Raw genomic sequence first — 121,896 nt, 5'->3', positions numbered from 1 at the left:
GACCTAAACAAACATACTGCACCTGAGAAAACCTCCTGTCTGCCTCTTGTCCTCGTAGGTGTGTGTTTCCACATTTCAATAACAAGCTACTTGTGCTCAAAAAAACACATTTCATAAAAATCTTCAGTTACTGAAAACCATATATGGAATGCCTTAATGTCTAGTCTTTTCAAAACTAGCATGGGAACAGCACAAATACTGAAGCACGTAAAAACTAGTCATCTAAAAAATCAAAAGGCACCTAAAATTTACTCTGTTAGTGATGTTTTCTTCTGAAATAGGAAGTATCGCGATTCCTTAAGATATTCCCTAAAAGCTGTCAACATCCCACAAATTAATGTGAAAACTTCGTGACATTCAGTTACAAGCTCAATTTCATATCAGTCTACCATAACATTAAATTCACAAAATATAATTAGGGCTTACTACTGCTGACCAGAGTCTCTGATTTTACAGAAACATTCTGAATATAAATCCTGACACTGAAGTCCTGCAGAGACAATCCAAGTACTAGTAAAAACACCACTTGGACGGTGGTGTCATTCTTACCAGCTCAATGCAAATACAAATCCAAGGAAAGCTTTATCCACTTCAGGCATGCCTTTGAAGCACTTCCCTCTACCTACTGCAACCTACGCACTCAGATGACCAAAAAAAAAAGTAAACTAGTTTGCCTTGATTGGACGCAAGATAAGAGACTGTTAAAAGCATTGCAAGGTACAAATCAAAAAGAAACCCAAACATACCTAAAACTTGAGCAATTAATTCATTTTAAAGCTAAAAGAATGAAGCAAATCTTAAGAATTAATTTAAAAATACTCATTGGCATTTTCGGTAATCGCCAGAATCCACCTTAGAAAAAAGTATAAAGGCCATCCCATGTACACAACCCCTACGAAATGTTTATTGATAGGTCTGAGAAAGGGAAGCTTCTAAGCTCTTTCTGGTTTGGTCATGAATACAGGGAGCACAATACGGTGGGAATTTACTACTCCATTAAGACAGCTTACCTTTAGAGACTCCAGATTTCACTTTATACCATTTATAGTATTATAGAGTCTGGACCACGAAAGTTTGTACAGGCAGAGTCAAGTCTACCACAAAGACTCTACTACAAGCTTTACAAACAAACTAGTAAAATAATTTTTCCATTTGTCTTAATCGTACATGGCTCCTTCCTGGAAAACCTTTTATTTGTTAAGCTCAAATGTGACCAGTTAGGAGGTAAAAATACAACAAAACAAGAAACCAAAAAAACCTCCAAACCCCAAAACAATTAAACAGAAAACCCCACGAATTTTCCCCTAAACAACCAATATGAGGGTTATGCAATTGTCAACACTTAAGGAAAACCCCACATCTTTAACAAAACCTCACAAATAAAAACATTTCCCAAAACTCTGTTTCCAAGGAGAGATCTTCTTCAACGTCCACGTCATCACTCACCGAAAAAAATTTTATAGAAAATTTTATTCAACATACAACATTTTCCAGCAAAAAAAAGGCAATATACAGGAAGAGTTGTTGTACACTGCGGCTACAGAAACAAAATAAAATACTGGAAAAGAATGTAAAATTATGTGTGAATTGCTGATTCTATCTTTACTGCACTCAAAACTAGACACGCGGCTGGCATTAGCTCCAAAATAAAAGGAAGCGGTCCGGGGACTGAAATAAAACTACACACAATGAATATCAACATCAGTGAAATTCACTTGCAGACTCACCCAACAAAATTAACCTCCAAGTGTTAAATTGTACATGTTCATTCATTAAATATACAATTTCATTTTTTCTTTTTTCTTTTTTTCCTCTTTTTTTATACAAAGTCAACAGCTTACTAAACACTAGTGAGCATGCCCTCTGTGCTAAAAGGCTATTTCTTGTGTTTTCCCCATCTCTTCCCACGTTAACTAAACCAATGGCATTTATAATCTTTTCAGTTGCTTTTGCCAACTTTCGAGTGTCATTCTATTTGCCAGAAGATGGCACAGTAAATCACAACATTATTTATCAATGGTTGACAATTTAATAAAAAGACCCCAATCTCTCTTTTTCAGGACTCAGGGCATCCACTCGGCAAAACGGGATGCAAAGTAGTGACTAAATCAAACGAAAACTAGTTTATTAAAAAAGATTCTATGCAGCTGGAGGAGACAAAAATCCCGAATAAGTGCCAACAATGTACACAATGAAGTAGAGATTGCTATTTATTGATGATGTGAGTTTTTTGCATTTACAAATGCACAAAAATGTCATTTAAAGTATAACTGAAGGAAATAAATCTGACGTGAGTCTAAACATAAGACTTACTAGCTGCAGTGATGGTGAACACCACACCGGGGAGGGCAGCCAGCCAGCTTATGCCATCTAGAAACGTACTACAGACAAATATTTTGCCAATGTCAACTGTTCTACTAAACTCTTCCCTCATTATGCTGACAATTGCCTTGCATTACGTTTACCATAAAATAACTCTCATTGGCATCCAAGCTTTATAAAAACACCTTCATTTTGCTCAAAAAGGGCAGTCAATAGATACAGAGAAGCCAAACTGAACAGCCTCAACAAAATAAAATTAACATCAGCAGCAAATCCTCTTGCTGGAGACTTCAGATATAGTGCACGTGTACCAAAGTTCTACAGTTGTTAAAAAGGTGCACACACACACTTATTTTTGTCCCTTGCTTTGACAATCTGGTTAAGTAAGTCAGTTATGGATTTTAATAGCTTTTTCAAGGTAAGTGTAGCGACTTCTCTTTGGGGCTTTATTGAAATGGTCAAGCCCTAGCCATGGCCTTGGATGAGACATGTTGCCTAGAAAAGGAAAGAGAAAAAAAAAAAAATGAAGTTTGAAGACAAAATTGGAAAGTTTCCTTTACACAAACTACTCCTGCGTGCCCCTGTTCACAGTTTGCGAGGAGTCACAGGGTATGGACGAGGACTGCAGAACAGTCCTGCAGTCTGCAGCCAATGGGGCGGCTTTCCTGACTGCTGCTTTCCTTCCAGCAACACATTTTACAGCTCCTTCTGCATCAGGTAGCTGGTTTTTCTCCTCTTCAGTCCCTTATGGGAGTTTACAGCAGAGAAGCATGTGCTAAAGCAAGAAAAGTATGGCCACAGGCACATCAAAGTACCAGTACCAGCCCTCACCAAAGCACTGAGCCTGTTTGAGATGGGAAGGCATCCACCATCTAAATATGGCAACCTACAGTATTTGCCCTACTGTAAGTTCTCTCTGCTGTATTAAGTTACTCTTCTCACATCGTTTAAGTGGGATTTTTTTTATATTTCTGTAAAATCATGAAAGTTATACTGTATAATCAGTTAATAAAGAAATCATGTAACTGACCTCCTCTTTATTTTGAGAAAAAAAATTTACTCATATTTAGATTGTAAAAAAACCAGAGATTTTTTCACTTGTTCAACCCAATATGATTTTATCTACCACTAGTTTTCATGAAAAACCACAGTCCACATACTTCTTGCAAACAGGAGAAATTCTCTTTCAAGATGTCCTCAACGCAATGCATCAAATGTTTTTTGAAGTGAAACGACAGAGGCAGAAACTAAATATCCCCCCAGCAAGAAAAGCACGCTCCTACATTCAAAGCCATCAACTGCAATCACTAAAGCATAAAACACTTGACCTTTCTGGTTGCCTGCATCTGCGTTTTTTGATGTATTTTCTTCAATCAACATTATTTGTCTTTTTGTTTGACATAGTGGTCAATATCAAATGTAAAAGAGAACTGCCAATCTTGCTGAGATCACGTCAATGTCTTCTGAAGGAAGAAATGAATTCCTACGCTGTTAGCGCCAGCAGAACCGCCGCACCTTTCTAAAAGCAGAGGGGCACTATGGACATGAGCTACATCAGTCAGACGAGGGAATGCCACAGCGCTGGTTCCATCAGTCCAGCACGTGTTAAATCTGCTCTTTGTAGAAACACGCAGGCCCCACCCCTTGAAACACCATCTCGATGAGCAGGCATTAGACCATCCTATTAGCACCCCACAGGAGGACGTCAGGGGGGTTATGGATTCTATCGAAGTGTATTATCTCAAAAGGGCAACTTCCCATGAATTCTCAGATGAAACCCCTTTAATCTCACATTCCTTACAACTCCTACAAACAGTTCAAGTTCCCCCCTCTCCAATCTCTGCCACTTTCTACACTTCTGACCTAGTTACCTGGTTAGTCTTTCATGTAAACTGGCTCAACACCGGCTCTGCCTTGCTCAGAAAGCCCGACAGCTCATGTCAGACTATTGCCTTCCCCCTCCCGCCCCCAGAAAGATGACTCGCACAATAAAATCAGGACCCTGCCTGCTCTGAGCACACAAAAAAGCGCTTATCTGTCCATGGGGAAATGTCCACCCCCTAGTTCATCACCCAGAATGCCCTTGCAGCTAGGGCGGAAGAAAAAGAGATCCCTCCAGCCACGCTCTGCTCTGCTTGCGGGCGACTTGTGCAAACGCGGGCATTCCAAGTTTCGGCAAGTCCCCTCATTCACATCCATGAGCCGCAAAGCTGGCTGTGTAACGTACCACAATGAGAGGTTCCTGCAAAGTGCTCAGTAATACTATAGGTCTAACTCTCTGTGGGTTTTAAAGTAAGTGGGCAGTTACAGGATTTCTTTACAACTGTTACATAAATCTTTGATTTTTTTCAAGATGTGTTTTGGAAAGTCTGGCCCTAGCTCAACCTGCCAACGAAAACCAGAGCTCGTAATTGTCAGAAAAGCAGAACTGCAGAGAGCGAGTTGTCCTCAATCTTGTTTCTACCAGAGCAGCTCACAAAAAGGAACACTGTGCTAAGCTAGGGGAAAGAAAACCCTGCTGAATTCAAGGCTTTCTACAGAGCCCCGACTGCAGATTCAAAGGTGCCATTCCCAGCTGAAACTCTCCAAAGGTAACTGTGGTGGAACTCCTGATGGATTAACCTGGTTTCTCCTACATGTAAATCCCTCAGAGAACAGAGCTTTAAATATCAGCCAAGTAAACAAGATGGCAGACCATCCACAGACAAATTCAGAACAGCGCTGCATTTGTTGCTTGGTGAATCATCTCTTAGGAAAAGAAAATCTGAACAGCATCCTATTCATACATATAATATTCTTGTCTGATTTTTCAGGTTCATTGAAGATACCAAGAACAAACAAGAAGTATCTTCAATGAATATGAGAATTCAAATACCTCTTTGCAGCACACCTTATGAGAATGCACCTTAATATTTTTTAGGAACAACATGAACACATACTCCAGGAACAATGTGAGAATCCAACGCACACGGGAGCAGACGGACAACACAGGTAAGGTGTGCTGGCTGTTGTAACTCTCCTCTGCGAGGTATGTTATACTGATGGTTGACCCATTTGGTCACTCAAATACAAACTTTTCACTCACAAGGAAACACATTATTTAGTTATTTGTATGCCTATAAAATACATACTCTCAGACGAACAAATATACTTACTGTTAAGTGTGCACACAAGTGTATATAAATACTTGCTTATTTACTACACAGAATGTATTTCACGTACAAAGAACGAACTTTCTGCATCCTGTGTTAAGGACAATCACATTATAACAACTGGCAGAGCAACTTCAGCAGGTCAAAAGAACAGTCAAGTTGTCTAACAACTCACCAGGTTGGGGCTCAAAATCTTTCAAGTTCACTTCATACTCATCTTCATTGAGATATTGGTGTCGTCCCATCATTACAATTGCAAATTTAAACTATGAAAAGGAAAAAAACACAAACTGGTGAGATACTGCATTAAAATAAAGCCTTCAAGTCTTAATTTCATAGTCTAACTCGCAGCTCGCTATCAGTAGTATTCTTCACGGACTGACAAAGGCCAACCCTGTTTAAAATCTTCCACCAGCAACCTGGATAATGGGATAATATGAATGCTCCGGAATCATGAACCTGCGCCTGGAGTACCGCGGCCAGGCTCAGGACCTCCAGGGAAAGAGGGATGGCAACAAACTGCAGCAAGTCCAGCAACGGTCCAGTAGAACAGTTAGGGGCTGGAGCCCACAGCATGCAAGAAGCTAAGGGAAGTGGGTTTGTTTAGCCCGGAGAAGAAAAGGCTAATGGGGCACCTAGTCTTCCACTGACTGAAGGGTGCTACACAGAAGCAGACTCTTCTCAAAGGGCTGCAAAGCAGAAGGACAGGAGGCAGCCACCACAAGTCGCAAAACAAAAAATTCTGATTACATGTAAGGAGGGGGGAAAAAAAAAAAAAAAAAAAAGAAAAAAGAGCCTTCACAATAAGAGTGGTAATGCTCTAACATACAGTGTCCAGAACGCGGCAGAACTCCCATCCTTGGGAGTTCTCACATTGCAACGAGGTAAAAGTCTGAGCAACCCAGTTTAACTTTAAGCTAGTTCTGCTCCGAGCAGGAGCTTGAAGCGGGTGGCCTCTAGAGGTCCTGCACCATCCACACTTTACCAGGTTACTTCAACGGTTTGCCAAGTATCTCTTTTGATGCAGGACAGAAATACTGCTCCTATACATCCTACCTAATTATTGTCAGAATACTTCAGTCAAGCAGCTGTTCTATTGATCAAATCTACACTTCTCCCAAATCTGTGGTGCTCCAATTTCTTAAAATAAATTCATTTAAAGTCTACAATCAGCAATAAAAACTCTCCCAACTCACCATTACCTTTTCAAATTCTTTTTCTTGTATGTCCAGCATTGTCTGAATCCGCTTCATAACCTCTCTGAAGTGTTCACCCTAATAATTACAATCAGATTTTTAATGTCAAAAGAATCTAGGAAAAAAAGGGATGCCATTATTATTTCCTGCTTCAAGCTTCATTGAAATACATTGCCTTAATCTCTCAGTTAGTTACAAAATTACACCAGTGTCACCATCACCCACTACAGTATGGAATAATTATGTGAACTGTCCCACAAATCGACCAAGCACTGCTAGTGGTAACTGCAAGTCAGATTAAACTTAAGAAACAAAGTTAGAAAAGTAGCAGCAAAATAGGAATTTGGAAGAAGAATTTTACATATCCTTTCTAAGCATCTTACTTTTTAAAACCTCTACACCTGTGATGCACCCCCCCCCCCTCAATTAGTAACTTCTGGTATGTTTCTGCATGCTGTGTGTGTAAACTGCCCAAAAAAGCCATGGATACCATCAACTTAAAGATCAGTTATTTATATATATATCAGCTGTCATAGACATGGAAATGCAGTGCAAATGGTTTCCACCAGAAATTAATGCACAGGTTTTACCCTACATTGATAAAAAAATACAGGAATACAGTGAAGTTCTATAGGATGCAGAGATGCGGACATACTTCTCGTTCCAAAACTCTTTGAAAAGGAAGTAATGTTCATACAAACTAACACCAGTGAAACAGAAGTAGTTTAGTAGCAAACTGCTAACTGCCCTCAGAAACATACTTTGATATTAAAATATTCAGCATGACATTCAGCTGGAGCAGCAGAACCACATAAAAACATCAGAATTTAAATTAAGCTTTCAGAATTAGCTTCCACTCTTGTATTAACTTCCAGCACATCAAACTATAGAAGTTATGAAATGCAAACTCATCTTAGAAAATGTTGCAGGAAGCAAACTCCTTTTTCATAATCACGTCTCAGAAAGAAGCCAAGCAACCATGGCCTAGCCACTGTTGCCAGTAAGTTTGCATCGCAATTATGGAATTGGTATTAGAAATAGGACTCTAGGTTTGTTGGGAGGGGTTCTGGGGGGGGCTAGGCGAGGGGGCAGTTTTGCTTTGATAGCTTTTCAAGGCCTTGGCTGATGCCGAACACCTACTTTCCTGATATTGCACAGGCTCACAGAAACACGAAACAATCTTTGTGTGCAAAAGAGAACGGAGGTGGTAAATGATTTAACCGTAGAAAGGCATATATGGGGCAGAACCTTTTACACAGAAGCAGTATTCTCCTAGACACTTTTTATATTAATCAATCTCTTTGACAGCACTTTAGGAAAACATCACCGATACAATCCCATGGGGATAAAGCGAGGCGTACTGTACCTGGTGTATCCTCAGCAAGAACGGAATTCCAAATGTCCCAAAAACCTCTTTGTGGAAATGTGCCACTGTGATTAGCATCTCATTTTCTTTATCTATATCTACCTGGTCCAGAGGAATTTCCTAGATCCAGACATAAAATGATGACTGCAATCAGCTAAAACTTCCCCAAGAAGTAACTTACTCAGTAACTAACAGCATAACGGATGTACTGTAGCTGATGTGAAAGCAAGGTGATTTAAAAACAATTAGGAGAACCATGCTGTTCAACAGTCTTTTTACAAGAGTTTTTTATCCCTGGCACGACAGCATTTCAGCTTCCCCTGCTCTGTAAATGCTCTCCTGGCTTCCCCAGACGGCGTTTTGGACATTAAATCTTCTACCAGCTGTAGTCAAAGCTGACAGCAATATCACAGACCTCTTGTTGTCTCCTCATCACAGTTTACATTGGAAACTTCTTTTTCAGACTTCTAATCTTTGAGGCAAGTGAACAGATTTGCACGATGAAATGTTCAGAAAAATCGCATGATAAGTACCAACATTCGGCTCGACAAGCTCAAACTTCGCAGAAAAGGAAGCAAAGTCTTCTAGAATACTGGAGTATGAAAGCAGGTTTCCAAGCATAACCATTCATATCATGAGCCCTCAAACAAACCTTGGAATTATTAATAAAACATTAAGAATTAAAAATTAAAGATTAAGAATAAAAAATTAAAGAATGAAAGCTTTCTAGGGAAGCAGATGGGACAAAGGAAAAATTTTAGAAATATTACCGTTAAAAATACATATATATTATCACACAATCTAGCTTGCTGCAAGTATCCAGTATTCGAAAATCAGAATCCACAAAAAGAGAACTACCACTTCAGAGAGTTTCTGCTCCCAAAGCCAAGTTTTAAAGTTTCTTTAAGAAAGTAATATTTACCTCTATTCGAAACGTTCGACTTGTTGCAGGTGACAAACACTCTAACAGCTCATCTTCCTGATGGACACCGATTATTTTGTAACTTACAATTTCTAGCAGCCTTAAAAGTAAACAAACAGAAAAAGCATTTTAAAAAATTAATTAACAATAATAATAATAACAACAATAAAAACCAATGCAACATTTCCTTCTCAAACCTTGAGAAGGATTAGTGTAGTCACGACATAAACTGATGCTACTACTGTATTTGTAAAACTTTAAATTCAGTGTCAGTAGAAATTAAGCTGTAAAGTTGTAAGAGGTTAAATGACCTCACTACTAACTCCAGAGCAGCGAACAGCGTGAAATGCTTGAACTGGAAACAATTACTAAATTGTCAGTTAACAAATGCAATTGATGAAACTTCTGTATCTCAAGGATGTAACTTTATGAAATACAAACTAAACAACTGCATAACATTTATATTCATAGTTAGCAAGAACTCTCTTCACATCGTCAATCTGGTTGCTTTTTATTTTTAACGTAGTATCAGACTTCATTTGATAATAATGGTTTCCACAGAATTTGAAAATCTAGGGATACTTTTCTGCCTAGAGTCCACATGATCACATAAAAGAAATCAAAATATTCCAGCTTTACCTTAATTTCCCTGAACCTTTTTCAGAGAGTTCTACAACTTTTTTACATTCTTCTAGCAGGTCCCGCACACACCCATGCTTATCTGGATATACTGTTATTTCCTGCAGAATGTGAAACAGAAAAGTTGTTAGAAAATCTGAAGACGTAAACAGCCACAGTAAAGCACAGAATACACTGGATTCTTCTCTTCATCAAAAATTAATCTTCAAAAGGTCACAATTATCAAAGTGAACATCTATGTTATCTTCAAACTTTTTGTTAAGAACTGACACTTTTTTAAAATCTATTTTTTAGGGGTTTTTTTGGTGTTTTTGGTTTTGTTTTGGTTTGGTTTTTTTTTTACATAAGGGACAACTTTGCTCTACTTTTGTGTTATTCAGGGCCAACAGAGCGTGTGAACCATAATCACAGCCATACCAGCTTTGACGCAGAAATGACAGCAAGTGCGTAACAGCCAGCCTCACTCACCTCTTCCCTAAACTGGCTATTTAGCCATATGCATTTAAAACTTCTTCTGTTTTCAAAATCCGTTATTTTCATTTTGAGCTTAAAGAAGAAAAGAAAAACACTTTAGGCATACTTCGTATAGGGCAAAATTACGTTTTTTTTAATTTGCACCAATAAAACCAACAGACTCTTACCTGTTGATAGTAAAGTTTTTTAGGTTGCCTAGGCTTGAAGAACTGCAGAAGATCTCTTAAAGTACCTTCATAATTATGTCTAAGAGGATTACCAGGGCCATCCCTATAACTACAGAAGGAAAAAGAAAACTGTAAATATCTCTTTACAGTCCATCACCGCTCAGTAAATCGAAGCGCCAAGCACATTTTTGCCCCTGGCTGCCAGTTTCACACAATCGCCAGCACAGCCCAAGCAGCCTTGTACTCAGTGCTGTAAGGATTTTTAAAAACAGGTGGGCGTGTGGGAACAGGAATAGCATTCACTGGGAGCGTTCACTCTCCTGGATGCCTACCAGCTCACCTTTAACGCTGCGGGGTGACAGACCTACACTCCTCTGAGCAGCACATGCTTTGGACTGTGCAAGGTTAATTTGTGGAACCGTGTGACACAGTACATTTCAGAGCGACCACAGCACTGTCAACTATAAAGAGCTACTCGAATCACAGCAGCCTCATCGGTGATGAAGGGGGATACCTACAGGTTACTACAGAGCAACCTACACTTATGTGAATACAGAAAGGCGATGTAACTTTGTGTGTGCACTTATTCCTACATGACTACCAATATGCTGTTTTCTGCCACAGTTTTATACAGCTTCCAATCCAGTTCTACACAACTGTGCTTGAGAACACTGCTTTAACCAGAAATGTCCCTTTTAGCAGCTGTGAACTTGTTAGATCACCATCATCCTCACAAAACCTCATTTGCAGACTTTGGGGACGAGGGGGGAAATCAGTGAAGTAAATCCTGCATTAAACCTGTAAAATCAGCAAACCCCCTGCTTTCATGTGCACTTGTTTCTGCTCTCCTCCGTTCTAGAAATCTGCATTCACTGAAACAGCACTTGCATTAGCTTAATATTTTGTCCCATACAGGAAGGCTTTGAAGTCATTAATGACTTCAGAAAATTAAACAATGATCCTTTAAAATGCATCTTTCATCAGTGACACTTACTAGAACTCTTCTAAAACGTGCAGCTCTGAGTCTCTAGAGCCAGCCCTTGCAATACTTAAAACTCTGGATGCAACTTGCGGTGCATGCCAGAGCGCTAACATTTCACTGGTAAAGGAGGAGTTAACAACCTGGGAGAAGCCACAAAGTAACCGCTACCTAGCTATATTTGGGCAAAGCATTTTAAAGAATAGTTTTGACACAGAAAACTATGGAAATTCATCTTACCCTTGGGACTTGAAAAACTGTAATAGCATTGGATCCGTATTGAGTCTTTGCGCAACTGTCTTTGCAACCTGCAAATAAATTTTTTTGTAAGTTCTGAATTATTTCAGAGAGTCACGACATCGCTTCACAATCATACAGTCATTCCTTACACGTCAAGAACATTATGCTACTGAAGTTCTGAGAGACACCCACTACGTCTACCTCCCCAAGGCAAACTAAACCAGTCTCTTTCGCATCTGAGCTGTTGACACAGAATAAGACATACTACAAAAAAAAAAAAAAGAAACTGTCTGTTCTATTACAATAAATCACTATCAGCAACAGGCCACAAAATCCGCAACAATAGCTCTACTCCTCTTTTGATTTTTTGTTATTTTTTTTCTTGGTTGTTATTTTTTAAACTATAGTATTACTGGGGAACTAACTAAGACTTGCTCTTTGAAAATTCCCACTGTTCTTTAATTCACTCCAAGGAAGCTAGCTTGCTGGGTAGTATCACATCATTCCCATCAGTATATTTCATGTCACTGTCTCACAAAAAGCATGGGGATTCTCTGTCTATTTTTCCCTTACCAAAAAAAAAAACCCCTATAAATAACTTACACTTCAAGTAAAAATGAAATAAGAGAAAGCAAGTTGCTGAAAAGCAGATGCTGAGAACAGGACAGCAAAAGTCATCCCTGACTTCCCCTGCATACGCAGGTGCTCAGAGTTCATAGAATCACAGAATGGTCAGGGTTGGAAGGGACCTCTGTAGGTCACCCAGTCCAACCCCCTGCCGAAGCAGGGTCACCCAGAGCAGGCTGCACAGGACCGCGTCTAGGCGGGCCTTTGGTGACAGAAAATAAACTCTCTGGTTTTAAGGAATCTCCTCAACCCTGAGAAAAGCAACTGCATGAGAACTGTAGGGAGCCAAATCTACCCAGGCTCTTTAAAGTTCTTTTTGAAATTTCATTGTTGAGATTTTCTCTTCTGAACACACCCAGTCACCCTTTAGGAACACAACAGGTTTCATCTGTCAGTGCCACTGAGCATTAAACAGCCCTGTGTGACGAAAGTAATACAGTTTGCTCTACAAAATTAATATTGTTGGTCACGTTACAAGAGAGAAAATAGGTTATCACTAGATTCCCAAGGCACTTTCCTTTCAACAGCTAAATAAGTTGGGCAAGTTTTACATATCACTTACAAAGCAAACGCATAATTTCATCAGAATATCATTTCCCTGACAGAGCAGCATGGCACACCAAGAAAGAATTCTGTTGACTAGTAACTCATTATTAATAAAACTGGGGAGTTTTAGAGTATTTCCTTCTCACTAGCATTAGCGGCTTCCTTGAATTTCTCATTACCACAATGCAAAAAGTGTGCAAGAACAGATGTACTCTTTTCTAGAAGTATGTCTAACACACTTGTGAACTAGTGCAAAAGTAACTTGTAGAACAAGGAAACAAAAGCAGATAAAGAGACAGGACACATGCCTGAAAGTAATTCATCCTATTGGATAAAGTAACAACAAAGCCTGGGTCATTGGGGATGGTTTTATCGCAGAAAATGACATCCACACGATGATAGAGGTCTCGGAAGTATTCTTTAGCTGTTGGCAGCTCACTGTTATCGTTTTCTGAGTCATCCCTACGAGAGTAAATAAATCATAATACCATTACATATCACACTGTTACACTTACAAGCAGTTACGGTTTTTAAAAACATGTTCTACAGTAAGTCAGCAACAGTTGAGATACAGAGAAATAAAGTTTAGAAACCTTTTTAAAGAGCCACCACTCGTGCACAGTAGAAATCGCACAGCCAGCAGCGACCCAGACACCCGAGTATCTCTGTGTGGTGCAAGGGCAAACACTGGGCTCGCTCCCCCAGCAATCTGGCAGTACTCCGAATCCAGGCGTTTGGCAGTGGCGTTCTAGCAGCCGTCGTCCCTTCCTCCCTCCCACCCCGGCACATTACTGCGTGTCTGGATTAACGCTGCCGCAGCTCTCCATACACACCTGCATCAACTCCTTTGCACAGAGGCCAGGGGCACACCAGCACTCCCGGAACCACAGAAGCCAAACAGTCGGCACAGACGTGGGTTTGGAGCCCTGCTGACTGGTACCCCTATCTTCTTAGCGGAGAAACAGCACCAGGGTACAAGCTGTGCACTTACCCAGGAGCCAGCCGCCAGCCAGAGGCGCATAACACCAACTGGGTCAACAGGGAATGCGAGTTCCCAGGCATGACATGAGAAATACATTCATCTCACATAATCTGGGTAAGAGTGCTGAAGATAGACTAGCTGGCTTCCACCCGCTGTCCGCCCAGGGAGAGAAACACAGCAACACAGTTGGGTGTGACCATCAGGAGCGAGAGCATAGAAATGCTGATTTCTAGCCCTGACAAGTTTATGAGAGATTCCTGTAACGGACACAAGATGCAGGAGTTCTCCTTTTGCCTTGGAGAAAACTCCAGCTGAAGCACCAGTACACCTACGAGTCGCATATGCTCAGGCAAACTGGGAGCATCTCATAAGCTGCAGAACTCAGATGCACTGCTGAACCACTCTCTTCAGTAATATTAAGACCTATTTTAGGTTATTAGTTTTCTAAACTAGGATGAAACCTTCTTTTCCTTAAATAATGTGGCATGTGATAATTAAAATACCACCAATAATTCTTCTTTTCCCCTTTGAGTAAACAAACGAGAACTGCTGAGACTATGTCCGCTGTTGAAAAATTCTACTCTGCTCTTGTTAAAAACGCTAAGGGGAGTTCTGCTTTCAAGTGAACCAGGTGATGTAATGGCAATGATAAGCTGGCCCCACAAAATACATACTTCTGAAACACTATGATGTCGCCATCCATGAGTTCATCAAGAGCTTTATCAAGAGATACATCATAGTCTTGAATCCTTTCTGTTAAATTGGGTTTAACTTCCTGCAATACAGAACAGGAATTGTTGATCACAGAAGAAACAAAAGACAAAAATAAAGATCACAATATTGAAGAAATAATCAGATATGGTAACTTATATCTTCTTTCAGCTGAGATAGATAAGTATATGCATAAATTAAATATAATCTTAGCTAAGGTCCAGATACATCTAATTGCTATTGATAAGCTGGCTGCTCATTTTTACCTTTGGAGTCTCACTCAAGTTATCTTAATATTCAACAGTATTTTACCATTCAGCATTATCTTGTTAGTGCTTAAAATTTTCCAAAATTCAGAGATTAATTTTTTCACTGATATAGGTTCCAGGAAGCTTGGAGAACACTGATTATGCTCACTTGTTTTTATTTTAACAGTGCAGAACTTTTGTACTGCAATTCATTCACTTGTGGGTTTTTTTTAACTATAACAAAGCCATATTAAAAATGTGTATATTATAAAATATCTGTATGCATATTATGTATTTACACTTGTAGGTTGACCTCTTGGGATAAAAGCATCTGTCTAAACAAGCCGGAATCAAACTGCGACCCTGAGCTGCGCAGCGTGGGAACACTGGAGAGTTCTGCTTTTTAGGATGGCAGTGTGCGTGCTCCGCTGGAAGCTCCAGAGAGAGCAGCACCACTGCGAACAAAAACGGCAGTAAAAAAACAACTCCTTGTTCTCCTTGTTCTTCCTATAGCAAGGACTTTGCCTTGGCAAGACCTGCATCCTCAACACTCAATAAATACATCAGTTATGAAGATTTACTATCTCTGTATTTGGGCTGAAACATGTTAGCAGACCAAGTATTTTGTTTGCTGACCTCTAACTCAGGGAAGGAAGGAGAAGATGCAACATTTTTTCAACTCTGCTGTCTAAGGGGGGCACCGAAAGTCCAATGGCCAGTAACGTTAGCAGCATAGCTCCTCTAGCACTGCGACACAGAGGACACGAACAGACTCAGCACAGCAAAGCTGCTCACGCAGGTCTTCATGTTGAGATTTTTTTGTTTTTAAAGCCACACGCTTCTAGCTGTTTAATTTTAAACCTGTTTTAACTATCTGCCGATACTCTCTTGCAGCACTGTAGACTTCAAAGCTACAGGTTACAGAGTGCTCATGATGTACAAATTATCATTGTTAGGAGCAACCTTCTTTTAACCAATAAACCTTCCTTTTCTCTAGTTATAGCATGTAAAGGACAAAAATGTTACAAAAAGTCCATTAATCCAAACCTCATAGAGGATAAGGTTAGTTTCTTGTGGAAATCCTGCTCTCTCACACATAACTGGAAGCAAGTCACCTATTGGAAAAGAAAAGGAGTGTGAAACGCATTGCACTTTAACTGCTAGTGAGACCTCCTGCAAAAAGAAGAGAAACTGTTTTTCTACCCTGAGTAAACAGCTGTAAAATGCCTAAGAAAGGGAGCCTTCCAGGTTAAGGCTTCCCTTGTAGACATTCAACCCAGAGACAGACTTTAAGGCTTCCTTCCACTTCATCTGAACAACAACTAAAAATACGTGTAAGGCCCTCCAAGATCAAAGAGATTAAATATCACTGTTAAATTTTAGTATCTTTAGAAAAAAGAAATTAAGACAGCTAAACTACAAAATTAGAAAGCATGTACCAGTCAACAAAATGAGACATTCAAAATGACCAATCAAAGGATTTTTACTCAGTGGACATTTGCTGAATTCTTTCAATGGACCCGTATCAAAACCAAGGCTCACGCCTGATTCCGTCTGAGCAGCTGCTCTTGGGCTACCATAGTGAAAACTTGTAGAAAATTATTTTAGAAGCTATTGCAAAAGTACCTTCCAAAAAAACAAACAACACACCCCTTGAAATAGCAGGAAAGAACCAAAGTGGAGAGCAATACCAAGTCAGAAAGCTGTACAGCAAGTCTGAAAGGGCTGCTTGTGTTCAGCAGCACCTTGTGAACCCAGCAAACCTGTAACAGGAATTTAACTGGCAGGCAGCGGTGTGTCAAGGCAATGCTCTCAGCCGTGCAGAAAGTTTAACTGACACAATGCGTGGAAGAAAACTATCAGGTGTTGGGACAAATCACAGTTTCTTTCTGTGGCCTACCTTTGATTTCAGTGACAAAATTACTCTTAAAAAAAGATACACAATCTACTGTCTTTAAAAAAATTTCAATTGTAACAATGAAACTGAATTTTAGAACTCACGTATTTTACAGGATATAGGTGTGTAGATATGTCCACAATAATTCAAACTCCGAGTCTTCGGATCATACATCTTTAGAAACAACATTACATCATCTACAAATTAAGAAACAGTATTTAATTTTAAGTAAGGTAAATTTGGGGGGGTGGGGGGATGTGCAACTGACATTTTTCTTTAAACAGTAACACAGATGTGTCTCATTCATTAATTTGATTAATGCCCTTAAACTATTTTTAAATGCTGAATTTTTATTAATCATCTTTTTATATATATAAAAAATTACTTAGTGATTCTAAAAACATGTGAAGCATCATACACTTGAAGAGAAATGAGGGGAAAACTGTATGAGAAAAACTAATTTCAGTACTCTGCTCTGATGGGTACACCAATGCCATCCTTGAAAAAAGGAGCAGGTAACATTTTTTGAGATACGCTCAAAATAGCAGTATTTTGTATTTACTTAAGTTTTAGAATTTATACTTACGATCTTTATCAAACTTGGGTAATGTTGCTCCAGTAGCAGCCATCTCTGGATCTACTGTTTCCAAAAATATTGTCCACGGGTTTTCATTGTCACTGAGCTCAATCATCTATGTAGAAAGACGTGGAAGAAGAGAAAAAGTCTCTGGAGAATATAATATAACTGATATCTGAATTTTCATCAGATACAAGAACTCCATGACATTTTATGAGCGAGAGAATTATTTTATTTTAGTTGCGTTAGTCACCGGAACTTTATGAATACTAAGAGAAACAATGACAGATATAGAAACACCAAAAAAAGTTTCAATGAAGCACAAACGATAGGTTTTATCTAAAATGGACCAATTTCTTTTTCATTTAAAAATCCCTACAGCTACCTTTATTATGGTAAGAAAATTACTTCACTTCAGAAGTAACAGGACTGTGGAACCAGTCACTGTTTTCTGTGGTATGTAGACACCATGTTTTACATTTTAAGCAACGCACTTCATTAAATCCAGAGCTTCTGCCCAAACAATGGAGAACCCCAAAACACATTTCTGCTTCAAATCTAACATAAAAATCATGGCTATGCTTTTTTTCATGGTAGAAAAATCATGCACTGCACTTCTCCCTCCTATCCAAATCGATCCACTAAATCTCAAGTCTTCTCAAGTTTCAAACTTTGTACCAGATACAGGTTAAACTAAAACCCTGAAAAAAACTGATTTCCCAAACTTACAGATTGTTAAAGAGAACTAAATACCATGGGTGATGTACAGAAATAACGTCCTCTGTCAAGAAATATTTACCGTTTTATTGCCATCTGCTTCATTATCTAACATTGCAGGTCTTTTTGTTCCATTACTTCTAGCTTGCATTGGCCATAATCTGATTTGATCCTGGGGAAATCCCTAAAATAAATAAAAACTGTGACAGGAAATAAACAAACACAAAGGCCAAGGTACTTTTCTTAAATCCAAACAGATCCAAACAGATCTTCTGTTTTAAAAGGTCTAAATTACGACTGCTGTCAATACCTGGAGAAGATAAAGACTATGAAGCAACCAGAAAGTAACAAAATAAATACATACAGCAATTCAGCTACAGAAAACTTACCATCGTTTGGGAGAGATTTTGAACAAATTCTGTAAGCGTGGAGTTTTTTAATACTTTGAAAACAGTGTATTTCACTTTTTCTTCGTCATACATGTCATTGCCTTGGTGACCACAGAACTGATCCTCTGCCACTATCTGAAAAATCACACGCACAGGTTACCATCCATCTGAACGCAGCTGCACAACGTAGTGCCTTCTCACGATGCTTTACTGGGCAGCGTCACCGGCTCTCTGGACAGCGGCACACTGCTAGCAGTACTCACATTCTCATGGAGAAAATTTGCAAGTACACAGATTATAATGGAATTTAAAAATTGTGATTGATCGTCAAATCGGTGTAAGTCATTAGAATACATCAATTCTTACAAATCTCGAACAATTAAACACCAGTTGCGCTTAGATCTCAATCTTGGAAACATGTACTCTAGCAGTCTTGGCACTTAGAAAAAGGCTACATAATTATTTTACTGATGTAACGCAAGGAGGCTGGCCTAAAATGTTTCCTGTACCTCCCACAGCTCCCCTGCATTCTTTCTGTTAACAGAAAGGCAGACGGCGCAGCTCTGCCAGTCCCTCCACTGAAACCAGCTCCAGTGCAAACGCCGCGTAGAACAAGCGAAACTTCACCGGCATCTCTACTTACGAACACCAGAAACAAGCTGCAAGCAAACATGGAGGCCAATGAAAAATGGGTTCTGTTTTCCTCTGCCAGATGGGCTCTGGAAAGGGCCATAAAAAGGGTTCCTTAAGGCAATTCCTAACAATCTAGTCCATCTGGCTTTTCCAAAAAGATAATTGCAAATATAAGCACTCTCTCCTCCTGCTTCTACGTGATGAGTTCAGTTTGGCAGCAGTCCACGCTTGCAGCCTATGGCTAGATACATTCTTATTTTAGAAAATAATTCCTGAAGGAGATAAAAGTGCAGTGGCAGGGCCGACATTTAAAATAACCTGGTCCTTTTCCTTTCACCTGAACTCACTATTTTCCCTTGCAAGCACATCACTTCTAGAGAAAACAGAAATGCCTATAAAACACAGCACCGTCTGTTTCATCAGGATGTGCTGCATATGCAAATACACTTGTAAGCACTAGAATCTTAATTTCACTTCAAACACTACTTTCAAACACCAATTAAAAAAAACCCACAGAATTCACGGTTTGTCTTGGGCGGCTCAACATTCTGAATTTTAATGGTAAGGTAGTTGCAACTTGACCTGTTTCAAAAGCTGACCTGCACTTGCATATAGAGGTGAGCTTCCTGCCTCTCCTTCCTCTTCTGAGCTTCTATCCTCTTCTCTTCTTGTAGCCTTTCTACAAGTTGCTGAGGAATATCATGGTCTGTGACAGGCTGCAAAACTTCACCTACAAAGTAGATTTTGTGATTTCATTTCAAGGTTTACATCGAACAGGGTTTTCTTCACACACCCTTGACCCTCCTCTGATAGCAAGTCAAAATTGGCTTTTTTAGTATTTTAATGAAAAACATGGTTTGATATCTCCGTGTTTTGACAAAAGCAGCATTTTCTCTCCCAAGCCAAAACGTACTACTTCCACAAAATACCTATCACAGACTTCTGAAGTAAATATACATTTCAGAATTAAAAGAATATTTACCACCCACCATTTTTTTAAATATATATCTCTCTCTCTACATATTTATAATCAGTCGGATTTAGTTTCCATCACGGAAGTTAGTTCACTAGTTTTTCCACCTATGAAACAACCCAGGCCGAAGCACTCTGCAGATACACAGCTCTGCCTTACTGTGCTAAGGTAAGACGACACTAGATTAGCAGGCGCTTGTCAAAAGCGAAAGGAAAGGTGGTTGATCCCACAGAATCCATAAATTCCAACTATAACTAGCTAAGTCCCTTTTGTATAGGAAGGCTGTCTGCAATTCAGTAGTAAAATATAGCCCTAAACCCCCGTATGTAAGTCTAACTTGGAAGACAGGCAGAGCCATTCATACTTAGTTTTGATTCCCTGATGTAAACCAGCATGTACGCATTCGTGCAGTGCCGTACAGACAAGTCATCGTCATGACCACCGTAGTTGTGTTCAATCGCTTCTTCCTTTGTACATCTTGATACAACATCGTCGTCAAATTTACACCACTAGAGAGAAAATTTTAATATAAATATAATTTTACACACAAAAACATGCTCTTGAATGCTAAATTAATCCTCTTTCCGGCATGTCTTTCAGCTCTTTGAAGTAACTAAAATTGCTCTTCAAGCAGCATGAGTTTAAAAAAAAAAATCTCGTTCACTATAATTTATGCTACCTGTTACTTGTGCTCAGCATAAGGCAGGCCATAAATACCAAACCTTTAGTGAAATATTTGAATATTTTACACTGAATATCAAAAGCCCAATAATTATTCAAAGAGCTTTTTCTTAAGACTGTTACTCAAATATCTAACACTTCTATGCAAATCAGAAAAATTATTTGTTGTAAAATAAAACAAAAAGCAGCGATGCACAATATAGCTACTAATTATCTGTACATTTAAAGTAATTTACAGCAAATTTTAAATTAAAACCATGAAGCCAATTAAGAATGAAAGACAAATAGCAACAAATTCACAGCAAAACCTGACTTCTGCCTTCACTGTGAACAGTCATGTACACAGAAAAGCAGTCAACTCAAGGGAGGAGGCACCTGACCTATAAACATCTGCTCCAGTTAAGTCACCTGAACTTTTAACAGTGGCATATGCAAAGATACCTAACTTCTGAGTCACAGAACCATTCGAAACGTTCGTATTTGCTTCAGTATAAAGCCAGCCCAAAAAACATGCTGGATAAAATCTGACTGCAGTAGAACCTATGCATACACACACACACAGCTGAAGGGATTCCCCAAGTTAGGCTTTTGGAGAAAGACTTGTATCGCAAAGACGAAGCCGCCCCTCTTAACAAGCCAAGAGATTCTTACAGCTCCTCCCCGAAGAGCAAAAACTAGACATGAGGGCTGCTGGTTTTTCTTTTCATAAATACAAGGTACACTTCCCAAATACGTTAGAATAGGCACCAAATGAAAGAGCATCAAGCCAAGAACTACGCAAAGTCAAATCCCTGTGCAGTGAAGTGAGTGTGCCAGCACACACTTCTGTTAGGGAATAAAAATTCCAAAGATTTGCCCATTATGAAAAGTACAAACCACAAACGTATTTAGGTGCTTTTCAGTACTCACTTTGCCATCCCCCTTGGGATTCAAGTAAACAACATAATGTCCACCATGGTTATCTCCACTGTGTACTAGAACTGCATGAAGAATGTAATTCGCGGGATCTTTCGGATCTGTTTTTTGCAAAAACTCATCTAGTGGCAACTGTTCAGGAAACTCAAACCTGGTTTTGAAAAGAATTAAGACAGTTGTATTTGCAGTTAAGACAGACACACACTATTATGCAGGACATCAGCATTTACTCCTAACGCGAGTTACAAAAACTGAACAAGTTACTGTCACAATGCCATTTCTACCCAGTGGCAGATTTTACACTGTTATAATATGGAATAAAAACAATCATCATAGGCACCTCTGAAAAAGCATGCCCTCAGTAACAAGGGTAAGAACAATTTCACTGGAACAGCGCTGCTTTGGATTCACCGTGTCAAGGGAAAAGCTCAAAACCTGTTCTATTCCAGTACACAAATGCAGCTTTTCTAGCACAGCTACCACTGGACTGGAACATTATTTTGAAATGCCTTTCAGCTGCTGCAGTCTCACCTTCTTGGTGAGACTGAAATCGCTGCAATACAGACTTAGTTGACAACCAACAACGCATCTCCTTGAGAAATTATTGGCCTCTACTTACAGTGAGTAGGCATGGAAATAGATGGAGGGAAAGCAGAGGACTAAATTCATCCTACTTACTCTTGTGGCAGCCTATGGGAATGTTCCAGCTTTACACACACGGCACAAAGAACGTTCCAGAAAGCATTAAAAGATGCATGCACTTGTTTCATATTCAAAACAACAGCTACAAATGACTATTTAAGGATTCAATCTGTCATCCAGAGCCTTAACATTGAATCAGTGCAGCTTTCGGGGACCTCCAACACGTGCGACTGCGCAAACCTTCCTCTCAAAGTTGAATCAAAAAGAGGATTTTGGCAAATTATTTTTGAACCTATTCATAGGTCCAAATTCTACAATGAAAAAAAGCATCCAGAACACTTACCTATCATTTATCTTGATGTTTTGGTCAGTCTGAGGATCATACATGAATCTCATGAGCTGTAGGTGTAATACTGGTGGCAATGTTAGGAACTTCACACCTTTCTCTGCCTCCTAGACGTTTTAAAGGAAAGAGGGGGTTGAAATAGCAGGACTTTTAGCCACTCAAAATACTTGTTTGCTGCAGACAGTCTTCCTATGGACTTTTATTTTATAGGCTTGACAACACAACGTGCACCAAAGAACAGACCAAAACTTGGGTGGAAGTTAACTATCTTCACGCTGCACCGACTGGCCCATGAGCTACTCCAGGAACACTCACAGCATTTCAGTTCATTTAAACTTAGGCCATTCATACCAGCACGTGGGAGCACCTCACTGCATTACCAGCAGTGTAAGTTACCTATATACATAGAATTAGAAGACAATACAGACGCAAAACCTCATCTTTGATCAATTAAGAACTTCATGTTCACTGTATCCTGCCAACAAGTATTTGGCTACCATGCTGTCCCCTGCTAAGAACAGCTAAAGAATATACAGAACACACTGACAAAACCTGGTATATGGAAGCTGCAGAAGCTTCAATAAAACAACATTCTTTATAAAAGATTTCAGCTTCCTTCAGTGGGTGCAAAGTGCAGCTGAAATATGTGCAGACACGTACATGTTTAAAATGCCACAGGTTCATTGATGTTCTCGATGATACAAAAAAGACTTCTCAAGTTATTTTTAGAGCTATGTTGCTCTGTTACAAGACACACAGAAGAACAGGCTGCTCTTAGAGGAAGAACAACTTAGTCTTGAGATCAGTAGAGAAGTTAACCACTCTGGTCACCAAAACACTTATACGTATAAAACTCACTGCTAACTAGATTGTTTTAAAATTCAAACTCCATTTTAAGAAGCCTAACAGCAACTAAGAGGAGCTACATAAATGCTTGTTTAAGGAGAAAAAAATCACCAAAATCAGTTGATACAACCTAGAAGGGGTTTTGCAACCTTTTTTTGGCTACCATAGCTTTGTTAAGTTACTTTATCAAGGACAGAGAAATAAAATTTAACACCAAAATAAAAAAAGAAGAGTACCTGCAAGCCATGTTCTCCTGCATCGTACTTGTTATCACCATCCAACTGTTCCACTGCAACGTAGTCAATGAAGGACTCAAAAACTAAACGAAAAAAGATAGGGGAATTGTAGGGAAGGAGGACAAAAAAAAATGTAAGTTTACGGTAGCCTGAGGGCTTAAAAATGTATTAATCAAATAACATACTAAGACATGAAGGTTCGTTTTTAAATAAAGACAGAAATATTCAAACAAACAAAAAGTTTTGTATTGCTTAAGAATGTCAAGAAATGCACCAAATTGTAGGGGCACACGTAAGAATATCAAAGAGATTTTAAAATCACACAGTTACAGCTGTCTGCCAAATCGCCTGTTCTCCCTTCGCAACTGCTACGTCTCAGGCTAGATGGTTCTGTTTGCTGGATGCTTCTGCCCTTTTTCACGTCTTGCACACCAAGTATCGGGGAAAGCGACGTTAAGGGACCACTGCTGTGCTGCTCCGAGTAGTTAGTTCTTTTTATTTGCTTATCACTATGGTCAGGTCTGAATAAGAATCCATTTCCTCCAAGTTCATCTCCATATATAAATTATAACCCACTGTGACAACACTACCGTTCTCACCATGACACAGTACGCACTTCTATGACACCAGGAAAACTCCTAAAATTCATACTTTTATGAAAAGATACCAGTGAGAGAATTAGGGAGGAAGAAGCAGGGAAGGGAAATGGGGGAGGGGAAAAAAGCTAACGCAAGCAAGAACATTTTCTGCAGAAAATATTTTCAATGAGGTGTCAAAGACTCCTTCCTCTGAAATTAAGGCGTGTACATTCCAAAGCGCTGAGCCCCAACAAACCCATCGGAAATCAACAGGCCCTGAAGATCTCCAACACGCTGCAGTACTGGATTGGTGCACAACACAGAGCATCACTTACTATTTTTCTTTCCCTTTATACTTAGCTGGATGTCATAATAATCTTCTATTCGTTCAGATCGATAGTCTACGTGTTTGCACTGGATATAAGACTGCAAACAAAAAACAAAACCCACAGAATTTCAATGTATATAAGTAACATAGTTAATTTAAATTTTGGGGGGGGGGTGGGGGGGGGGTGGGGGGAAGAGATTCAATACATACCACCATCTTCCCTCTGAATAATTTAGGAATAGTGCCTTCTACACACGTGCCTTTCATCTTATTTTCCACGTTATCAAGCAGCTGAAAGAAAGAATAGTTTTTACATAGGATAAACTTGCAGTTTTTAATTTATTCATCACACACAGATGACTACTTCACTGATTAAACTCTAAGTCACTTGCATAAAAATGAAACGTTACTCTATTCGTACTGGTGTCTCCTTTCTAGTCCTTTAAATCCTCCTCTTCCCCCTAAACACTGCACTGAGGACTACTCCAGCTACTTCCCTCTGAGTCTGGAAAACCTCACAAACGTAACAATGCATTTGCGTCTTCAAAACTGCATTTCCCTCCCTGGTGACACACGGACCACTAGCATACATTCCACATGTTTTCAACCTTCCCTATCCCTTACAAATCCTTCACCCGCAAAAGGCCACAATCAGTCCCATTCTTAAAAACGAGAAATCAACCAAGGCAAACACTCTTAGAGACCTAATTTAAATTAATCAGTGACAGTATTACTAGGTTTGTTACTAAATTATATTATATATACACACAATATCAACAGACAACATTATGCATCACAAATCTGTAAGAAATAGTAAAAACATACCACTCGACATAACTCCTGGACATCATGTTGCATGAAGCTGTCTAAAGTTTCCCACCTTTGTAAGGTAAATGAATACAAAATTAATATATTATGAAGAAAATTTCCAGGTCAAAAGACATTTTTGTGATTCCTTTGCAGAGCAAGAATTTAATACACAGCAAGCTGTAACAACTCCGAGCTTTCGCACTGGCTGACGCACAGGTTTTGTAGTTCTATAGCATTTACTTGCCGGAAGAAGGGGCGGCAGCAGCTCTGTGCCCCGCCGCCATCTCCCTCCCTGGATCTGGGGACGAGGAGCGGGAAGGCAGCCGGAGCCAGTCGGAGAGGCCAGGGCCTGGCTGTCGCTAGGAGAAGAGTTCTCCCAGTCCACAACCCAGTCTCAGTTCACATCAAAAAACACTCTTCAGAACAGGCCTGGGAGCAATTCGACCTGCTGGATGGTTAGGAACAGAAGATAACCTCCAGGCTCCCTCCCTAGGCTTTAAACACTGGTCAGCTTAAAGGACAAAACCCAGCAGCAAGGTTACACACTAACATTAGGATAAAAAAAGGCTCCTTCAGACAACGGCGTCGCTTGCTACTGAAAGAAGCCAAACTTCGTTAGGAACTCACACCACCTAGTACGAAGTTACACTCCACACAGCATACAGGTAGGTCTCACCAAGTCAGAAACCCTTCTCTGATTTAACAGGGGGGAGAGACCAAATCTTCAAACGTATTCAAAAATTCCTTCCCGAGAACGAAGGCAGGTATGAGCACGTTTTTCAAACCTCGCTCTCGGATACGAACTCAAGCATCTGCAACACCCTCGGGAGACAGCTCTTCATGCTACTAAAGATGACGCAGTTGGGATCTTAAGATGAAATATTTATAGTATCAGCAAGTCTTTCTAGTATAACAGGGCAGCAGGAGCACTGATAAACTCCATATACAGTGCGCTAGTGGGAAGTGGGCATGACCAGATAAACACACAACACTGAGGTTACCGATTTCATTTTAAAACTACCCCTAAAGGTGCAAAGGAAAGGTTACTAAGAGTCTTATCAAGACAGAGCACTACTACTGCCTTTAACAGAAGATGCAGGGCAGACACCGAGACAACTATGTGAAAAGGATGACACAAACTTCCCAACCTGTTTTTAAATACAAAATTGTTTGTCAATATTACTAAAGACCGGTCTACAAACACAGTGCGACAAAGTAATGTGAAGTACAATCTTTTACAACGTTTTTTGATAAAATCCTACTCCACGCTCACATGACACGCAAAGACAAGGCTTGTAAAGGTTATGCTAATCTTAATCTCTGTCCTGACTTGTGCTCAACTGAAACATCAAGCTAATATATACTTAAAAAAACAAAACAAACCACAAAAAAAATAACAAAACAAAAACACACCACCAACAACATGGCTATATTGTATAATTCTATGTCTAGATACTCCAGGATTTAAAATTACACCCTGTAGCATGATCTCACAAGAAGTACCACCCGACTGGAAAAAACACCAGGCAGTGAACTAGACACTTGGCAAAAATGAAAATAGAAAGCAAGCCTTTTTGTAGACGTTTTATGGAGGAAAAAGGGGTGCTAAAATGACAAAAATGCAAAGGATAACTTTGTGTGCATGCCCCAACACCTTTACTTCATGCAACAGACACTCCTCTTCAGCTTTAAACCACGAAACAGAACACACCACTAAATGCTTCCAAACTGTACATAGGCAAAAATACACGCATCTTCGATACGTTGTAAGAAAGTGTTACAGCAGTCATCAATGCAGAGCTAACAATACGGAAATGTAAATCACTGCTACTTCTCTAAGTTTAAAACAGACTCCGATTTTTAAAAAGACATCAACAATACATGAAATGCAATGTTTCAACAACATATTTTGTCCTGAATTTTACTTAAGTCAAGTGCAGCACACAATTTCCAAGCAAGAGGTAAATTCTAACCCTGACAGTAACAGCCGTGTTTGACTGCGTACCGCTCCCCTCCCCAAAATATCTGACTTTCGGATCAGCTGTCTTGAGCACTGACTATAAACATAAACTTACCTAAGTAAACTAAGAGAAGTTCCCAATTAACATAATGCTATATTAAGACCTCTCTGCACCCCTCTAAAAATAGCCTGATATAAATAAAAGAAAAGCTTTATGAAGCCTGTAACAGCCCAATAAATAGTCCAAATTTCTGAAACTTACCCAAAAGATTTTGTTAACTTTTTAGTTCCGACTGGTTTGTCACTATGTTGCAGCTCATAAAACACTCTTTGCAATGCTAAAGGAACACTTTTGGATGAGTCGTCTCCTTCTGTGGGCATCATATACACAGCCTGAAAAGAGTATGTAGTTCAATTAGTATCTAATGAAAAGTTTATTGCTCATAGTTTAATGCATTCTTTCCTCTTCAGTGACTTCCTTCACATAACTGTTTCATTGTCACTCCAAAAGAGTTCAAAAAAATCTCGTACTGTAGTGTAAAAACAGGAATTGTCTAGAATGACTCTTCTTTGAGCACAGTGGTTAGAGAGACGCAAACAACAGATTCCATTCACGGTTATTTTACCTACATAGTTCCCTTCTTCCACCCCAGGAGCGTCAATGCACTGAAGCGTACACCACCTTCCAACAACTTCTCACGCCTGTTGTGCCTGCGCAATCATCCCAGCAGGACCAGGTACTCTGATCAATACTATCGGCTTCTGAAAATAACTTCAGTCTTGTGCCCTAGCTTGGCTGTCTATGAATGCTGTCACCTACGGGGGGGGTGGGGGGGAAACCCCATAAAACCCCCAAAAAAACACAACCACGTGAAACCATGAAGGGCAACAAGTGAAGGAAACCAGAAATGGTCCATGTGGAGGAGAGGATGTCAGAGGAAGCGCTGAGATTCCCGGACACTTTCTTTCCTACTTATCATTGTTGTCCAGCAAACAAACAGCTTCACAATTCAATTCCCCAACTGTGCTGGTCGAGGAAGGACTGAGAACAAAGAAATTACACAAATAGACCAAACAGGGATAAGGAGAGTTCAACAGGCACCGAAATGAGATCTCCTTTTTAAAAAGCGTACACCGATATAACCAGGGAGAAGTAACAGCAAAGAGGAGCTATCTACAGGGAGATGCTCCTTTAGAAAGCACGAACGTAGAAAGAAAACAGACGACTCTGGAAGGAGATTAGGTAACAACACGTTGGAAAAGTAAAGACTCAATATTAAGTAGCTTATGAGAAAATCACCGGTTAAGAAACAGAAAAATTGCCACCTGGATTTTTGCCTGTGAAACAACAGGGAACGGCACATTACTGCAAGAGAAGCTCTCCTGGGGTGTCTGCAACAGCTGGGATTTCAGCGGCGTCCAGCCCTCTAACCCATCCTGCCCCTCCGTCCCCTGTTCCCTGAGCCAGGACAGTACTTCCAGTACGGAGCCGAATGGCTGGGGAGGCACATTCACCGTTATGGGAAGGCTCAGTACAGAGGAGACAGGAACAGAGGAGACAGACATGAGACGAAGACACAGCTCATGCAAAAAGAACCCAAGGGAACGACAAAAAAGAAAGGAAGGAAGAAAAAAAGCAGAAAACGGTTGTGAAGAAGTCGGCAGGCCAGTTTCCTATTCCAATTTTGAATATCCACAAAATTTTTCAAAAGTACAGCAACATAAATACTTCATAGAACATTACAATACGGAGCTATCAGCAGAATAGCTACAGTAATAAGATGAAATAAAAGGAACTATTTTACTGAAGTACCAGTTTCATAAAGAAAGCAAATGCCTTCTATTCACAGAAAAACAGATTAATTCTGCAACTGTAAAACAATATGAGAGTTCACATGACTTTGTCTTTTAAATTTTAAAATTCATTTCCAAAATCTACCAGTAAGCAGAGATGATCTAAAGCAGAATCATGACTGAACACCAGCAACTTCCAAATTTTATGTTTCTACTTGGCTGCGAGCTACATCATTAATAGTAGTACTTATGCATATAAAAGGGAAAATAGGAATAGAATTAGCTGGAATTTATCACCAACGTTTTGTGGAAGGACAGCCAGCAGAACTCTTCCTTTGTTAGGGTAATTTTTAAGAACAACAGCCCAGCCCCACCCTAATGGCAACAAAAAAGTCTTCCTTTGCTCTGCATTAATTTCCGAATTTGCTTAAGCTGCTTTTCTACATTTCATAAATTGAAGAAAATAGCATCTTCAATTTTATCATCAGCACCAAGTTTTAACTGTTGAAATTCAATAATCCCTTATGCCATTATTTATTGCCAATCCATCAGGCTAACTACCTGGCTTGCCTGGAAAACATAAGAAAACAATAGTATTTTCTCATGTAGTTGCACCAACAAACGTTTCCAAGTGCTTTAAGAGTTTAGAGTTTATAGTGGTTTAGTCTGGAAGAGAATTCTGCAGGTTCTGAACTCCTGTCCTGCTCATCGCGGTGCCGAGTTCAAAGTTGGGCCCAGTTGCTCAGGGTCATTTCCAGCTGAGTTCCCAGTACCTCCAGGAACGGAGATCTCTCAACCTTGCCACACATCCTATCGTAAAGCTGGACCACCCCGATTACGAAGATTTCTTTCCTACAATCAGAACATATGATTTCAAAACAGTTCTAATAAGCCAGTAAAGACAATTATTTTCAATTGCTTCTCCGTTTTTATTATCCAAATGCAGAGTTACAGTTAACCACGCTGATCTGGGCAAACTCCAACTCAAATATGAATAACTGAAGTTATACTTTTGATTTTACAAGCAAAAGTTATTTTTTGCTTTAAAATATGAACACTAAAACACATCATCATCTTACAAAGTGAACCTAGCCTCTCCCTGCCCCTGGTTTATGAACTCTTTTATGAATTGGTCTTCACTGGCTAAAGGTAGAAACAGGAAATAGTCAAATGACCAACTCTAAAAATCTTCCAAATCTCTATAATCAACCCCTATTCGTTGGTTTTAACATCTTATAAATGCTTTTTAAATAAACAAATATACAGTAATTCACTAGCTATGTTTAAACAAACAGAAATAAGATACAAAAATCAAGTAATGAAAAAATTCAAGTGTAGCTGATGTTAATACGTTTTCACAAAATAAATATTAAACCGCTAAATATTCATTATACCAACCCAAGATGATACTACAGCAAGCTAAGAGTCAGCCTCGCGGGTGACTCTTCCATCAAAAAGGTACAAATGGGAGTCCAGAACGCCTTGGTATTTCATCAAAACCACAGCCTTTACATCTAGTTCCTATTTGGTTTCCTCAGGTACCATCTGGACAACTGATTCCTTTCTTATCTCTCTCAAGTAATATTAAAATAGTCATTTACAGTTTATTTGTAATTACTACATTCCAGTTGCCATTGAATACAACCACCGGTTTTATTTCTTCTGAAGTTCTAAACGTGCTACTCCAGCCTAAACATTTCACACACAGCCCTTCCCCATTTCTTCCTTCTGTCTGCGCGTATAGCAATATCGACACGCATTTATCAAAGCTTAAGTGCTTCGCCAAACTAAAACAAACCACTTTTCAAATATAATCCTTTACAAACCTTTATTTTTGTGCCTTACTCTCCTAAACTCTGAAAGCTTGACCTCAAGATCACGGAGTAAGGCATTTTGATCCACTTGAAAACAGCAGAATCTCTAATCTAACACCCGAGAAGATCCCTCGGGAAGCGAACACAAAAGAGTGACAGGAACATGTACAGGCAACGGCTCTAAGCAACAGAGAGATGAGAAACATTTTAGTTATACGGTAAAAGAATGCTGTAGGTAAGCTTGAACGCAGTGCTTAAAGTCAAGACAATTGAAGCAGGGAAGAAAATGCCATGTATGGAATTCTGAGGTAAGGTAAAACCTATCAGTTAAACTGAGCAGAGCCGCATTGGGGAGAAACGTACTGGGCTAGCACTTCCACTTTTTAGCGCAGTTACAGAAACATTCTGCATTGTTCTCAGGATTTGTAGGGAGTTCTTCAAAGGAAGCAGCAAGGAGTTGTAAGATGGCCTGGCTGCAGGCTCAAGTCCCAGCTGGCCAGGGGCACTGGACAGACACGGGAAGACTCGCGTGGTGTGGTCCAAGCTCCAGCCTGGAGCTATCCGGGGAGTTACCACCACCCCTTGCCTGGGTGGCGTATAGCTAAGCACGTATTTACAACAGACGAGTAAGATACACTCTGAAGAGAAAGTTCCTCTGCTTTACCGCCTACCCCTGAAGTCACCTGGTTGCTAACAAAGGGAGGGCTCATTTCAAACTCCCAGGAACTTCCCATCTGTTGTTTCGAAACAGAGCAAGGACGAAAGGAGCTCACCGCCAACGCTCACGCACTCTTCACCAAAGTCTGACTTGCCATAGGTACGTGCTTGCATTTACTATTGCTCATCGCTTTCCTAGCTCCACCCTTGACAGCAACTTCTCTGTTGGCAAAGCTCTAAATAACAGCAATGGAAATCACTGTTTCTTGTAAGTAAGGAGGATTAACAGAAATAATGGAATTGTTGATAAGTCTACTGAGGATATCACACATTTTATTTTACTCAGTTTTAAAAGGACCAAGTTTGCTCAAAGTGGAAACATAAACGTTGTAGAAATTCATTTTTTCAGATGAGACAACTACTGATTCTTCGTTATCTCCAATAATGGCAGATGAGTATTATAACTGTCTAAAACCAGCGCTGTAGTCTGTCCTGCTTATAGGGGCTCCATAGAACGAGCAAAGAATTGGGCATTTCAGCTGAAGTCCAGCAACACTTCCATAAAGGAAGCTGCACTTACCAGCTAGTAAGTTAAGCTTTCTCATACAGTCACTATCCAGCTATTAACCCTTCCTAAATGCTGGTATTTATCTGATGGCTGGGGGAGAAGCGTCGGGAAATGCCTGAAAAGATTAGTTCAGTTGAAACAAATCTGTATCACAAACAGAATTTCTTCTTCGCAGAACAAGATTACTTCGTGGCACATATTGATTTACTGACTACAAGACAGTCCTGAAAGGAACTACTCAATTGGATTAGATGGAGCTATTACAAAAACACATTTTTCTTTCAAGAGCAACATGAAGTTGTCCAAAAACATAAAATGCATAAACATTACGAAGAGAAACAGGCATTCTAATGAATGATACTTGAAAGCGTAAATTATACCTCCTGCAAAACAGAAACAGGTGCATCATGTAAAACAAGTCAAGTATTTATTTCTCGTGTGGGGCATTGGTACGGTCCCAGCCACAGTCTACCGGCGTTTGATGAGCTATTTTTTGCAACGCTTCAGAGTAAGCAGCACATTGCAGAAGAGAAAAAAGAAATCCCACCTGGGACACTTACAGGCCACAGAGATATAAACAATGATAAGCTGGTGGGAAAATCTAAGACAGTAGAAAGCAGGCACGTTAAAAAGGGAAATTTTAGAGAAAAGAAAGCTTAATGAAAATGTAACAACCAGCATACACGAGAGAAAGCAGAAGTCAGAAGAGCTCATTTTCACCCAGAGATAGACAGTAAGCGCAGGAATGTGCAGCAGGATCAGTTAGGATCAACAGGACACTCCGATAAAGTAAATGCTGCCAAGTTACGTTTTTCTCAGGTATATCCCCTCTGCCAGACAGCCACCACCAGCAGCAAGTCAGCATTGCTGTGTTTATCCGATTAAAGCTATTGCACCATTTTAAACCAATACATTAGCTAGTGTATTTCACCCCGGGTTTGGATGAGAGATTTAAAGCTGATATTTAAAGCAGTTCTTACTTCCAGCAAAGAAATAACATCTACAGTACATAAAAAATATACCAATGAAGCAAATCTACAATTAGGTTGTTTAAACTACTGAAATTATAATGCTTTCCATCACGACAGAGATGCTAACCACAGTAACAGAAAATTCAGCTGCATAATATAAATTAAAAGACAAAACAAACGAACAACAAAGGTCACGCATGTTTATCTTTTCACATTGTTTATGGGCAGAGAAGTTCTAACGGACTCTTTTAACTATTTCAAGAAAGGAAAATTACTTGCATCTCTTCTCTGCAAGATGTAGGGTCTTTTTTTTTTTTTATTGCAACAATTCATAGCCACTCTAGCACATAAGACAGCCCAAGAAACACCCCTTTAGCGCAGATCTTCACCAGGCACTCTGTGTGCTTTCAAAAATAACAAGAGCCTAGAGTTCAACAAACTCCGACAGATGCGCATCACTGTGTAAGTCATAACTTCTCTAAGAGGACAAACGAGGCAAAAGCAACAGACAGGTCTGTTTTGAAGCATTTATAAACAGAACATATTGGCTATTCCAATTAGCAACTTCACTTTCTTTCACATCTTAGTTACCTTGCGTAGTTGATTTGTGAAAAATAAAGTCTGTAACAAACTGTTCATGTAACAAGTTGCTCCCTGGTTCTTTAAGCCAACATATCCTGTGTGCTTCTTTGAATCCCACCTAGAAAACAGGCAGTAGTTAAAACAAGGTAGTTCTGTATTAACTATAATAAAAAGTACCTGTTCTAAGGTAGCACTGCTGGTAGGTATCAGCTACTCTTCACTATTCCGGTTCAAACAACAGGCTACGCTTCACTAGCGCCTGCCAGTAACAACCGTCTTTGCAATGAAGTGCTTTGTGACTTTGTTAGGACGTTCTTAAAAGATATTCTATATGGCAGAAAATCATTGACTACGAAAGTGTACCAGAACCCAGAAGCACACTTTTAAAGGGCAAGTCTGCATTTCACTACAACCAGCTTATTTCCAAGTGTCACACAGCAGAACGTCTCCGACGAGGCGGTTCAGAAGAGCTGTAAACCAAGGCAAGGCAGGCAGCAGAGCCACCCGACTGTGTCTGCAAGCCTTCTCAGCTGTAAGGTCAGAAAAGTTGAGGCTAGATTTGCAGAGGTGTTGAATCACAAATCAATTCATACAGAAGTTAAAGTCCCACAACATTCTGCTGACTAAAGCAAGTGGAAATTTAACCTACACAAAATTCTCTATGTGACCAATGAAAGATACTGCCATGTGAGAATTCATCAGTTCATATTTGTAGCTCTCCTTAGGTATTCTTGCTTTGTCACCTTTGGTAACGCAAAATATTTGAGCAGTCGCAAGCAACATAAAAATACTAGAATTAAGAACATTTTTAAACAGAGACTTACGCCACTCCATGTGGAGCATCTGCTTGAACGTAGACTTCAAAAGTAACTTTGTCCTCTTCTATAAAGCCTTTTTCAGGATCAGTAACCTCCTGTAAAAGAGGAATGGCACACGGACATGAAAACCAGATCTTGCAACATGACTGTAGTGAAGCATCCAGTTTAGACTTAAATTCCAAGCCTGAGCTATCAGTAATAATAAGCTGAAGAATACAAATTGAAGGACACCAACAAAGCTGTTTGTCAACTTAATATACTTTAATTCTTTTTTAATGCCTCAATACAGTAAACTTGTTCCTGGCTTTTAAGATTCTGCAGAGCTATTTAAATTTCTTGTGGATAATAACAGTCAGTCATCAAAGCTCTGCTTATTCTGGACAGTATTCCAGCTAGATGAAACATTAAGGGCCCACCCTGTGAAAATGCTTAAAAAGCTCTCTCAATTCAAGATAAGCCTTAGTAGTCTTATTAGGGCATTAAATATCTGTACACATATGCAAGAAAATCTATGTTGCTTCAGAATTACATTGACTATCACACAGTGAAAACAAAAGGCAAGCATTCAGATATGAAGAAAATAATAATGAGGGAATATTTAAACCACAACCTAAGTAAAAGCCATTAAGTACAGGAATTTATAAGAAACTGAAAAAGAATTTTCAGCGATGACAGAAAAAACACAACCACTTGCGAAAAAAACCCTCCTTTTCTATAGGTATCTCGGTATTCAGGAGTGCAAGCTCAAAACGGTTCCTACCCCGTGCCAGATTACCGCATGTCCAACTACTTACACTCCAGGCCATGAAGTTGGAAAAGCCCCAGTCGTTTTCCTTATGAAAGAACAAGTGACTAATGCGACGACTGAATGACTTCTCATCATCCTTGTAGTTTATTATCTTGAGAACTGCTTGTGCATGACAAGACCATGACCTATAAATACAGAAGAAACATTTGAAACTCATTCAAAACGAAGCTTTCTATAAAAAGTAAACTTTTTTTTTCTTAGGGATTTTTGGTGTATTACTCTCACATATAGGATTTTTTCTTTTTTCCCTTACTAGACGTTCAGATTTGGTTAATTGTTATTGAGGGCACGAATCCCTGGGGCTTTCTGAAGCCACACTATGAACGTGAAGCTGGAATGGAGATTCTCTTAGGGCAACAGTGCTGTTCAAGCACTGCGAGGCAGCCGGAGGTAACAGTGGTTTAAGCAGCCACCTGCTCTCCGAGGCGAGCTGTTTCTCACCTGCTCCAGCGCAGATGGGTAGGCCAACGCAGAGCCGTCTTGGTGTCTCCAGAGAGTGATAGCTCAGCCTTTCGCCAAGCAAAGGCGGAGGCGATTCTACCCTCCCTCCCACAAAATAAACTCCCCAACACTCTGATTTTCTCAGCAGCACCTCCTTATGACCGTTCCCCTTCAAACACATCCCACTCACACAAGATGATCAGACTGAATACCCGTTCGGACAAGGTCTTGCCACCCTCATGCAGCAGCATTACTGCTTGCTTAGCTCCACTAGCCGCATCTGGGCTGAAACTGCTGAAGATCCCACTGTCCTTCTGCTGTGACTACTCGTGTGTGAACCACTTCTCCCGTGACTAGTTAATACACTTACAACCTTCTTTACGTTCTGCACCGAGCACTCGCCTTTCAGATTACAAAAATAATGGAAAAGAGCAACACCTTATTCAGAGTGAACTATAGGTTGTGTGAGATTTGGTGCAGGAATGGAGTCACCCTACTGGAAAGGACATCTATCAGGGGTCTGCACTCTAGCTGGATAAGCGGCAGTAATACCCCAGAAATTTGTGTTTACATTTTGAAATTTCCCTATTATTTACAAAAGTGGCCAAAGATAGCAATTTTGATTTGCACGCAGGACTGCAAGAACATGTACATGTTCGTATGTTGCTTGGTGAGCAACATACCTCTTTCAGGAGGCGACAGCCCCACACACCGCTCCACCTCCGCTGCTCGCAGTTAACTGCTCACACTCTTTATGGGATGGGGTTTATAGCTCTGCAGGGTTAGAGGAGCTCCAGTAGCACTTCTTTTTGAAACCAACCCAGAACGTTTTCCATGCCAAGAAAACTGTTAGTCAAAGACTTCTCCCCGGCAATCAAACAGAAATATATCTAAATTCTACCAGAAACTCATAGCTACACAAGCTACTTTTAGCTCCACCTCAAGAGAGGATTACTCCTATGCTTTGGGATTTAGAAAGGTGGGGGAACAAGGGGACTCAAACCCTTGGAAGAGTTCCTTCCTCTTGCAGAAAGCTAAGTAAAATAATTTATTTAGATGTCTGTATTTCTTGCAATACAGATCAACCAGGATCTAATGAGGACTTGTACAATAATTAAAAGGGTCTTACGTGGAATCAGATTCAGCATTGCATTGCAGGAAGAATCCTACGCTTTTTTGGTGTGGTCTGTCCGGGTAGAGTCGTGGCATAACCATGATCTTCCATGGCAAATTCCGTACAAAGCAGGGAGGGCTGAGAACTGACTCGCTCAATCTGTTGAAGCGTTCCACTGTAAACTGAAATGTTGCTTCTGATCGCCAACTTGTATCTGTAACACATACACGCAAAATTCGTTATAAACCTGATGTTCTTCACTCCAAAGCGTCGTTTCCACAAATCACGCAACATGAGCATGTTTTATGTAGTGGGATATTGGAAGCAACCAAAAAACCCCCAAAACCTGCGAGGCACTGAACTCCTTAGCAACTGAAGATTCCATTTTCTCGTTTTGCAGAACACTGCAACACCGTGCAGGGAAACAGCGCCGAGAGACGTGTTCCTTCTGCACACTATTTTAATTCTTTTGCTACCACTCAAATTTCTTCTCAAGCAGCGGGTACAGCAAGGCAGAAACATCAAATGCTTTACAACATAAATCACAGCCCACTCTTAACTCTGGTGTGCTGTGTAGTACCTTCACAGCCCAGTTCCAGTTAGCTGCTTGCATGCACCAAGATGCGCAAAGGATTTTCACAATCTGTTCAACTGCCCTAATGATACCAAGTCACCATGTAGTTGTCTTCTGCTTGCAGGAGTATCTTTTCAAAACAGATGAACCCTGTGGCTTGTTTTAGTGGTGATTTTTTTTTTTTAAACCTCCTGACACTTTGCTGAAGGATAGCTCAAGAGTAAGGTCCTGTATTCTTTGTGGTATGTGAAAATTTTAGAGATTTTTAGTGGTCTAAATCAAAGTTAAATGAGACACTTGATGTGGTGGGGTTTGGGTTTTTTTAATAGCTTATTTTGACACATGCAATTAAACTAATTTTGCCTTCTTCCCACATCCCCAGTTCTCTGTATACCACGATCTGTTCTGCTTCTGATGCACAGAGCTACAACAGGGTACAGGAGACCGAGACAGCTCCGGGAAGGCACGTGCCTGGCCTCTCTTTATTGTGACATGTCTCCAGTTGCATACCAGGAGGAAGAACCTGCAACTCACCCCAGCAATTTGAAGCACAGAGCATGCACAAGACGCTCCCCGCCTTGTCTGTGGCTCCAGCCCAACACCAGATTTGCTACCGGGCACAAGGAGGTCTGAGTAGCGTACGAGGAGGCGGGCAGCACCCACGGCCGGGCCGCTGCTCTCACACCGCCCACGGGTGACACAGGACCGAAGCAGACGTGTCACAAGTGCAGCGACACCCAAACTCCAACGCACCGAGGCACAACGACACCGGGACAGGCATCGGATCAGGAAGTTATGTGGCGAGGCGCACGGTATACGATAAATGGATTATTTCTGTACAGGTAAAGCAGGTGTCCACTCTGAAAGCTTCGCACAGCACCAGAGACGGCGTCTCAAACCAGCTCGAGAACACCTCCCTCTTCACAACCAAGAGCAGCACTCCTGGGCTCGGCCCAAGCTCCCGAGGCACAAGCTGCCCAGGTTCACTTTCTGCTCCTGTGAGCAGCTTTCGGGGCGCTCCCGCACAAGGATGCAGCGGCGCTGCCACGGCGCCAGCTGGAGCAGGCAGCCCACGCAGCACTGGCAGATGCTTCAGAGAAAGCCTGCCTGCATTTCTGGGTTTCTTTTCAGGAAAGCCTGTGCACAAGGGCTCACCAGGGAAGGGTACTCTGCTTGGTAAAATATGTGAGCTATCGCTAGCGATGACTCTACAAAAACGCAGCCTCATAACATAGGTCAACTCTAAAATAGAAGTTCCTTTAAAAATACAGAACACAACCCCTCAACATAACAACCTTCCAGAAAGGTCACATTATTAGCAAGTGCAATCGATTAAAACATGAATTATACTAAAAAAATCCCGAAGTTCAAATAGTAAGCGTGATGAGTATTCTGAGCACATAAATAGAACTTTTTTTTCACCAAACACATGTCCACCAGCTCCCAATACAAGATTGCAACTGAGAGCAGGGTAATTTAGTCGTGACTACCAAGTAAGACTTCTAGAAATCCCTGAGCTACAAATAGGACACGTGATCGTGAACACAAGGTAAAAAGAACAGACCCAGCTGACAACGCTTGGTGAAGTTACATGCAACGCATTATATTTGCTAGGTGGCAAAGATTTTTTCACCGATGAGATGAATGTCACATTTAGCACCTTGATACAACAAATATCGCTCAGATCAGAGATCCAAATACAGAAGGCGATCCATTTTAAGACTGAAGCACATATTTAAGTGTTGATACCTTTGAGAAAAGCGGATTTCTTTATTATCTTAGCAAAAGTTGCTACCTTTAAAGTACACTGATGTTATTAAAATATTCTGAACCTGAATTATTAATGAAGAAACTGGCTGAATATTCTATGAATATTTTAATAATGATCCAAATACAGCATGCAATGCTAGCATATGGCTAAGATGGATGCTTCCGAAAGCCTCCTAGCCTCTGCAGTTCTTCACAGAAATGAGACTTCAGTAGGTAATTGCAAAGCCGTGAGTTTATGTTTAGCTGGGGACCTTCTCTTTGAACTTTAACTTCTAAGAGAATTTATTCTATACACTGTTTCGAATACTGATGCACTTGCAAACAAAGTTTGATCAGAGCCTTATTTTCATTATTTTTTACTTTATTTGCAGAAGTTGCTATACCAGCTCACAAAGCCTGGTTCACTACGTTGTTCTCCGCACGAAGAACAGCACATTACTTCACCTGGTTCTTTTTAACCGCCAAGACGTGACACACTGCAACAACAGGTCCTAGCCCAACCGCCCAGAGAACGTAGCCGTACCCGAGAGCCCTGCTGATGGTCTGCTGCTGCCCCCACCACGAATTCTTCCCAACACCTGCGCTTAGCCGCCTGGCAAAGGGGACAAGAGCTGCACTTTCTTCCAGTCTTACCAGTCATTTCCTTTTGTGCTAAGCAGGAAGACCAAAAGCACCTCAAAAGTTTCTTGAACTCAGAAATTCACCAGCAAGCCAATTTCTGTGACCCAGCTGGAAGCATCAACCTTTGATCCTACTCTTCACCTCCTTCACAAGAACCATTTATCTCATTAAGATTTTCACTGCAGAGGTATCTCAATTCTCTTCATGCATTCTTTATCAGTTCAGATTGATCCCACTTGCTATGAATAACAGAGCATGCTTATCAAAGAGGCCAATGTCTCCCTCCTCCATTTCTTCCTATCTTGTGAACCTCCAAGCTGTGCATTATCCACACAGATCATGCTGCAAACCAGGACAGCAAGAGAGTAACTGCACTGATGTGTAAATAATGCAACAGCAAGCAACTAATCTGATTTACAAGACTTGGAAAAGCGGCATCATCCACTTGCGTGATGCAAGCCTTCAGGAATGTTTTTGCAATTATAACATTTTGCAATAACACCATTTTCTATCTGTGTCAATGCAGAGCTGTAACAGCACCAAGATGTAGCCAGGCACTCCTTACTCCAATGTGATAACGAGGAACTGTTACAGTATTGCTTAACAATCACATTTTAACCCTGAAAGATGTGCCACAGCAGAGCGGGCCAAAGCTCCTCACCATATTGAAGTCCACAAAGACACGAGTACTACCATCAACACAGAAGCTTTCACAAGCCTTTTGCCAAATACCTTCAGGTACTACTTCTCCCTACCATGACACCATCACATTCAGTTCTGAGACGAGTTGAATATTTGGTAAATGACAAACTGGTTTACAGCAGTTTTTTGGTTAAAAAGTGTATTCAGTTATTCTAAACTAAGAAGTGTACATCTGATTACTTGACAACATTGATGTGGCCCGGTTTCATCAGCTGCTTCTGCAGATTGAGTCCTTTTTGCTTAATTTGTGCGAGCACATACAGACCAACCTCCAGACAGAGTTTTATACCAATTGACCAATGTGTTATCTACTAGCTGTATCGACAGCAAACACTCTCAGGCTTTCTCCCTACGAACATCATTACCGAGAACAGAAGTTCAACAGAGCTGTCCTTGACGGTCAGCATCAACCCATGTGATCTCCTCCTGCCACCTTCCAAATACCATGACCCAAGACATTTAACATCCTTTATTATCACAGGTAGCTCAATCTTGATAAAAAGAGAATTCCCTATTTCAGTCTCAGCCAGTTACTCTGAGCAAGCAGTCAAAGCTCTCAAAGAGACCAGGCAACTGGACAAAAAGAATTCATAGGCTAAGCAGACCTTCTTTTTACTTTACTGAGAGAATCTGATCATAGGAAACTATCTTTGGCAATGATACAGAGGCAATTCAACTGTGAGATGGTTTTGGCCTGAATTTAAACCATATTCTCTTCATGAAGCATTGCTAATTTCTCTGTCAGTATTCTATTATACATTCCCTGAACACATGAAAGTAAGCATTTTTTTGACCTTTAACCTCACGCTCTGACTTCTCTCAAACAAAAATCACTCAACATTTTGCACAAACCTAAATAAATGTTTAAGCCTAGTCCTGAATGTACTCTCCCAAGACAGCACGAAATACGCAGAGGGAAACAAATCCTGCTCCTGTTTTGTCTCCCTTCACCCAATTCAATTTTATTTAGTTCTTAAAAATAATAGCAGTCCCCCCATATCCTCTCCTAAGAGAAGAAATATCATTGTATATTTTCCTCACTAAACATAGTAACAGACTACAATGAATTACAAACTCTATCTTTCTTTAAATAAACCCAGACAAACCTATTAAAAATTTATTTGATCTTCTGTAAGAGAAAAATCTGTACACCTTTATTTTCATTTAACAGACCAACCAAAAGATTTCAAAACCACATGTTCCCCTTTTATTAACAGGGCATCAATATATACTTCTTCCTTTGCACTTGCACATAAAAGGGCATCAGAGCTGGTGGGAAAAAAATGTTCCTCGACAGAACAGTTGGTACTGACTTCCCATACAAGACAAAAACTGATCGCAGCTGCGACCTGACACGAGAGCAGGACAGATAAGGATTCTAAACGTCCTGAAGGAATTGCCTAACTGACAAAATTACTGCTCAGCAAAGCACCAGCTGCAGTACGTTTAAAGAGACATCTCACAAAACATAACAATGGACAGTCTCACTTTCAGCAATTTTTAAATCAGTTCCTAGAAAGAGGAAAAAAAACATCCCAAGCCCTCAGATGCCTGATCCTGTTGTACAGCTACGTTAAAAGGACACCTGTACAGAAAACCAGCAGTTGCAACTACAGAGGTTTTCATTTTTTTAACGAGCTGCGGTTCAGAGGACACAGGTAAGACATGTACCATTTTGTCCTCAAAAAACATAAAAATAAAGAAGCCAACAAACCACACGTTTTTATCAACTATTTACTTACCATCTTCCATGTCTTCTTCAGTGTTGTTATGCCCATCAGCCATTGCTACATTCCCATTAATGACAGGATTTTGAGTGATTCTTGGAGGATCATCTGTATCTCCAGCTAACACAGAAAAAAATTGAAAAATTAATCAGCTATATCAACATTTCTGTCTCAGGTAGTGCTTATGAGACACACAAATGGCATGCTTTTGTGCAAAACAGTACCTACTTGAATTACTGCACAACAATTGTACTGGTATGTGTCCAACCATAAAATTCCTCAAATAAATGAATGCTGTCCCGTTTTGGTTATTATTTGCAGAATACAAATACAAAGAACACAAATGGATTCTTAAGTTTCCATGTGGCTTTATAGTCAGCATCTCATAAACAAGTCTCAGTAAATAAAAATGAATTTTTAAACTACTTTTTCTGGTGTTTCACCTTTTTGTACAGATACAAGATTCTAATAGAAGGCTTTTTAAATTAACAATTTACTTTAAGACTTCCACAGTGTTACTGCTTTTTTTAAAAAAAAACCTAAAAATTTAATCAAATGTAACAGTAAGATTTGAATCTCACTTGGGACAAATTGGAAAGGAAATCCTTCACCACCTCACACATGTTTTAGAGGTTACATTTTCCAGTATCTACCCATCACTGCTACTAAGTTTTGCTACAGTAACTGTTTAAAACAGATGTAACCACCACTAAAACAAGAGATAGGAAACAACTCCATGAACTGAAGTCCCACTATTTTTAAAGCTGCATTGCTTTGACTGAACAAGCATCTTCCTGATCCAACAACTGAACAACGCTTCCTTCCACTGCTCGTGCACCAAAAGCTGGTGGATCATTTCAGCACGATTGCAGGGAAGTGGATGTATTCTTGAATAAACTGGGTTTAACCATCAAACTGTAAACCCCGTAAACCCTTGCAACCATCTCAACTCGTTAAAGTGTCTGTTAAGTTTCTCTTAGATACACCAGCCCTGCTATTAGCTTGTCCATTCTACCACACCACACAGAATCACTGCATGGCAGGGGTTAGAAGGGACCTCTGGGGATCATCTGGTCCAACCCCCCTGCCAAAGCAGGGTCATCCAGAGCAGGCTGCACAGCACTGCGTACAGGCAGGCCTTGAATCTCTCCAGAGAAGGAGACTCCACAGCCTCCCCCCTGGGCAGCCTGTTCCAGGGCTCCGTCACCCTCAGAGGGAAGAAGTTCTTCCTCACATTCAGCTGGAACTTCCTCTGCTTCATTTTGTGCCCACTGCCCCTTGTCCTGTAGCTGGGCACTACTGAAAAGAGTCTGGCCCCGTTCTCCTGACACCCACCCTGCAGATATCTGTAGGCATTTCCAAGGTCCTCTCTCAGCCTTCTCTTCTCCAGGCTGAACAAGCCCAGCTCCCTCAGCCTCTCCTCGTAGGAGAGATGCTCCAGTCCCCTCACCATCCTTGTAGCCCTCCAGTAACACAACCCCGGAAATCACCAACTTCTGTAAGCAAAACGGCTTTACACCCAAAAGCTATGCACAAGTTTCTGAGCGCATGGGCAGAAGGGGTTGGGGGTCACCTGTCCTCCAGGAAGGACACGGCTCCGCAGGGAGCCCCACCGGCTCGGCCCCGGCCCGCCAGCACCATGGACAGCGCCGCCCTCCCCACCAGGCTCCCACCCGTGCCACCGCTTCCCCCCCGACCCCGCCGTGTCCCTGCTCCCACCCGTGCCCCCGCTCACCCCCTCGCCGTGTCCCTGCTCCCCACCCGTGTCCGCGGGGTGCCGGTCACTTGCAGGAACTTGCAAGGCTGCCTCCAGCGGAACCAGGCAGCCCAGCCGCTCCTCTCCCGTCCGAGCGCAGCTGAGCGTCTCCGAGACAGAAGGGACAGACGTGCGACATGGAGCGGAAGGAGCTACAGCAATCACTGAGCGACTCTTGCCGGAGCCTTTCAGAAAAATGCAGGGAAGGAAGGCCACAGCTAGGGTAAGCCCCGCGAACGGCGAAGCAGGATCGGCCACCAGCCGCTCCGCAGCCCGCCCGCTCCCGACAGCCGTGCTGGGTGTGCACAACATGCTTTCGCAGCCTTGTTCCAATCACCAGCACACAAGAAAAGGTGCTTCCACAGCCAGCATTCCTCTCCTGATGATTTACTCTGCTGAAAGTTCCACAGAACTCATAACCTCTGCCCTGAGCACGAACAGAAACAGATCGGGCTGGAGACTTCTTTCCAGACGAGAGTTACAGCAGACCATCCGCCTAATGCTCAAACACGGCGCTCGGAAGCTGGCTAGGACCCAGCAAACCCCCCCGAGGCACAAGTGAGAGGTGTACGCCGAAACACACAGCGCCCAGCACCCACAGCAAAGCGCGCACCTTCCTCAGCATTAGCCCGAGAGCAAAGGCAGGCCTGATCTCCAGTCCCGATCCCACGAGCAGCAGGGCTGCAGCCCAGCGGCTCCCGCCCGGCCACGCTGCAGCAAGGGACAGCAAACGGCACTTGGCTACGACACTGCTACGGGGGGACAGGTTTAAACTGCTGCAGTTCAAGACCAGGAAAAGGGACGGACGACCACTAGGTTTATTTCCACAGCTTGCTTTTTTCCCTGTTTTCTTTTTAATCTTTCAACAGCAGCACGGTGAGAGTCTGCCAAGGAAGCTTGGAGTCTCACAGGGCAGCTGTCCTCTGGGTCACTTCTCTCTGGAAGCACACAGCATGCCGACAGCAATGCAACAACTGCTTACACTACATGAACACCAGTAATTTGTACTATTTTTTTTAAATTTATCATCAAGGCAACTCAGTATCTAGAAACAAACTGAAGCAAACGTCTGCGGAATAGTCAGATCTTCACTAAAAGCTCGCCCCAAGTATTATTTTAACAGAGGATTTAAATGTTGATACCGTATTTTACAGGGAAAGACCCGTCCTTAACTAAGCAAATAAAGTGCTTTCTACATGAATCTGCTCTACATTCCTCAGAAACATGAATGGTTAGCAGAGAGGAGGGAGCAAACGCAGGAGAGATCACAGCAAAAGCAATTGACTTAAAAGCTAAACAGAGGCAGCTTCTGAGAGATACTATTCAGCGATAAGATAAACTGAATCGTGATCTGTGCCGCTGCTGCTTTTCCTGACATATATTGACGCACATTTTGTAACACTGCTTTCAGATCTGGAACCCAGGTAACACTAGTGAATGTTTTTTGCTTCAGTGAATAAAGGAAATTTTTAACTTCTAATAAAATTCATCCATTACAATAAATACTTTGCACAAACAAAAGACCCCTTGCTCAACAGATTTGCTAGTATGCAGTATGACAACATCTATTTTCAACTATAGCACTGAAAACCAGTAGTTTATGTCTTCCTCTGATGTCCTTACGAGCCCATAGGAAAGAACTGTCAAATCATACCCAGCTTTCATTAAGCAACTTATTTTCCTTCGCCTCAAGCAGAACGATGCCAAAGACTTCTTCAAATTTTACAATACAGGATTAAGAAAAATTAAACATACTTGTCCGCACTGGCCAGGAAAACCCTCTTACCAAACCTACTCTTAGTACAGGGCTGTCTTCAGCGCAGCTTAAACCACAGTGTGTCAGCATCGCCCCAGCCACGTCACCCGGCAGCTCTAGGCCAGAACACCCAGCTTTAACCGTATCCTTGGAGCAAAGGTGCACTCTACCAGTCAACCAAAAGTTAACAGAAGCCACATACGTGAAGAAAGTATTACAACAAAGCTTGAAATGACCTTACAAATAAGGAATGTTTTTAAGGCTTGAAATACAGTACTGCAAAATATTAACTAAATACAGCTTCCAATACCAAAATTTTAGACACCGTCAGACTGTTTGGTGAAGAGCACTGAAGCTGTTTCCCACCTCTCCAAAATGCAACACGTACACCTTGGTAGATATTCTTTCATTTACAAAAAGGAATGCAAGGAAATGTGAAGAACAGTGACGACCGTTTCTTCTGAAACATTTAAGGTCACAGAGTTTTCTGCCTACCCATGCCCCCGCATTACAAACGATACAGCTTGGCGTGTTTAACGGGCGTCTCTGCAGTTTGGAGGGTAAGGCACCTTCCAAAAAGAGCCCTGTCAGCTATTAGTGAGTTTGAGCAAAACAAGAGCTCTCACTTCTTCACTGGAAGATCATGCATGCTGAAATGAAAGCAAGTCTAAAAATTGACGTCTGCAACTGGAAAGAAACTGGCGCATGACAATACAGTTTGGGAAGTTCGTCAGAAGTGTCAGTCACCTCATACAGATAAATTACTGGATCATACATAAATGAGTCTGCAGGTGCACCCTTCGCATCACTCATTAACTAAGTCTGTCACTGAAGCGTTGGGATGAAAGCCTGAAAGTAAACTGGTTATTGCAATTGATGCTGGGGGCGGCGGAAGAAGAGAGGAAACAAAAAGGACTAAATTCTCTGCAACTACCATCTTGCCACGGGATGCCAGACCTTGTAGAAAGTTTAAAAAAAAAAAATCTCCTTGTTATGGACTATGGCCTCAGCATTACCATACTCAAATACTCGCACTGTTAAGTAATCGAAACAAAAATAGCAGCAATGATTAAAAAAAGACTATACTCCAAAAAAGCTGTTCAGTTGGATTCAGCTGGTTTAAGAAGATGAACTCAAGGTCACTGAAAATGATCTTGCTCCATTGTTCTACTGTTGACAATAATTCAGATCTACAGGGAAGGAATCTCAAAGTTTCCTCCCTATTCATGAGAAAGCAGAAAAGATTTTGTCAAGCTCAGGTGGCTTTTGACACAGTGTAAGTCCTGCTACAAGACAGGGGTAGTGCAGAGCCTCAGCTCTCACACGGTGTGAGATACGGTGCTCAGCGGCAAACACGAGCTTGCAGTCACGTGTGGACAGAAGCTACAGAATGATTCCACCGCCACAGTAAGTGAATTACAGCAGAATACTGCTAACTGTTTTAACAACGATGACACCGAGCTACTAATTTCATAGGTTTCAGTCATGACTCTTTATCACGCCAAATATTCAAATTGTGAAAAATCATCTATAATGTTTTTCATGAGTTTTTGGATCTGGCAGCCACAGAGAAGAAACTGAAGCAGCCTCCCTAGCAGGTTATGAAACATTTCTGTTTCCTTTTGAGGTTACACAGACCACAACAAAGGAGTAACAGCGATACTAAAAACTCGCTCGCAGTTCATCATGCACAACCGCCTCACGATGGAAATCACTAGCACTGAGCCCTTTACATCTCGCTGCAGGCGGTTTGCACAGACCTCCATGCAGAACTTCCACGGCTATCCCCGGAACAGCGAGGGGGACGCACCGACAGGCGGGTCGGCAGCCGAAGGGAAGGCCGTCCTTCACTGCTGGCGGCAGCTGGAAGACTCCGACACCCCAGGCTTCATAGCCAGGGCTCTGCCTTTGGGGGGGAAACACCGAAAAAAACAGACTTTCTCCCCTGCTGCTGGACTACATGGACATTCCAGAATCAAAGCCTTCATAAAGGTTTTTAAAAGGTCTTCTAGTACCTTTTGGTTTCTGTTTTAAATATCAATAGAACTGTATGTGTAGTTGTGATAAACTGGGGGGGTTGGGTATGAATTCCAACGGATGAGTGAAGTTGCAGTAAACACTGAGAAAAGGGACTTGCTGAACAAAAATCTACAGCGGCAGGAGATAAGAATAGTCAGGCTATGTAAATCTCCCTGAAAAAGGAGGAAAGTTGGTCTCGTAATGGTCAGATTACCCCACCACCAAAGGATACAAACTGCGTGCTGGCCACGCGCCCCGCGTTCGGCTTTGCCCCTCAGTCTCGGAGCTCAGCGGCTCACCCGAGAGCGGGGGGAGCTGGAGAGGCCCCGGGCAGCCCCGCGAGCCCCTGGTCCTCAGCCCATGCTGCCCGACGTCTCTGCAGCTGTGGAACGTGCCATCATCTCCTCAGAAGAGTTTTGAAAAGAAGTGTTTTTAAATACATCAGTATTTTAAATACATCAAATAACCATCTAAAAGTTTACTTCTTCAGTGCATAATTCAGAATGCCAGTCTCACATGGGTAATACTACACAAGTAAAAAAAATTACAATAAGAATCATTTTTACAAAATCACCATTGCTAGAAATTCTAATTAAAAAACATCCATCGATGTCAAATGCTGTACAAAATACCACCTCTTTTACCACCAAACTGACCTTTGGTGGTGCGAAGAGGATGCTGATGAGACTTATTCAGAAAACCTGAAAGTGAGAATACTACTTCTTGAAAACAGACAGGAAACTCAGAATAACGGGAAGAAGATGAAGAATAAATACCTGCCTTTAACTGGAAAAAACGATGCAAACTGGCTACTTCATCACTTTCTGCAGCCAAGAGTCCCCAAACCAGGCCTGTCAGCGGTCTGCAGGCAGTCTACTGAACCAGTGGAACTGTTCCTTATGTGACTGCACCAACAGCTCCCAAGACAACCTGCGTGCTCCAGCAACTTGCTGCTCTGGAAGCCTGGAAACCATTGCTGCAAAAGCCAGATTAATAGACAAGACAACCTGCGTGCTCCAGCAACTTGCTGCTCTGGAAGCCTGGAAACCATTGCTGCAAAAGCCAGATTAATAGGCACTACTCCCAGGAGGCAGAGTTTAAAAAAGAGGGAAGAGACTACCCCCCACACAACAAAATAAGCCACACAAGTTGCCAACTCTACAATCCCAATGAAATTAACTTTCAATATTCAGTCTTTTGTTCAAAACAAAAAATTCCACTCACTTGCTCTGGAAGAACCCAGTCTTTCAAACATAAGAGAAACTGTTTGACCCCCAGCCCCTACCTGCAGTTAGCATACAAACACCACTCACTGCACAAAGGGACTCGGAGAAAAGGAGTTTAATGAACAACGCTCTACACAGTTTCATTTTTTCAAGACAGTCCTAGGTTGCTCTAACGATATCTGGAGAGGTATCAAGCAATTTCTGTACTGTGGCTGCCTTTCAAAAGGCATCCAAAAATAAAGCAATCCACGTAAAATATTTTTAGAGGCTGAAACACTGAGAAACACCCAAGATTAATTTTGCCAGTAGAATGGCAGGAGGGAAAAGGGAAATACACAAATCCCCAAGATCCTACGGACTGATGTCAAGGTGGAGGTAACTACTCCCACAGATGTTTCCATGACTTGTATAAATCACGTAATTTGCCTTTACAGCTAAAATTTAGTTCTCATGTTAGCAAAACGGTGGGTAATTTGCTTTTGTTTCATCTATTATTTTTCTTCCCTCACGGTTCGTCACTTTTTCATTACTTGACCTGGTGTCAAAATGTATATCTAGCAACGTAGATCTCTAAACGAGAAAGCTATGAAGGACGATGACTAAGTCTTCAGGGGTAAGGCTTCTAGAGCAGTTTCAGGCGGCAAGAGGCAAGCTTACAGATTGAGGGAGAAGGGGGTTACAAGCATCAGAAGTGAGATGGCTGGTAGCTAGGGAGACAAGGTTTCAAGGTCTCCAATGCTTTCAAAAATTGCCTTAGCAAATTTAGAAAGAAAGAAAGTAGAAAGGACATTTATTTACTAAAGAGCAAGTAGCCAACATTAGATCTTCAAAAAAAAATAGAAACAATATTATACAGAAGTCTCTTGTCCTCTAATTGTCATCTGCAACAGATAATTATTGCATTATCGACTGTGAATTGCAAATCCCTCACAGAAGGAGAGGGATGCTACACAGGACAGTAAATGAAGAAGCAAACACTGCTGGGCTGGGACAACTTCCTGGAAGCAGACTCATCATCTCTGCCATGCCTACAAAATATTTAGCAATGACTAGACAGACAGTAATGCTGCAGCTACCACTTATTACGCTGATCAATCATTATACTGCTGTTGCCTTGCATTCCTATCATTATGTCTGCCTGCCTGCCCAAAGTGAACATTTGGACCCTATGTTTTCATAGGATGGCAAGGCTGGTTTCAATTAAGCCAATGCACCTAATGGATCAAAAAATAAAAATAAAAAATCATATTAGTAGGTTACATAACTATTCTATTCTTATTTTACTCTCAGAAGCTCCTGAACACTAAATGACATGCATGAAAGATACCAGGCTGTAAGGTAAACATTATCTGAAACTTCATCCTACTGCAAAAGTTATCTTTATTGGAAAATAGAAAGGAGGTACAATGTAATTTTGTGGATAGAAAAATACCCAGGAACAAACAGCCTGCACAGAACCTGCTCCAGAAGCTAGGCAACTTGCTGCATCAACTCCTTTATCATAGCATCCCAGAACGGTTTGGGTTGGAAGGGACCCTACAGACCACCTGGTTCCAAGCCCCTGCCCTAGGCAGGGACTGCTTACACCAGCCCAGGGTGCTCAAAGCCCCATCCAGCCCGGCCTTGAACACTGCGAGGGCCGGGGCTTTGAAAAGAGCAGCAGTCTGATGGCACTTTACAAAACAAAATTTTCAGTCTTAAAAACGTAATTAACTCCTTATAGACATGTGCAAAGCGTTTAGGGTATGACCAACGCTTTTACTCAGTGGACCAAAGCTGGTATTTAAGAAGTCATCCCAAAAAATTTACTAAAACAAACAGTGACTAAATTACTCCCTGCTTTCAGGAATTTAACTCATTGCTTTATGAATAATTCAGTCTTAAATGAAAGACTGCATGAACCAGAGTTCAGTCTGGACACTGACAACACACCTACAATTATCCAACACACTGACAACTTCATACTCTTGCTGAAGGAGTTTGTATAGACAGCCTTCTCATTTTAAGAAATTTTTCACACACTTTTAAGCTCCAGGTGTTTAATGTGGGGCCGATGGCAGCACCAGCACGAGTTCTTCTTCAGTACAGTGGTGTTATTTCTCACGCAGATACCACCCTGCCTGTCTCTCTAACCCAGCCTTACCCCTTCTACAGCACCACGAGCCCTTGGCAGCCATCAGGGCCAGAGACGGGCTGCTGAAAAATCTTTCACAGTTCCTTTTCTTAGTCCAATGAGCTTTGTTAGCTTAGCTTACACTTCTAGAAAACTATCAGATCAGGAAGAAAGGAAGGAAGACTGCTTCTGGCTGCCATGTAATATTAAAAAACCAGTAACTAGAACAGTTGACAAAAGAAATTATTTTCTTCCACGATAAGAAAAGGCTGAAACATCAGAAGTGTCATGACCTATTATGGCAACAGCTACCAGAGTTGCACTACCTTCTCTTCGCTGGATCTAGAGCAGCAAGGCTACGGGAAGCAACTACCCTAACTCGTTCCATCTTGCCTCCGCACATTCCAGAGATGGCAGGATGATTACATCTTTGCCAAAGACAAGGCACTCGGTCCCAACCTACTGAACACACCCTAAACAATCTGGTTTTCCAGCAGCACACCCCTCTTTATGTTTTATTGCTTTACTGAGTAATGGACTTATCTCTTGCAACAACAAACGCCAAGCTCCTCAGCAATCATAACTAGAACGGCTGAAAAACTGCTCAAAGAAAAATGCACTTCTGACACAGGGTGGAAAAGGATGCACGCTCAGCTGGAGCCAGGGCAGCCGGGGCATCCCAGAGCATTTCTCTTTGCACTGACACTATACTCCGCAGGCTACAGCCCTGTGATCGCATTCCTGGTGTTTTAAAAAAGGTAGTTAAAGAGCAATTAAAATGAGTTTATTTGGATAATAATATGAGCAACTTACAGAATTGGTGATTATGCTCCCATTAGCACCCCCCTCTTCTTGTGGAAGTACAGAAAAGCACACGCCTTCACCACCTGGACCAGCATCATTTTCAGTCGTCAGACACCCACGCACGTTTTCAGAACTCACTCCTGTATCATTTTGGATGAACACAGTCCACAGTTTCAGCAAGTTTTGGGATATATCTATTAAAGTAAATACTGTGACTGAATTCTTGCTGTATACTTATGCAGCAAGAAGGTTTTGCACTTTTAAAAGTAATGTAAAATGTCGCCTTACTCTTCCTGAAAGCTGGGTTAGTACGATTACACGTAGCACTTGCCCAAACTAGCGATGAAGGCAAGCTGATCACGTATAGTCACTTCGTTACAAAGTCAAAATATCACGCGCCATTATTTCAGATTCTGAAATTCTGTCTGCGAATGGATTCACACTCACAGCAAATGCTAATTGCACTGCTTACTCCTGAGCTCAGTCTGGAAGTACGCTAAGCTTTGCTCACACTAGCAGCAGCATGGAAAGGTAGCATATTAAATCTTTTTTTCTTAATACTGACACGATTTTTTTTAAAACTGTTGAAACACTGTGGTGCTGTCCATGTTAGAGTTCAAATGCAAAAATAATTTCCTGACAAAGAACAACAATGGATGATAATAGGGATTTTGCACCACAACTAATTTTACACACACTAGGAGGAAAAGAAATATTAACTTTTAGCCTCATATCTTAATTTAGCTTTAAACAGGACAGATCACTCTGAGCTAGAGAAACTGTGCAACGTGCACACGAGAGACCTCATACCTAGGATCTAACACCTTCAGCATTTCTTCCTGTCATTTTCAGTAATGCTTTTATAGCTCTTCCTTCAACACTGGATTTGCTAGCGTTGATCTTGTTTTACCTCTCCTTCCTTGTGCTTTCTGCTGTGCAGAGCGATGGACAGGTATGTAAAGTAGGTTCACGGGAATCTTAGCGGTTACAGGTAGGTAGTAGTTTTGAGACTAGGCTTTCGTGAGAAGAGGGAAAGGTAAACAAATCAGATTCAGAAGAATAACTGTAAAAACTGTTGTACCATTGTGAAAAAGCAAGCAAGCAGAGTTAATGGTATTTCCTTCTTGTCTGACAACACAAGCTTAAATCCAGGCTTCTTTACTGAAGAGTAAAGGGGTCTAAAGCAACCATGCTCACAAGAAATTATTCCTTTTAGGTTAACTATGCAGCTACTAAACCTGTTTTAAAGGTGCCTATTATAGCAAAGCATATGAAATCACCAGCCAGATCACCTACAAACTTGATCTGGTACTCCTGTGGCGAACCTAGGGAAATGAAAAAGCCCCCTCGGGTCCAGAGACAGCGGTGCTCAGCGCCATGCCATGGGATGCACGCCCTGCACAGCTGGGACGCACAGCTGGACAGTCTCGGGCCTTCCCAAGCACAGTATCTGACCACACCGTTCCTGAAGCGGTGCTTCGATAAAAAACTACTCCGGGCTCTAATCAGCAGAGTGCGCTGAGTACTACCGCAATCGGAGCTGTAACAGGGAAGCAGAAAGATACCGTTTGTAAGGGAGAACTGTAAATAAAGCCTGCGGCGCGTGCCGGTTTGGCTCCTTCACGTAACACATGAACAGGTTAACAACGAGGACGAAGAACACAGACTGGATACGTTCACTTCAGCGAAAAGGTGACTAAAGGGGATACGGGACATGCCAGCCAAATATCTGGAACAGCATGGAGGGGGGGGAACAAACAACAGTCTCTAGGGAACAATTGTTTTCTACTACTTGGAATACAAGGGGCTTTACATGGAAGTACCAGAATGCGAGTTTAAAGGAACCAAACACAACCCTTTCTCATGCCACGCGTGAAACTTCGGAAAGCTCTGGAACACTCTGCGGGCAGACGCCGTGGAGGCCCAGCCTCGCGGCTCCCCGATCTGTGCACGGGCTCTCGGCATTTCAGAATGCCCCGCCTGCACACGCCCGATCGCTGCAAACCAGCCGGCGTTAGCAGTATTCCCAACCTCCCAGCACCCAGTGCCACAGCTGCACTGTGTGTTACACAAAATAACCCTTTTTCTTTTCACCTGCCCTCTGATGTTACATTACAGGTTCTCCAGGTCCCAGACCACTTGTGTTTCACCTTCTCCTGCCACCCTTGCCTTTCAGGCCTCCAGCACCTCAGTTAGCCACGACACCATGGCCAGACAGACGGTTCCCAGTCCACTCAGCCATTACTGCCACAGCAGCCATCTGACACCTTTTATGATCTTTCTTCTCCTCGATGTAACTTCTCTACTTCTGCTACACCTTGTTAAACTGGAGGAGGAAAGCAGGGCTGTTAACCAGGCTGTGCAGAAGCACAGTGAGCTTACACAAAGCAGACATTATTCCCCATTCACTTCGCAGGCAAAGCAATGAATGGAAGCAGATTCCATCCGGAGCAGTGAAAAGGCAGGGAGGCAGGCTCAGACACCCTCGGGGTGAGCACAGCGGGGAAGCCAGCTCACCATACCTCCCCTGCCCCACACACGAGCATCTGCTCCTGACACAGACCTCAAGACATCAGACCCCAGGTTAATCAATTTTTGTTCAATCCAGCGTGGCTAGCCCTACGCAAATACGCAGGGTTTCCATAAGCAGCTTTTGAATATTCATTCTGAAAAAACTGTTACCAGCCGAAAGATCTAAAAAAATAATAATAAAATCCAGGATTCCCGACTCAGAACACAGTTTTGTACTGTCTATACACTTCATTGTTGGAAAAAAAATGCGTATTGTAGAAGCGTTCAGCACTTTGCATGCAAAATAAGAGCGCACCCGAGTCATGCTTCTCTTCCACTTCAAGAAAAACAACCCCCGTGGCCAAGAAGCATCCAACTTCAAGAAAAGCCCCTGGACAAGCCCCTGGACAAGCCCCAGGCTCCTACCCAGCCCTACGGTCACCAGCCCAGCATCAGAGCTCCCAACGGCTTGCTCTTCATCCGAGGGTGCTGTGCGAGGAGCAGCATTGCTGGCCAAGCACAGAGCCGGTCCGGCTGCCGTGGGCCTGCCCGGAGCTGATAAACCCTAACCTCAGGCCTGGGTCGCTTGCACATGCCTAGATGAACCGCAGGGAAAATGACAACACCAATTAAACCATGCAAGGTTTGGGGGCTTTTTGTTAAGTGCTTTACGTGAACTGATCCACACGCACGTCCTGTTAACAGGGGAGCATTTACACCCTCTATTCCCAGAGATACAAGGAGCACCGCTGGCAAAATCCTTATTTTCTACTGAAACTCAGGTTTCGCTATGTTTATTAAACACGTATGTTTCAAGCATAATGGTAAACTACAATTTTAAGCAACTCCTACTACAAAAACAAAAATTCTACACTTTGGGTTAATTTGACCATTTGTTTTCACTGCAATTAACAAGAAGTAATTCTACCCTCATCTAAAATTAACAACTGCGGAATGAGCAAAACAAAAAACATTCCTTTTCCAAATGGGATGCTTTACAATGAGCTGGACAAGAAACTGTTTTTTTTATTCTCTATGACACAGATTTCAGAGTTTGCTATTCTCCACCAGTTCCCTGAATTCCTGAAGGACATGGTTCCCAGAAGTTTCTGAGGTTGTCACTTTGCAAGCTCAATTTTGCAGCCTCGCCTGCTAGCGTTGTTCCACCTCCAGAACCTCCACGGAGCCAAAGAGGAGGAGCAGCAGGTGCCTGGACGCGGGAGGAGTGCCTCGCTGGGATGGCAGACGTGGCGACGGCCGCGGCTTCGAGCAAGCGCAATGCTGGGGCTTCTGGCCCAGGGAGCGGGGACTGCGGGGCGCCTTGCCCCATTCCGCCCCCTCGGCACCGAACGCCCCTTCCCTACATCACAGAATCACGGAATGCTTTGGGTTGGAAGGACCTTTAGAGGTCATCCAGCCCAACCCCCTGCAGCGAGCAGGGCCATCTTCAACCAGACCAGGCTGCTTCGAGCCCCATCCAGCCTGGCCTTGGATGTTTCCAGGCACGGGGCACTGACCACCTCTCTGCGCAGAGAGCTTATCAGAAGGGTCCCCATTTTGACCGCAGTCTCCACGGAGGTTTCGGGGTCTGGACACTTCCCTGAACTACAGCCATTAAATTCCTGGCCAGCCTGCATTTCCCACACCACCTGCCAGCTCTGCCTCCGCCTGCTCCGCAGCACCAGCACCCGCCAGGATGATCCCACAAGCCTCAGCAGAGGACGGCACCAAGCGTCTTCTGCCGTCTTGACAACAGAACTGTCAGCTCCCAAAGCAGTTCAGGCTGTGCCCAGCATTCACTTTTATATAAGATTTAACCTTTGTTTTCCTTTCCCTTTCCATTCTGTCAGGAACCTTTCTACCCCCAAGTGTTAATGCAGGGAAACAATTATTTAGACTCTGAGAAAGTGATGATTATTGTTATAAAATGTTCTGAAGATCAGCTTCTCCTTGCTGCTCTGAAGACTTTACTGTACTGCAAACAATCAAATGTTAGCAGACGCCAAAATTAGCACTGAACTGTGTTAATTATTTAATACTGTCTACATGAAGAGCAACATCCTTCAAAGAAATAACACAGCCAAAAACCTGTTTTATACAGAAAATATATGGCATCTTGGGTGTTAGCTTCCATTATTTACCCAGGAATTCTGAAAAGAATGCAGAAGAGGAATTTTACTGTTGTCAGTTAAGCACTCCACTGCCCATTTTATCACTTTTTTGTCAACAATTTTAAGTCACTTTTTTTTTTAAAGGAAAACAATAGAAAACTTAAGTGACACAAAGAGCTCCTCCTGTTTAACTATTGAAGTGTTAAACACCAAGCAGTTGTTCTGGTGCCAGAAAGGCTGCCACGGGACCACGGAGCCAAGCCCGCATATTAGTTAAGCAAACACAACCAGAAACGAAGTTCTACTTTGTATTGTAGAGAAAACAATCCACGTACAAATACAGGCACAACGGTGCACACCTTTCGAGGCTCGCTTTCTCTCCCAAAACCTAACACAAATGCACTGAAATGAATGTGGCAAAGCAACCAGCGTACGCGACCATACCTGCATTAGCTGAGAACACCTAAATTCAGGTCACCACCATTAAGCTACTTGAAATACAAACAAATATAAATAAAAAAAATAATTACAGATAAACAATGTTATGCCTGTAAAGCAGCAATCATTTTTAAAACACTTTACCACAGATGGGGCTTCTCGAACCGTGTACATCATACGGTAACATTTGCAGCTGCAAACTTCAAAACGATGTGGTTTATGCAAATCATGCAAACAACTATTTTAGAAACAGAAATTTGAGAGAGAGATTCAAGAAATGAGGCCTTGCACCCATGTAATTTAGACTTTATCTTGCAGTGCAACCGAGTGGATGAAGGGTGGAGGGATGATGCTTCGGGTGGATTTTATTTTCTGTGCTGGGGCTCTCGCATATTCCAGGGCTCTCATTAATTCCCTAGCATGTCACCACCCCAAATAAGCACCCGAATTAGTTTTTCCCTGAAAAGGAAGACAAAACAAGTCGGTCAAAATTCTTCTTTTTCTTAGGAAACCCAGTTACCTCACATGTGGCGGCAGTTAGAACTCGCAAATTTTTGAGCAAAAATATATTCTGAAGTTGTACTTCACTGTTCACATGTCTGTTGTGTATTTACCTTCTTATTTACTAAATATCACATTTTACTTTTCATTTGGTGAGCCAAGTCCTCAGACAGTATTTCAACAGCTTTCTGGACAACTATTCTTTGAGCACCAAGGCAAAAAAAAAACCAACCTGAAAATGTGCTTTAGAACCGCTGACTGCTGCGTGTCATCCAGTGAACAACATCTCTCTTACGCTCTGCAAAACACCCTAATTCCACAAACACACTCCCAATCTCAATACGCTGTTCTTCCTGGCAAATCTTCCCATCTACTTCTATTTTTGCTCCATTGCTAGTGCCACTCATCTGAAGCAAATTTTGAGGACTTCCAAAATTCATGACTGCCCTCCTGCTTCGCCTCTGGCTAGAAGCTGGTATCAACATCACGGAATTAAGCTGTAGCTCAAATTCCTTCTTTTCTTGACAATGAGTGATTCTTCCCTTGTCTCGGGTAAACCGTAAGTCCCTTAAGTTTTCTCCCCAGCCTTTGTTTTTCTCTCTAATGAGGTGGCACTTGTGGCCTGTGCCACCATCAGCCGCTACAACCTGCACACAGCTGGCACGGCAGCCCTCGCTGCTCGCCCTACGCAAACGCTCTAGCTGGTGCCTGTGCGCTGCCTGCTAGAACCCGTATCCCACAAACGCTCTCAGTGTTTTGAGTGTACCCTTGGAGCACGCAAAAGCAGATTTTTTTGTCAGTCCTCCTCGCCACTGGCTCCTCATCTCAGCTCCTCTCTTCTTCCTGGACTACTTTTCTCTGACTTTAAAACCGCTGGCAGCTCTCCTTGGAGGGGGGTAAGCACGGGACAGTGCAGGGCAGTGGATCACAGGTGAGGAGAAATAAATCCAAACACAGAGGTACACCACAAAGTGCCTAGTATTCAATTCCTGGCATGTCCTCAGCTCCAGACCTTCTTAAAATAAAATAAAAAATTAAGAATCCATAAGGATGTTTCTCCTTTCAGAAGCAGAGGACACAATTTAAGAGATCTTGCTCATGAAATAAAAGCACGTACAAAAACAGTATCTGCAACTAGTGCGCATTATTTGAAGATTTCTCATCTAAAGTCACTATTTTTTTAGTATCTTGAACAGACACAACTGAAGGAGAGAACTTCAGCTTAAATGCCATTACAGTCAGGTCTGACCCAAACCTGACACGAGCTCCAGGTGTTACTGGTCACAGTCAGAATAAGACCAGAGACCAGACACAGTAATAATTTAACGGCAACTGTTCTCCATGCAGGAATACCTTTCTCCTTCCGAAAGGGGAAACTGTCTTTCAGAAAAAAAAAAAAAGGAAGAGCCATGCCATGCCTTTGCAATAAAGAGTAAGGAAAGATACACAAGATAACAAAGACAAAATAGACTGGGACTGAAGAGAGAATGATTCTTTTGCCGGGGGTTATCAGGAAGGAGAAGCTGCACTGCGGGACAGAGCACTCGGACCAGCAAACCGACCCTTCGATGCAATATTCAGCTTTCACCCACAAGCAGCAGGGGCCTGCAGGTAAGCGGCAACGTGCTGTGTTCACCAGGGCATTAACACAAGACCGGCATCCTTTCAGCAGCAAAGCTACACAAAAGGAAATTTATCTGTGCACATGTAACAGGAGAGTCTTTACCTGTTTAAGCTTGTTCTCAAGCCCCATCAGACACAATATATTGTCTAGATTTTTCTCTAGCAGATATAATTTTTTCCCCTATTAAATCCTTTGACCATAAAAATGTTGAAATAAAGAAATAAACATACACGTGTTTTGATTTGCTTTAATTCATACGGTCAAATTCAGGTATTTTAATGTCCCTGTGGATGCTTTGCTATTGATGCGTTTTCAGCACACTTTTTAAGATCAAAGCAACCCCACAAGCCCAAAAGGAGAGAGGCACAGACAAGGGAGAGGGTGGGTAGATGTCTGTCTCGCTTTGGCTTGGACAGTCTGGGTGAATGAGAGACTACACTGAACACGCAGACGATAATCTGTGGGATGCTGGAGACCTCTGGGATTTGATCAGAGAGCTTCTCTCCATCTGTCAGATCTCCCCATGGTCCCCTTCTCCCGGCCAGGCCCTGGGACCTCACCCACACGCAGCAGGAGAGAGGCAGTCCGTCGCAAGCATCGGGCTCTAGGCACAGGAAAAAGAAAGAGCACGCCCACTACTACTGGGCTGCACCACCCAAGGCAAAACCAGTGCTCCTGCACTGTTTAAACCACTGCAAACGACATTCTCTTCTTTGAAAACTAAAATATTTGCTTCAGAGCAATAAATGACTCCAGAACAAAGAGAAACACCTCTCAACGTATCTTACAGGCACCTGGTTTCAGTTTTACTGTTGCTTCTGCCATCACACCTGCCTAAGAGACGCAGTGTTCACAGCCAAATTTGGTTTTAAAGCTTCTGGGAGGTGGCGAAAGCATTTTCTTTTCATTATTTTCTGCAAATGCTATTAACAACCAACTCCATGTATTTCACAAGCACACACAGAGGCTATGAATGTAAGAGCTGCAACGCCAGCCGTGCTTATTCCCTAGCACTTAACCCAACCCAGCATTCTCAAAGTCCGAGCATGCTTCGGCTCTCTGCAAGCCTCCTCCTCAGGCAAGGCGATTCCAAACTCAGCCCGCCACACCGTACCGGGAACATCCACCCGAATGCCGAGTTCCAGCTCTGCAGGCACAGGAAAGGTTATCCCAGAGTCCCCGCGAAATGCCCCCCATCCATGTGCACCCCGGCAAACAAAAACCCGCGGCACCAGTATCCGAAGCACTCCAGCAGATTACAGGGTCCCACCACAGTCCAAAGTCACGGACCTGCATTAAGTGACAAACTCCTGCTACGTGACAGTACTGCCTGCACGGCACTAACTGCATGTTACAGCTACTGTTTGAGGAACAGTTTTATTATTTATTTTCCTATTTATTTTTTAATGTACAAATATGAAGTATTTTTTACGGGAATGTAATTTTTGAACACACAAAGAGATTGCTGGGCATGCAAAGTTTACATTTGATTTCTGTTTTCAATTTTAACACATATCTAGTAGGTAAAAGATGGGATCAAACAAGATATAGCTTTTTTTTGTTCTACGAGTGATGAGCAAAAGCAGAGACGATAGGAATTTTTTTTAGTATGACTTTACTATCACTAACACTGTTACTGTAACAGTTGATTTACACGACTACTTTATCTGGGATCACAGAAACGACCCCTACACTTCAGTTCACATAGTAGTGCACTCGATGTGGCCAGGTCTCAGACTGAGCTCTACCCAGCAACAATCCCAGTCTCAGCAATAGCGTCTCAACACCCAATCACCAGAATCTCCGCTCATGCAGGTTCACAGCCCTTGTGATGCTTTATCTGAAGGTGGAAACAGGGTAGGAAAAGAAAAACAGTAGAGGAAAAACATGAGGTCATTAGGGATTACCAAGACTATATTGCATTTTTGAGTTTTGTGTAGAAATACGGAGCGGATCTGTGGCAGCCACACCATGTCCCCGACACACGGCAGAGCCGTCACTGCCAGCGGTGGGTCCTGCTCTCTGCACTGGAGTTTTTAAACTCCTTGCCATAGTAACACACATTTCCATACAACTCCAGCAACTTAACTCCAATCCTTGTATTTGATTGTTGTTGCTTGAAAAGCACCTCGAAACGAACTGGTAGAGCTCTGGGGAAAGGAGCAGGGACTTCTCGCCACTACAAGCAGCATAGCTACTGTAATTTGTATTTTCTCCTCCATGTCGCAACGCAGCAAGTGGTTAGACCATCCGGGTAGGCCATAAACCAAATTATCCAGGTATGCCCAGGTACTGAATCACTATTAAAATACCATCTTCAAAAAACTTGCTGCTGATGAATAGGACAGGGACAGTCCAAATCTCTCTGGAGGTCCCGGGGTGGGGGCTGCATGCATTCAACCACCACACCTGACTCATAGTTACAGACCTCAGTGAGGGAATTCACATGTGAGAGAAGGATGGTATGGCAAGGAAAGCGTTGCAGCTCCCAGAAAACTCTTGCCCACCTCAGTACAATCAAGCATACAGCTATCTTTTGAACCAAGAACAAGGCACTCTTCTCCAGCTGCTCTTCTGAACTGGGCCAGTAGGTAGGTCAAAATTATTCTTTTGGAAGTAGTGAACTCTTTTCAAAGCTTGTTCTCCCAAGGCACCCCTTCCCCTGCACCCTCACCCAGGAAACACAGGGGCATAAAGTCGGCTTCTGCTGTCCCCGCAATGGGTCGCTCAGCTGGGACACTGCTCCCCAGGAAGGGTGCTGCCAGTACAGGACGGTGCCCTGGCTAACTGGGCCAGCACACCATGAGGCTACGGGGAGCTTCTCCCCGCTGGGGAAGCAAGTCACTAAGTCAACCACCCCTCCCCAGATCTCTGAGCACGACATAGAAATCAAAGAATGGCTTTAGAACACCGAGAGGCTAACTAGCTTCTTATCGTACGCAACTGCCCATATTTAGGGTAGAAATAACCCATAAATTACCCAACAATCCCACTTAAAAAAATTTCTTACTTCAGAAAACACAAACATTTCTCTATTTACAAAGTTGTATCTTGCCAAAATTTCAAATACTTTTACTGTACACCTATCCTTTGATTTAATACAGCATGCATCCAAGGCAGGTAATATGCATTTCAAGGTATATTAAAAATGAGAGATGAAAAATTAACATTAGCCCAGTTTATCTCTGCCAATATTTTCCTCCAGCTACACCACCTAGACCCTGCCTAGCATTAAACCAGTTGGCACTAAGCCAGCTTTATATTCTCAAGCCTAATCTGTGAACCTGATGCTAATAGCACTAGGTATACTTCAAGGTGAATTAAAAACCACTGAAATTTCACACATCTTCTCCTGTAAACTTTCCAGACAAGGAAACGTGCTAACTCTGAAATTTCTTTTAACAGACCTGTTAAAAAACTTGTGTGATCCAGCCACATCGCAGAAACCAGTGGCTCCTGTTTAAATGAGGGCCACGACACTGGCCAGAGAGCTGGGCTGACAGAACAGCTGCAGCGGGCACCGACTCCAGGTCTGAACACGACCTGGGCAGTTTTAGCACCATGCTGAAAACACGAGAAGAAAAGCTCGTTTGGACAGGAGGTTAGAACCCCCACAAATACATCTAGATTATGATTTGAGGTAACTGTCTGCGATTTTCACAGATACTTAAATCAGAAAACAGTAACCCATGTAGTATAGGTGAGAAAGCTGACGATTCTTCAGATGTATCTTCAAGCTGGAAAACGCAAAAGACTTTTTAGCTGCAAGGAATACCTTTGTGTGGGGGGAAAAAAGATAAAAAGTAACAGAAGCAAAGACATTCAGAAGCAGACCTGCAATGGGAATAATTTCATCCCCAGCAGTGGTTTGCACCTGAACAACATTCAATTTTTATAATGGTAAAACCACGCGCCTGCACTAAGAGCTCTAAGCTTGGATTTGATCCTCCTCCTTGGAACCCTGCTACAGCCCCGTCTCTAATGCACCTCCTGTGGGAGACAGGCCCAGGTGTCAAAGGGGCTTGGGAAAGATTGAAAAAAAAGTTATAGCAGTTAGTAACGGCTTCGGAGTCTTCTCTCCCTCCTGCCTCCTCAGCCAAGCTGACCCACTTGTTTGTGAGGCCAAACAATAAAGCTCAGTGAACTGAGCTAGGTTAAAAGTGGTACGGTCGAGACACCAGAAGGATGGGACGCCATCCAGAGGGACCTGGACAAGCTGGAGAGGTGGGCCTGTGTGAACCTCATGAGGTTCAACACGGCCAAGTGCAAGGTCCTACACCTGGGTCGGGGTAATCCCCGCTATCAATACAGGCTGGAGGATGAAAGGATCGAGAGCAGCCCTGCTGAGAGGGACTTGGGGTACTGATAGACGAAAGGCTGGACATGGGCCGGCAATGTGCGCTGGCAGCCCAGAGGGCCAACCGTGTCCTGGGCTGCATCAGGAGAAGCGTGGCCAGCAGGTCCAGAGGTGATTCTGCCCCTCTACTCTGCTCTGGTGAGACCTCACCTGGACTACTGCGTTCAGCTCTGGAGCCCTCAGCACAAGAAGGACATGGAACTGTTGGAGCGGGTCCAAAGGAGGGCTACAAAAATGATCCGAGGGCTGGAGCACCTCTCCTATGAGGACAGGCTGAGAGAGTTGGGCTTGTTCAGCCTGGAGAAGAGAAGGCTGCGGGGAAACCTGATTGCAGCATTTCAGTACTTAAAGGGAGCCTATAGGAAAGATATATCTCTACTCTTTTTAGTAGAGACAGCAGTGACAGGACGAGGGGTAATGGTTTTAAACTAAAACAGGGTAGGTTTAGGCTGGATATAAGGAAGAAATTCTTTACAATGAGGGTGGTGAAACACTGGAACGGGTTGCCCAGAGAGGTAGTGGAGGCCCCATCCCTGGAAACATTCAAGACCAGGTTGGACAGGGCTCTGAGCAACCTGATCTAGTTAGTGGTGTCCCTGCTCGCTGCGGGGAGGTTGGACTAGATGACCTCTAGGGGTCCCTTCCAACCCAAAACTTTCTATGATTCTACGAAAAATAAACCCAAAATAAGGAAGTGATTTTAACTTCAGGTCTCTCCATTCATCTCGTTTACGATGTGCTCCCACACAGTGGTGTCGGGGCAAGCAAGGAGGCAGAAGCGAGGTGCACAGGTCACAAAAACCCGCTCTAGAAGATACCTTTTCTCTGTAGCAGCGTTAGAGTGAACCGGACATAAACTTCTCCTGGCTCCCAGGAGCACAGAAAGGTAATTTGATATAATAAAGTCTGGTGCCCAGACCAAAATCCAGGACCTTCCCTGCAGTTTGTGCTGAGTTTTGGTTTAGACTCCTCTCTGTTGCAGGCACTGTCCTCAGCTGGACGGCCACGCAGCTGGCCGCCTGACACTGTACCGGCTCAGACACTGTGCGGAGGGGGAGATGTTTGATGTCTCCGAGCCCAGAGCGGTCCAGCACGCACAGCTGCTAACTGCGAGTCGGCCTCCGCTGTAACAATTTAAGCAAAAGCTAGGTAACAAAAATAATATTCTTAAATAAAATGTGCCTCGATGATGTACTCTGTGCTGAATTTGGTGCTACCAGTATAACTTTACTAGCAAAAGCATGCATTTACACATTTGGACGCATAAGGCATCAGGAGGGCTCCCAAGGCTCACGTGCAGACCTTGACTACGTTGTACTACAAGCAACCAAATACTTTTCTTGGATTTGACTTCAGTTTTGTTCTTCAAAGGTGCCTCCAAGTATCTAAATTTTGATTCACCTCCATTACGAGTTTGCAGTGTGGATTTATACCACCACTTCTGGTGTGAGCACGATTTGTCAGACACCCAACAGATAAACGCAATGCAGAGAACCACGAGGCACAGGCTCTCGCTGCATTAACATTAACACCTCTCAGCTCATTGTACCCAAGGCTGCTGCTGAAAGGTCTTAAAGAATTAGTTAGAATGTTGCCTTAATCCAGCAGGAGAGGTCACTGACCAGTAAGGCTGAAGTGCTTTTATCCCAAGTTTTATCCCAAGTCTGCAGACAGATGGAAGGGTTCCACGCGCACTTCTCCAGCGGCAATGCCACCACGCCCAGCCCTCAGGCCCATTCGCACCTCTCCGCCCTGCTCCTCGCCAGAGCCAGCCCAGCTCTCCGCTCCGCTCCAGGGACTGCAGAACCCACCGGTTTCCCTGCGTACCCCCGGTAACGTTTGACTGGGTATCTCTGGTAACACAGAGGGGACAGAACAAAGTCACAGCTGAGAGGGGCTGCTTATGAACGGGCAACAGGCACAGGCGAAATGAGACCCACTTTGGGGCAACTTTCTAAACATCATTCCTCTACTATGTGCTGTTATCAGAAGAGGGTTTCCCCGGCAGAGCTCCACCAGTAAGCAAACGAGCTGCGCAACTTTCCCTCCTTCTGAGGGAAACCCCAAGAACCCTTTCCAGCATGGACCCTATCCCTCCCACGCCAACCCTCCCCTGCTTTGGCCGATGCCCTTCAGGGCACAGGTTGTGAGCCCAATGAATAAAACAGGTTAAAAACCCACAACAAGTCTGCTGAGTACAAAAAATCGTCTTAAAATCAATACAGAACTGAAGTAAAACATTTGAAAAAAAACAATTATTATCAAATCCTGCAGTGGAACTTTTAGAATAAACCACTTCAAAAAAAAAGTAAGTTTCGATTTCTGGCAGATTTTGGTTTGATTTTACTGCTGCTTATTTTTAATTCCTCAACTGTAAGGACACTTTAGGAAGGAAAGGGGGGGGAAAAAGAAAAAACCCAAAACTTAATGCTTACAGTTACTACCTTCGTGGCACAACGGAAATATTGCAAAGTGTTATACTAGTTTTTAAAGAGACTGTTTTTTTGGCGCAGGGTTGAAGCCCATGAAGTATCTGAAACAGTCAGACTGAAACAGAGGAGACAAAAACCACACAGGAAGAATGAGAAAAGGGAAAGGAAAGCAGCAGAAAATTGTGAAACATCACTACTGTAATTGCTACTAGCAAGGAGGGCTTTGCATGTGGCTTGTGACCCACTGTTTAATTCATATAATTTACAGACACGTTTGAGTTCTGTGTTCAAACTTCTAACAGTATCTACTGTTCTCCAGAAATTGGGTTCACCTCTCAATATAGTTAAACAACTACCACTTAACCAGCTGAAAGATTCTTTAGAAGAGGTCAGTTCCTTGCTATTCCCAGTGAAGAAGGAAATCTAACTATCCTTAGCTTGATTTAACGAACAATAAAAGAGGGTTCACGCAGCCCCTGCTGAAGCAGATTTCCTTTAAAAAAAACAGTGCATCTCGCATTGTCTTAGGACTTGCAGCCTGCAAACCCCCGCAACAGCATCTGAGTGTCCAGGCAGCTCTAACCTCTGTAGCAGGAGCAAACCAGCCATCTGTCTAAACGGAATAGTTAAGGTGTGCTGTGAAGGCAAATGTGTCTAAAAACTGTTACTCGATTATGGTTACCAGAAACACACTGGCGGTGTGCAACTGAGACGTATTTCACTACTCCCAAACAGCAACAGCAAAGAGTCAGCTGCAGCAGGCGAGCTGCCTGCCTTTATGAGCAGGAGGGGAGAATGCAAGCTCTTCACCACCTCCAAATGCAGTGATCTCTGCTCTCCACAAAACACCAAAGATGACGCAGAAACCGCCATGCCCTCGGACTAGGATTGCCATCTCTGCCTTGACTGCCTGAAACAAAATGTATTTTTACATGGAGGGGGGAAAGGTAAAAAGAAAAAAATAAACAAACTGATCACTCCTCAAAACACTTCTTAATCTCTTCATTCTTTTCCAGTAATCAGGGGCCATCAAGGCAAAAAACTGCAACAGGTTACTGACGAAAAACTGTATAATGCGAAACTAGCACAAGGGTTGAACGCAGACACTCCTCTAGTCATCACGGGGCTGGGGCAGCCGGGTGGGACCAGGTCAGTAACCATTCCTACCGCAGCCGATGGATAAAATCACGACGCATGCAGCGAGGCCTGAAAACAGCGATCCCAGGCGCAGGGTGGCCACCCGCTCTGATCCGAAGACCTACAAACCAGAATGTTCCCATCCCTACAAGCCACAACCGCTGCCACTGCCACCGCCGCGCCCAGCACCGCGGGAGAACCACACGACACGTACAACCCTAAAACGCCTCCCCGAAAGCCCTCATCCTCTACTCAGAGATGAGGAGGGCACCAAGCGGGGGTGGCAGCCTGCCCCAGCGCCCGGGCAGGGCGGCTTTCTCCATAGCCACGGGCCGGATTCCTCCCCCAGCCCGCAGAGCATCCCCGAGCCGCTGCCGGGGGACCGCAGGCGAGACGCTCCGGAGCGCAGACAGACCACCGCGCTGCCTGGTGTGGCCCTTGGGTGTGTAGGCCACAATTTATCCAGCACTTCCATGGCTCAGAAGCAAGTTTTACAGCAAAAAGTTCCTATCTAGCCATGGAATAACATGTTGGTCTTACAGCAGGAAGTCAGTTCCTTTTCTTAAAAACATAATTTCCCTTCTTTTTATACGTATATCAACTCCTTTACTAATAAATTTACTACAGATTTAAAGCCGATACGCTTTCAATTCACAAATTATCTGTTTTCTGAAATAAATTTCCACCACTGATCTCTGATCTATTTAAGGGTAAGAACATTAAGCCACCAAGATGGATTTGGAATTCAAAAGCTTTGCCAAATTTTAATAGGCATTTGTACCCTCATACTTTCATCAAAGTTCTGCTGATCAGTATCAGCGATGTCAGAAAATAACTCTCCGAAATATACAGGAATGAAAATCTCTGTTGTGGAAACACACGACCATTCCTTTTTTAAACACAGCTCAGCAGAAATTCATCTAATTGTTGTATTAGTGCAACATTGTTTTAGAGCCCTAAACCAAAATTTTCCTTAGCTCTTTACAAAAAACACTTGCATGGCTGGAAATGCCGTATTTTTTAAGAACAACCTTACAGTTGCACCTTGTGAAATAACCATATGATCAAGCTTAGAGGCACGGTGAACACCAGTGATACTCCTACGCATCCGTTCCTATTTACACTAGGAAAAGAGAGATGATGAAAAACTACCTGAAGAATTTTCACAGACTTCTGCATTCAAAGCAAGCTCTACCGGACCGCATTCAACCCCTTGACATACAAAATACAAAGCTCTGTTTTCCAGCACTTTTATGAGGTTTCATATCAAAGAGGTGCGGACTGTATTAAGAAAAACTCCTCTCCTCGGCTGCAAAACACTGCAGTACTGCTAAGGAAAAAAAAAAAAAAAAAAAAAAAAATCATCTATTTGGAACTTCCTTCTCCTGGGACACTCCAGCTCACTCCCCACATCGCCTTCCTCTGGCTTGTGGTACAGAGCTCAGTCGAGGCGCCAGCTTCAATGCAGAAAACCCCAACAGGTTCAGGACGCCTGGAAGCCAGTCTGTCTCCGCACACCAGCATACACACAAGGGTAAGCCGAGGTGCTAGTGTTCTCTCTTGCCCAATTTAAATGGGATGCTCCTGGCACGTCTTCTCTGTGCAGCATCGCTCTGGAGCTTGCTTTACAGCTGCAGTCAGGGAAAACTCCAGGTCTGAAGACACTGAACACCCTGTTCCCCTAAGATGTTTGATGCTACGAAGCACGACGGTTTTGTTTAGATCTTCAGTATTAAATGGGTCAGGACTGACTTATTTCAGCAATGTTTAAAACAGCTGTCAAACAGCAACTGAAAACAGAAACTGAGATGCTATACTTGCATCACAGAATTTTAATTTTGTCAAAAGTTTACCATGTAGTTTTAGTCTCCATATTTTTAAAAGATTTTGCTTACCAGATACGCATATGCTGTTAAGCTGAACAGTCAAGCCGTGTTATTCTAGATGCACGTCAAGTCCAATACACAATTGTCTTCTAATGCGGCTTTCTATTTGGGAGGGAATCCCAAAGATTCCTAGGCACTACTTCCCCAAACTGCGAATACTCCGTAGAGTTTCAGTATTTTCAAAATCCGTCTACTGATTTCCAGAAACTTAATTATTTCTAGTTGACAAAAATCTCAGCCTTCCAGTGAAACCAGGCAAATGCAAGTCAGAATAAAGCACTACTTTCAAGCTGACCATTCTTCATTTTGCTGGCAAGTCATTTGAACTCCATTCAGTGTCTCTAAACTTACAGTGCTTGCTTTACTACAATCAGTAAGCCAAGCTAAAAAAAACAAAACAAAAAAGGTTTAGCAGAAATATTAAAATGTGTTAAGTCTAAGCTTGCAACACGACACAGAGATACACTGCTCTACAGCCATTGCCACCGATTAAGTGCACTTTTACTCTTCTTGCTAGAGTATCAAAGTCAAACGCTAAAACCATCAGAGCAAAACACATTATCTTTAGTGACCAATAAAAATAAGTTTCTGAAAACAACACTGCATATTTAATAACCTGGCAAATAAGATAACCCCATTCTACTTGCCAAGATGCTTTATAATAACTGTTAATCCTGTTGCTGGGAATGTCAAACTAGCACATAGCATATTTTATATATATTAATATACATGTGTATTTGATGAGAAAAAGCACGCTTTCTATGGATTACTAATGCCCTGTACAGCAAGCCACCCAACGTCTTATTCCTTCACAATCAACGTTCTACAGCCACAAGTTACAAAGTCAAATTAAACAACTGATCTGAGAAGCACAAACTAAAGGAAACAATGCCCTATTTTAAATTTATTATCAGTTAAGAAGAATTGGATGCTTCACAAGCTCTAAATCAGTTCATTTTCACCCTTAGCCCAAATATTGAATGATGTCATGCAAGATGTACTGGCTAAACTGGTTTAACTGCTACAGGCTGGATGCACTGTTTAGATTTTCTTGTGATAAATTACTCAGCAGCAATGACACTGATTCAGTCAGTCTCAAACAACTATCCCCATCTGCTTTTTCAAAGTCTGGGCTTCTATTACTCTTACACAGCTTGCCCCTTTACTCAGTCTAGCTGCCTAGTAACGACGGGGAGCAGATTTTACCTCGCTTCTGAATCCAGTCAATAGCATAGAACACTGGAGTGGAGCGAGGAAATCCAACATACATAGTTCATCCTGAATAGTGTGCTATCTGCACTTCCCCCTGAATACTACACACATTTTCCACTCTCTCACTACTTCCACTTCTCCTTCACAGAAAATGTACTAAATCTGATGACCCACTGAGCACCCAGTCCACGAAGAAGGCACAGAACAAATGCTAGCCACAGTCAGCACTCTTCAGAAGCCACCAATGCCGCTTTCTCGGGTGGCACGAAGCAGCTACCAGAGAACAATGCAAGGCGCATCTTTTCCCAAGGCCAAGCACACCATTTCCAGAGGTCCCAAACATCATCATCACCGGGAACAAGAGGCCAGGCCTGGTTCTTCACTCCAGGTATAACCTCGGAATTAACTTAATTTTCCTTGTTCTCTGCTGCATCAGCACTTTAATCTTCCCTCACTCGAGCACCATCTATTTCGTGGAAAAATGTCAAGGCTGGAGAGTGGAACAGGCAGGAAGAGCACGTAAACAAGCAGCTATCCAGGGTCATACGACGAATTCAGTCTGCGTATTCTCCTCTCAAACACACAGCCCCACTCCATCACCACTTGACTAGAAGCAATATAGAAGGCAGCGAAGGGGCTCAGGGAAAAAGAGGGAGAACGGCGTGGAAGCAGGCAAAAAAAGAACAAAACACTGTGTTACATATGTAAATGATATCAAATTGCCAGTAATGGAGAATATTAACAACGACAAAATATGAGAGGGAAGTAAGCATTCAGAACTTAGGCAAAACAGTAAGTTAGTTCTGTACTTCAGACCACACAGTGGGTCAGAAACCCAGTAAGTTTTGTTGGTAGCGAACAAACCAGGAGCGAACAGCAAGTAACACAAACTTCCAGCTGCACGGAAACTGCAGGAAAGGGCAATTTCAATCTTTTCACACACACACACACACAGAGGCATGTCAGTTTGGGGTTTTTTTCTTGTTCTCTGTAAATATCTTGCATCTTTTCACCTGGAATTCAAATCTCAACTTTAAATTGCTCTAACTAGGGAAAAAACCTTTAAAAGACGGTATTGCCTGAGAGGCTGCAGAGCTGCCACCAGGAGAGCGCGAGTGCGCAACCTGAACTCCCAGTTGCTGTGTGCTCACGGACTGCGACTCCGTCCCGATAAGCTTCTGCTGGCTACTTCGGAAGAGAAACCTCCATAATGCAACACACACGTAAGTACACACGTAACTAGGGGCAGAGGCTGAACCTACAAAAAAGTTCAGAAGCAGATTCGAAGTATAAACAAGGGAAGCTTACAGTTATCACGGCTCAAATGAGACTTTTCATGGAAGAACTATACGAAACACATAACTGTAGATTTGTATTAAGCCCAGTTCTTTGAAGTTCAGACACACTGAGAAAAGATGTTACAGAGGAAGCATATATAAAGTATCAGGCCTTGGATTCAATTACACTTTATAGCGCAACTCACTAGCAACTAAACAGCCTAACTCTTGGCGTGATAAAGCAACCCACATACCCTACTCACAGTACAGACAAACTATTATTTCTTTTATCCACTAAATTTATTTAGCATACAAATAAACTCTTTGGAATTTTGACAGGACAATTTACTAATCACCACCCCAAACTGTTAATTGATCTGAAACTCTGGCACCAGCAGCTCACGTGCATGGTACCGCCCGGTTTCGGCCCAAAGGCAGTCACAATCACCAGCCTTCACACAGCAGCAGATGAGGGGTGCTCGCAGCGTCCACAGCCAGCGACAGAATTTGGCCGGGCAACTGCCAGCACCTGCGTCAGCTCAAGCTGCCCCTCTCCTTCCCTCCTGCCCTAACGCCAAACCTCCACCGCATTTGTACAACACCACACGGGGCCAAATTAAACACCTAACGACATTTTGAACCCCCGCTTTCTGTTTTCAGTTTTGATGGGTTTACAGTCACAGGGAGGTGCACTGGCCCCGTCGCTGGCGTGGCACACGAGGTGAAAACGAGCGGCAGCGAATGCTGCCAGCGCTTGCCCAGCTGCCCCCCTCAGCCAGCGAAGCGGCTGCCTTCAGCCGAGGGGACGCAGCCTCTTCCAACAGTTCTCATAAATGTAACATTTCTCTGTCCAGGTTTCACTACCGCCAATCCCCAGCAAGCCCACCGGTGACGGCACACAACATCCACAGGTAACAGAAGACCAAGTACACAAGGAGGTGATTTGTAACACTCCAGCATTCGAGCCGGAGTATCGCAAGCAGGCCAGCCTGCACACCTGGGCCTGCTGAGCAGGTACCTTCCCCTTAGCAAGGCTGTCGCTGCTTCTGCCCTTCGTGATGCAGAGATTAACCAATTTTTCTTTCTAAAGGACATGTCTGTCTCCCTCCCTCCTGAAGTTCAATAGCCCTGTCTAGTACTACTTTCGCTTACAGAGCATCCATAAGGTCATCAAGGAAGAGTAAATTAGTTATAAAGGAAAAGTAAGGGAGAGAAACAGGGACATGAGGGCAGGCGCTCAAAACACCGTATCCGATTTAATCCTAAGGAGTTTAATTCCACACTTGTACTACTCAGTCTGAAACAGTTATTTCACTCACAAAAAATTGTTCACCCGGCATAGCCGCGCGCAGAATGAGTGAATCTTCACATAACACGAAATCAAGATGCGCAATTTCCCACTGCGCATTCTTCACATACCTCCTGAATCTAATCTGATCTCTCACTGAAGAATGGCATCTGACACTGTTCCATGCACGCTAAAATTAAGCTAACTACATGTTATTAAATATTTTCCTCACTGCTTGAAATCATCCTCTCCAGAAAGCACAAGCACCCATACATTAAGGTGATGAAAACTGTTTTACATGCTAAACGAATAAATACCCATGACAACAACATTTATTAAAAGTTAGCAATAACCTGATCTCTGCAATCTTGTAAACCTAATACATTCCTAAAGAAAAATCAAATATTGCCAAAAAACCTCCAAAGGCTAAACCTTCTTAGCTTTGTTTTTGCACAAATGGACAGTTCTGTAAACTCTCACAAACCAGCAAGTTTGTAGCATCACCCGAAATCAGCTGTGCGGCGGCCTAACAGATCTCCGATAGATTTCCGAGACGACGCTGTATCCTCAGCGTCGCTACGTGGACACACGCAGGGGCTCCTTCCTCACCCCTCCAACGGAGATGGCCACAAGCCTAAGACTTCCACAGCCAGCAAAAGGATTTCCGCGTGTATTTTGGACTCCTGTATGCCCGCTGACACGGCAGGGTGCAACCCGCAGAAGTCCAGGGCATCTTTAAACTGCATAAAAACGTTCACTATTTCACAGTGTGCCCAGCATGGTAGAGCATCAAGCCCACAAAAATAAAAACATTAAATACCGTCAGTATTCTAAAGGACTTGAAAGGGACAGAGAAAAAGAAGGGGTTTTTTTAGCCTTGCTAAAGGCTATCAAGCAATCTGCTGGGAATATATAAGCCCCCAGACGTTAATATTTGTACGCATACAAACAAACACGAGGTATGTTTCAAATCACCTCCTTTTGTGCTTGTCACATCGTATATAAACACCAGTTTGGAGATATTTCTAAAACAGAACCCAAAACAGTCGCTCTGATAGTAACTTTCAGCTATTATTTTATGAAAGACAGATTTACGTCCAAGAAAGCCAGACTTTACGCGACGCCCTTCTCCTCTCGCAGCGTAGCCCGACGGTCCCCGGGCAAAACTCCCCCGGCAGCACCTCGCTCGCCCCGGTCCGGCGGCAAGCTGCGCTCGCCAGGCCACCTCTCACCTTCCCGAGCCAAACAGCTTCCCCCGGGCGAATACCGAAGTCCCTGTCGGTCACAACGGTCGCGACAGAGCCGGCGTCCCCGGCGATACCCGGGTGTCGGTGTTTCCGACCGCGCACCGCACCCGCGCCCGGCCTTCCCCGGGGCACCGAGCCCCGCCACGGCGCTGAACTCGGCCCAAGGGCGTTCTCCAGCAGGGGGGGCGTCAAAATAACAACACAAGGCCAGAAACAGTAATAAACCGAACCCGCAAACCCCCCAACCGGGCCGGGGGAGCGGGGAGGGAGCCCGCCGGGGCTGAGCCTCCCCGGCGCGGCCGCATGACGGTGCAGGATGCGGGCCGAGGGCTCTGCGGGCTCCGCACATGGCCGGGCGCAGCCCGCCGACCCCGCGCCAGGCCCGCCCGGCCGCCGCTTCGGGAAACCACCCCTCGGAAGGAGGGTTAATTAAAAATGGCGAGCGGCGTGGCTCGCCTGCATACAATGAGCGGCCGGGCCCGCGCCGCCCCGCACGGCCCCGGGCCGGAGCCCGGCGCCCGCCCCGCCGCGGGGAGCTGGGGAGGGGGACCGGGCCAGGCCCCGCGGCCCCCGGCCCAGCCGCGTCCCCTTCCCCCCTCCCCGAAACCGCGGCCTCTTCGGGACGGACCCCCACAACCCAGGGGGGGGCCCGCCCGCCGCGGAGTCCCCTTTTGTGGCAGCGCTTCCCCCGCACCCTCCCCCTCCCGCGATGCAGATTGCTGCGGAGCACCCCCGCTATTCCTCCCCCAGCCCCGCACCGCCGCAACTTTCCCCGGCCAGGCCCGCGTTCACCGCGGCGGGAGCACCGAGGGGGACGCGGCGCCGGGGGAAACTCTCCTCAGAGTTGGGGTCTCGGCGTTACCTTCCATCTCCATGTCCTCGGGCTCGCTCAGCTGCTGCTCCCCGGGCTTCTGCTGCTGCTGATGGTGGTTCATGTCGGGCCGGGGCTCGGCGGCGGCCTGGGCCTTTCCCGCCGGGGGCTGCAGGCCTGAGTCGGGAGGAGAAAGGGCGGAGGAGCGGCGGGGCCTGGGCAGCGGCCGGGGCTGGGCGCCCGCCTCGGGGGGCTGCGGCTGGGCTCCGGCGGGCAGGGAGCGGGCAGCCGGCGGCGGCAGCGAGACGCGCACGTATTTGCTCGCTATTCGCCCAATCTCGGCGGCGGCACCCGGTCGGGGGGGAAGGGGTGGGGGGGAGGAGGGACCGGCCGGGGGTGGCGGTGTCCCCGAGGCCGCCGGAGGGGAGGGGAAGGGGGAAGGGGGGGGGGGGGGAACGGGAGACCAGGAGTCAGGGCCCGGCGGCGCCCGGCGCGTCCCCCTCCCCCGGCGAGGTGTCCAAGGCGCTGCGAAGTCGGGGAGGCGCCGCGGGGCCCCTCCTCCGCCCTCCCGCCCCCCCCAGCGCCCCGGCCCGGCCGCTGCCCGCCGCCCGGCCCGCCGCTCCCGGCCCGCCGCCCTCCGCCCCTGCCCCGGCGCGCTGAGCCCGCTCGGCCGCCGCCAGCCCTCTCCCGTCTCAAAATGGCGGCTGCGGTAAGCGCCGTGAAATGTCACATCCGCATGAGGGGCAGCCCAGCGAGCCGGGGAGGAGGCGGCGCCGCGGCCGCCCCGGGAACAGCAGCTGCCGCCACAGGAGGCCGGAGGGGCGGGGCCGCGCTGCCCGCCCGGCTCCACCCGCGCGGGGAGTGCTGCACCGGGCCGGGCTCCGGCGGGGCCCGGGGCTTCCGCGCCCGGCTGCGGCGGGGCCCGGCGGGCCCTTCCGAGCGCGGGCCTCGGAGCCGGGGTGAGGCCCGGCGGGGGGCAGCAGCCCCGTGTGAGGGCCCCCCCGGGCGGAGGACTCGTTTGTGTGGGGCGGGAAGGGAACGCTGTGCCGGGAGCAGGGCCGGTCCTCACCGGGGTGCCGCTGCCGGCCAGGAGCCTGGCGGGGAGGACGTCGTCCCTCCCTGGGGAGAGACCGGTCCGTTTCCCTCCGGTGGAAGGAGGAGGGAAGGGTGCGGCCGAGTGATGACAGCCTGGGGTCGGGGCAGTGAAGGGAGCGACTTCGCTGAGGGACGAAAGAGGCGATGGCGGGCTGAGGACGAGCGGGCCGGTCTGTCCTTCGCAGCCCCGGGCAGAGGGACAGTCTCTGCAGGGCAGGGCTGAGGAGGCGCGAAGCTGGCCCTCCGGAAGGGACCGCGAATGTACCCCGGCAGACAACGCTGGTCTGGCTGCCAGCGGACAAGTGGACTGAAAGTTTGTTTATTTTTCTGGTTTGTAAAATGAGCAAGTCCAGCCCGCCTGGGCTCCAGCTGGCCCCCTCGCAGCGACGCGGGAGTCTGCAGGGGTGGGCAGGAGAGGAAAATAACCTCCGAGTCTGAAGCCCCACCTTGAGTAGAAAAGCTCCAGAGCTAGAAAGAATAAGGGAAGTTGAGGATATTGGTGGGAAGATGGGCTTTTGAAAACAGTTAATTTGACGGCTTGCCTTCCAAGAAGTACATTCTGATGTTCCCACTTGTTCCCCTCGATTTTCAAAAGCCGTTTAAAGAAAAATGATTTACAAACCCAGAAATGGTTTGTTGCTGTTGACCCAGGCAAGAACATGGCAAATCTGCTAGGCCTGGGTTTACAGTATCTCAGCAAGAGAGGGGGATTAGGACAGAGATCCAACAGAGATTGATGCACGTACCTTTAGTTTCTTAATGTCCTAAACTTTGAATTCCCCACCGCCAGTCTTGCCCTGTAATTACCTCCCAGAACAATTGCTCTTTCCTAATGACTTCCATTCCAACCTCCTAAATCATACACAGGTTTGAACTCATCCCTCCGTCCTCCCTCCACAGGCGATCCCCGATACAGGACGAGCCAGTGTGTCACAACAAGAAGGTGGCTATGGGTTATTACCGCGTTCTTCAGCCACGGACACTGGGTTTGTGGGCAAGGCACAAGCGAGCAAAACAATTTCACCACTGCAAAGAGTGAATCCTTAAGGTTAACCACAAGCTGATGTTATCCAAAGCGTCAAAACGTTCTCTTATACACAAAAACTTCGCTGAGCTTCGGTTCATTCTAAGGTAGCTAATTTTCTAGAACTGTTGGATTCTCCTATGTTAGAGGAGCAGAAGTCACACTAAATGCGTCCGTCAGATCCTTTGCTGTGGAAAGGGCGGTGTGGAAGAGAGACACGGGAATTGTCCTGGGTGCAGGAACAGTTTATCAACAGTTTTTGAAGACAGTGTATCTCTATGAAGCACCTCCCCTGTTTGCATATTCCTAATTTAAGTCAACTTTATCTCTCCACAGTCCAGCTACAACAGGAACTCAAGTACCTGATAATGTTTTGAAAAAATGTGAAAATGTGTCATTGTGTGAAATAGCTGTGAGTAAAAAAAAGAAAATCTATTGAAAAAAGAGTCAGGTGCTTAAGAGGTAATATTTTTTAAGTATGTGCATATAATCGTCTCAAATGCATTTCTGAAATAATTAAACGGTAGGTATTTTGTACCATCAGCCAGTGATTGTTTCTAGGCAGGAAATAGAAATTGCGTTAATTGCCAGTCCTAAGGTGAAGTCCAGATCTCAACAGATGCTAACATTTTATCCCAACTGCATGAAAATTTCTTCTGCCGAGTATTTCTGGCCCAATGCCACTCCCTCCCTCCTGAAACTTTCTGCTGCTCACCGTTCTGCAGTACGAGACATGAAAGCTCTGTCCTTGGAAGGAGAGGACGGTCACTGTTTGTCTAACCGCCTGGCCACATCAGCGCTGCCAGCATTTCACCCAGCCGTTTCTCCAGCACTGGTACCCAATCACTGATTGATCCAGCAGCTCCGTAAACGCCTTGCATTTTCTTAATAAACCTGGTTTGGCACTGCGTGCTCCATCCTCAACAGCCACATCCCTCTGCAAGTGATTCCCGCCTGCTGTGGTTCTGATGGCAAATTCCTCGTGTGGAAGAGTTGGGCAAATCCCTGGCGAGGGTCACTGATGCTTAAAAAAAATAGAGATCACGAGCGGGAACGTGGTGAATACAGTCTGTGTATCCACTCCTATCGCTTTTGTTCTTGTCCTTCCTTTTCCACTCCTTCCTTTCATTTCGTACACCCACTTGCTGAATCTCATCTAAATTTAGGCCTCTATCCTGCCAGCTAATCCAGTCCCTCCCAGCCCTGGTGCCCACGCAGAGCGCTGGGGAGCCCGGTGGAGCTGCACCCAAGCGAAGGACCCTAGATCAGCAGGCAGAGGTGACCCCGATCCCTTCCTGCCGCTCTGGGGTCAGCAGGGCTGCCGGCCGGCCGGGCTGCAGCCTCCCGGCCTTCCCTCTGCGTTACTCATTGTAATGAGAGACCAAGTTAAAGAGGTGCTATCACATCTTTAAAATGCCATTGAAGAGATGGGCTTCGTTTTGTGAGGCTGACCCGCTCCCCAGCCTCCCTGAAATGTAAAAATAAATCCCACTTGGGCTGTTTATTTTTAAAACACTCGCAAGCCGGTGTTCGCCTGCCTGTGTGTGAGGCTGAGCCTTCAGGAGCCGGAGCGAGCCCCGTGCCCCCGCTGCGTTTCTCCTCTCTGGGTGGGAGGTCCTGGCCACTGGGGAGCTGGGGAGGCTGCCCTTGCCCTGCTTCTGCTCCTGGAGGCCACCGTGCTGGGGTACCCTCCAGCTGCGGCTGGGCCTGATGGCCACCTCAGGGACAGCTGCAGGAGGGAACCGTGGAAAACTGGGCTGAAGGAAAGGAGGAGGATGCTTAGTCCGTCCTCTGCCCCACAGCAGCGTCACTAGACCAGGAGCGTGTCTGCCAGTCGGCCGATTTCCTCCCCGTGTCACGACTGCGTCAGGAGACCTTGCTTCCCACTTGGTTCCATCTGCTGCCCGGGCTTCAGCTTCAGAGATGTCGTCTCCTGGCCAGTCTCGATGCTTACCTCCAGCACCACGTATGGTGCTCCATAACGTGTGCAGGTGGCCATGTCTATAATTAGGGAAATTCATAGCCATGTAATGACAGGAGGGCAATTACACCAGCACACACCCTTAATAGAGATGCACTAAACCAGCAAAACTGGGGTTGCTGCTTGTGCAGCTTGCTCTGCTCTGCTTCTGGATGAGTATACATTAATGCAAAGGTGCCTCTGTGCCAGCACCATGCTCCCTCCGCACACTGAGTTTGCACTCATGGGACCATACCTGCAGTTGTACCAGGCTGCCTCCCCCGCTCTGGCAGCAGCTTCTGGTCTCTCGCAGCTTTTCTCCTTCGTCCCATATCCACGATCAGAGATGCTCGGCACCGCAGTGACAGAAGTAGTTAAAATACTCCTGTGGTTGCCGGAAGCTCTCTGTTCCCTTGCTCGTGGTCCTTCTGATGCTTTGCCCTGCTGCTGGTGCTGCCTGGCTTGCTTTGTACCTCAAGAGCGAACGGGGATTCCCAGGAGACCTTATTTAGGGAGCCAAAGAATCAAATCCAACGGCCCGGGCGCTCTAGACTGATGCAGTTGCAAGTCAGAGACCTTCCAGCTGAACCAGGCGATCCATGGCTCTTGTGAACACCTTCCAGCTGAGCGTTGGGAAGAAAAGAATCAATCACGAGCCTCCTGCAGCACGTGAGACAGGAAGGCAGCGGGCCAAAGGCAGAAAATGTTGTTGAAGGCACAAAATCAGATGGAAAAACCGGATAATTTGTTTGGCTGCAATGTATGTATTGGGCTGTAACAGCTTGTTGCACACGTAGTGGGATGGATGGAGTTTCACGTCCTGTAAATGAATGTTTCACATTTTCTAACACTCAACATCCTTCAGTAACGCCAGACTTTCATGGCTTTTCTTCCCACAAAGTGACAAAGAGCTCCAAATTACCCGTCTTTCTCTGAGCAGGGCCTGGGCCTGACGACCTCTGAAGGTCCCTCCCAACTGAAATAATTCTGTGGTTCTTTAATGAGCCAGCAATTTCCACAAAATCTGCAGGTATTTGTTAGTTCAGCCTTCTACCTCTTAATCGTTTTTGAGAGTGACAAGCAGGCAGGCAAGCAGGCAGGCAGCGCAACAACCTAAGCTCTGTTTCCTCAGGAAACTAGGGCGAAATACGTAATTACAAAATTTTCAGGAATGTTTTCAATTCAGAGGTCTTTGGCTTGCCGATTTCTCTTCAATTGAACAAACATTCTCTTTTAAGAAGAGAGATAAATCATTATTCCTAAATGATAAAATGTGGTAAATCCATTACAACTGAACGCATCCTGCAGTTCAAAGCTTTACATGATTTAAAGTACATTTTTGAGCAGTTTTCCAAAGCCACATCTTTCATACGATTTTCACAGAGAGTCAAGACATTTTGTAGCTATTAAAAAAAAGAAGAATTGATGAAGTTTAATTTTCACAATAAAACCAAGCCTGTTTTGCTAAATGTCTACATTGAAGCTTCTAGGTGGTGACTCAGTGTCTGTCTGCCATCTTTGAGAAGCCCAGTGGTTCCTTTTTCTCATCAAGTTTTGCGGACACAGTGAACTATGAAGTCTGGTGTTACAGTGATGTACCTTCAAAGTAAAGAGCGAATGGAAGTTCCTTTACTGGCCCATCTCTTTCTGTACGACTGCGATGGATCAGCTAAGGGCAGCTGTAAAAGCGGAGTCTCGCTCCGAGCAGGAGGCAGAAGGTGAAGCTGGAAAGTAGCTCTGCAGTTAGGTATACATGCAACAGCCCTTTTTAAAATGAATGTATTATTAGTGGAAGATGGGGATTGCCAGTAAGGAAACTGCTGCCTCCTGTGCAGCACGCGTTGGTCTGCCAGAGCACTTCGACCTGCAGAGGTTCTCCGAGGGCTTGTGATGCGGTGTTGGACTAACCCGTACATCTCCTCCTCGGCAAGGGAGGTGAGGTGTTTCAGGTCACCGTATTTGTACGTGGGCAGCGAAAGATGAAGCGACTTGTTGTGCACCGCAGGCCGTGCGGCAGCTAACTCGCTGTCAGCACCGGAACATGAGCTGCATGTATACTAAAGCAGAAGGGGGTTCTGTGGTCCTTTTTAGAAAAAAAATGATGGTCTGTATGTTCTGGCCATCCCCATATCACACATCCAAGGAAAGGTGGCACAGAGCAGTGGGATGGAAAATTAGGTGAATTCTACAGGCACGGTCTAGCAATTGATCACCCTGCTGCAAATTTTCTGTTAGTTTAAGTCTCCTGGCTTTCAACATCAAAAGCAAGTTGTGGAGGGTACCAAGGAATTTCTGTGCCCTTCGCCCAGAGAGTTCTTGAAGATGACAAGAACAGAAACTTCCCAGTTCAGGTACCAGGCTGAGCCTTAGGAGATGGGGCTTCAGTTCCTGGCTTTGTCACAGACCTCCTCTGTGACCCCTCCTCTGCAAAGGACCAGAGGCCTGAGCCAGGAGACCGCAACACACATTTAAGCTGGGTCTTGCCAACTAGAGGGTTAGTTGTGTATCCACAAATGTAGTTCCCTGCTTGTCTGGTCACAGGAGAGGGTCACAGGGATGGGCAGATACTGTCTGGGCTCAACAAAATGTTTCCTGATGTTGGCTAGGTCTGCCAGGTGTTAGTGCTGCTTGGCCAACAAACTACTATGTTCAAGTGACAATAAATATAGAATGTAGCGTGAAAAATCTGAGTACTTCAAAATGTCAGCCATTTCTGCTCCCTGAGATCACCTTCCTTCGCCTGGCCGCACACCAGATCCCCACCTGGACACTGAGTTTATCTTTTGTGTACCGTGAAGCTGGTGGCAGCCCGGGCATCGGGCTGAGACCTACAGTGCCATCTGTCCGCTGCAGTTTCCTCATCTCCTTCCTCTGCCGCCTTCCTCAGAAGAAGAACCTGCCTCCACAAATCCTTTCCTTCTTTCAAGAGTCCACATTAATGATTACCTCCTCTCTGCCACGGATTCCGCTTCACCCCGGTCTTCGCTTTATCCTGCCAGTTTAACAAACTGTGGAAGCAGGGCAGGGGCAGCGCAAGCACAGGTGATGCTACGGCTGCATCGAATCTTTGTCGTATTAGAATAATCTGTCATGTATTAAGGGCTAGATTTGATTTCTTTCCAATGTGTTAGTTACAATCCAGCAGAGTTCAGGACAAACGTAGGAACTGATCCTGCAGTTCGATCAGCCCGGGTAAACCCGATGAAGGCAGTGGAGTCCGCACGGAAGGACCGGATTCCTGTATTGGAGATTATTCTTGTAAGCTGTTTAACAAGCAAACCTCACAAAAATCTTTAGTCACAAAATGACTAAATAAAGCATGGCAACTGAGATCTGCCGTTGGCATTTTGACTTCAAATGAACCTTACAGCAGTGGCTGAATTAATCCATTTGTTTTAAGTGGCAGACAAAAGATCCTAGAGAGGGTATTAAATAAAAGAAGTGAAATTAATAACAGAAAGAAACTTTTTAAAGATAAACTTGGGAAGATACACCTTTTGCTTTGCAGTGAACAAAACGAGATCCTAGAGGACCTAACTTTATCACTTTCAAATGAGAGCCCTGATGCTGCGGGGAGCTCTGTGCAGGCAGATTCGAGAACCAACGCAGTGTCCTTCAGTGTCTTGAGTTTTGATTTCGGGTCAGAAATTCTCAGTAAAATCGCAAAAGTCTTTCTGTGCCCACTTCCCCTCCCCTGTTTTTTTGGGGGGTGTGTATGTGTCTGAACAGAGTATCAGAATTATGAAGCTTCATTGTTCCTACAAGAAACTTCCAACGTGAAAGCCCATGGGCTTTTGATAAAGATGTGACTGCTGAATTTCCCCCAGAGTAAGTTGTCTCCGAAGTGTTACTGGGAGTTTGAGTTCTGCAGCAGGAAGAAGCAGCAGTTAGATTGGAAACCCCTGCCCTCTGGTTGCTCAGATGTCAGCCCTATTGCCGTCGTCCTCCTGGTTTTCCTATGCTATCCGCCAGACAGCAAAGCTGGAGAGGGCAAAGTGCAAGCAAGCCAGAAACCTAGGAGAGAATAAAAGAGGTGCCTTCAGCCTTTTTTCATGAAAACCTTAAGAAACGCAAGAGGTGCTTTTTTTTTTTCCTCCTCTTGAAGATACTTTGAGAGGCATATGGGAACACGAATGATTGCGACAGATATTCGAGCAGACACTGAGAATTAATTGCTGGAAAACTGCTCCTAGATGTGGGGTCTGAGGAGGAGGAGTGTCTCACCACGGCAATGCCAGAACTATGCAGAATGTTGCAGGGAGGAGGAAGACTCCAATTAGTGTAACAGAAAGAGCAGGGCTGGGAGCACAGAGATAAACATCTGGAAGGCTCCCTGGGGCAATCGCATTTGAAGACTTAAAAATAGGAAGGATGAATTTAACTGGGATCCTGAAATGCAACTGAAAATGGTAGAGTTGTTTGTGGGTGGAATCACATAATTGCACTTCTTCAGTGGTAGTTTACATTCAGAGTAGTTTAGGAAGCTGGACTTTTAAAGAACACAGAAGGAGAACTGACAATAGATTGTGGGAGGCAAGATGAGAGCGTGAATTAGCATTTCCACAGTGGTGAAGTCAAAGCCAAACAGCATCTGACTACCTTTATTTGTTCCCAATATTTAGCAATGAATATTAATTATATTTAATACAAGCTGGTTTGCTATTTGAATATGAAACTTACTTAAACATTCAGTTGGTGCTAACAGCACAGCTTAAAGCAGGCTGTCATTATTTCAGCATGCCTTGCTTCCTAGCCAACTCCTCCTACGTCCACTGTAGTGGAAGCGAAGTGGCCTTTCGCTCAGGGTACATTTTGACTGAGCTTGTTTTTTAGCAAGAATAAACCATTTAATTATTTTGAGAAAATTGGGGGGGGGGAAGATCTTTTGGGCAGTTTTAAATATATTGCATTTGAAATACTTCTGGCTCATGGTGTGGTTGGTAGTAGTCAGGCGTGGGGAGGAAAGAGAATTATCAGTTTAAGTTTTCAGATATGCTATGCTCCGAAAACCCTTGAATTGATCGTTTTTAAAAACAGCCTCTGGTCAGAATTCACTTCTTGGGCTGGCATCCTTAGGATAAGATAATTTTCAATAACTTTTGCTTTGATGTCTGCAGTCACTGCATTAAGGAGAAGGCAGGCAGAATTCCTATGGTCATCACTTATCCTCTCCCCCAAACATACGTATCTGTATATTTCATATCCCCCATCATTTCTTCCTGACAGTACCCGGCAAAGGAAGTCCTTGCACATCACTGCTTTGCCAATGTTGAAGGCCGTTGCCTGGAGTGGTATGATGCGTGTGGGAACCTGCTCTGACACTTGATTTCCCTGGCTTCTCTGGAAGCTACTTCAATGTCTTGGCAGACTGCTGTTGTGGGTACTCATCACACTTCTTGCCTCAGTGCTCAGGGTGCCTTGATACTTTTAAGAAGTTTTTCTTTAATAGCTTAGCATGCAGTATCTTCTACAAAACCATGAACTTTGTGCTCTACAAGCTCAGTGGGATGGCTTTTTCGTATTTCCATCCATAGGCCCAGTAAACTATCACCATCAAACTGGAGGATTCTGCCAAGGGTTAGCTTATGGACTCATCTGAATGCTTCTGTCACGGCAGGGGAGAGGGATTCTTCATTAATAGGATTTCATGCTCCGGGTAGCTTCAAAGAAATCAGTCCCAGAGGTTCTCCACAGCAGATGCTGAAGGAGCAAAAGCCAGCTTTCAACACAGACCAAGCCCCGAGAGGTTGGAATATTTAAAGATCTTGTCAGGAGCTTTCTAACAAAGGTACATCTTTCGCCTCTGGCCTCAGATCAGGACAAGCAGAAGATTTTGAAGGATGTTCATCTGGGTTTCAAATCTGGGAAGACCTACAGCTGCAAGCGAAGAAGGACTGACACTTTTTTTTGATGATTATTTGGCAATTTAGTCCACCGTCTGATAGTGGTGGGGATGGAGAGGTGTTGGGCTACGTGACAGGTACTGCAGGCCCCGTAGATTGTTGGTGTTTTTGCCATCTGTGGAGGACTTGGACATACTCATAAGCTATTTTTGAACCCGGCCAGACGAAAGCTTGAGGACTGGCTGTCTAGAAAGTCATGGGACATCCTCAGTCCTCTTCTGCCCAAGGGAGGAGACAGAAAAGCGAAGTAGCTATCGTACATACGTAGCAGCAGGACAGCAGGGAAACTTGTGAAGGAGTCACAGCTGGAAGGACCCTGGTTGGCTTTCAAGGGGCTGCAAGAACGGCCACTGGTTTTGGGAATCGGTGGATGAGCAGAGGGAGCTCCAGCTGCATGTGGTGGTGGGCGGAGGCAGGAGTGGAAGCCCAGGCATACCCGCTACCCGAAGGGAAGGGAATGTCCAAGGGTGGGTGGAAGTCCTGGCGAGGAGGGGTGAGGTAGCACAGATGGGGGCTCCGGGGAACGGGGAAGCCCGTGCATGCACCCGGCTCCTCTGACAGGGTGCAGCGCTGAAGGGAACTACCATGGATTGGCACCTACGTCACTTTGCAGTGTGACAGCGCGCACCTAGCCAGTGGGTTTCTGCCCAATGGTCGGTGTGGTCTGAAAGGAAACCGCGGTTTCACAGAGACACATGTGCAAACACATGCTCCTTACGCAATGCTTACGCACCCACACTCACCCTCTTGTCTTTCTCTGTCACATACAACTTGGGTTCATTGCTTTTCCTTCGCCATTATTTTGGAAATAATCACTGGTTTTGGGGGGAAAAAAAAAAGGAAAAAACCCCCAAACATTTTATAATCATCAGGGAGACCCGTGCTGCTCAAAGCTTAATTCTTCAGAGCACTTTGAAAATTCCCACCAGAAACCATCACGTGAGGAAACCGGAGGGAGCCAGGGCTGGTTCAGCAGTCATTTCTGGGGATATGAGGCTTCAAGGGAAAGAAACAGCAATCACCTGCATGAAGGAGAAAGGCTTCTCGGTCCTCATGTTGCCGTTCTTCCTGTTCTTCTGGCTCCATCAGCTCTCTGCCGGTTACTGCCCCGAGGAGCTTCCTCATTCTTTCCCTGTTATGTTTGAATCCACCTCTCTCCGTTCCCAAAAGAGAGAACGTGAAGCAGATGGATCAATGAAGTAACCGCTCTCCTGTTTCCTAATGCCTAGCAAATACTCCCAGAGCCCACCTGATGATCTCCGGGATGGAGAATCCTGCTGAGAACACCAGTCTGCCCCAGCAGGGAGCCGGAGACGCCTCTTGCTTTTCTTGACACTAAGGGAATTAAGTCTTTTTACAAATCTTGATGTAGAAAAATCTTATTTTCGTTTGTTTTGCTAGATTGATGGTGTGTGATTCCTCCTGCTTTATTTATGGAGAGATTATTTGGCCACATGATTAACTAACACAACAACCAATTACACGCATATTGTAGTAATTGGGAGTTTGTGTACAGAAAAATTACCATAGAAATTATATGAAATAGGCTCATCTCAGTGAAACAGAGGAAGACAGAGGAAAACCAGCTATTAGAGCAGGAAGAGTACAGACCGTGTCTTCCCATATAGATCTGTCATCTTGCTTTGCATTAGAAGATGCAAAGATTCTTTTTTAAAAAAATACATTTGATGATATTTTTAAAAACCCTGTAGTTCACTAGATGCTCACTTACGGCATTTCTTGAATCACACAATGACACAGATAAACTCCTTGTGGCCTGTATTTGTTGCTAAATGCTTTTACTGTGCAAAAGACTCTTGAACAGGGGTGTTACAAACGGAAGGCCTCTGTGTGGTGTCTTGCACCCTGCAGCCTAGTGTTGCCTCTGCTGCTTGGGACAATTCATTAACCTTTGCACTAGGAAAAAAAATACGTTTACCTATTGCAGGTGTCCCGTAGGAACAGCTCCCAAGAGATAAGAGACTTCAAATACCAATGGCTTCCCTGTTAGAAAATTTGAATCTTTCCTTGAAGGAGCGTGTAGCCTTAGTTGTTGAATCCAGAAAGTGGAAAAATAGGCTAAGTAAGTGAAAGAAGCACAAAAGGATAAAAGTAACCTGTAGGTAATCTCAGTTTGTGCCAGAGGAATTTTGTAACAGAAAGGCAAAATGGTTCTGCAATATATCTGGAATTCAGAATTCACAAATTCAGACTACCTACTCCCACTCCCAGAATAATTTGCTGTAAGGTTTAGCACCATCTTAGCACATTGATGATAAGCTGGAAGAAATGTCAGCTAATTCAAGAGCAGAGGGGACGGGGCAGCAAGGTAAAGAAAATTAAGAGCTCTGTGATTTGTACCCCACTCTAATAGAAAAGGTCAGCACCAAGATAACAAATCTAAGCTGAATTTCTCTTTATGGATTTCGAATCATCATTGTGCACCAACCAGGACAATACATCCGTATAGCTGCACTATTACGGTCAACAAAATCAAGAGAGAGCAGGAAGGGCAGTCCTTATGGTCACCAAAAGTCTAAATATAAAATTAAGTTTAAAGGAAGATACCAAAAACTGATAAAGCGAACCAAAAAAATGGCTTGAGCATATCCTCTGAATACCCTGGTCTTTCACGGGGAGTGCAGCCGGCAGCAGCTCCCCAAAGAGAAGCACACATCAGCTCATTCGCCCACAGCAGCTCATCCCGCGGGGATGACGCGGGACAGCAACGGGTGAACGCAGTCCCCCTCCGGGGAGCACCAGGATAGTCCGTTATCAAAATTACAAAGATAACATAGTTAGGGTGCTATAGGCTTTGGAAGCTACGTTCTCAGCTGCTGTATAACGGAACAGTTCAATGCAGTCCGCACACGTATGCCAGTCGGGGCCGCGGGAGGGCTCAGGGCTGTTACGCGCCGCAGAGCGTGCATCTGCCAATCTCAGGTGGCACCGCGTTCCTGGAGAAGCACAATGAAGGGGAAACAACATGCCATAAACCACAGTCGTGTTAAGTCGGCAGCGTCAGGTGACTTTCCACGTAGCCTTTATGACTGCCATAAACCAGGCCTGCGTCTCCCGTCCGTGCCGTGCGCTCGGACAAAATACAGACGTCTTTGCTGCAGAGCAAGTCCTGGCCACTCGCCTTTCCGTCGTATTTTACACACTTGCAAATGATCTGTTCACTGAGAGCTTTACAAGGGCAAGTTATGCTAGGGCTGACGGAGACCCAGCCGTCAGGGCTGCGATTTTGGTGATTTGAGGACAGGGGCTCCCCACGTGTCCCCATCCTGCTTGGGATGGACCGGGAGTGCCGGGAAGGGCTGTCTGCCTTCTCTGGCCAGGCACACGTGTGCCGCATGGCTGGAGAAGGGCCATGGGAAGTCCGTTAGAAAAAAGATTGCCGTTTAGCTTGTAAAAGCAAAGCTGATCCCCAAGTTGGAGATGTGGCGTTACTTGTGATTGCCTGGGACAAAGCTCAGGGGTGCCAGCCTGCTTTTAACGGCGAGGGAGTGCCCTCTGCGGCATGTCTGTGCTGGGGTCAGGCTGTGCCCTACGCGGTTTTCATTTTTCACAAAAGAAGCAAGGAGGTTGCCCCCAAATGAGTAAATCCAGAGTGCTACACGTGTTGCTCTCATAGAGTGCTGCGCAGGGGAGAAACCCACCATGTCACCCCAGGTGTACAAGCTGCAAGAAGAGCATGACTGTGCTATCAGACATCAGAGAATCTGCACGGGGAACGTGCAGAAACCCGGTCTCATCGTTTCTGCTGTTCATAGAGCATTGTCCATAAGCAACATTTCTTCCTTTTGTAGGGTCCTTAGCCCTAACTGACTATATTTTAACAAGATTCTTGTATCTCTTCCCTTATTTCTCAATGGGCTGCCATGCTGAGAGAGCAGCCTCCTCCGCTCACTTCCCTCCCTTCCTTCTGCCCTGGGGATCTCTCCCTCCCCAGACTGCAAGCAGATCGAGACGTCTGGCGTCCAGAGAAGTGGGAAAACAACTCTCTCACAGTCCCAGTTCCACTTTTTGCCTCTTCTTTGGGACCAGCTGGGCTGAGCGCGTGGGCAATGAGCTGTTGGGCTGCTGGGCTGGGCTGTGCAGGGCCGTCGCTTCGGCGTGCTGCAGGGTGAGTTTTGTCCCTGTGCTGGTACGAAGAGACACGTGCTTTTACACTCTCATTCTGGCCCACGTGAGGGAGGTTAGACTTCTGAAAAGCTGCCTGCCTTCACTTTACTACACATAATTTTTTTCTTTTCCTACTCTGCAGGCTTCAACATAATGAATTAAACATCCAGAAAAAAAGGCTGCTGACGTTTTTTGCAGCTTTCAATGGCGCAGCTCGGGCAAGCAATCAAAGGGCAAGGCAGAGGCATGCCTGCTCGCTGCCTGCTATAAACAGTCAAACTCAGACTTTGCACCGAGTAGAGGGCTGCATTATAAACAAGCGCAGCTGCTATCATGTTACCATCCTGAAGCCGATTTATAGAAACTGCCTTCTGAGCTCCGATCAGGCTCAAAAAAACATGTGCCTTATAGGCAGGCCAGATTGCTGGAATAACATTTTCAATGACACCTCTAATTATTCAGGTGTCTGCTAGTGGGAAATCTCTGGTTCAGGGAAGTTGCATGCAGTCTCTGAAGTGTTTTAGGAGGAAGGCGGTTAAGCAAATGAAGACGGGCTGCTTTTTGCCTTTGCAGAGGCTGTAATCTCTATTCTATGCATGCTGTATATTCCAGAGCAGTAACTTCAGTTTGGTAAATTGCTGGAGGGACAAATAAATGTATTGTAATGTTAAGGTAGCATGCAAGAAGCTGCATCAGGTCTTTTTAATTTATTCTATGGAAGGAGGATTTACAGCTAGTGCAATCCCAAGAGTTTTCAGGAACACGTTCAGAGATCGTGATCAGGGCTACTTTCAGTGATCCTGCACAGCTCATACTTAACTATAAAAAGACTTTCTATCAAGGCATATCATGAAAAGAGCACTATTTCCTCCACTCAACAATTCAGAAATCACACAAGCCGATTATAGACTTGTGTTCTGCTCCTGTGATATAAAACTCTCCTCCCGCAAAGAGTTTTGAGGTGAAGACTCCCTCCATGTTTATGTGAAGAGCCAGACATACCTATGGCGGAGGAGATATTAACTCATGTCTGTTCAAATGGCAGTGCGGTGAGGCTTGGGACACAAGAATTCAACATCTGAGTGGAGGCTTAGCTGCTTGGAAAAACGCTGCAAACACTTAGGAAACAGCTGCCCAAAACTAAACTCCAAAAGGCGCAATTTAGTGCCGCGGTTGAAGCCCTGCATTACTAGAGAAGCGGTACGAATGTGCTAAATTTGGTCAGTCAGAAGTCCCTGCCGTCCTGCATTCCCGTGCAGCTGAAAGCAGAGTCATCTGCAACAATGGGAGCTTTATTTATCCCGCACAACTGCTGCCAAAGCAGTCCTGGGACTCCCACGAGACGGCTGTGGACACGTTGGGAGCGGGATGAGTCTGGCCGAGCGCTGCGGAACTGCTGCATCACCAGTCTGAGGGCTGCCGGCTGGCTGCATTGACTGGCGACTTCTGCGCAGGGAGGCTGTAAAGCTTTTGGGAGACTGAAATGGCACGGCTCAACGCCCTGCCCGTGGTTGCTCTACCCTCTAGAGGCAGTGGAGAGGATGGAATCGCTGCTGTTATGACAGATGATGGAGATCTGGAGCAGGGACTGCGGTCAGTGCCAGCCCTGCATCCTGCACACGCTCACAGCTCCCGCTCGGACAGTGGGACTTTCGGGGAGTAAGGAGTAAAGGGATGAGTCAGGAGTAAAACCGGAATCCTTCCACATTGTCTTCCTGATGGCTTCGCGGACCCGGTTATGAGATTGTCTGTTGTTTTCTTTATTTGAGGCAGAAGTAGGTGTGTACCTGAGGAACAAGAATTTGAGTCTTTCCTTCATCAGGGACGTTCAGCACGTAGAGAGGTGCTGCGCGGCACGTGTCAGCGGCAGCAGGGGAGAAATGTGTGGCCTTCTGCGTATCCTACAGAACTGGCCATAATCCCGTTAGTCTCCCTAATACGACCTACTTCTTCCCAGGACTAAGAGTTATCCTGCTCTCGCAGCAGACGATAATGAGACTAAATCTGCTTTCTAGCCTGTAGGACTCCTGAAAGAAGAGTCATTTGCTGACAAGTCTGGACTTGATACTAGAGAGGCAGCAGGACTGATAAGTTCCCACCAAAGAGCGAGTTTGGCAGGTTAGCAGTCTTTTCACTTGACATTACTGCTAAGCTCCTAGGGCTTAGGGAGCAGGGAGGGTCTGGGGCATCCAGTTGATAAAGTACCTAGAAAGCTCACTGATTGCATCCCAGAACATGGAGCCATTACAGCAGAAGGACTTAAGGACCCTGCGTCCTACAAGAGCTTGACATCCTTCTGAGTCATGTGAAAATATTTCACTGCCTCACAGCAAGGAAGAGCTCTGGGTCTTTCTCATAGGGAGAATTTTCAAATCTTTACTGAATATAAAATACCAGTGAGAATTTTAAGGGGAATAACCTTTCCTGTTTTGTGAATGTGCCCTTTTGTTCATGTGGTCTTCCTGGCTCCTCACTACACAGACCCACCAGACGTGTGGCTCAGTCAAAGCTCAGACTAGATCAGGATTGCTTTTGGTGAACACAAAGAAGTAGGGGACAGCAAAACAACACAGAAGATATTCTCTGAGGTGATGCTGACGTTATTTCTTAATGGACTGAAAAGAAATAGGCAAGTAGCAAATATAAGATAAAAGGAAATGACGTGTTAACTGCCTGCTAGAAGTCTTTCCAGAGTGAAGGTGAGAACCTTCTTGACAGCCATCTTCCAGGCATCCGTGGTTCTGCTTTTGGGCAAACATAAATGATCCCTCCTGGAACAGCCACTCAATTCTACGGTTTGAATTTGGTTAATTAAATGACTCTGGGTGCATATTTCTTAACATATGACCCCTCATGTGAGAGGAATGCACTCAGAAACTCTGGTGTGCCAGAGCAAATGTGGGTGCCAGGTACACGCCAACCCTGAGAACCAGAGTCTCAGACGTGTTACCTTGTTCCTTAGGAAGACGGCTTCTGTTCTGCTACCAATATCGAATTTGTACTTTTTTGTTAAGACGCATATCAAAGCCAGGGGATGTTGGTGAATGTTTCCCAGCAGGAGTCATTCTAGGCTGCTATTAGTACTGGCTTGCGGAGGCCAGAGAGAGAAGCAAGGGTGAGCATACATCGAGGGACTGTCATGTCAGATTTTGAAATTTTCAGCTCGTCTTTGAAGACAGAAGCTTGTCTTCATGTCTGGTCCATCGTTAAGTGCACTGCGCTCCAAGTCACGAGGAAGGTGGTGGATACGAAGCCAAACTTTGAGACGTACTGCCCAGGTGAAGGGAACTTGTCGTAGATCCAGAATCAGAGCCCGGTGTAAAGCCCAGAGTATCGCCATGGTAAGCCCTAACATGCCAAATGCCGCAAAGTTCTAAGCAATGCATGCAGATGTAGCCAAGGCTTCTGTGCCACATTCAGTTGTTCTTTCTATCTTGAGATATATTGCCAGAAGGACATTAGCCCAGCTTGCAAGACCACCAATGTGAGGTATGCGGTGCATGCGCGACCATGTAAGAGAAGGATTCTCCCTGGTTATCAGATGCCTGAGAGAATCTGTGTCATCCTCGTACTAAGAGCAGTAAAGTCGTACGCCAATGGAAAGCAAAGCCTGTAGCTTGACAGCAGCTCAGAAAATATTTGGCAGTTCCCGAGATGTTAATTTCCTCCTCCCGTCGTCACCTCCAGCTCGCTTAGTGTCATTTGCTTGTCATTTTGGTTTAAACATCCGTTAGCTCTGGCATGGCATCAACCTGTGAGGCCCTTGGGAAACAACTTGCTTACCTCTCACCTCAGCTCCTAAATCCCAAAGTGTAAGACGTCTTCCAGGGGGAAGAGCAAAGTGTCCTGCCCTGCTTTATTAAGAGACTGTAAGGATCTATGGTGCTCTAGTGAAAAAGCAAGAGGCCAAGCTTGGCAGCGGAGGTGGGCTGACGGGCTTGCAGGAGAGCACGGGAGGGCTCCATAGCAAGGAGACCAGCTTTCATCTCCTCTCCGTTGGCTGAGCCACGTCGCTCTCTGAACATGTGCTGTAGGCTCTGTCCCGAGAAGCTTGCAGCTCAGTGTCACAGGCAGTTGTGATACAACGCTTCGACGTTGACAGTGATAACACAGATCGGCGTTGGAAGGCTCTTGGTGGAGAAAGGGTATTTGGAGTACAGTGGCAGGAAAGATAAAAGGTTGCGAATGCTGAAGCAGAAATGTCACTATTAGTATGCAAAAGGATATAAAAAAATCTGTTATTATGAAAACATGATCGATTAATGTAATTATAGTTGAGCAAAGTAACACAAGGACCTATCTGAAATCTCGCTTTAGTCCTCCCAAATTCAGGAGTATCAACTGAAGAATTTTATTTCCCTGTCGCAGCTCGTTATGGAAGGACATGGTATGCTCTGCATCCCCTCTGTTTCCAAGACCGGTATTTATCTCATAGTGTTCTGTATGTGAAAGTATCCTGTTCTTTGATCGACACTAGACCTCCCCAGATAAAGTCACCATAATTTCATGGGATATTATCTCCAGAGAAGGCAGGAGTGGGAACAAAAGGTCAATTTAAGGTGCCTTGACAGAGGTGGATGCTGAGCTGTGTCTGAGGAGTACTCCAGATAAGAGCAACGCGCAGTTTCAGCGCTGTATTTCAGCCCTTTCTGCTTCATGTGGTGACTAATATTACATTGGTCCGGTGGAACAGCGTAAAGTGCCAGATAAAAATAGTCTTTCAAGTACGATTTGCTGCCAATCAAGTTACGAGTGGGGTGAAAAGCTTTAAAGAAACGTCGACTCATCAAGTTGAAGCTGTTTGGGTTTTGCCTAGAACTTTTTTTAAAAACAAAAACTGCACCAAGACTCCCCAAACCTTTACTAATATGCCCACATTTAAGAAGGAGTCTAACCCAGAGATGCAGGCTCCACCACGGCAGGATTCCTTGCGCAAGCGTGTACCATCGTTGTTCGGCAGTTGGACGTGGGTCTGGTCCTCTGGTGCCAGCGCTTGTGCTCCTGCCCTACTCCGAATAACGTCGCGCTGTGCAGTGCTTGGGATGACGCTGTCAGGGACCACGGCTGAGATACACCTGATGACTCACTCCCTTGGTAAATATTATACAGCTTGTCTTCATTCCAAAAGAAAAACCCCAAGTTTTTAGAGTTTCTGAACACAGCACACGGCTGAGCCACAGGCAGACTGTATCACAGTCCTGCAAATGGGCAGTTTCTCTTTTTTGATGGGAGATATTTTTCATTCCTTTTACCAAGACAGGGGAGAGCCGTCTTCCTCTCCGCCTCCCATTCTGCCTCCCACAAAAATGTTTCACTAGAGCTTTTCCAGTGGTGCCAAAACCTGACACGTAGCACATAAACCACTGTGCTATCAAAAGACGAATCGGTCACAAAGCGCCTCACTCCTGGTGAGGTGACACAGGTTAAAAACCAGACTGGGGAATTCCTGATGGGTTTCTGGAGATCCTCAGCCTCCCAACCTCTCTTACTGTTATGCATAAAACAAAGAACATTTTTATTTGTGGAATGTATCAACTTGCTTAAAACAATACAAGCAAATGGAAATACAGCCCTGTCTCCTTTTTTTAGTAAGTTTTCAAACCAGCATGGACTAACCATTCATCCAAGAAAATTCAGAGGAATCTGACACTCATTCGCTTGGCAGCAGGATGGAGGACTGAATGAACTGGGAAAGCCAGCTCTTGACAGCAGAGAAGTTCCTTTCCTAGGTGGTACAGACATACAGGTTCACATCCTCAGCTGTTAAAAGGGAGGTTTGTACCACAGCAGGAACCATCTCCTTCTTTCTCAGGTTGTCTCCGACAGAGAAGATGAAAGGAGAAAACGTTAAGGAGGAACCGAGATACTAAACAGGTTAATGCTTATAGCACTGACCTGTGTCCAATTGGGACAAACACGCTCCTGTCATCAGAAGGCTGGGTTATCTGGAGGGCCGGGGAAACCCCACTGGCATCGGGCGTTGGAGCTGGTTGTAGCCGGGAGGCACAGCGTGCCACCAGAGAAACCCCGAGCACCCGTAGACCATGAACCGTGAACCTCCTTCGGACTGCTCGGCGAGCGCTCTTCGGATTACACGTGAGGCTCTGTTCCCCGTTTACATCCAGTAACGCCGGCTGCGTGTGGGCTGTCAGGAAGGGCACAGGGAGCAGTACTGGCAGTAACAGCGTGGCGAAGCCTGGGCAGGAGCTGGCTAACGGCCGCTCCGTTCATGGCAGAGGGGTGGCTAAATGTCTTGTGACACCTCAAAGTCTGGCTTGCAGCCTCCTCTCCGAAAGCTCACTGGTGGATGACCCAGTGGGCGGCAGTCCTCAGGCCTTATCTTTATTCACCTCTTACTCAGTAAAGAAGTGATGGATTTCCATCTGGTGACTTAACGAGTATTTTACTGTACTCAGGATTGCCTCAGGCGATGTATTTTTCCTCATTTAGAGCCTCGCAAAGGAGAAATAAATACAGGTAGATGACATGGGAAAGTGGCCCGAACCAAGCTGCAAGCGTTAGCGATAGCAGTTTTATCATATCTATTGCAGAAGAGGCTTCAATATTGGAGAAAATGGTAGGACAGAAGTGAGAAGAGATGAAAACAATTTGTATCTTTATGGATGAACTGTAAACCATGACACCAGGGCAGTTCAATCCTGAAAAAGAAAACCCACCCCCCTAACTGGTTTCTATTACTCTCGATAGTTAAAAACTGATGCTGGTGGGTAAATTTTACCTGTGGACAGAATAAAGCATGCCCCAGCTGCATTACATAGTTTATTTTCCCGTCTGCGCGTGCAGAGCATGTACTCTGCGCAATGAAGGATAATTATGTCAGTACCTAATGAGAGATAAAAGAGTGGCGAGTGAGATGCTGGTGACGAGATCAGTCTGGGAATCCTAAAGAGAGAGAGATACCTGCTGGCCACATGCTTTGAGGCCAGGTCTGGGACTAGGGTCAGGAGGCTGCCGCTCTCCCCGCCTGCTGCATGCCCGCGAGGGGAGTGCTGACCTTCGCTTTGTCCCGTTTCCCATGCGGTGCAAATGAAAGGTGATTGTTCAGATGAGTGTCACCTCTCTGCAGAGGACCTACGAAAAACTCAGGCAGTATTTGAACCATGAAAAGGTTTGTTCCAAAATGCACTGTAGCAAAGTTTACAGAGCAGCCCAGAGGCTGGAAGACTTACAAGAAGAGTTTAAAGGGATTATTTATGAATTAGTGAAGCATCGATTAATGGAGCCTGTACAGAGGCAGCCAGGAGGCATGTCTACTATTTTTATACTGTAAAAGCGCAGAAACATCACGAACAATAATCAAAATAATGAAAAGAATGCAACTATTAGGAGGCCATCCGGCAGCTCCAGCAGCCACCCCCGTGCTTGCTGTTTCCTCGCGTCAGCCTCTAACGTGACATCTCCATGCCTGCCAGCTGAGAGCGGTGCAACCTGGAGTGTCAGTACCTGTAGGAAAGGGAACTTCTTTTCCATCTCATGCTCTGTCACTTTGAATTCCCTTTTTTACACGTCAGCAATGGATTTGTAATAACAAGTGTGAACAGGGGGATCTAGCGTAGACCATAAGCCATAATCAGGACAGTAATCAAGAATTAGCTGAAAACTTTGAGCTATATCATTAGTTATCATTAAAAAAACCCCAAGAAAGACTGCAAAGAAGTTACAGCTTACTGTTTCTGACTTGGATTTTGTTCTTATTTTAAGAATATTCAGAAAGATGGGGCTTGACCTGACTGCTCAGGACAGGACTTGGGAGACCGGAGACCTGCTCAGGAGAGGACTCCAGCTGAAAATAGCCTCAGCAGCTGCTTCAAGCACAGGTTTCTGTCAGTAAGATGGTCCAGGACTAACCCATGCAAACCCCGTCCTTCCCCCTCCTTGGGTTGGTCTCAGAACAGGTCCTCTTCTCCTGAGATGCAGAGCCAACCTCTCACCCGCTCAGTAGCTGACTGGTGAGGAGGAGGAGGGAAAGGGTGATGGGGAAGGCATCACCTATATTCTTGTAGGTCCAGCTGTTGACAATGATTGGGATGAGTCTAAGCTGTAAATTGTGGTACTGAACACCAGATCTTAATTTAGAAGCGCAGTGGAAGAAGGGATTAAGGTGGGGAGATATACGGGAAGAAAAGGGATTTGCAGAAGAGGGCAAGTTGGGGGAAAGAGGGCCTGCAGAAGGACGGAGAGAAGCCAGGAAGGTCAGACAGTGGGGTCAGAGTTGGGAGAGGCTCTCCCTAGACATCAGGGATGATGGAGACCTGTTCAGCCATGCCTAGGAGGTGATGGGACCTCAGCAGCGAGACCTGAGCATGGCTGGGATGCTCCCTCCATGACTGAAGCGAGCTAAAACATTTGATCTGGGCAGCAGCTGGAAAATCGGTCTGGATCTAAACCCCTACGTAGTGTCGGAGAGGTGCTCCCGGGTGCCAGGTGAGGATCTTCCGCCCTCACCTAGAGCCCCAGATGAGAGGCCGTTTCTGACGTGCAAGTGGTCTCGCGGTTAGTGACGCCGAAGGGAGGGGACAGGGGTGAAGCCCAGCACGCCACGACACCGGCGGAGCTGCATGGACTGGCGAGGGAGCCTGCTCAGGCGCACAGCTGGGTGTGGGAGAGCAGCGACACTGTTGGAAACCGTTCCTCTGTGGGACGTTCCTTTGTGTTTACTTCTCCACTGCAGCTCTAAAGGGCATTCCTGTAATGCTGGAACAAGAATGGGAAATGCCTTGTCTCAGACTTCCTGTCGTCAGTGCGAAAAATCATCCAAGATCCTCCCGTGTGGGTGCTGGCGGGGGCCCAAGATGCACTTCATTGCGGCCCGGGGGCCCTCAGCCAGCTCTCCCCGAGTGGGGCCGCGGGGCTGGCACAGCACGGCCGGGAGCGCTCCCTTGCCGAGGGCACCGCGCCTGCCCCTCCACCTCATGTTTTATTTTTAATGCAGATAGTCAGAGGGATGGAGAGAGGAAGAGGTGGCTGCTGCCCTGGGTTCAAGTCCAGAGAGCATTGTTTTCTCATTATGAGCATTGTGTTGCCATTAGGGATAATTATAATCTTACATCTCAACCCATTTTTTTCTTACAAAAACGGCACGAGGGCACTGAAGGCAGGAACTCCTTGTTGACAAGCTGGGAGATGGCTGTTGTTCTTCCTGACTTTGTGTTTTATCTGATGGGGATTCTAGGGTATTGCTGTGGAAACGCTAGGTATTAAAACCTCATTATACTTCTGTTGGCAAAACAGATCTTAATCGCTTGCCATTCCAGACAATTACCCTGGCAGGCAAATTCTGGAAAAATTAACAGCCAAAAAGGGATGAAAAATCTTTTCTTTTGCCTTGTTGAAGCAGCAAAAGCTGCATGTGAATTCACTTAGTCCCCCAAAACACCCTGCTAACACAGCCCTGTTCCTAAGGAGGCACTTTTCCAGTTTTCTAAAGTGAAGCTACTTGTGTCTCCTAAACCTGTTTCTAACTGTATCTGCATTATAAAGTGAAATGTTTTCCTGCAACCTGCACCAGCCTTGAGATGAGGCAGGGAGACGCACTCCATCCTCACCCTCCGTCGCATGTCCTGTATAAATCACGTGGGAAGGGAGAAGTGCCCAGCCCCGCTGGTCCTGGGCGCTCGACACTCAAAGTTCAGGGCCAAACCAGATTGGAATTAAGAATTAACATGGCAACACTGACAATTTCTGATATCTTCCAACAGAAAAAAACCCTCATGCACTTTGGCTGGAGCTACTGAGCAATTCTCACTTCCGAAACGGAGAGTGTTGATGCAGCAGGACTCCTGTGGATGTGCTGCAAAGAAGCAGCGACGTCTGATGGAACCGTCTCCGTGCCCCGGGGATCCTGCTCCAGGTGCTCCTGTCCGTGGGGGAGTCTGAGGCCCTCGGTGTCTCCGGTACGGCAATGAGGTCTCCAAAGTGTCAGCCAGGTCTGTGCTTAAGGCAAAACCCCTCTCAGGAGGTTCAGGAAGAATTGCTTTTTGAAAAAATGGTGAATATTATTGGAAAGTTTGCTTGCCTCGGGGAAGACTCATGTCTTTTGCTGCTTCCCTCCCTGCAGAGGGTAGTCACCCCTGGGCTCTGGAGCACTGACTTCTAAAATGCTGGAACCAGAAGGTCTGCATGCTGCTGCTCCCAGCCAGTGCTCGGGCATCGGATAATTCCCGGGATCATGGAATCATAGAATCGTTAATGTTGGAAAGGACCTCGAAGATCATCAAGTCCAACCATCACCCCAACACCCCCACGCCTGCTAAACCGCGTCCTGAAGTCCCACATCTCCACGTTTTTCAAACACCTCGAAAGCCCTCCAGACCACCTCACCCAGCATGTCTGGAGGGGCCAGGCACCACCCGGTACCCTGGCTTAGCACCCTTGCTCAAAGATGGCCCGGACGAGCCTCTCAGCGCAGAGCTGGGGTCCGTGTGGGGTTTGAATCTCCCCAGAGAAGGACACTCCCCAGCCTCCCTGGGCAACCTGTGCCAGGGCTCCGTCACCCTCAGAGGGAAGAAGTTCTTCCTCAGCTTCAGCTGGAACTTCCCAGGCTTCAGTTTGTGCCCGTTGCCCCTTGTCCTGTCGCTGAGCACTACTGGAAAGAGTCTGGCCCCGTCCTCCTGACCCCCACCCTTCGGGGGGTGGTGGGGCTGAGCCCGTGTGGGGACGCGGAGCTGGGGCTGAAAGGCTTTTCTTTCACCAAAACAAACGCTCTCAAAGAGATTCCCAAAGTTAGGGTTACGTTAGTGTTTAATAATCTTTTACGGTAAATTGAATTTTCCCCACTTAAAACAGCAGGAAGAATTTAAATTGACGGTTTCTACTAGAGGAAAATGTTCCCTATGAAATTTTGCTGACGTGTACAGTGTAGTTAGTGCTGAAGTTACATTTATCGTTAATTATTCATTTTCTTACTCCGAAGTGCCTGGGGTGATGGTGTAATGGCCCACGCAGCGCTAGGCAGGATTTATCTTGGAGGAAGAAGTTATTTGCTGGAGCTTCTGAATGTATTTTGGGTCGATTTTAAAGTCATCAAGCCACCCCTGACGGTATGTGGGGCAGGGTGAGCACCCACCGCCCTCCCCAGGGGTGGACGTGAGGGCGAGGAAGTGCCGAGCTCTGCCCCAGCCCGGAGCGACAAGCGGGGGTCTGCGGCCCAGCAGAGCAGCTCCCCACTCCCTGCCCCGGGGGGGCTGGGGGGTGCCCCCCGCAGACACTGCCTGTGCCGGGGGGGGCCGGGGGGTGCCCCCGCAGACACTGCCTGTGCCCGGGGGGCGGCTGCGGGGACCCGGCTGGGCGCGGGGCGGGAGCGGCGGGGGACAGCGGGGACAGCAGCCCGCGGGAGCAGGCAGCGGAGGGCAGCGGCAGGCAGCAGGGGACAGCAGGGGGCAGTAGCGGGCAGCAGCAGGCAGCAGGGGATGACAGCAGGGGACAGGAGTGGAGAGCAGCAGGGGACAGCAGTAGGCAGCAGCAGGCAGCAGGGGACAGCAGGGGACGGCAGCAGCAGGCAGCAGGGGACAGCAGCAGGCAGCAGGGGATGGCAGCAGGGGACGACAGCATCAGGTAGCATCGGTCAGCATTAGGCAGCAGCGGGCAGCAGCAGAGCATCAGGCAGCAGGGGACGGCAGCAGCAGGCAGCAGCAGGCAGCAGCAGGCAGCAGCGGGCAGCAGCAGGCAGCAGGCTCCCAGCCAGGTATGATCCCCGGGGCCCCCCCAGCACCCCCTCCCTCCCCCCTCCTCCCAACCCCCGTCTCACTACACCCTCCTGTCAGGGGGCTGTAGAGAGTGAGCAGGTCTCCCCTCAGCCTTCTCTTCTCCAGACTAAACAGCCACAGTTCCCTCAGACGCTCCTCGTACGACTTGTTCTTCAGACCCCTCCCCAGCCTCGCTGCCCTTCTCTGGATACGCTCCAGCCCCTCAGTGTCCTTTTTGTAGTGAGGGGTCCAAAGCTGAACACAGAACCCGAGGTGCAGCCTCATCAGTGCCGAGCACAGGGGCACGATCCCCTCCCTGCTCCTGCTGGCCACACCATTCCCGATACCAGCCGGGATGCCGCTCCTACAGACTTCCTTCGAAACAGGAAATACTTCTGTGCTTTTAGTTACATGTCGAAGCCGCCTGATGCCCGCAGCAAAGTTATAAACCAGAAGCACTCTGCATAAAGGCATCTGCTTAGGAGAAAAACTGGTGGCAAAGGTGGCAGCTGAACTGGTTCTTCTCTGCGCTGCGGCAGTTTGTGAACTCCAGTGCAAAGCTCAGAGTAAAGCTCTTTCGTTTGCACAGGCAGAAAGCGAGAGCGCTGGCTGGAGCTGGCTGGGGGCACTTCAGGAGCCAGTGCTCGGAGACTCGGAGGAGGCGTCTGCGCTGCAGCCCGAGGCACCAGGGCGATGCGGGATGCTGGCTCCTCAGCGAGACGCGGTGGCTGGTTTCCTCGCCGCCACACACGCTCATTCGGCAGGGCTCGGGACTGGGCGACAGACAGGAGGCATCCGCGGCTCTGGCCTTCCCGTTGGACGGGCGAGGGTTTGGTGGACGAGCAATACGCGTGCAAGGATTGCACTCCTTCTCTGGGACACGATGCCTCCGGCGGCAAGCTCCCACTCCTGATGGAAGCACGCTTGAAGTGTGGTGTTTTCTCCCTGCTGTTGAGATGGAAGTTACTAACTTGGACAGATTTTTCTCTACTTAAATAATAATTTCGAGTCTGAAGACACCCCTATGGAAATCTGCTTAGCACACAGCAGAGAGCTTCTACCGCCGAGTTTTACACAGGGAAGAGTAAAGTGCCCAGAAACGCAGAGGATCCGCACTCACACTTCGGTGCAACGGGATCTTCCCTCCAGCACTAAGCAGCTTGTTTGTTGAGAGGCTGCTCAGCCAGGAGAGAGCGAGCGGCTTGCCAGGTGCTGCCTGCGAGACACGCAGTTCTACAGCACGGCAGCGCTGTGCGGCTACGCGGCCGCTTTCATCCAAATGCTGCAGATCGGTTTGCGAGCGTTCATTAAACAACTTGCGCAACATCCCTGCTGATAAAGTCCGTGTGCTAATCGAGTCTCAGCATCGCAGGCTGAGGTGCAGGAAGCTTCAGGGACTCGCTCAGGGCCACACTTTGGGGCTCAACAGGAATCACTGGCATCTTCCCTCTCATTGCCTAATGCCCGTTCCTTTACGTAGCTTCCTCCATTCGGATTTTAAACACAGATGACTGATGCCATCCTCCTGTTCCTGCTTGAAGGAATCCATGTGTCAAACCTGACTGTGAAAATACCGTGTTTTGATACAAATATATGCCATAAAAGGAGATCGTGCTAGTAGAGCTTCCAAATTCGTGGCTCTCTAAGTCCTGAAGGATCCGAAAGGGCTCTTCCCTGGGTTATTTATATGACTTTCACTTTACCACCTGGAACATAACATTCCGTTAATAGCACACAGCAATGCGTGGCGCAGAAAGTGAGGAATCGTATCCAAGGATGGGGCTGAGAATGAGAAGGGATTTAAACCCAGAAAAAGTGCAGTGTTTCAGCAAACGGCTTGATCTAGAATTCCAATTTATTTTTCCGTGCATAGCTGAAACATTATTACTAAAATCTGCCTGATTTTCTACTTATCACAGAGCAGAGAATTTCAGCCACAAAGTTTTATATTGGGGCGTCCAAGTGTCCCGATGGGCAGTATCCCCACGCGTATGCCTCGGCACAACGGAACGGGTCTCTGCCTCCTGTGCCCGACCCGTGCAGGCTGTGGAGTGGGAGCTTGGGGAAGTCCCAAGTCAGAAGCGCCCGGACCACTGTAACGCTGGTGATGAACCCGCGAGTTTCAGCAGGCTCCAGCTGGAGGACGGCAGCCCCACTGCAGCATCGAGGAATGGATGGAGTGGATGCTCCTGACCCGCTCCAGCGCCAGGTTCGCTGTCCCAGCTCCCGTCCCCTGCGGATGCCACACAAAGTAAACACTCTGACTTTTTACAGCGTGTGCGGGTGAAGGAGATGAAGGCCCAAAGACCCGCGGGATCGGGGAAGGTGACAGACAGCCTCTCAGGCTGCCTCAGCGGCTTCTGGAGGGAACACCTAAAGAGAGTCAACTGCTCTCCAGCTGCAAGGCTGGTGTCTAGTTCATACCATTGCTCCCAAATCTATTTAAGAAATATGAGTTTAAAACTGGTTCAGACGCAGCGCAGCACAAATCCCTGCTGTCAGCCGCTACACCTTAATGTGTCATTTACTGTGAACTATATGACTTGCACCATGTAAAGCAAAGACTCCGAACTGTAAAGAGCAAAGGGAATGGCGAGAGGTAGCCATCATCACACCTAGGCTGGAGCCTCCTGGCCGTGTCCAAGATGCTGGCGGGGAACGCTACCAGGCTCTCAGGCACCCGCTTCCTTCTCGCCCTTTGCTGTCCTTCCCCAACGTTTTTGGCACACTTTCTTCCTGACCTTCCTGACGAGCGACATCTCTCGCAGACCAGCTTTCAGGGAGGACGGCTCGCAGCTGGAGAGACCTTTCCCCTCTGCCCACCGCTCTGGCCGTGCCTGCCATCCAAAGGTCTGCTGACGACAACCGCCCGCGCGTTCCCCGCTCCGGGGGTGCGGCCAGGGCCGGAGCCGCCGCTGCTCCCATCTCCCCTCCTGCACACGGTTCCTATAAAAGTCGAGTTTCCATTCTGTTTTTTAATTTGGTGTCCTCCTGTGAACGCCACTGCGGGTGGAAATTCAGGAGAGCAGGTTCTAAGTGTCTGGATGTTCAGATTCCAGTAATCAAGGCTGGAGTTTCCTAATAAAGGAAGTTAAGAGCAGTACTTTCATCTCGTTTTCATTTCTGTGCAGAGGGCTGCAGAAGTTAAGTGCTGATTTTATTAAATTATTATCTACTGAAATACACCCAGATTGGTGCAACAACTCAGCTAATGGCACCTGTAATGATTTGATTACAGTTGCTGAACTATGGGTCTGTGACTGCTAAAAATATTATACACTACTACAAAGCCAAGGGATAACCTAACAGCCATGGATTCAGATAAAACAGCCATAAAAATCGTTTCTGCAGATGATGTCCAAATGAAAACCAGCAGTACATCTCACCCCTGCCCAACTCCAACTCAACATGATGCTTCTAGGCTATTTAGAGAAACCTACTACGATTTAGAACAGACTAACTGTATTTTTTCCCAAATCTCTCAGTATCTGTATCCTGAGGCATATCTTCTCCTCCCCCATGCTCATTCCCAACACCCCTAGAGCTGCCAGCTGTGGCACATCACCAGCCGAGACACTGAGCCTGCTCCAGATGAGGAAATAAGACATTTCTTAGCCCATATGTGTTTTTACAATCCGCTTCCGCTGACTCACAGAGAAGGACCTGGCACAGCGATCTTTAGACAACAGCAATAAATACAAACACACCTTTTCAAAGAGATACATGATACCCAGTGCTGCTTGGTTTCTCTGTCTGCAGTAGAGGTTTTTTCCTAATTGCTTTTACTCAACCATTTAAAGTTTGGCTAATGATGTCGATCTAGTCTTTCTGTAAGACACACCTTTTTAAAGAGATAAATGATGATAATTGTCCCCCAAACGAAGAAAACATTGTGTGGAAAACGCGATGCGCCATGTGGGCTAGAACAAGTCAGTTTTGGGGGGAAAAAAAAAAAAGAGGTGACAGCAGCAAAGCATGACTTCCAAAAAAGAATAGTAAGAATTCACGAGAAGCAGGGAAGAGTATCAGAGAAAGAGCTGATCACACTGGTGCCTCTTTGTGATGAGTATAGGGGTACAGCATATAGGGAAACCCCCAACCTAAAGGCAGTTTACAAAATACCTAGCAAGACCAAACTGGTGCCCCTGAAAACACGTCACAGGTACCCTCTAAGCAGGTTTTACTCATCGTAAACACGAAGCTACCAAACATGTCCTGCTAGGAGTGGTCGAGCCCGCTCTCCTTGAGCCTCCGACAGAGCCAAGCCGGCACAGAAAGCCAAGCCGATGCTCCAGCCTCCGACAAAGCCCAGCAGTGCCCGGCACCAGCGGCCCCTCCAGGTCCCGCGGGCTGTCAGGCACCAGGCTCCCGTTCGTTTGGCACAAGGGTCGTTTAATGAAGGCGAGCAACTGCCCGGATGGCAACAGCAATAATCCGTGGGGCTGCTGGCAGCACGCGTGCTGACACTGACTGCTACGGCTGTGCTCCTGGTGAGGGCACAGGGAACTACAAATAAATTAGAACGGAGTTGTTCAGCACGCCTTATTGTTCTACAGCTTGTACTGGAATAATTTATGATTTCCTCATCACCTAAGCAGATATTTTCTCCTTAGGGAAGGCCAATGGCTAAAAAGCTCTCCTTCCCTTATCTTCCTCCCTCTTGTTTCCCCCCCAAAAGACAATTTAAAGGAGGAGGGTTAATATTTCACCTACAGAAGAGAAGAACAACTTAAAACACAATATTCAGCTCTTGCTGCTTGACGACTTTGTACTGATTCAAGTCTGCTCTGCCGCACCATCTCCACATCACAGGAGGCCAAGGAGCCAGCTCAGGAAACGGATGTGCCTGAAAACGGGTATTTTTTCAAACGCAAGAAGATTGAAAAATAAGTTGTTTTCAATCTGATGTAGTTTGGTATGTGGTCCACAATAGGGAATGCTGACAAAAAGGAAATGGAGGGAAAATTTGGCTGGGGAGGAAGTCTTGGCGAGTGCCTGTGCCTTGCCTAACCCTCGTTCGAGCTGGCACTGCCCTCACCTCTCACCAAACGGACGGCGGGCGAGCTGCGGCAGCAAGAGCAGCCAGAGACGACCCAAACCGCCTCGAGCTGCAAGGCCAGAACCACAGCTCCAGAGCTGGACTAAAAGGCAAAGAAAATACAGAAAGAAAAGTTTTTTGTAGAAAGGAAGCTTGTCCTATTTCCATGTTTACCGGATTTCAGGGTCTGTTTCTTTTCGATTCCCAGGAGTAAAACACAGAAAGACTCACAAACATTTGTTGACAACAACGGACTACAGCGATGGGGGGAGAAAAATAGGCTCTGGAGTAAGAGCTCCAGCTTCCTCATAAATCTGCACTGGAACAGAGTCTAGCCATTGTATTTCTAAGGCTGTTACAACAGAGCACAGCAGGACATACTCTCACCATAGCAACCCAGAAAACTGCCCTGTCGGAGTACGCTTCCACTCTCTGCAACGCCAATCTTTCCCTGTCCTTGCTTCTCAAAGAAAAGTGATCTATTTGGGCCCTGAAGTAGCACTCGAAGCCCGAGTCCCGCTCCCAGCACCGCTTAAAGTCTCCTTGCACTCCACCGAAGGGCAGCTGTGGGAAACACGAGTCAGTCACATCTCTCTGACGCTACAGAGAGTTACTGAAAAACGGCGTCAAACCCGGACAAGAGCCTTTCCAACTCCTTCAGTGCACACCAACCTTATGGGGCCTGGTGCTCACTCTTTACGGCACACGCCGGAGAGGTTTAAGGATCCGAGATGAAGTTCTAGTGGTGTTCTTCACCACGTTACCCTCCTGCGCGGCACGATCGACCCCCGCCATGACGAAGGGGGCCCAGTTCGCAGCCTGAGCCCGGATGAAAGCGATTGCAGACCCAGTCACCAGACTGTGCCGTGGGAGCTGGTGCTGGGTGCCGATGGAGCACCTGCCAGCTGGGCAGCTAGAGGTGATCACGTCAGATCTACTGACCCAGAACTTCTCTGTTCAACCTCCTGTCCTTTAGTATTTTCGTCATATTTCATTGTAAGTATTTTATCGACACTTCATGACAAAAATCTGTTCTCATGCAATTTTCCTGCAGAAAGAAGGTATTTCATTGAGCACTTCTGGAGTCGATAGGATGTCATCCTTATTTTCCTTGAAGTAGAAACCCAGCCATTCCAGCAGAGAAACGCCGTATGTTATCCACCGAGACAGAATGGCTCTGTCACCATCCCCAGTTCACTATCACGTCCTGTTTGCTCAGGACAAATCGTTGCGAAGATTTTAAAGAAGTGACACTACGGGGATCCCTGAAGGGCAGGTATTAATTCCATACTTCTTATGGAACAGAAGTGTGTTATCTCCTTTATATCAGTAGAGAATTAAGCAGAAAAGCCAGAGGATGCGTTTTGGGGGTGCTGTGCATCCTACTCCCCCACAAACTAGATGAGGTCTTCCCTGGCCAGGGTCTCAAGAGATTACTGGTACTCAAACAGCTACTGAATCCTCCAATAGCCGAGCCGCAGAACTGCAAATATTATATTTAGCACTTGAAATGCTTTAAACTCGAACAGTCAGCCCTTACAACATGGGAGTAGGTGGTTCAGTGTTTTTTTTGTACTCAACTGGTTAGAAGAGCGTGGGGAGAGATGTACTTTTTGAAATAAATAATTTGGTCGAGAACTGAAAAGATGTTGCCACTGAAGCTGGAATCTGAGATCTGACGTCTATCTGCTGTTCACCTTGCTGCTTACCTCTATGCACAGCTGTGCACAATGTGCCCGCTTGCTCTTTTAAAGAAAAAGTTCAAATCTGGTTGGCCTTAAGCGAGGAAAACATTCAGTAGCTTCAGCAGGGTTTCTGCAGAGCCTCAAAGGTTTGATCAGGGCAGCCTGCTTTTCACGGGCGATTCAGCCATCCAGCCCTGCTGCCAACGCTTCCTCCAGAGCTCTGTAGGCACAACCGGATCAGAGCCTCCCACACGTCCGTTCGTCTGCATCTGGTCCAGTTGTCAGTACCGTCACGGAGGCTGAGATCAGCTCAGCTGTAGGACTGACGCGTGCTACCAGATAAAAGGAGGAAATTCATTCTTGTTTGCAACAATATCAGGTACAAAAAGATTATGGGATCCCTGCTATTCAAATCTAACTCCAGCAGTATAAAATGAGTGTTCTCATGTACCCAACAAGGCTACATAGCAAACTAATACTCTGCCGATGGCCCTGTTTCCTGATTTAAGAGGCGGTGCGTTGTGTGACGTGAGCAGCTGTACGCAGGTAAGCTGACAACTGAAAAACCAAAGCTGTTGGAATGGGACATCTTGCCTAGAAACGAAAAACCATCTCTGAGCACAGGGTTAACTTGAGAAACACTCTTGCAGCCTGTGATTCCAAAACACTCTGCAAAGAGCGATAGAGCAAGCTACTTCTTTTTTTACGGTCTGTGATGCTTTAAAGAAAGAGGGGAGCTAAATGCTGAAGAGATTCCTAACTGCCTTTGGGAGCATGCAGACAACCTACCGCAGACCTCTGGCATCCCGCGGCTCCCTCAACGAATACCTGACGGTAAACGGTGAAGCGCCTGCCAGCTGCAGCAATCTGCATAGTGCCAGATATCCCAACATCACACCACAGGATCGCATGGAGAACTTCTACTTTCATTTAGACTCTATTAAGGATTTTTAAAAGCCTTGGCTTCCTCTCTCACGAAGGCACTTGAGCAAGTAATCTACTCTGCAAGCAAAGGAAACTCCACTGAGATGACCCCCACAATGTTTTTATTGCCCAGTCTTTCATTCACTCTGTAGCCTTTTTGTTTTATAGGCCGGTCATGTACCTGCAGTAAGCGATCAAGATGCTTTACACTGAGACTTTGACCTGCAGTAGTCAGAGATTATTGGATATTGTTTGTCCTGCAGCCTCGGATACGGCTTTGGGATTGAATTTGGGGTAAAAATTTCCATATCGGGCCAACAACTATACTAACCACAACACACGCTCTCAAACTGAATTCGGCTTCAAGATCTGTCCGTCTCGCTCCTGCCAACAGAAACACCAGCTTACACACAGACTGATAAGGCTGCGTGATCAGAAGGAACGGTCATCTGCCCATTCATCGCATGGCATGAAAACATGATGCACGCTTCTTTCTTCCTTTGTGTTTTACTTGCTAGTCCTGCATGGCAAAGATCAGCTCTTTCATTTGTATACAGCCCACAGCAATAGGACCTGACTTGCAAATCTTCATGAATGTGCTATGTAGAAACTGCTTTTATCCTTCACGATGCATTAAAGGTTTGAAACTGGAGAACAAAAAAAAGTGGTTTTCGGGAAGTGTTATAGACAAGCAGAGTTCTCTCAGAGCAGTTCTTATGGCACGAAGAGAGATGAGGCTGCTCCGGAGCACCGAGCAGGAGGACAACTGCACGTGCACCCTGGGCTTTGTCCTGTTGCGCAAGAAATACCACTGCTTCCCGTGGAGCCGAATCCGCAGTACGGTACCACCCAGTAAAAATGGAAACTATGGCTGCTGCTCTTTTTGGTAGAGCGTGAATTCACGCGTAAAGGATCTGTTTCTCGGTGTAGTCGCGTAGTCTTTCTCGCAAAAGGAGAGTCTCGCTCCCTGGCTGGATGGGTCAGTGCCTTGGATGTCAGAGCCCTGGCATGAGGTTTCGAGAATGCTGTTCCCACGGGGTCCAACTGCTTTCCTTCCCATACGGAGCATAGGTTTTGGGGCAAAAATTCTCTGGATTTTTATTTCAGGCAAAAATACATTGACCAAGCTTTAACCATGCAGTTTGAAGTTGCTTTTATGTGACAGCATTTTGATCACGGCCTGAGAAGTGTTGCTACTAAAGCGCTCCCAGGAAATCTCAAGATTCATTTTTTATTTGAGGTTATCAACATTTTAAAATTCAAAACACCACTCAGGCAGCCTTTTTGCTGTGCTTAACTAGTTCCGTGTTTAGGAACACACCTTTACCTAGGAACACAGATTGGCAAAGAAATCCTTTTATCCTATTTCTTTTATTTTCTGCTTCCCGTATGACTCCAGAACAGGAGAACACGGGGCTCTTGAGACTATATCGAACACTCACACACTGATGCTAATGACCTCTGTCGATCGGTTTCCATTTCAGACTGATTCAGGTGTTTCCAGGAAGGGTGCTCATTCTCCAAGTTCTTCCGTGGGGAACAACAGCAACAATCCATCACAGATAAAAGCCCAACGGAGCACATCAACAACAGGTTAAACTGCCTCCACTGTCTGATATGCCAGAGGCAGGGCACCGCCGTTCTCTGTCAGCCAGGCTTCTCACGCGTGCCTGCTGCTTCCTTGCTCACGCATACTGCTCGGGCTGGAAACTGTTGCCTTGAAGCATTACAATTCCCAGCTGAGCAATACCCTTCCCTGCCGACCTGCCGCTCTGGAGGACGGCATAGCTGGAGTCTGATCCCAGGGGACAGAATGGTGAGGAGAAATGAAAATACTGTAGCTCAGACCTGTTTTTTTCTCTTTGGTGAAGTGAATACCTGCTCCCTTCAGTTCCTCCGAAGTGTTAACGTGAAAGTTAACTTGTACAAGCATCCACACATTCGGCCACAGCACTGAGGAAACATTTTCATGTCTATATTCGACCATCTGTGCATCCAAATGTTTTAGAACGTTAGCGTCCGCTTTGAATAGACGGTATTGTCAGTAAACCCTCCTCTTCCCCCAGTTTCATATTTTCATATTTTAAAAAATGTTTTCCTTTATTTATCACTAAATTCAACTCCCGGTAAGAGTCTGCATAAGGGAATCAAACAAGTCTTCAGAGCCTTAGACAATTAGCACACCCTCATCACGCTCCAGTAATTATCTCCCCCGAGATGTCAGTTGGGATGCCACACTGCTCTCATCACTGCGAGGTTCCCGTGGGGGAAATTAAGAGGCAAAGCGCCGAGATCACTCAGATGCCACGTTCACCGTGGGTACACCATCGATCTCCCAGTCTTTCTGCGTTTGACTCCAGCCGACAAACGGCTCACCAGCAACCACAACCAGCACAGCTTTGTTTGTTCCAGGCCACGGGTGGCGGGTCAAAACGGATTAGCATGACACTTGTTCTTTACTTACGGGGAGGAAAAATTCTTTAGTGAAGCAGTGCTGCTCAGAGGACACGGGCACTAGCGTCTTGGGAGGCATCAGGGAGAAGAGTGCTTGGGTGTGTTAGCGGGGTTTTTGTGCATGCGCTTTCGCTCCTTTTCCTTCTCCCCTTTGCTGTCTCCTCCGCAATTCACCCAAGAAAAGTCTCCATTCTCCATTTAATGTCGCTTCTCTACCCGCAGGACCCCTTTGCTGCATTATTCTCCGAGCCCCAGAAAATGCCTGACTCCCTTCCCAGGTCCGTAACACCCTTTTTATCCCCAAGCGGCATAAAGATGTTCGTAGACCAAGTTGAAGTTCTTCAATCCATTCCATCAAAAAATGATGCAAGTTTTCTGATTTTAAAATCCAGTATCCCGGTTCCCAGCTACGCGTCTCCACACTGCTATCCCAGAAATTGCCAATGGCTACTTCAGCAAACTGGAAAAACAACAGCTACAACAACTCCAGCATTACCCACCCTGCTTGGTGTAACGCGTGCAGAAAGGAAAGCAGCCCTTGTAAGATCTCAGCAGTTTCTACCAGCTGTAAATATTTCAGGGAACTGTGCGTAGCTGGGCTTCTCTACACTAAACTGGGAAATTCGCGTGCTGCCGCTTTACCCAGGATTACCTAGCGATGCGTTACAACTCCCTGCTTGATTTGCACTGAATGGGCATCAGTCAGAGCCAAATTTCAGGACCGTATGCTTGATAAATTGTGACTAACACCACATTGTATTGCAGTAACCAACTGTTTATTTCACGGTTGCCAACGTTATGCAACTCTTTTGAAAGATTCGGAAAAACAGATGTGCGATACACAAAACCCAGGACAGCCACGTCCCCGCCTACACCAAGCTCCACGCAGGGACTGCTGATCTCAGGTCTTGCGGAGAGCACACGCAAAGCCCACTGAAGTTGGCAGGAGCATTTCTGCTCACCTTTCATCAGGGGAGATGGATTCAAGTACGCTGTTTGTTGGAGAAGTACTTGAATACAATCCCATCGCACATTCCCATTTGGTGCCATCCAATATTTAAGCAATTTAAGAGTATAAGGCATGAACATTTCCAAGTCGTGGGTAGCTTATAAGAAACCCTATTCGATAGGGAAGACAGTTTCCTCTTCTGTTCTTTGTCTTCCTGAAAACAGTTGCACAGGAGCAAAATCCACGTTCCACCACACTATGTACTCACTGGCCTACTGATCAATGTATGACTTACAAAACCGATTTTCATTTATTGTCAGCATTTTCATTTTTTAAAATGTGTTCCTTTCTTTTCTATGCTATCTTTGAAAGTTCATACAAGGCCACTAGCTTATACCTGGGACTACTCCTAAACCTGCTGAAATTCATAATCTTACAGGAGGATGGGACAGAGCTCTTCCAAGGAAGGACCAGTATATCCATGGCTCTGTGTACGTGCATTACTGTTACAAAGCATGTATTAAAAAGCCAGTGCCACAACTTCCGTTCAAGAACAAGCGGACGGAGGTACAGATACTCCCATCCTTTCTGCTCACGGGGAGCACCACAGCACAGCCCACGAGCGCGGGGTCCCCAGTAGTTGGTCTCACTGGTCTAGGGAATACAGCAGCCTGCAGCTTCAGTTTTCAGTTGTCCGTAGAGATGAAAAAAATCCATTTCTCGTTATTTTCTCATCTCCTTCCCTACTATGTATGATTTAGGCTTGAGTTCCTGTACGTTTCAGGAAGTTGTACGGAGACCCAAGCCCAGAATGGGAGCAGGTATGGACTGTCAGTGGAAGGGACGGCCCATGAAGCTCGCGAGTGCTTCCAGCACCCAGCGGTTTGGGTGGGCTGGGGACACTGGACCCCGCTCCGGTGCCGAATGCCAGATTAACAGTACGGAGGAGCTGTCCCCCAGCCTGGCTGCAGGCTGGGGACGGCGGGTGCAGAGAGGGCTGCCGGGCACGCCCAGCCTCAGCATGGCAGCGACCAAACCTGAGAGACGAGAGCTATTTGGCAGAGGATGGGAACTCTGGGTGTCCGCCGGTGCTCCCGCGCCAGGCCACGTGCCGGCTCAGGGCACGTTTGCTTTGATGGAGGGAGCAGCGTGGCTGCGGTAGCGAGGAAGACGAGGTTTTCGCAGCAGTGTTTTGACCTGACTGAAGTAAACGCACGCTTTGAACACATGTGAGGAAGTTGTGGTTTCCGTCTCACCATTTGCTGGGATTGTGCCCGGCACGGTGCAAACACACCACAACAAAGGGTGAATAACACATGTGTGACAAGGGCTGAGGAGGGACCGCCCGGCCCTCACCCCCTCGGCCGCGCCACAGGCCCGTGCCCCGGCCCCGGCCCCGCGCAGCAGCCTTCTTCCCCCGGGCCGGCTCCGGCCTCTGCCACAGGTCGGGCGGAAGAAACCGCCCCCGGCTAGGGATCCGCCCCTGGGGCGGCCGCCGCCGCCGCCGCCGCCACCGCCACCTGCGGGGCTTGGGCCCGCCGGCGGCGACTAAGACCAACCCGCGACCCGGCAACGCCTCACCCCTCTGGGGGAGGGCCCTGGCGCCAAGATGGCGGCGCCGCCTCAGGGCCCGCCCCCCGCGGGCGGAGACGCCCCGGGGCCCAGCGCATCACGCCAGGGGGCGGGGCCAGGCCGCGCCGAGGCGCGGCGGGGGAGGCAGTCGCGCATGCGCCCTGCCGCCGCCGTCCGCGCACGAGCGTGTGAGGGTATAACCAACCTCGCGGTCGGGCACGCCCTCCTCCCTGATGGGCGTGCGGGCGGCCCAGTGAGGGCAGGCGGAACCGTTCAAACCGGAGGTGCCGGGGCGGCGGTGGCCAGTCAGGCGGCGGGGGCGGGTGCCGGTGCCGGGCGGCAGCGCGGTGCCGGGCGGCGCCGGGCGGCGCCGACGGGCTTTTACTGCGCTCAGTGCGGCGCCGGCGCTCAGTGCGTGTGGAGCCGGCGGGCGGGCGGGCGGGCCAGCCGCTCCGGTCATGGGGGTGAGGTAGGCCCGCGGCGGAGAGGCGAGCGCCCGGCGAGGGACGCGGAGCCGGCCGGAGGATGGAGGACAAGAAGGAGGAGGGCGAGGCGGAGATCCAGGAGCACGGGCCCGAGCACTGGTTCAGCAAGTGGGAGCGGCAGTGCCTGGCCGAGGCCGAGCAGGAGGAGGCGCTGGCCCCGGAGCTGCAGGACGAAGCGGCGGCGCAGCCCGAGCACAAGCAGCAGAAGCTCTGGCACCTCTTCCAGAACTCGGCCACCGCCGTGGCGCAGCTCTACAAGGGTGAGGGAGGCGGCGGGGAGAGCGGCGCCGGGCGGGGGGAGGAGGAGTGGGCTTCCGGCCCGGGGGGCTCCGCGCCCGTCCATGGAGGCGGGCGGGAGCACAAAATGGCGTGAGGGGGAACCGCTGCCCGGACGCCGCCCGCCCTTCTCGGCCCCCCCCGCCCCGCCCGCGGAGCGGGCCTGGGCCGGCCCCTCGCGTCCTCCCCGCGGAGGGGCCCGGACGGCCCCGGGGAGGGCTCCGGGCGGCGGGGGCGAGCCCTGCGGGTGCCCGGGGAGGGCGGGGGCAGCCTGGCCCTGCCGGCGGCGGCTCCCGGCGCCCTGCCCAGGGAAGAAGCTCCGACAAAATGGCGAAGTGCGGGGCCGGCCCCATTGTGCGGCGGGGACTGCGGGCGGGGGCCGGGCCGGGCGCTTCCCCGCCGGGCTGGGGAGGAGGGGGGTGCGGGGTCGGGGGTTGACCGCCGCCCGGCGCCGGGCCGCTGCCGCCCGCCCTGGCCGGCCCCGATCCCGAGTTTGCCTCCGGAAGCTGGAACAAAATGGCGAAACCTAACATGGCCGTTCGGAGTTGGTGACTCCAAAATAAACAGCGTGTGTCCTTCCCTCCCTGCAGACCGGGTGTGCCAGCAGCCGGGGCTCTCCCTCTGGGTCCCCTTCCAGAACGCCGCCACCGCGGTCACGAACCTCTACAAAGGTAAGGGGCCGCCCTCCCCCCCAGCCGCCCCGCCGCCCTCCCCGCTGAGCCGACCCCGCTCGCCGCCTGCCCCGGCTTACTCATGAGCAGGGCCTGTTAATGTCTCTTATTCACCCCGATAAAATCTAACCCGAGACTGCTTCCTGAATCTTGCAAGTTTTCCCTGGGCCGCTTTAGCTGACGGTGGCTGAATCTTCTCTGTTGCCTCATGTCAGTGACTAATAGCTCAAAAGCTGTTTTACTTTAGAGACCCTTGGAAAAGGATGTTTTGAGTGTGTGGCTCGTCCTCGTGAATTCAGGGGAAGAGTGCAGCAGCTTACTGAACAGTACTTAGATTTCCTGCATTTTGTAGATTGCATCGTGTTATTAAATGTTGGGCTGTTAGTCTAACACATGCACGCTTGTGGTGAAGTATAGGTTGGGTTTAGTGTTTGTAAAACTCTGCAGAGATGTTATATGACAAAATTTTATCATCTTGTGACAGGGAGGCTTCTTCAGTAAGCTACCCAGACTCTTTTAACCACTAGAATGACATGATGACTGTGTCCAGGGAGGCTGTAAGAGAGTGGTGTTAGCCAAGACTTTGATAAGAGTGCGCTCTGCACGTGGCTGTGCTTTGCCATTTTACTGTGTGTTTCTATCTGTCAGGATCTGTTTCTGAGCTCTGCTTTTCTTTGGGTTGTCACAAGAATGCTGGTCTGCAGAAGAGTTGTTTGGTGGTATCTAATTTTTTTAGAAGACTGCACAGAAATTGTATCTGTATCAGTGCCTTAATTGACATGGTGTGATTCTTGTTGTTACTCCATTCCTAGGAAGGAAAAAACTTTAAAATTCCGAATTGTTGCTTTTCTGACTTGGTTTTTTTTTTTAGTTTTGGGGTGTATGTTTTTTTATGGTCTATACGGTATTATAGTTCTACCTGCATGGTCTGCATTTGTCTCCAGTTTTCCCATTTTGGATTTGTTTTAAGCAGTCGAACTTTTTGTGATGGCTGATCAGGTTTCTGACAGATGTGGGCAGAGCAAGGAGGAAATGTGGATGCATAACCCTTGCTGCTGGAGACTTGACTCTTGCAGAAAGTGTGTTTGAATGGTGTGTAGGTCATAGGTCCTCTACAGGGGCAGTGTATCTCAGAACAGGGTAGATGTTGGCTGGAGGGAGTGGGTCACTAGAAAGTGGACTGGAATGCTAGTCACTTGAGCATGGTGCTGGAGTATCAGCAGGTAGTGTTAATAAATTGTCTGGAATAATTATAGTCATCTTTACAAATGGCATTGCTCTCCCTTACGGCATCTTTGCAGCAGTAGGCTGTTTATTTTTGGTTAAATCATTTGATTACTTGTGCTATAGGCAAGATGAGGCCTATTTTTCTGCAGTAATGTAGTTAACGGAAGAGTGTGTGTGGTGATCAGGGAACTAGAGTTTAAGCAGGAAGCTGTCTTTAGTCAGGTATAATGTAACACTTCAAAAAGCAGCACCCTGAACAAATCTTTCCCTTAAAACAGATCTTTGGGAAGTGCTGAAGTACCTCAGTTACTCAAAACTGCCATCTTTCAGTGAACACCCAAGGGGGTAGAAATTTGTTGAGAACACGAGTAGAACCATCTAGGTGCTGGCATACCAGGCACTCTGGAGTCTCTTCATGTGAACTTGCCTTCCCTAGTGATGAATGTGGCTCTTTAAAAATCTCCTGTTGTTTCTCACATGCTCAGTAATGGTTGTGTTTTGGAGGACTCTGCCAAAACACTGGACAAGTACTTGGTGTGGTGAACTGCTGCTTGCCCTGTCAGCTGGCTTCTGATCTCATACTTTGGAATTTTGACGCATCAAAGTTCTTTCAACAAGAGCTACACAAGGAATAGTGCATGATGAGAATGTCATGTCTTGAATGTCAGCATTTTTTTCTGAAAAAAACCAGAAGTTTAATACCACACTGTCAAGGTCTTAGATCATGATTTTCCAATTGCTGCTGGGCCTCATTTTAAAGACATTTGATTGTCTTCCAGACTGCCCTGAAGAAGTGAAGGCATGGCTTGTAACGCAGGGTTTAGAACTTAAGGCCACTGCAGAAGGTCTTAGGCTCCTATTAGAATAAGACTTCTGAGCCTGCAATTTATCTTATTTTTATTTAAAAAAGTAGAAGCTGAATGTTTAGTAATGTTAGTTTTGACTTGGCAATTTCAGAATGTAGGCAACTTGATGACTTACATTTTGCCAGCTTAACTTTGTAAACAAAATAGTTGTAGCTTTTACTGTAAAAATATAATCTTTCCCAGGGTAATGATGCTTGAAATTTGTCCAGGCTGCATGAACAGTCAGTGTGTTTGATCTTATAACTAGTTTGTAGGCAGTGCTTTGTGAAGCATTCTTGTATCCAAGGAAAGCAGGCTATTGACATGAAGCTGGGCTGCTTGTCTCTCGGAAGGACTTTCTCGTGGCATTTTGGGAAGTGATTGAAGGGATATTGTTAGTTTCCAAATTAGCTCTGAAGTCTTTGGGGAGCTCTTATGAGTGAGTGCAATGGATCCTTCTGCTGTGGAGTACAAAATGGCTGGAGGAGTAATCTGTCATGTTGCTGTTGCTTTCACAGGGAATTAGCACGTGTAAATCTTCTAGCCTTCTGATTACAAACCAGCACAGGCAAAATACTCTTAGTGTAGAAAAGTAACATGTTAAGCGTAGTCTGTGTATACCTGTACAGCTTGTATTCTAAAAGCCCCAAGATTTAGCTGTGATCAGTTTGAGGTGTTTTTCTTTTTTTGGTAGTTTGTGTCATGCTGCTCTTTGATAGTATAAATTTTAGTCCTGTCTTTTGTGAACCGTGCAGTGGTGCCTTGTATTCAAAGTCTAAGAATAGTATTTAATAGTGATTATGTTTGTGCTTTTTGAGTGTGAGAACTGGATTAGGTGTGTATGTCACTGTTTACCTGTAAACCAGTATCTTGGACAGCTGTTCTGAAGTAAATATCTTCTTATTGTTCTGGGAAAATGGCTCTTATGTTGACTTCATTAGTAAAGCAAGAATATAAAAAGCTGTCTTAATCAGCTCTGCCAGATTAAAAAAAAATTATAGAAATCAAGTAAATGAAATCGGTGTGGGTATGTTGATGTCTTTTAATGGAGCAAGAGCTAACATAGCAGTAATTTTCACAAAACTGAGATAGCTGTTGGCAAAGTGCTGATAACAAATCTGTGACAGGCAAGATGAGCTTAATTGTGTAGAGAATATGGTTTGTCCCACCTGTTACTGTTGTCTGAAATTCACTCATACTTAAAACTAAGACAGAAATGTACTTACTGAAGTTTGAAAGCAGTGTAATGCAAGGCATTTAAGAGTGCTGCTTAGAGGCACAGATATAACTGATGTGCACAGGTGACCAATTACATCAATGGAGAATGAAATTGCATTTTGTAGCAGGATTAATTGCAAGTAATATGTGTTTAAAGCTTTGTATGTCAAAATTGCAATGGGATCTTAAATAGGGGAGGAAATTTTTTTAGACTTCCTTTGTAAATGATATGTTGCCTCATTGAAAGGCATTGGGGACACTGGTGTTCAAACTAGTTTCAGAACTATGGCCTCCTGCAAATTACCTCTGCAGTTGAAATTCAGGTGAAATTAGAGGGACTCTAAAGAAGTCTGAGTTTTCTGAAAATTCCTTGCCTATCAGAATCAAGAAAAGCAGCTATTCGTTTTGTTTTTGCGGCATTTCTTGACTGCACTGATGCACTTGAAAAGCATGCCTCTTGAAATGCATTGTCTGATTTAAGTACCTTCCTCGGACTGACCAAATCTCAAAGCATGTTTTTAGTTTTAATACAATATGGTTTCTTAAACAGTGCTGTAGTGTTGACCTGAATTGTGGTAAATGCTGTTTAGGTGGTGCTTGAGTTGCGGTTGACTTCACTTGTAAAGGGAGCAGTACTTTTTTAGCTAATATTCTCTTTAAGTTTAATATGGCTCCTCTTCAATACTCACTAGTTTGTTACGGGTAACTTGGTACTGTTGCCGTAAACTTCAGAAGATCTGCTTCCTTCCCATGGTTGATAGGAAGCTGTATCAGTGATGTGCCATACTATACATTGCTCCATCTGTAACACTTACTAAGAAAACTTTTTTCTGTCTTCTTGCAGAAAGTGTGGATACCCATCAGCGAAGCTTTGATGTAGGAATTCAGATTGGCTATCAGCGTCGGAATAAGGATGTGTTAGCTTGGGTTAAAAAACGCAGAAGAACTATTCGTAGAGAAGACTTGATCAGCTTCCTGTGTGGAAAAGTTCCTCCTCCAAGAAATTCTAGAGCTCCCCCAAGACTGACTGTAGTATCCCCTAACCGAGCTACTTCGACAGAAACTAGCTCATCTGTAGAGACTGATTTGCAACCCTTCCGTGAAGCCATAGCTCTGCATGGTAACAGTAATTTTTTCAATACTACTTGGTTAACATTGGGTGGGGGCTCTTAAAGCACGTCTGGCTCTTGGCCATTGTTGGTGTCATAACATGTTGTGTACCTGATGCTCCAGATGAAGGTATCTCCTTAATTGTTGGAGGGAGTAGTGTTTGCATGTGTGAGGCATGTGGCTACTAAAAAGTTGCATAGCGAAATACTTCGAATGAGGAAAAATGTTGTATAAAAATGGGGCTCGGATCTGTAATATTCTACAGCTGTAAACTCGGCAGTAAAGTATCAACTTCTGGTAGTGTTTCTGAAGCATGAAGAGACTTGGCATTTATACCAATACGAAAGTAAACAGAGTTCTTGGAAAATGGTAATATGATGCTAGCAACTAGTTAAATATTAAGGCTTGACTAGTAGCAAAAACTAGCAAATTCATGTGGGGTAGGGGGAGGAATTTGGTGTCTGAAGTTTCTCTCTGGGGTACCTCACCTCACTCTAGTACCCGTGGTGTTATATGCTGGATAATATGGTTTAGCGTTCTGTGAAGTACCCTAGAAAGGGTACTTGACTTGCATGTCACTGCAATAGTTGAGTCCTGTTCAGAACTTAGGTCTAGTTAGCTTTCAGTCTTGAATGTCTTCCAGTGTCACACTGAATTTTCTTCCTTGCCATCACCATCTATGTTGGTGGTGTGTCTTTTCTCCTTTCCAGATGTGAATATTTAATAGCTTATTCTGCACTGGACTGTTACCTAGCAAGTGATAAATGTGTTGAAAATTGTTCTTGAGATGAAATGAGGCAGTTCACCTGTGGGTTTTATGCCTTCTAAAATTCTAAGAGGCAGCAGATATCTGGAGGTATAAATAGTAGACCATTCTAAAAGTAAAAACTCAAGCTATCTAAGAGTACACCCTGCGAAACCTAAATGAATTTTTTACTGTCTCAGTATACCCAGTGGGGGGTGGAGTTAGTGAGTTAATTAGATGAGTGGATTCCTGAAAATGCAGTCCTTGCTTCTGTTGTGCTGTGGTGTTTTTTCAAGATACGTAAGCCATACACTGTTACTGTCTAGGTGACAGCCTAATTCTGGTATTGTTTGCTGCTCTGTTGCTGCTTACATCAAGCATGCTTGCACCCAGTTGTGTAGTTTTTGACAGTTCTCATCTTGGAAGCTGGCTAGAGAATTCTGTGCACCAATATTGCTTATTCAAGTAGGTAAAGATAATTTCTTGGAGAACTGCAGAAGCTGGCTCTCACCTGATGATAAACACTGTCTTAAATCCTGCTTTCTGAAACTAGTTGAATCTGGTGTGCAGTTGAGTATAGCTACAAAGGCTTACTCTCAGATGAGGGTCAGCTGGGTGGACTCACCTCAGCACAGTGAGGTCTCGAGCAGAGTGAGCTTGGAGGCTTTTTTATTGGTAGTATGGCTCTTGTCATGTCCTTGCACTGTTTCTTAGCTTCTGCTTTGTATAGAGGTGGTTTATGGAAGCTGCTTCTCTGTAGCATGGGAATCTGAACCATGAAGTAAGAAATGTTTTTTTGTATACTTCATAATGTAATGCAGGGTCATGAGGACTGTGGCAAGTTCCCTGCTCAGTACTGCTGCTGCTGGGGCTAGAAATGCGCCCTTCCTCTTCATCAGCTGGTTGATGGGATTGCATGTCAGTCACCTTCTGGATTAGGTTCTCCTGATACCAGTTTCAATCTGGTCTTTGACACAAATCCTTTAGTGACTAGGCTTGTACTTGGCCTCATAACTGCTTTTAGGTTATTGCCTACAATGTCAGCATTCCTCCAGCTTCTCCCCTCCTTTTCTTTAACATTAAGGAAGTTGCAGTTAACCTGTCTTCCAGACTACTGTCCTATTTATCTTAGGGCTTCTCAGAACTGTCTTGATTTTGAAACCTGTGTAGGATCTTCAGGTGTGTGTAAATTTGTATGTCCTCTGTAGGGCTATGTTTATCTACAGTGTTGGAAGGCTGTAAAAGTGATGTGCTGCTTCTAAGTAACGTAAAGAAACATGAGAACCTGATGATAGCGAGTAGCAGTCTCGGCAAGTGTTCAGGACCAAGGCTTTAAGGGCAGTTTTTGACTGGCATGTAAAGGAGTGAGGCTTTGTGCTGGTAGGCTTCCTGTAGAAACGAAGTATTTTTCTGTTGGTAACGTGGATGGGCTGAATTTGGTGGGTAATGCTAAACTTCGCTGCTCTAGCCAAGACCTCTTTTAGTGAAGCTGTATGAATCTATAACACCAAACAAAGCTCAGTTGAAGTAGAGCTGGTTTATTGACTTCTCAGAAGTAGGTACTAATATATGTCTAAAGATTGTGGTCCTGTAACTTGCTGATCTTCCTCTTTAATGGGGGGAAATAGCTGTATTCTTGTTGTGTAACCTCCAAATGCTTCGTAATCACATCTGAAAACTTTGACAGAAGCTGTGTTAACAGAGTAGCTAATAATTAAATGTTTCCTGGAATATCAAACACAATTTGAGGTATATGCCCTAGACTAAAACATTAGAGAAGAGTGTCTTTAGGTGTCAGTACAATCCTGGAACTGTATGCTGCATCTGCAAAGAAATCTGTTAAAAGGGGACTCTTAGTCCTACCTCTTCTATCTCAAACCTAGATACATCTGATCTGTATTATAGCTCTGCAAGGTTTGACAGATCATGAAAGCTAGGAATTTTCAATCTGAAACTTAATCTTGTGATACTAGTTAGCAGTAGTGTTTGTGCAATAAGGAAATTAGTTCTTCTCTACTGTTCTGCTTTCAAAGCTTGTTACAGTAGCTAAAAGCAAAATGCTCAAGACAAAAAAACTATACTTGCCCAGGAATGTTTAAGGTGTATGTGGTCTACCTTTTCTAACTCTGACATGTATGCTGTGCAGCTGTTACTGACCTCTTTCGTGTAACTGAAGGGTACTTGAGAATGAGTTTTTGGAACTGAGTAGCCTCTTGAGTGTAAAATCTGGTAAATAAAAACTATGCCCTCAGTATCAGCTTTTCATTATTAGTGTGCTGATGGGTAACCTTGGAAATAAAACATGGCTGGAAACTT

The 121,896-nt window shown here is 45.4% G+C and overlaps 2 protein-coding genes across 2 annotated transcripts in view; one reads left to right on the top strand and one right to left on the bottom strand.

Moving 5' to 3' along the window:
• Positions 1-594: 594 nt before the first annotated feature.
• USP7 (ubiquitin specific peptidase 7) lies at positions 595-75,174 on the bottom strand. The gene is made up of 31 exons (XM_075437042.1): positions 74,618-75,174; positions 42,076-42,180; positions 36,682-36,880; positions 35,098-35,236; positions 34,310-34,398; positions 33,495-33,603; positions 27,362-27,492; positions 25,155-25,209; positions 24,540-24,620; positions 24,337-24,427; positions 23,424-23,506; positions 22,339-22,448; positions 21,348-21,504; positions 20,122-20,266; positions 19,384-19,514; positions 18,152-18,286; positions 17,845-17,946; positions 17,055-17,160; positions 16,573-16,665; positions 15,619-15,686; positions 14,287-14,387; positions 12,939-13,092; positions 11,458-11,525; positions 10,239-10,347; positions 10,066-10,143; positions 9,598-9,698; positions 8,959-9,058; positions 8,037-8,156; positions 6,677-6,748; positions 5,650-5,740; positions 595-2,817 (listed from the first exon to the last, which is right to left on the bottom strand). Exons 1-31 carry the CDS (start codon positions 74,688-74,690, stop codon positions 2,711-2,713), a joined length of 3,303 nt encoding a protein of 1,100 aa, XP_075293157.1. The 5' UTR covers positions 74,691-75,174; the 3' UTR covers positions 595-2,710.
• A 38,184-nt stretch (positions 75,175-113,358) lies between these two features.
• HAPSTR1 (HUWE1 associated protein modifying stress responses) overlaps positions 113,359-121,896 on the top strand; it is a 16,817-nt gene continuing 8,279 nt past the window's right edge. Inside the window, exons 1-3 of the mRNA XM_075436154.1 lie at positions 113,359-113,748; positions 114,355-114,435; positions 118,570-118,845. Coding sequence (XP_075292269.1) covers positions 113,529-113,748; positions 114,355-114,435; positions 118,570-118,845 — 577 coding nt within the window. The 5' untranslated portion in view covers positions 113,359-113,528. The remainder of the gene's footprint in view (positions 113,749-114,354; positions 114,436-118,569; positions 118,846-121,896) is intronic.

The sequence above is a fragment of the Opisthocomus hoazin genome, chromosome 15 (genome assembly GCF_030867145.1).
Source record: "Opisthocomus hoazin isolate bOpiHoa1 chromosome 15, bOpiHoa1.hap1, whole genome shotgun sequence".
NCBI classification, from domain to species: Eukaryota; Metazoa; Chordata; class Aves; order Opisthocomiformes; family Opisthocomidae; genus Opisthocomus; species Opisthocomus hoazin.
Note: the sequence above shows the minus strand (reverse complement) of the source record. Positions and strands in the feature narration are given on the sequence as shown.

Coding starts and splice junctions, on each gene's coding strand:
- USP7 (XM_075437042.1), bottom strand. CDS start 74,690: ATGAACCACCATCAGCAGCAGCAGAAGCCCGGGGAGCAGCAGCTGAGC. Junction 36,881..42,075: donor TGAAGAAGACATGGAAGATG/GTAAGTAAATAG, acceptor TATGTGTTACAG/ATACAAGTTGGCGATCAGAA. Junction 14,388..15,618: donor CTAACCTTATCCTCTATGAG/GTTTGGATTAAT, acceptor TCTGTATTGCAG/GAAGTTAAACCCAATTTAAC.